Below are 121,896 nucleotides of genomic sequence, written 5' to 3'. Positions count from 1 at the left end.
TTACTGTTGAACTGCAACATATAGAGCACCTTAATACCTTGTAACTGTATACATGTTTTAAGAAGGGGATGCAGTGGGGTAGGTGAGGTGGTATACAACAGTATAAAAATATACACAGGAAAAAAATGTACAATAGCAATAAGCAAATGCTCAATTTTTTTTTAAAGATTTTATTCCTTTGAGAGAGAGAGAGAGACACAGCATGAGCAGGGGGTAGGGGGAGAGGGAGAAGCAGACTCCCCACTGAGCAAGGAGCCCGACACGGAGCTTGAGCCCAGGACCCCGACACGGAGCTTGAGCCCAGGACCCTGGGATCATGACCTGAGCCGAAGGCAGACGCTTAACTGACTGAGCCACCCGGGCGCCCCTGCAAATGCTCACTTTAATCATTTTTCTAAATTCCTTATTTTCACATTAACATAGATGTTTCTATAAACCAAGAAAAACTGAACCAATAATATTATACGTTTTAATGGTTAACATGATTTTTTAAAAGATTTTACTTATCCATTTGAGCAAGAAAGAGAGAGAGACTTTGAGGAGCAGGAGAGGAGCAGAGATGGAGGGAGAGGGAGAGGAAAGAATCTCGAGAGATTCTGTGTTCGGCACGGAGCTCAAACCCACAACCCCAAGATCATGACCTGAGCTGAAACCAAGTCAGACACTTAACCAACTGAGGCACCCAGGCGCCTCTAATGGTTAACATGATTTGAAGAATTTTTATTAAAAAGTGATCAGGAGCTGGTTGAAATTCTCACCATAAAATGTGAAATATCTACAACTATTTTTATTCATAAGAAATTCACATTAAGCTTCCTGAAAAGCTGTATTATCTAATATCATAATAGGGATGACTAAGTACTTGACAGCCACCCTCTAATCACTGGCTTCACAAAGTGATTATTCTAAGAAACAGCTCTCCCCCCCTTTATACTTACAACAAAAAGACTAACATATTTTTTTTTTGCAAAACATTCATTTAATCGTGAAATGGAGACAATCAGAAATAGATGGATGTAATGGTATGAAGGAAAAGAGCATATCAAGACTCTTCCACTTTCATTAAAGGTTTTGGCAATGAGAGCGTCATAAAATCTCATGAAATTCTATTTGCTATATAATAAACATCTACTTCTGAGTAGGAGACATATGCCATATTATAGCAACCATTTTAATGTGTAAAATAATTGTGAATTCTTACTATAAAAATATTTGGCTAAAATATGAAACATCTTTGCAGTAAAACTGACAATGCAACCTAAGTTAAGATTTCAGAAATGTCTCCTGGAAAAAATGGGCATGTTTCCTTTTGCCATATAACCTCTCAACAGTGAAAGTTAAGGTGCCATAAATTAGACAAAGCTGGAAAGCAACATCATCTTCTTAGAACAGTATGCAACGTGGACTTCTCCTTGTCAAACAGACAACCACTTAACGACGACTTATTACACACAGGAAAAAGAGAACACGTTCTTCAGAAGGAAATGACATCACAAAATAATTCTTATAAACAATCCTTTTCTTGAAGTCTTGAAGAGCTTCAGAGAACATCATCACAAAATAGGTAGAGGCAATTCACATGACCTTAAAGGATTCCTTTATATTATGATGCCCTCCTTATATAGAAACACATTTCAAATATAAACACACTTGTAAAACTCTAATTCTCTTAAACATTTGTTTACCACCACACTCAGCTGCTAGCGGCGCTTGGATGTAAAGGTTTAACTCGTGCTAATCTGGACAAGCCAAGGCGGAGACTCCGATTGGGAGACTTAACAGACACCCCTGCCGGGGGGCTCCTCCTCCTGCTACTGCCGCTGCTTCCAGATACCGCTGAAAGAAAGCATAGCACTTGCTGCTGGCGGTGTTTGAAATCTCTTAACAAAGATCAACTTCTAAGACAGAAGATGCAAAAAGAAAAGCAGATACGGATTACTGTGGTATATAAGTTCTATCAAGCCATAAACAAGATCAAAAGAATGAACAGTATTAAAGGGCAGAAAAAATACAGTACTGCCTATTTTCAAACATGCTCAGAAGGCAAGTTAATGGCACCAAAACTTTAAGCACAAAAGCTGAAACAGGTGAGTTGGGAGAAAGTAACATTGGTTTTAAAGGCATGAAGAACTGCATGCAGTTATAATTTCTAAAGTAGCAGAAAAATCCAATGCATTTTTTGAAAATGCTGCAATTTTTACAAATACTCCTTGAATCTATTTTTTCAAATATTACATTGTTGTAAACATGACAAATATTCTTTTTATTTATTTATACTAGTTTATTTAAGTGACATTATATGGTATTTGTCCTTCTCTGACTGGGGGTAGGAGTGGATGGGTGAAATAGATAAGGGGGATGAAAGGGTAAGACGTACAAACTTCCAGTTATGAAATAAATAAGTCACGGAGATGAAAAGTCCAGCATAGGGAATATAGTCAATAATATTGTAATAACATTGTATGGGGACAGATGGTGACTATGCTTATCATGGTGAGCACTGAGTAGTGTGTGGAACTGTTGAATCAATATGTGCCTGATATTTTACAAGATGAAGTAATTAAGAGACATTAAGTAATCATGCAGTCTCAGACTGCAATCTTTTTTTAATAATGCTTTTTATTTATATTTCAAATTTTTATTTAAATTCTAGTAACACATAATGTAATATTAGTTTCAGGAGTACAATTGAGTGACTCCTCACTTATATATAACACCCAGTGCTTCTCACAACAAATGCCCTCCTTGATGCCCAACACCCATTACTCCATCCCCTACCCACCTCCCTTCCAGCAACCCTCAGTTTGTTCTCTATAGTTAAGAGTCTCTTATGGTTTGCCTTCCTCTCCTTTTTTTTTGCTTCCCCGATGTTCTTCTCGTTTTTTTCTTAAATTCCACATATGAGTGAGATCATATGGTATTTGTCTTTCCCTGACTTATTTTGTTTAGCATAATACTCTCTAGTTCCATCCAAATGGCAAAGTTCATTCTTTTGGATGGTTGAGTAATATTCCATTGCATATATATACCACATCTTCTTTATCCATTCATCAGTTGATGGGTATCTGGGCTCTTTCTGTAATTTGACTATTGTGGATAGTGCTGCTATAAACATCAGGGAGCAATACAAAAATACTGACTCAGACTGAAATCTGTCTATTAATACCTAGTTATCAGGGGGTGACCACTGTGGACCAATCAAGAAATGTCAGTGAGGGCGCCTGGGTGGCTCAGTTGGTTAAGCGACTGCCTTCGGCTCAGGTCATGATCCTGGAGTCCCAGGATCAAGTCCCGCATCGGGGTCCCTGCTCGGCGAGGAGCCTGCTTCTCCCTCTGACCCTCCCCCCTCTCATGTGCTCTGTCTCTGTCTCTCTCTCTCTCATTCTCACTCTCTCAAAATAAATGAATAAATCTTTAAAAAAAAGTCATCTTAAAAAAAAAAAAAGAAATGTCAGTGAAAAGAAGTAAACCAACCTGAGTAGATTTGAAATGACTTAGAGAAGGAGAGGGGACAAATGAGGAGAGACATACCAGAGGAAGGAAAGTGGACAGAGAGAGGCTCTGACAGAAGACGACACACATTGTGTTTAAGGAAGAAAAACAGTATCAATCTCCCTGGACTAGACGGTTCATGTGGTTGGGTGAGAGGAAGTGGATACAGGACTAGTTAGGAGGCCACAGGTGGTTTGGGCATGAAATGAACAGGCCTGGACTAGGTTTTTGGTAATGTCGAGATAAGTGAAGGTCAAAGAATTCTTAAAGGATCAGTGAGGCTTGGTTGTGGAGCAAAAACAAAGGAAGAGAAGTCAAGTCTGCGAGGGCATTTGTTAAATGCTGGAAGCCCTGTGTACAGGTCCCAAGGCTTTAGTCAGACTGTGACTCAAGTGGGTCTTGAGCAAACCAATTTCTTGCCAAAAATAAATATCAGGAATGTTAAATGTTAACACTCTTTGACACTGTAATTCCACCACTAGGAATTTGTCCTAAGAAAATAGTCAAGGATGTACCCACAGATTTCTAAAATAAGGACATTTGTGCTTATTGCAACCTTACTTATGACATTGAGAAAATAATAAACAATCTGGATGCTCAGTATAAGCATATAAGCATATAAGTATAAGGGAATGACATATGATGAATAAATGCAGCAATTACAAACCTTGGTTTTGAAGAGTATGTAATAATATGGTGTAAACACTTACAACTAGGGAAAAACATCTGCCAGTGATAATTTTCCAAGCCCCTGCCCTTGATCAATAAATATGCCATACCTGGTGGGATCCACTTAGATTTTCTGCTTTCAGCTGAAGGGCTGCATATTTGTAATGATTTCCTAGTGGCCTCTGAAGAAAGAGAAACCTTTTTTGGTGAAGGCTGAGATTCTGATTTCACAGCAGCTGGAACAGAGTCTCCTGAAGTCACTTAAAAAAAAAAAAATACACACACACACACACACACACACACAGAGAGAGAGAGAGAGAGAGAGAGAGAGAAAGTAATGAGCACTGGGTGTTATATACAACTGATGAATCAACTTACATAATCTTATAAAAATTAAAAAGGCAATATCATAAATTTGGAAAACTCTTATTATACACAAACATTCACTGAGAGCCTAAGAATAGCCATTTTTATGAGCATTTGTAGGCAAGGCAGTGTGGTAAGCATTCCACATACACTATCTTTAACTCTCAGAGCAACTCTGATACAGATATTGCTATCCCCACTATCAGATAAGGAAACAGGCTAAGTAATCTGCCTAAAGTCTAATAGCTGCTAAGTACCTGAGCCAGGATTAGGAACCAGGTCCAAAGTCTATATCTGTAGCCATTACATAAAAGTGTCTCATCAGTACATGTCAATGAGACAATATATTAGGCTCTAGGGTTACAAAGAGTATAGCTCATGGATCTTGTTCCCAAGGAACTTGGACTCTAATAGAGTTCAGTCACTAGACTAGTAAAAAGCTCAGGTCGTGACCTCAGGGTCCTGGAGTCAAACCCTGCGTCCGGCTCCCTGCTCAGCAGGGAGCCTGCTTCTCCCTCTCCCTCTGCTGCTCCCCCAGCTTGTGCTCTCGCTCTCTCAAATAAATGAAATCTTTAAAAAAAAAAAAAAAAAGAAGGAAAGGAAGGAAGGAAAACCAAAGAAGCCCAAAACATGTGGCAAAGAGGGATCTCAAATCAAAGACTAAGTCAAGACTGAAAGCAAGAAATGAGAATCATGCAAACTTCCCTGTTTGCTACCTGGAAAAAATGTGGTCCAGTGGCTGGAGCTTGGGCTCTAAATGGACAAACATGGGTGCAAATTCCAGCAGCTCACATAATTAGTTGGAAGAATTCCAACAAATTCTTTAACCTGAGCCTCAGTTTTCTCACCGTAAAATGCAGGTGACCCTAGCCATCTCGGAGGGGGACCGTCAGTGCTGCAGGAGGGTAATTCTAGTAAAAGCTCCACAGACAGTGGGGCTCAGAACTCTCAGCTGCTTTTCTCCCTTCCCCACCACCCCTTTCCTTCTGTGTATCTTAGCTAGAAGTGAACACTGGCAAAATGTTAAGGAGAACAAAGGCAGAGAGAAGAAAAACATTAAATAAACCAAATACATTCCCTTTATAAAATTAAGTGTTTTGGACTAGGCTTACCCAAAGTATCACATTTGGATTTAGGTTTCTTCTCCTTCTTTTCAACTGGGGATTTTACCCTCACTTCTTTCTTCTTAATTTCTTTCACTTTATTTTTTCCCTTAGTGAAGCCTTCATCATTGTCTTCACTCTCATTAAAATCAGAGTCATCCTCAGACTCTTCATCTAAAACAGAGGATTACATACTTGATCTCTGTTCTAAAAAGTGAGGCTTCCATGTATACCTGAAACTAATATAACATTGTATGTCAATTTACTTCAATTTTTAAACAAAGTGAGGTCTATTGCCTCGACTTTACAGCCTTTGCACTCAATTCTTGGGCACCTCGTGCTATGCTATGCCACCACAGGACTGACAGCATGGTTGCCTGGGTTTGAATGCTGGCCCCTCTGCTTACACTTTGTGTGACCTCAGACAGGCCGCTCACCTCACCGTGCTTAAGTTTCCTATGTATAAAATGAAGATCGTCATAAAGCCTACATGAGAGGGTTGTTGTGCAGATTAAATGAGTTAATATAGGTAAAGCATTTAGAATAACATGTGGCAAACAGCAAGCAAAACAGAACTGTTTGCTCTTACTATTATCATTATAATTTCCCATCAGTAATCTTTACTTCCAATTTTTCCAATTTAACTTAGTAACTTTTTAAAGTACGGCATAATATTATCAACTCCTTCAAAACAAGGACCTTGATGGTAATAACAGTATACTTTCCTTTAATCAAACAAACTTCAACATTCTAGAATAGAAACCCATTAGGAATCGAGAAGAGACTAACCATACCACAACATATTAACTGATAATCCTACGTATGATTTCATTTGGGACACACCTTTCATTTCCCACAAGCTCTTCTCTGTATTATATGGGATGATACAAGCTAGTGGGGTGATATGTTAAGTAGCTACGGCTGCTCTGGAAATCAACATATTTCACACAGTTGGAACAAATAATCCTAAAATTTGTATGGAACCAGAAAAGACCCCGAATAACCAAAGGAATATTGAAAAAGAAAACCAAAGCTGGTGGCATCACAATTCCAGACTTCCAGCTCTATTACAAAGCTGTCATCATCAAGACAGTATGGTACTGGCACAAAAACAGACGCACAGATCAGTGGAACAGAACAGAGACCCCAGAAATGGACGCTCAACTCTATGGTCAACTAATCTTCAACAAAGGAGGAAAGAATAACCAATGGAAAAAAGACAGTCTCTTCAACAAATAGTGTTGGGAAAACTAGAGAGCAACATGCAGAAGAATGAAACTGGACCATTTTCTTACACCATACACAACAATAGACTCAAAATGGATGGAAGACCTAAATGTGAGACAGGAATCCATCAAAATCCTAGACGAGAACACAGGCAGCAACCTCTGTGACCTCGGCCACAGCAAATTCTTGCTAGACACATCTCCAAAGGCAAGGGAAACAAAAGCAAAAATGAACTATTGGCACTTCATCAAGATAAAAAGTTTCTGCACAGCAAAGGAAACAGTAAACAAAACAAAGAGGCAACTCACAGATGGGAGAAGATATTTGCAAATATCTTTTCAGATAAAAGGCTAATATCCAAGATCTATAAAGAACTTAGTAAATACCGAAAAAACAAATAATCCAGTCAAGAAATGGGCAGAAGGCATGAACAGACACTTCTCCAAAGAAGACACACAAATAGCCAACAGACACATGAAAAAATGCTCACCACCATTCATCATCAGGGAAATACAAATCAAAACCTCAATGAGATACCACCTCACACCAATCAGAATGGCTAAAATTAACAAGTCAGGAAACAACAAATGTTGGCAAGGATGCAGAGAAAAGGGAACTCTCTTACACTCCTGGTGGGAATGCAAGCTGGTACAGCCACTCTGGAAAACAGTATAGAGGTTCCCCAGGTAGTGCACTATTAGGTATTTATCCAAAGGATACAAACATAGTGATCTGAAGGGGTACCTGCATCCCAATGTTTATGGCAGCAATGTCCACAATGGCCAAACTATGGAAAGAGCCAAGATGTCCATTGACAGATGAATGGATAAAGAAGATGTGGACTATTACTCAGCCATCAAAAAAAAAAAGAAATCTTGCCATTTGCAACAACGTGGATGGAACTAGAGGGTATTAAGCTAAGCAAAATAAGTCAATCAGAGAAAGACAATTATCATATGGTGTTACTCATATGTGGAATTTAAGAAACAAAAAAACAGAGGCTCATAGAGGAAGGGAGGAAAAAATAAAATAGACGAAATCAGAGAGGGAAAAAAACCATGAGAGACTCTTAACTAGGAAATAAACTGAGGGTTGCTGGAGGGGAGGTGGGTGAGAGGATGGGGTATCTGAGTGATGGGCATTAAGGAGGGCACACGATGTAATGAGCACTGGGTGTTATATAAGACTGATGAATCACTGACCTCTACCTCTGAAACTAATAACACAGTATATGTTAATTAATTGAATTTAATAAATTAAATTTCATTTTAAAAAAGAATATCTGATAGCTAAGCAATGATTCTTCTGTTTTGGGAAAGGCCGGGGGAGGGGAGTCAGAAAACCATGTCTTATAACTAATAAATTCTGAATACTAAGTGTAAATAAGGAGTAATACTACATTCATAAAAACTTCTTTACATTTTTTATTATAAAACAGTACATGCTTTTTGCAGGAAATATAGAGCACACCAAAGAAATATCAAGGCAAAAGAAAATCCACTCTTAATCTCGCCACTTAGAGATAACTACTGTTAGGCTCAGCATATATAATATTTACCTATCTGTAGGAAATAATAAATTTTATATAAAAAAATACATAAACACTTCCAACAATACACAACGATAGACGATAATAAACTACCACTCAGACTCAATATTCATCAATACTTTTCTACATTTGTTTCATCTCTCTCATCTTCTCTTCCCCTTCCTCCTTGGAGTATTTTAAAATAAATCCAAGGCATCAGCTCATTACACTCCTAGATACTTCAGAGTACATCTCTAAAACACCTAGGCTTTTTTTTTAAACACAGGAATGTCATTATCATATCTTACAGTATCAACAACAGTTTCTTGGATTCACCTTCTATCCAGTCATTATTAATCATATTTAAATAGAGCAATAGCCCTTCCTTTTTCCCCTCAATGCCTTTGACTTGTTGAAGTAACCAGGTCAGTTGTCCTATAGAACTTCCAATATTCTGGATTTGTCTGTTTTCTTCCTCATGGTGTCATTTAGCTCATTCTGTGAGTTGGAATTTTCCCAAGGCTCAATTAGGATCAGTCTCACCTTATTATTTTTTTTTGTAAGAACATACTTCATAAGTGATGCTCTGTACTTCCTATTACATCAGATCAGAAAGCACATAACATACGTCCTACCCTTAGTTGGCTCACTTGGCTCGAACTCTCACTGTGAAGGTCCTCATCAGCCTTCCACTGATGGTCTCTGCCTCAATTAACGACGTCATTATGATCTTCAAATGGCAATTTCCTTATTCATTCTTTCCACACAAATAAAAACTTAAAAACAGATGAGAGTAATCAACCCACATAGTCACATAATGATTACTGGGTTATATAAAATTAGTCATATGATGCCAGCAGACCACACGAAGGCTGCTATAAATAGTACTTTGTAAAATCAAATAATTATTTCTGGAGTTCCAAAAGGATCTAGGTTTGGGGAGGGCAAGTAGGGGAGTTCCTCCAAAATTTCAAAATATAGACTCTTGGAGGACAAAACTTCCTATCCAACAGTTTCGGTAGTGTATATATTCTTTTCTTGGCTTGAGGATAAATGGTAGGAGCTGAATAAACTCTATTTATCAAACTTTTTAAATAAATTTTTATTGTTATGTTAATCACCATACATTACATCATCAGTTTTTGAAGTAGTGTTCCATGATTCATTGTTTGTGCATAACACCCAGTGCTCCACGCAGAACGTGCCTCTTTAATACCCATCACCAGGCTAACCCATCCCCCCACCCTCATCCACTCTAGAACCCTCAGTTTGTTTTTCAGAGTCCATCGTCTCTCATGGTTCGTCTCCCTGTCCAACTTACTCCCCCTCATTCTTCCCCTCCTGCTATCTTCTTCTTTTTCTTTTTTCTTAACATATGTTGCATTATTTGTTTCAGAAGTACAGATCTGTGATTCAACAGTCTTGCACAATTCACAGCGCTCACCATAGCACATACCCTACCCAATGTCTATCACCCAGCCACCCCATCCCTCCCACCCCCCACCACTCCAGCAACCCTCAGTTTGTTTCCTGAGATTAAGAATTCCTCCTATCAGTGAGGTCATATGATACATGTCTTTCTCTGATTGACTTATTTCACTCAGCATAACCCCCTCCAGTTCTATCCACGTCGTTGCAAATGGCAAGAGCTCATCCCTTTTGATGGCGGCATAATATTCCATTGTGTATATATACCACATCTTCTTTATCCATTCATCTGTCGAAGGACATCTTGGCTCTATCCACAGTTTGGCTATTGTGGACACTGCTGCTATAAACATCGGAGTGCACGTACCCCTTCGGATCCCTACATTTGTATCTTTGTGGTAAATACCCAGTAGTGCAATTACTGGATCATATGGTAGCTCTATTTTCAACTGTTTGAGGAACATCCATACTGTTTTCCAGAGTGGCTGCACCAGCTTGCATTCCCACCAACAGTGTAGGAGGGTTCCCCTTTCTCCGAATCCCCGCCAACATCTGTCGTTTCCTGACTTGTTAATTTTAGCCGTTCTGACTGGTGTGAGGTGGTATCTCATTGAGGTTTTGATTTGGATTTCCCTGATGCTGAGCGTTTATCAAACTTTTCTAAAGATGGGGTCCAACTGATCATCATCAGTCAACAAAGAAAGTAGTTAAAATAATTTGGTGGTGGGAAGACAGAGCTCCCAGAATCCCAAGTCATTAACACACCATATTGGCAAATCTGGAAGGCCCAAACAATGGGGTTATGGATTCTGTGAATCTTCAGATGTCCTTAAGAATTCTTAAGCTGTACGTTCTCAGTGAAGGGGAGGACCAAGATGGCAGAGGAGTAGGAGACCTAAATTTCGTCTGGTCCCAAGAATTCAGTTAGATAGGGATCAAACCATTCTGAACACCTACGAACACAACAGGAGATCGAAGAAAAGAATAGCAGTAATTCTCTGAACAGAACAGCAACCACTTTCTGGAAGGTCTCTTCTGATTTGTTTAGTGTATCTTTTTCTGGGGTCGTTGTTACCCTGTTACCATTTTGTTCTCTCATTCATCTATTCTCCTCTGGACAAAATGACAAGACGGAAAAAATCACCTCCAAAAAAAAAAACAAACAAACAAACAAGAAGCAGTACCGACTGCCAGGGACCTAATCAATATGGACATTAGTAAGACGTCAGAACTAGAGTTCAGAACGACGATTTTAAAGATACTACCTGGGCTTGAAAAAAGCATGGAAGATATTAGAGAAACCCTTTCTGGAGAAATAAAAGAACTAACATCTAACCAAGTTGAAAACAAAAAGGCTATTAATGAGGTGCAATAAAAAATGGAGGCTCTAACTGCTAGGATAAATGAGGCAGAAGAGAGAAATAGTGATCTAGAAGACCAAATGATGGGGAAAAAAAGAAGCTGAGAAAAAGAGAGATAAACAACTACGGGATCACGAGGGCAGAATTCGAGAGATAAGTGATATCATAAGACGAAACAACATCAGAATAATTGGGATCCCAGAAGAAGTAAGACAGAGAGGGGCAGAAAGTATATTGGAGCAAATTATAGCAAGAGACTTCCCGAATTTGGGGAAGGAAACAGGCATCAAAAACCAGGAGGCACAGAGAACCCCTCTCAAAATCAATAAAAATAGGTCAACACCCCAACATCTTATAGTAAAACTTACAAGTTTCAGCAACAAAGAGAAAATCCTGAAAGCAGCTCGGGAGAAGAGATCTGTAACCTACAATGGTACAAACATTAGATTGGCAACAGACCATCACAGAGACGAGTCAGGCCAGAAAGGACTGCCATGATATATTCAGAGCACTAAATGAGAAAAATATGCAGCCAAGAATACTATACCCAGCTAGGCTGTCATTGAAAATAGGAGATAAAAAGCTTCCAGGACAAACAAAAACTAAAGGAATTTGCAAACATGAAACCAGCCCTACAAGAAATATTGAAAGGGGTCCTCTAAGCAAAGAGAGAGCCTAAAAGTAACATAGACAAGAAAGGAACACAGACAATATACAGTTACAGTCACCTTACAGGCAATACAATGGCACAAAATTCATATCTTCAATAATTACCCTGAATGTAAATAGGCAAAATGCCCCAATCAAAATACAAAGGCCATTAGATTGGATGAAGAAACAAGCCCCATCGATATGCTGTCTGCAAGAGACTCATTTTAGACCCAAAGACACCTCCAGATTGAAAGTGAGGGGGTGGGAAACCATTTACCATGCTAATGGACACCAAAAGAAAGCTGGGGTGGCAATTCTTATATCAGACAAATTAGATTTTAAACCAAAGATTATAATAAGAGATGAGGAAGGACACTATATTATACTTAAAGGGTCTATCCAACAAGAAGATCTAATAATTGTAAATATCTATGCCCCTAACATGGGAGCAGCCAATTATATAAGGCAATTAATAACAAAACCAAAGAAACACATTGACAACAATACAATAATAGTGGGGGACTTTAACACCCCCCTCACTGAAATGGACAGATCATCTAAGCAAAAGATCAACAAGGAAGTAAAGACTTTAAATGACACACTGGACCAAATGGACTTCACAAATATATTCAGAACATTCCACCCCACAGCAACAGAATACACATTCTTCTCTAGTGCCCATGGAACATTCTCCAGAATAGATCACATCCTAGGTCACAAATCAGGTCTCAACCAGTACCAAAAGACTGGGATCATTCCCTGCATATTTTTGAGTCACAGTGCTTTGAAACTAGAACTCAATTACAAGAGGAAAGTCAGAAAGAACTCAAATACATGGAGGCTAAAGAGCATCCTACTAAAGAATGAATGGGTCAACCAGGAAATTAAAGAATTAAAAAAAATCATGGAAACCAATGAAAATGAAAACACAACTGTTCAAAATCTTTGGGACGCAGCAAAGGCAGTCCTAAGAGGAAAGTATGTAGCAATACAAGCCTTTCTCAAGAAACAGGAAAGGTCTCAAATACACAACCTAACCCAACACCTGAAGGAGCTGGAGAAAGAACAGCAAAGAAAGCCTACACCTAGCAGGAGAAGAGAAATAATAAAGAGCAGAGCAGAAATCAGTGAAAGAGAAACCAAAAGAAGAGTAGAACAGATCAACGAAACTAGGAGCTGGTTCTTTGAAAGAATTAACAAGATTGATAAATCCCTGGCCAGACTTATCAAAAAGAAAAGAGAAATGACCCAAAAAAATAAAATCATGAATGAAAGAGGAGAGATCACAACCAACACCAAAGAAATACAATTATAAGAACATATGATGAGCAACTATAAGCCAACAAATTACAAAATCTGGAAGAAATGGATGCACTCCTAGAGTGGTATAAACTACCAAAACTGAACCAGGAAGAAATACAAAACCTAACAGACCTATAACCACTAAGGAATTTGAAGCAGTCATGAAAAATCTCCCAACAAACAAAAACTCAGGGCCAGATGGCTTCCCAGCGGAATTCTACCTAACATTTAAAGAATTAATACCTCTTCTTCTGAAACTGTTCCAAAAAATAGAAATGGAAGGAAAACTTCCAAACTCGTTTTATGAGGCCACCATTACCTTGATCCCCCAAACCAGACAAGGACCCCATCAAAAAGGAGAATTACAGACCAATATCCTTGATGAACATGGATGCAAAAATTCTCACCAAAATCGCAGCGAATAGGATCCAACAGTACATTAAAAGGATTATTCACCACGACCAAGTGGGATTTATCCCTGGGCTGAAAGTTTGGTTCAACATCCACAAATCAATCAACGTGATACAATACATTAACAAAAGAAAGAACAAGAATCATATGATCCTCTCAATAGATGCAGAAAAGCATTTGACAAAGTACAGCATCTTCCTTGATCAAAACTCTTCAGAGTATAGGGATAGAGGGTACATACCTCAATATCATAAAAGCCAACTATGAAAAACCTACAGCCAATATCATTCTCAATGGGGAAAAGCTGAGAGCTTTTCCCCTAAGGTCAGGAACACGGCAGGGATGTCCACTATCACCACTGCTATTCAACATAGTATCAGAAGTCCTAGCCACAGCAATCAGACAACAAAAAGAAATCAAAGGCATCCAAATCGGCAAAGAAGTCAAACTCTCACTCTTGGCAGATGATATGATACTGTATGTGGAAAACCCAAAAGACTCCACCCCAAAACTGCTAGAACTCATATAAGAATTCAGTAAAGTGTCAGGATATAAAATCAATGCACAGAAATCAGTGGCATTCCTATCTACCAACAACAAGACAGAAGAGAGACAAATCAAGGAGTCGATCCCATTTACAATTGCACCCAAAACCATAAGATACCTAGGAAAAAATCTAACCAAAGAGGCAAAGAATCTGTACTCAGAAAACTATAAAATACTCATGAAAGAAACTGAGGAAGACACAAAGAAATGGAAAAACATTCCATGCTCATGGATTGGAAGAATAAACATTGTGAAGATGTCAATGCTACCTAGAGCAATCTACACATTCAATGCAATCCCTATCAAAATACCATCTACTTTTTTCAAAGAAATGGAACAAATAATCCTAATATTTGTATGGAACCAGAAGAGACCTCGAATAGTCAGAGGAATGTTGAAAAAGAAAAGCAAAGCTGGTGGCATCACAATTCCAACTTCAAGCTCTATTACAAAGCTGTTATCATCAAGACAGGATGATACCGGCAAAAAACAGACACATAGATCAATGGAACAGGATAGAGAGCCCAGAAATGGACCCGCAACTCTATGGTCAACTAATCTTCGACAAAGCAGGAAAGAATGTCCAATGGAATAAAGACAGTCTCTTCAACAAATGGTGTTGGGAAAATTGGACAGCCACATGCAGAAGAATGAAACTGAACCATTTCCTTACACCACACACAAAAATAGACTCCAAATGGTTGAAAGACCTAAATGTGAGACAGGAGTCCATCAACATCCTAAAGGAGAACACAGGCAGCAACCTCTTCGACCTCAGCCGCAACAATTTCTTCCTAGACACATCGTCACAGACAAGGGAAGCAAGGGCAAAAATGAACTATTGGGACCTCATCAAGATAAAAAGCTTTTGCACAGCAAAAGAAACAGTCAACAAAACCAAAAGACAACTGACAGAATGGGAGAAGATATTTGGAAATGACATATTAGATAAAGGGCTAGTATCCAAAATCTATAAAGAACTTCTTAAACTCAACACCAAAGAACAAATGATCCAATCAAGAAATGGGCAGAAGACATCAACAGACATTTCTGCAAAGACATCCAATTGGCCAACAGACACATGAAAAAGTGTTCAACATCGCTCGGCATCAGGGAAATCCAAATCAAAACCTCAATGAGATACCACCTCACACCCGTCAGAATGGCTAAAATTAACAAGTCAGGAAACGACAGATGTTGGCAGGGATGTGGAGAAAGGGGAACCCTCCTACACTGTTGGTGGGAATGCAAGCTGGTGCAGCCACTCTGGAAAACAGTATGGACGTTCCTCAAAAAGTGGAAAATACAGCTGCCCTATGACGCAGCAATTGCACTACTAGGTATTTACCCCAAAGACACAAATATAGTGATCTGAAGGGGTACGTGCACCCCGATGTTTATAGCAGCAATGTCCACAATAGCCAAACTATGGAAAGAGCCAAGCTGTCCATTGACAGATGAATGGATAAAGATGTGGTATATATATATATGTGTATACACACACACACACACACACACACACACACACACACACACACACACACACACACAATGGAATATTATGCAGCCATCAAAAGGAATGAAATCTTGCCATTTGCAATGACGTGGATGGCACTAGAGGGTATTATGCTGAGCAAAATAAGTCAATCAGAGAAAGACATGTATCATATGACCTCACTGATAGGAGGAATTCTTAATCTCAGGAAACAAACTGAGGGTTGCTGGAGTGGTGGGGGGTGGGAGGGATGGGGTGGCTGGGTGATAGACACTGGGGAGGGTATGTGCTATGGTGAGCGCTGTGAATTGTGTAAGACTGTTGAATCACAGACCTGTACCTCTGAAACAAATAATACATTATATGTTAAAAAAAAAAAAGATAGTAGGAAGGAAAAAATGAAGGCGCGGGAAATCGGAGGGGGAGAAGAACCATGAGAGACTATGGACTGAGAAACAAACTGAGGGTTCTAGAGGGGAGAAGGTTGGGGGGACTAGTAAGCCTGATGATGGGTATTAAAGAGGGCACGTTCTGCATGGAGCACTGGGTGTTATAAGCGAACAATGAATCATGGAACACTACATCAAAAACTAATGATGTAATGTATGGTGATTAACATAACATAATAAAAAAAAAGAAAGAAAAAAAAAGTCTTTGTTCTCTCCAATTTTCATTTTTGTTTCTCTCCTGAAGGTCACAATGATCCTTCTTCTCATCTAGGGTGAATCAGTACAGGGGGAGAATTCTGACATGTCACCTAAAGAAAAGGATCCTGCTCCAAAATAACTTCAGGTTGTCTGAAATGATACCAGTTACATATTCAAGTGCAATAGACAATCACTCTGAGGGCACTGGAGAGTTGCCAGTCATCGCTGGCTTAGGGTGAAAGAAAATACACTGATTGTACTGCCCCTTAAAGTACACTAAACATGAAGAGGAACAGGTTTATCTTTCAACTTAAAGGTAAAGCAGGCTTGGCTGGAAGAGTTTAAGGAGGCTTACACAGGCAGAAGACAGTATAAGGCTTTTGCATGCTCCAGTAGGGGACAGAAAAAGTTAGAGAGACAAGGAGAAAATTCTGTCTAAAGCTTAGTGTATCCATGGCACAGGCCAGTGGGCAGTTCTCACCACAGCTAATGAGCCAGCTCCCTCTAACAGAAGGACTGCTTCCCAGGGTGGACCACATGGCATTTCATAGGGAGAAGAGCCATACTTGTAGTTTGGTGGAAACCATAACAATGTAACAGGGGAAAAAAACCAAACCAGCTCTCAAAGAGCTGGAGAAGTAGTAGTCATTTTAGTACACAAATGACGCTAGATAGGGGATACTTCTTAGAACCTAAGAATGTATACTACTATGTAAACAATTTGCATTATTTTCTCCCAGTGTCCTAACCAGTCTCAGATCCAAGGATTAAGACATTCCATTTATTGACAAGTCACTGTTGCAACAGCTTCCTGTAGTGACTACTGTCTTAGTTATAATGATAATGACCCTCATTATCAGAATTCACAGTAAAATCACCATTTGACAAGTACATTTCCCCCCAGTTAACAGGTCTTGAATCCGTCCAAAGGAAGTGAGAATAATTTTGTTAGAAATTTTTTTTGCAGTCCTCACATCCAGCATTACTTCAGAAGCACATATTTCAATAAATGTTTTCTTTCCTATTTTCAGTGTTTTCTATATCCTAAATCACCATTCAACTGTACAGAACTTGAAATTAAATCTATTCCTCTTTCAGTACTGTGGCTCATATTTCATCTCAAAAATATTTGTTTATGCAAAATTGAATAAGAAAAACAACTTGGAACCAAACCAGTTACTTTTAAAAAAATGACTATTTCCTTCTTTTAAAAAAATTTCTAATTGTGGTTAAAAAAAAAAAACACACACTAACAAAATTTACTATCTTAATCCTTTTTACGTGTGGAGTTCAGTAGTGTTGAACATACTCACATTGTTGTGCAACAGACTTGGAACCTTTTCATCTTGCAAAACTGAAACTGTACCCATTAAACAACTCCCATTCCTGCCTCTCCCCAGTCTCTGCTAACCACCATTCTACTTTGTTTCTATGAATTTGACTATTTTAGATACCTCTTCTAAGTGGAATCACACAGTATTTGTCTTCTGTGCCTGGCTTATTTCACCTAGCATAAAGTCCTTAAGGTCCATCCAAACTGCAGCACATGACAGGATTTCCTTCCTTTTCAAGGCTGAATATCCCACTGTACATGAGACCACATGGTGTTTATCCATTAATCTGCTGATGGGCATTTGGGTTCCTTCCATCTCTTAGCTATTGTGAAGAATGCTGCTATATACACAGGTGTGCAAATATCTGAGACCCTGCTTTCAATTCTTCTGGGATATAAACCCAGAAGTGGGATTGCTAGATCATATGATACTTCTATTTTTAATTTTTTGAGGACCTGTGGTCCTGTTTTCCACACCGGAAATGCCACTACTAGCGCTCAAGCGTTCTAAGTTCTCCACATCCTCACCAACACTTGTTATTTTCTGTTTTTTGACATCCTAATGGGTGTGGGATGACATCTCATTCTGACTGATTTGTACTTCCCTAATGATACTGATATCGGGCATCTTTTCATATGTTTTTCGGCCATTTGTATATTATCTTTAGAGATTTTAACTACTTTTAAAGGCATACATGTGACTTTTAAGTCACTATCCAAATTACAATTCCAATAAAAACTTATTTTTATAAAAGGATTCGAGAGAGACTATCTGAAGTTAGAATGCAAATAACACTCTCTATTAAATCTCTATCATACCTGAAACATAACCCATATAAACCCAGCCAACAGAGCAAGTGATTTCACTTCCACATAGAAAGCAAACATTTGAACCATTACTAAAGATAAACTGATTTCATTGGCATGCTGAGTAGACTTGCAATCTATAACTTTAAAATTGTTTATGGATTTTTCTGACAAGCGTGCATCAGATAATGATAAGGACATTCTAGAAGTGCTACGATCATCACCCCTGAAAGACACTTAAACTGACAAGGGGTTATTTTTATCAATTGGGGCTTTTTTGTATTCAGTACCCTTCAGTTGGGAAGCATTCAGCCCGTGCTCTCCTATACTATTTCTTCAGGGTGTTTTCTTTCACTGGCTCCTGCTTTCTGGTGCTCTGCTTATGTCCGTGTTTCTCCAAGCAGGACCCCTAGACCGCCTGCTTTGGCATGACCTGGGTCATGTAAAATGGCAGAGACTGGTTCAAAAGGCAGATTTCTGGCCTCTGCCCTGCCTTTCTCTTCTTCACGGCTCTTCTATGATGACACTGGACTCGTTCTACATTTCATTACTATCTGTGTCCCCTTGCTCGAATTCAAGCTCCTTAAGGGAGCTCTGGTTTTTTGTTGTTGTTCACTGCTGTGTTCCTAAGTGTCTAGAATATAATGCACAGATACTCAAATATTTACAGAATGTTGATGAACAAAACCATTTGTCAAGAGCATGTTAAAATCTATCAAATTATATCATCTGATTTGGCACAAATTTATGGATTTACTCATTTTAAATTTTAATTATTATGATGCTCTGTCAAGGTCACTATGCTTCCCATCTGCCCTAATTTCTGAATGAGTCTGAAAACATGTCACAATAAGATACAGGTTTCATATCACTTCAGTCCCAAAATATGTCATGAATTTCCACTATCTACAGAAAAAGTCTACACTTCTCAGAGTGGGTCTGAGACCCTCCATGATCTTGTGCCAGCCTGCCTCTTTAGCCTCTTCTACAACACTCTCTCCTGCAGGCTCACTGACTTCTTGTATGTGTCCTTGTCTATTCCACTGTTTACGCCTTCCTCTCAGTCAGAAATGCTATTTTACCCTGTTATTTTGCCTAAATGCTACTCATTTTTCAAGCCACAGCTTAAAGGTCACCTCCACATAAAGCTTTCTCCCCAAATGGCATAGCTGAATTTAACTGTCCTGTATGTTCCTCAAGTTTGCATACACCAAACATTTAGCACAGTGCTTTGTATACATTAATGATCTCTTAAGAACTTTTTACTGAATTTCCGTAGGCTTAATTTTGAGGTAGGCTATCACTCACCAGTTGCAGAGTCTGGTTCAGAATCATTAGCACTATCACCATCACTACCGTCCAAAAGAATCTTCCTCTGTTGTACCACAGCTTTTGATGCTGCTTTTCTTTTCCCTTGAGCACTGTGAAAATCATCTTCCTCGGTAATCTTATCCAAATCTTCAGAAGAGGCATAAAAATCAACGGAAAACTTTTTGTGACAGGTAATATTGCAAGAACTGCAGAATAGACTTCTATCACATCTGTTGTTTTTATTTGCCCCGCTTCGTCCCTTCACTGCTTCTGAGAGACCACAGAGTCCAACCTGGGTCAATCTCAGTACCTCAGCCTCCTGACAAAAGAGTCCAGTTTAAGGATAAGTGCGAGACTCAACTGAGGATTCCTTCCCCAAGAAACAGTAAAAACTGGAGGGGGAAGATGCAGCCCCTTTCTTCAGTGGTCAACTGAAGTCAGGGGTCATCGTGACCCTCCCCCAGGGAAGAAAAGAAAAATGGGTCTGCAGTAAAAGGTAAGAAAACTAAAACACAAAGAAATAAAGGAGACGCGATGAAAGGAACCTTGACAAATTTAAATATCTTGTTTCTAGCTACCATGTCAGGTATTTAAATCAAAGTCAGAATAATAGCAATGTTGACAGAAAAAGTAAATATTATTAATATCAAAACTTACCTAAATAATCACTGGCTACACTGCAATTGGAGATATGGGGAGCCTTATTCGTTGTTCCGGTTTCGCTGCTGCCACATTTTTCAGTGCCTAAAGACAAGGAAGAAGGAAAAAGATAGAGGCACCTTAATCAGCCAAGGGGCAGAAATAGGAAAATTGGTGCTCCAATGTAAAAGCAACCAGATACAGATGAATGATCCAAACTCAGAGCACAATGATTTACCTTGGAAAGGTTAGCATATGGTTAGGAGTTTGGGCTCTGAAATCACACAGACTTAGACTTCAGTTGAAATTCAGGTTCTATCACTTATATTGGCTATATGGCCACAGGAAAGTTGCTTATCCTCTCTAAGACTTAATGTCTTCATCTATAATCTGGAGATAAAAAACAGTGTGTGGAATAATTGGGTTTATTGTGGGGCATTAAATGTCGATCACATGTAGGAATTGCTTATTGTAGTGCCCAGCACATAGGAAACAGTCAATAAATATTAACTATCATTTCCATGCAGGCTGATACATGCTCATACTAACAAAGCCTCTTCAATTATTATAACAACCTTAAAATGATTTAAAGTATTTCAAGAGGACTTTAAGTCATGATAATTGGTACTATTAAATCCCATTGCTATAAAGGGTATTCATCTATGAGAAGTGGTACTTCCAAGGAAATCCTGCTATGTATTCTACCCTCCCTTACTGGAGAGAGATGAATTTCATTTTCTCAATTTTTGGATATAAAATAATTCTCTTTTTACATTTCTTTGATTTCCTGATTACTAAATGGCTCCCTAATCAACAGTGTCTCCTTCATTTCCAAATAGGAGACAATACTGATTTAAACATCTATACCCCTAAATAAGCTAATAAGTTAAAAATATCCTCCAACACGGGTGTTATGCTGAGTGAAATAAGTCAATCAGAGAAAGACATGTATCATATGACCTCACTGATAGGAGGAATTCTTAATCTCAGGAAACAAACTGAGGGTTGCTGGAGTGGTGGGGGGTGGGAGGGATGGGGTGGCTGGGTGATAGACATTGGGGAGGGTATGTGCTATGGTGAGCGCTGTGAATTGTGCAAGACTGTTGAATCACAGATCTGTACTTCTGAAACAAATAATGCAACATAAGTTAAGAAAAAAGAACAAGAAGAAGATAGCAGGAGGGGAAGAATGAAGGGGAGTAAGTCAGAGGGGGAGATGAACCATGAGAGACGATGGACTCTGAAAAACAAACTGAGGGTTCTAGAGGGGAGGAGGGTGGGGGGATGGGTTAGTCTGGTGATGGGTATTAAAGAGGGCACGTTCTGTGTGGAGCACTGGGTGTTATGCACAAACAATGAATCATGGAACACCACATCAAAAACTAATGATGTAATGTATGGTGATTAACATAACAATAAAAAATTTTAAAAAAAAATCCTCCAACACAAGTTAAGCCAAAACAATTTCACCCAAAAAGTATTTTAACAGTTTGAATATCTTTTCCAGGAATAACGATTTCTGCCTCTCCAGAATATCAATATTGCCATCTGCTGCACAGTTGCCAGAAAAATCGAAGGAGAAAAACCCAGAGAAATCCACAAGTCACACATCTCTTATGCCTGCTGAGCTTGCTAACCAAACTAGTATCTTTAACCTGTAAATAATAAAAACTACCACCACCAGGTCATGTTTAACGGATTTGAATTTTGAGAGAAAACAGGTGGATTGTTAGGATTGTTTAGACCAATTCATTTGATCAAGAAATTAAATTTCCACTGTAAACAAAAATGTAGCTTGAACATCCAAGCTCATAGTCCATGACCACAAGTTTACATTAAGTGTTTAGCAGAGATATGTTGGGGGGGGGCGGGGGGACACGTAGATTTATGCAGCAGAATAAACAACCGAATCTAATTGTGCCCTCTACAAACTGCTCCATTTGTTGTCCATAGTATTAAAATTTTACTCTTTCCTCTGTGAAGGCTTATCCAGAGAAATGATGACAAAAACACAAGGTTATAAAGATAAATATAGGGAAAATAAAGTTACTTTTATCTTGAGCCTCTTCCACATCAATGGTGACTGTTGAAAGTTCCTTCACTGATAAAGCTAGTGCGACTTCTAAGTCTCGCTGGTAGAGCTTGTCATCTAAAGCCATCCTAAGGTGGACACACAAACAAAAATGAGTTTTTACAAAAATACCAATCTCAACGAAGCAGCAAAATCTGTGATTTTCCTAAATTACTATTTAAGAGCTACCAACTAACAAAAATGTTTTTAAACAGTAATAATGATCATAATTGACTTTACTGACAACACTGCTAATATGTAGTAATGTCATGTTACATCTAGCACAAGAAACTGAAAAGAAGAGCAGCAAGCACCATTGTTAAGTACTGTTTCTTTTCCCTGTAATGTCAGTCCTCACTACCAACTCCAAGCAGCTGTTCAACCCAGAATAAAGACATGGCTCAAAAACCCACTTAGAAATCTTCTTTGACCTCACTCACATCTCCCTAGACAAGTATTATAGCTCTTATATTAAACTGGTTTTTAACATCTGTTCCTCCCAATCTCAACTTTAACAAATATGTCACCAAGTACTTACTGTGTATGAGGCACACACTAGATAGAATACTAAAAGTACCCTCAAGGAATCTGCAATTAATGAAGACGGTAGGGAAATAAGACATACTAATAATTATACTACATATGCAGATTATTATTATTATTATCATCTCCTATTCAAGGTGGTCAAAAGTGCTATGGTAAGAAAAGAAATCAAAGATTTAAAAAAAAAAGTTACATAAAGGACGAAATACTGAGATGCACCTCGAGGGATTTATTATTTTCTAAAAACAAGTTTTATTGAGATATAATTCACATAGCATAAAACTCATCCTTTTAAAGTGTACAATTCAGCAGTCTATAGTATATTCAGAGTTGAGAAACCATCACTGCTATCTAATTTCAGAATATTTTCATCACCCCCCAAAAAAACCCTATAGCCATTAGCAGTCACTCCCTGCTTACCCCTCCCCAGCACCTGGCAACCACTAATCTACTTTCTGTTTCTATGGACTCACCTGTTCCAAACATTTCATATCAATGGAAGCATACACGTGGACTTTTATGTCTGGCTGCTTTTGCTCAGCATGTTTTCAAGGTCCATCCATGTTGTAGCATGTATCAGGACTTCTTTTTATTGCTGAATGATATTGCAGTGTATGGACAGACCATATTTTATTTATCCATTCACCAGTTGGTAGACATTTGGATTGCTTCCATTTTTTGGCTATTATGAATAATGCTATGAACCTTCATGTCCAAGTTTTTGTGTGGGTATATGTTTTCATTTCTCCTGGGTATATACCTAGGCTGGGTTATAAAATAACTCTGTGTTTAACATTTGGAGGAACTGCTAACTCTGCTTTCCAATGTGGCTGCACCATTTTATATCCCCAGCAACAATGTGTCAGAGTTCCAATTGCTCCACATCCTCTTTAACACTGGCTGTTGTCTGTCTTTTTGATTATGGCCATCCCAGTGGGTGTGGGTGTGAAGTACCGTCTCAACACAGTTTTGATTTGCACTTCCCTGATGGCTAAGAATGTCAAGCATCTTTTATGTGCTTATTAGCCAACTGTAGATCTTCTTTGGAGAAATGTCTACTCAAATCCTTTGCCCATTTTGTAAACTGGGTTATTAGTCTTTTATTGTTGAGTTGTAAGAGTTCTTTATATAGGGCGCCTGCGTGGCTCAGATGGTTAAGCGTCTGCCTTCGGCTCAGGTCATGATCCCAGGATCCTGGGATCGAGTCCCGCATTGGGCTCCCTGCTCCTTGGGAGCCTGCTTCTCCCTCTGCCTCTCTCTCTCTTTCTCTCTCTCTCTGTCTCTCATGAATAAATAAATAAAATCTTTAAAAAAAAAAGAGTTCTTTATATATTCTGAATACAAATCCCTCATCAATTATATGATTGGGAAATATTCTCTCCCATTTGTAGGCTATTTTTTCACTGTATTTAAAATGTAGTACAAGGAGCTCGAAAACAAAAACGAAAAAGAGAAAAAAGTAAAGAGCAGGACATGGGGTAAATTTCTCTATGTTAATGAGCTTTTCTCATACTCACAGCAGTGAACCGTATCATACCTCAAGTTCCATTTGTTAATACTCCCCTTCTGCCCATCTCCTCTCCATACTACAGGTTTGGGGCCTCTCGGGACTTCCTTCTCTCATTCTCTCTTCTCTCTTGGTACTAACTAATGGAAATCCTATAGTCTACAAACTATAGGACCTTCTCATCGCTGGACAAGTCTCAACAATATAAAGAGAAAATATCTTTTATCTACCGAAAAATACATGGTTTTAATTTTTATAAGATTATCCTTACAAATGTAATTTTTAACAAAGTAGTCTTATAAGACTTGAGGACTTTAGAGACAGGTACAGAGTCCTATCAAAGTAAGGGGTAACTCCTAAACTTTGTAATTATGATTATCTTAATACTTAAATGAGTATTTCCTTACGTGTCTGTGAATTTCTTTTTTAAGGCAGAAAGTCAGAAGGGGATTAATGGTACATCCCTGTTCTCTTACACCCACTAAATAAAATAATACCTAGGACTCTGCTCAAGTAATAATTTAAACCAGGAGTTCAAATCTGTCCCTCTCTTAAATTAACACATCTAATGTATATTTACTATATGGCATACCTCTCACCTTTTTTTAGGGGTTTTCTCTTGTAGTGAGATATCTTCTTTCTGGAGATTCTTCAGTTTAGGTTTCCTTGTTTCTAGTTTTAACTCCTTTGGTGTTGTTCTGGGTTTCTTATTTAAAGGTGCAGTTGCAGAAACAAAGTCATCTATTCATGTGTGAAGCAAAAATAAAAGAATCTATGACATTGCTTTTCATAAGTAAGAAATAAAAACAATTTCTGAGCAGTTGAAATTCATTACAGTGTGTGTTCAAGTTTTAAACATTAAAAAAATTGTTTAACTGCCACAACGTAAAAAATGGGGTTGGCATATTATTTTATCTTTATTCTCACTCATGCTTTTCAACTTTGTCGTCGTGGCCTTTATTTATGAAATTATCAGTCTAGCAAAAACTGATACAGTTCCGGTGAGACTCAACATAAAACTGCTGCTATAGGGGCGCCTGGGTGGCTCAGTTGGTTAAGCGACTGCCTTCGGCTCAGGTCATGATCCTGGAGTCCCTGGATCAAGTCCTGCATCGGGCTCCCTGCTCAGCAAGGAGCCTACTTCTCCCTCTAACCCTCCCTCCTCTCATGTACTCTCTCTCGCTCTCTCAAATAAATAAATAAATCTTTGGAAAAAAAAAAAACTGCTGCTACAGCTTTTATACTCATGTGTGACACACGCATGCATAACTTCCAGGCACGTGTAGTCTTAATTGCAGCATTAGTATTAATACATGTTGTCTCTTTCAAGATTCCCAGGGTAGGAATATGATAAGTTGTGGCTTGTCCCCCCACCTCCACTCCATGATGTCTAGAACACAACTGGCAATTTATAAAAATCTACTGACCTACTGGTAACGTCATAAAAAGCTACAAGTTAGAGTCTCTACAATTTTCTCCCAAGTTTTAGACACACTTATGGTTGAGCCCAATGCAAAAAACAGGTTCCTTCAAACCTCAGGATTACAAAACATTTGACTCACAGAAAGCTCTGGTGGTCTGAGAAATACAGAACCTACTTCGGAAGTATAATGTAATCTCACTAAATGTTTCTCACACTTTCTGACCAAAATTCCCTTAATAGCAGAGACAAAAAAATACATAACCCAATAGGGTATAGCTTACTCCTAGCCTTTCTTCGAGGTCTTTTTTTTTCTTCCAAGTTTTTATTTAAATTCCTGTTAGTTAACATACAGTGGTGTTTATTAGAATTTAGTGATTCAACACTTATAATCAACACCCAGCACGCATCACAAGTGGTGCCCTCCTTAATCCCCATCACCTATTTCCCCCGCACCGCCCCCTCCCAGCCCCACTCTGGTAACCATCAGTTTGTTCTCTATAGTTAAGAGTTTATTTCTTGGGCAGCCTGGGTGGCTCAGTCGTTAAGCGTCTGCCTTTGGCTCAGGTCATGATCCCAAGGTCCTAGGAATGAGCCCCGCATCAGGCTCCCTGCTCTGCAGGAAGCCTGCTTCTCCCTCTCCCACTCCCTCTGCTTGTGTACCCTCTCTCGCTGGTCTCTCTCTGTCAAATAAATAAAATTAAAAAAAAAAAAAGTCTATTTCTTGGTTTGCCTCTCTTCCCCCCACCATGTTCATTTGTTTTGTTTTTAAAATTCCACATGAGTGAGACCATATGGTATTTCTTTCTCTGATGTATTTCACTTAGCATAATACACTCTAGCTCTATCCATGTCATTGCAAATGTAAGATTTCATTCTTCTTTATGGCTGAGTAATATACGATCCAGCAATTGCACTAGCAGGTATTTACCCAAAGGATACAAAAATACTAATTTGAAGGGATATATGCACCCTGATGTTCATACCAGCATTATTTACAACAGCCAAATTATGGAAAAAGCCCGAATGTCCACTGACCGATGAATGGATAAAGAATATGTGGTATATAAAATCTTGTGAGATTTCACATTATATTCTGTAACACATTTGTGTTTCAAAAGACAATGTGTTTCTTCTTAAGGAAAGGGATAGGAGGAGACAAATCCCACTATGAGAAACATGAACCTAGAATAGTTTAGATCTAAAGAGCCATTTCACCTGGCCCTGTTCATTTATCACTTACCCACATAATTCTTATCAGTGTAATTATCAGCATAATCCTCCCAAATGCTTAGAAGATCATTTTTGCAGCCCTAGCTCATATACAATTGTGCAATATGTTCAGTGTTAGAGTTCTATATGTCATATAAATTCTGAGAAAATAAATTTCCAAATTTTTAAAGCAAAAATATGAATCTCCACTTACCATCGCTGTCAGAATTCTCAAACTGTGAATAATTGACTGGTTTCTTATGTCTATGACCAAGAGAGAAATTTTTTAATTACACAAATACCAATTTCCCACCTCCAATCCTTAAGACCATAAACAGTCTTGGGTAAAGGAAAATGTGTTTCGATTCTCTTAAGAATACTTAAACTTGAAACACGAGCTGGATTTTACATTTGGAACTTAGCATTAGCTGAAATAATTACAACTATACTTGATATACCTGATAAGGAAAAAATGAGTTCAAAGTAAAAATAATCAATATCATTAACATAATTTACATACTGTGTAATTGCTGTGAGGTACTTATAAGTTCCTGTTATACATATTCTTTTGTTTTATGTGCGCATTCTGTCTTATTAGATTAAAAACTTGACACTGAAAGCTATTTTCTCTCTTTTTTTAATCTTCCCACAATACAAAATAATGTTCTTTATGCACTGGACAGCAAAACAATGGTGAGTGACTCTGTACCTGCCACCTGAAACAAATCTTTTACTACTTTAGAGAGCCATTAGAAGAAAGTGATATTCAAAGTGGAAAAAATAAACTCACTTTCTTCCCCCTTCCTCTAGGCACTAAATGAAATGGCATTGTGGTTTTCTTTTCTACCTTTTGCCAAATACCCAAGTGTGAATAACCTAGTAGGCCAGTTATTCTTTCAAGTAAAATGGTGTTCTATGGAAAAGAAGTCAGTTCAGCTCCCAGCTCAATCTCATAAGTGCTTTCCCTGAAGAGAAACACTGTAGTAGTTTATGTGTATATATGTAACTCTTATTACTCTCCTAATCTTTGGAGTTAAAGAATTTGAAAGCTGAATAAAATATGAAAACCCCTTTAGAAACTCTGAAGACTGAATAATAGTAAAATATAATAAAACCTCTTAAAAAAAGAAGTATGCTCAACAGTTGAGCTATAACGAATATGAGAATTCTTACTGCTTCATCAAACATTCTTAAGTGAAACTAGCATTTTCTCTCTTTTTTTTTTTTTGTACTCTGAGTGTGCAGCAGTAAAGAATACAAAGATACTCGTGCAGTTTGGTGCCACTGCCTTGATTTGTGCTGAGGTTCCAACAGTTATGCCACCATTGCAGTGCAGATGACAGAACAACGAATAAAGCGAGCAATGTCTCAGGATTACTATGAAAATAGTTTTGGCCTCATGGACCTCCTTAGAAGGTTTCAGGAACCCTAGGGGTCTGTAGATGGTACTTTGACAACTGCTATTCCAGACAAGGGGATTATGTCTTTGCTACTTGGGTGTTTAAAATCCATTTCAGACTTCATGTGCTCAAAATGGAACTCCTGATCCCCCACACCTCCTGAACCTGTTCCCTTTCCTAGTCTTCCCCACCTTGGTTAGTACAAAGATCATCCATTCAAGTAGCTCAGGCCAGAAATACTGTGAAATCATCCTTGATTCTTTTTTCCCCACCTCTACATCCACTTCATCAGCAAATTCTGTCAGCAGTATCTCCAAAATATATCCCAAATTCATCTGCCCCATTCCATGTCCACTGGTAACACCCTACTCCAAACCACTATCCAATGATATAGCAGTTTCCCTCTTCCCATTCTGGTCACCCCATCTTCCATTCTTTCTCCACCAGAAGCCAGTGAACTTTATAAAACCAAAATTAGATTTCCTTGCTCTACTTCAAACTCTCCATTGGCTTCCCATTGTACGTAGAATAAAATTCAAACTCCTTTTTGAAGCCTACAAGGTCCTACCTACTCTGGCCCCTGCCTATTTCTCTGACCTAATCCCCTACAATTCTCCCCACTGCTTGCTAATGCTACAGCTTTAGTGGCCTTCTTTCTGCTCCTCAAACATAGTCAAGCTCAGGGCCTTGGCTCTTGTTCACCTCTACCTGGATTGTCCCAGATTTTCACTGGCTAGCTCCTTCTCATCATTCATATCTCTGATCATGTATTATCTCTGCAAGAGAGGCACATCCTAACTACACTATTTAAAATAAGATTTTTCCGGGCGCCTGGGTGGCTCAGTCGTTAAGCGTCTGCCTTCAGCTCAGGTCATCGAGCCCCGCATCGGGCTCCCTGCTCAGTGGGAAGCCTGCTTCTCCCTCTCCACTCCCCCTGCTTGTGTTCCCTCTCTCGCTGTGTCTCTCTCTGTCAAATAAATAAATAAAATCTTTAAAAAAATAAAATAAAAATAAAATAAGATTTTCCTCCTTCTCACTCTCCATCACTTCGCAGTATTTATTTGTGGCCCCCCTAACCTTACCCCTTGACTAGAATGTAACCTCCCACAATTAGTACAGTATACAAGTAACTTTCTAAATGAATGGCTGACTCTAGGCCTCCATAGCACTCCACTGTGGTTAAGTAGGGGAACAGTTTCAAAGCGTATAATGGAAAGCACAGAGGATCTGGAGCCAGATGATTTAGGTTTGAGTGTTATCCTGCCACTCACTAGCTATGTGACTCACCTAAATTGGCCTAGGAGTTTAAATCGATAAAAACAGGGATACCTAAACTGTTATATCAAAGAACTACAGTAATGGGGGCGCCCGGGTGGCTCAGATGGTTAGGCATCTGCTTTCGGCTCGGGTCGTGATCCTAGGGTCCTGGGATCGAGTCCCACATCGGGCTCCCTGCTCGGCGGGGAGCCTGCTTCTCTCTCTGCCTCTGCCTTTCTCTCTCTCTCTCTCTGACTCTCATGAATAAATAAATAAAACATTAAAAAAAAAAGAACTACAGTAATGAAAAAAACGAAATAACACGTAAGTAGGAGCTCGGTGAAATGTAAAGCGCTGTTCGAACGCTAACAAAACCAGGGCTTCTTTGAATGGGGTGGGTAAAAGAATCCGCAAGTGCTGCGAAGGGGGGCAAAGAGAAGGGAAAAGCTAGCATGCTAGGATACGTCTGCGGATTGGGTGACTCTCAGCGGAGACCGGAGAGCTTCCCAGAAACCGTCCATCCCACCCCACCTTCGCTACCCTCCGTCCTATTCGGCCCTTTCCCCTCAATCGTGTATAGACGAAGTTGCCTACAGCGTCTTCCTGACTTTTCTCCCCATCCCCGCCGCTGTCGCGAACTACTCACCTCACAGGCCGCACCATGGCCTCCTCCAATGCAGAAAATTCGCAGCTTTCAAGTTCTTGTTGGCCGCAACGTCGGTTTCAATTCCCGCCCAAAACTAGACACAGGCGCTCTCCGCCCCCTGCCACCAGCCCTCCAATGATTACCAGCATCCTTGCAACTGCGCATGCGCTCTGAGAAGACCGGCGTGCTCTCGCCGTTCCCAAGGCATTGCCCTTCCGCATCCGGTCTATCAAAGCTGAGTTTGTGCTTTGCCTTTGCACTTTCGCCACGACAGTGGAGTCCTTTTTTTTTTTTTTTGCGCCTTCTCTGAAACTCACAGTAACAGTAGAAATATACCTTATTACATTTTTAAATGACTAAATTGAGGCAGGATGGAAAAACGGCGCACTTAGACGGAGGAATTTTCTATAGAGTGCCGGGAAAGAGGAAAAAATATGGGCGAATCTGCTGAAGCGGATCTGTTAGATGTAAAAACAAGTGGGTAAGTCAGCTGATGTTCTCTGTGCCCCAGCTCATTGACAGCTCGGAGTGTGCGGTCAGCTCAGGACTTCGGAACTAGGGAAGGTGAGCCCAGAACCACGAGCGAGGAATCCCCCTGAGACTGAAACCGCCTAATGGAGCTGGTGTTCTCACTCGGCTGGAGCTTCTCGCCCCGGCAGCCTGCCCTCCCTTTCCTGCACTCAGAACCTGCGCTCTGTCGGCGGCAGGAGTTCGGTCCAGCCCTCTTCCTCCCATCCCAATTTTGCCTGGGAAACCTTCCTTAATTTCACCCCTGCAAAAAAAAAAAAAATTAAAGTGGGACTAAAGGGAACCAAAGAAGGGAACTAAAGTTTCAGTTTGTTGAGACATAATAAGTTTAAATGTTGAGCCGTTTGAAACCGGAGCTAATGGTTTTTGTTGACCGAAAATATTGAATCTAAACAAGATTAGATCATAACCCATTTATCCGTAACTTCAGTTCCCTTTTACAGTGTTCCCGTACTGCCTTTGTCTTCATCATGTATACTCATTCAGCAACCTGTGATTTTTTTATGTCCTTAGAGAACTTTTATTATTATTACTAGCCTTCATCTATTGATCATCTTGTTTGTCAGATGCTTCGTATTTATTATTCGACTAATCCTTATGATAATCTTACAAATTAAAAGATTCTCCGGTGCCCATCTAAGCTGAAACCTGAAGAATGAATAGCTGTTATCCAAGGAAACAAAAGCAGTAAGAGTGCTCTAGGCAAAGAAAAAACGTTCAAAATGGTTGGAAGTGGAAAGAGAGGTTTGGTGTTGAAAAGAGCTCAGTATGACTGGAAAATGGTTTGTGAATTTGTGTGTTGCAGATGAGGGGATGCAGGTGCTGGGGGAAAGAGTCTGGAAATATAAACATTGTATACTGGGTAAAGGAGTTTGAATTTTATCCTAAGAACAATGGAATATGATCAAAAGTTTTTAAGCAGATGAGCAACATGACCAGATAGGCACTTTGGAAAGATTACTATAACTTCAGTATAGAGAATACTAGGAAAACTGTTTTGATGGTGAAAAGTGTAGAGATGGAGTTTAGCAAGGAGGCTGATAAATATCCTCAATTGATATTGATTCTTACTCTTTGTGCCAGATTTTCTTCTTTTTGAAAAGTGTCCAATTTACCTTTTTTTGTATGTCTTTTTCCCACATGGAAATCTTTCCAACACCATCTTTCTTCCATCTGTGCCCAATAAGATCTCATAACATCGAAGATCTTCAAGATCGCTTCTTGGTCCCTGATCTGTTTCTTTGACTTTGTATTCACCAGTTGTTTCATAACTCTGTATCTGTCTACCCATTCATCTCTCCCTAAAAATCTTCTCTGCTCTTCTCTCCATGTTCTCTCTCTATTCTTGAGAACACTGCCTAGGAGTGCAAAATACTTTATGGGCACAGTGTTGTTTTTTTTTTCCTAAGTGAAGTTTAAAAGGAACTTTTTTCATTAAAAAAAAGAAGCACTTCATTTCCTTCATGAAGGTGAAAATGCAGGGATAAAGGTAGGAAAACCTAGAATAATTAGCTTTGAGTCACACAAACAAAATCACTGAGTGGTGGAACATTTTCTTAGAAGTGGTACACCAATAAGGAAACATTATGATTTTTATGGACTTATGATCTGCTGGGCTTTTGTTTGTTTGTTTATAGAAATCCTGCCAAAGAAGATGAAGAAAAGCAGAGAAAGATTCTGCAACAGAGAGAGGGAATTTGTATATGAATTCAAAGTAGGAAGTCAGTGCTTAGAACTGAGGGTGCCCCTCAAATTTCCTATTCAAGAGAATGCCAGTCATTTACATGGGCGTCTGATGCTGCTGCACAGTTTACCATGCTTTATAGAAAAAGGTGAGAACTGATTTTTTAAAGGTTTATTTGTTTATTTTAGAGAGAGAGAGAGAGTGAGCATGTGGGGGTGGGGGAGGGGCAGAGGGAGAGAATCTTCAAGCTAACTGCCCGCTGAGCACAGAGCCCAACATGGGGCTCCATCTCATGACCCATGAGATCATGACCTGAGCCAAAACCAAGAGTTGGACACTTAATCGGCTTAGCCACCCAGGCACTCCAAGGACTGATTTTTTTTTTTTGAAAGATTTATTTATTTGAGAGAGAGCACACGCATGTGTGTGCAAGTGGAGGGAGGGGTAGAGGGAGAGAATCTTCAGGCAGACTCCCCACTGAGCATGGAGCCCAACACTGGGCTCAATCTCATGACCCATGAGATCATGACCTGAGCCAAAATCAAGAGTCAGACACTTAACCAGCGAGCCACTGAGGCACCCTGAGGACTGATTTTTTTTAATACTTTATTATTAATTACACTTTATTATTTTCTGATAGTCTCTTTCCTTAGACATTTCATATTAGAAAGCTTAAGCCTGAGAAGCTTGAAACAACCATAAAATATGAAGTGTTTAACTGCTTCCTAGAATAAAAAGATTCCCCAGGCCTTTGTTATTGAGTGTTTTTTTTCCTATAACCCTTGTAGTTGTTTATTGGGCAATTTAGTATAAAAATTAATTTGCAGGGGTGCCTGGGTGACTCAGTTGACTAAGCATCTGACTCTTGATCTCAGCTCAGATCTTGATCTCAAGGCTGTGAGTTCAAGCCCTACATTTAAAAAGATTAAAAAATAAATAAATGAAAATCAATTTATATAATGAAAAATTAGTTATAAGGTTTGGGTTAGAATGCTTACTCTCTTAATTTAGTTGGGTGGATACATTTCAGCTATCACTAATTATGATATTATAGAATTGTATTGCCAAATGCATTGCCCTTTTAATGATCTGGTCCTCAATTCCTGAGATGTCATGGAAGGGAAGGAATACTAATCTTTGAATAATTTTTGCTTACCTAAATTAATTCATAAGGTCATCTGTATTAAATCATTTTTAAAAGGTCTCTGTGTTCTATGTCACAAATGAGAAAAACATTTTAAGCTGAGACCATGTTAGATCATAGAGTTAAAGGGAATCTAGGAACTTTTTAACACGATCTCATTGTACAAACAAGGAAACTAGCACATTGAAAAGGTAAATTGTTTGCCTAAGGCAGTGGTTTCCATAGGTTGTTCCTTGATCAGAAGCTACAGCATCACTTGGAACCTTGTTAGAAATGCACATTCTTGGGCCTCGCCCCATTCTTTCAGAATCAAACACTCTGGGGGTGGCATGTAGCAATCTATTTCGGTAAACCCTCCAGGGATTTCTAATGCATGCTAAAAATTGAGAACCACTGGTCTAAAGCTACAAACATAGTGACAGAGCCAAAACCAGAACACAAGTATCCTGATTTCTATCCTTGTGCTTTTTCCATTATATCATCTCTAAGTAGTGTCTCTAAAACTGGGATTATAGATCATCCCAATTAAATCCACTTTAATATGCTAATCATTCAATTTCTCTTTCAAATTCAAAGACTGTAACTCTATATATAGGAAGCTTCTTCATTTAAGTACAGTAACCTTCAGAACCTCAAAATCTGTAGATTTTCCTTCATGTGCTTTTTACCTGCTCAGTTTCAAACTGAAGAATCAGACTTAAAGTAATGTTTTAAATTACTATCAAGGTTATACATAAGAATTTTGACCATTTTCAATGCAATAACCTGTAATAGTAAAGAAAAATAATTGTGAAACTAGTCAAAAGATCCCCAAGCTGGTTTTATTGTATTAAGTATACAAGCTTGATAAAATAAAATTTCACATTGGAATGCTTATCCAGGTAAAATGTTCCCTGTTTACGTCAGGATTTTGCTGATGTTGGCATTTCTTATCCCTGTTACAGACTTAAAAGAAGCTCTGAGCCAGTTTATAGAAGAAGAATCCCTCAGAGATTATGACAGAGATGCCGAAGCATCCCTGGAAGCTGTGAAATCAGGTGAAGTAGATTTACATCAGCTGGCCGGTTCATGGGCCAAAGCTTATGCTGAGGTAAGAAAACAGATCAGATTGTAAATTTCAGGGATATTTTGGACTTTGATGAAGCTTTTAAATTGCTAAAGTAATACTGAAACAGTTGTGGAATCCTTTTTTCTCTACATACAAGATTTTATTCCATAATATGTAACCTATATTGATGTTCCTGTAACTCCTTCCTATATGAGGGTGAGCAATAAATACTTTATGTAATATCTTTGTAAAAGAGAAGCTACTTTTGTATTTCTAACCAGCACAGGGTTGGCAGATTTAGCAATTAAAAATACAGGGCACCCAAATCTCAAAGAATGAATAATTTTTTAGTATAAGTATATCCCACATATTATATGGAACATATCTGAAATTCTAATCTAACTGGGTGACCTGTATTTTATCTGGCAACCTTAAACTAGCAGTAGTAGTTCATTTTAGGCTTTTACTTTTGTCCTCTCACTTATCCTCACTGTTGTTGCCTTTTTTGATTTGTTTTGTTTTAGAGAGAGTGAGCGAGCGTGAGTTGGGGGCAGAGGGGCAGAGGGAGAGAGAGAATCTTAAGCAGGCTGCCTGCTTAGTACAGAGCCCAACACGGGGCTCAATCTCAACCCTGAGATCATGACCTGAACCCAGGCACCCCTTCACTGTTGTTTTATAGTTACATAATGTCATCATTTTTCCATTTAAATAATATATCTTATTTCATAAAGTCTAAGATGCCATTGATCATAACACACACCATTATTTTATTTACTGCTGAGATAGAACACCACCATCAATTAAACAATGGTAGAATACCAAGATACCATCAGTATAAGACGCATTCTGATTTCCCAGAGTTGTAATGTGAAAAAATATGCATCTTAGAATTGATGAGATACAGTTGAGAATCTACTGCATGCCAGGTACTGTACTGTGCCAGGTATTAGACATAAAATGGTGAGCAAGATAGACACAAAATGAAATTTACATTTTAGTTAAGGAGCCAGAAACAGAACTACATAAACAGACAAATTCGATAATTGCAAGCTATAATGAGTGAATTACATCCCACTTTAAGCAACTTGGTCTATGAGAATTTGAAAATCAATTTTATGGGGTCATATTTTGTTGTTCAAAGCAGTTTGCTTCATGTCCATTAAGGTTTCCTAGTATATTTAAAAGATGAGGGCGCCTGGGTGGCTCAGTTGGTTAAGCGACTGCCTTCAGCTCAGGTCTTGATCCTGAAGTCCCAGGATCGAGTCCTGCATCGGGCTCCCTGCTCAGCAGGGAGTCTGCTTCTCCCTCTGATCCTCCCCCCTCTTGTTGCTCTCTCTTTCATTCTCTCTCTCAAATAAATAAATAGTCTTTAAAAAAAAATAAAAGATGACACTATTTACATGTATTATTTTAAATGTTAAGAACACAGTTGTTGCATTAAAAAAAGATATGCCTATAATAATTACTATTTAAAGAAACCTAATCTTTCTGCTATAAAGGAATAAATAATTAAGATGTAGTTAAAGAATAATTCTACTTAATTTATTCAAGCAGTATTTTTTTATACATCTAAAATGGGTTTTTGTACATCTAAAATGTACACAGCTGAGGATTAAGTCTTTGCCTTCAAGGAGCTTACAATCTAGTAGAAAGAGACAAAGAAATCTATAGCCAATAACACTGCAGTCAGTGTTGGGATCAGGGTAAATACATGGGAGCATGCAGAGAAGTTGGGAGAAGAAGAGTGGTCAAGAGTTCTTGAAGAAAGCAATCAGTTCCTCTTCTAGGATTGCTATGGTTTTGATACAAAATCTGGCAGAACCTCTTCTAGCCCTGATTCGGTGTAACCAAAGAGAAAACTTCCCAAATGTTAGGTCAATAAGTGTTTATGTGTTTAAATTTATCGTATTATAAAAAAATAATTACCATATTCACTAATTTATGGTTTTCCTTATTCTGCACATTAGCCATTCTAAAAATAAGAATTTGACCATCTTCCAGATTAATGATCATAACAATAGTGATAATAATAGTAATATTAATGTAACAAAATAAGAACACTCTGTACTTATTCATTTAATCACAAGAGTGCAGATTTACAGTGAATTAAAATCAGCAAGCCTCCATCAAGCAAGTACTCTATTCTCACCCTCTGGAAATTTAGTAGATACATAGCACCTCTTGTTACATAGAGTTCAGCTTTCTAGCAATGCCAGGATTCTAGAAGTATAGTTGCTTGTTTGTTTTTAAAGAATTAAGGAAAGAAAGAGCAAAGAAGCTAATTCTAACAGTAAAAAAAAGGAAATCTTGACTGTCAGGAAAATAACTGAGAGGACCCAAATAACACTGGATGTATTTGGGCTGCCACTGGCTGTGAATATTATAAAAGCTGAACAGCTAGTACAGCCTCAAGATTGTCGGAATCTGCGACTAAAAAGAAGGAATTAAAAAGGAAAAGGAAACAATGTTGCAGATCGCCAGAGGGCCAGCAGAGATTAGAAGCTGCAGCCTTATGGAGATCAGAAGAATCCAAGTATGGCAGGCAGAAGACTGTGCTAGTGGAAGCAGAATGGAGCAGAGGGGACAGAGGGGCTAACACATCGCTGCAGTATATGGGTAAACAGTATTTCAGTCACCTGAGAAGAATAACTGTACCATCAGTAAAAAGGTGAAATAGCATAATGTTTACAGTAATACCAATTACCTTGGTTATGAAAGAATGAGCTCCATTTACTATACATGGACTTACTAGATATTTCAGATGCTAATATATTTAAATCATTAAACTTTTTCCTTAACCACCTGTTGACGAAGATCTTTTAAAAATGTAGTACAGGGGTGCCTGGCTGGCTCAGTAGGAGCAGTGTGTGGCTCTTGATCTCAGGGTCATCAGTTCCAGCCCCACGTTGGGTGTAGATTACTTTAGATAAAGATAAATAAACTTAAAAAAAATTTAAATAAGGAATGTAGTACACATTTCCTTGCTTTCTTGACCACAGTATATAAAATTCAGTTCTAACTTCTTGAGGACTCCGAGTCATTACTATAAATATAAGTGATTATACCTTTAGGTGATACAGTGAGGCACAGCTGCAAGGAAGGACTGTCTGTCCCATCACTGCAGGTACAGTACACTGCAGAGATGTACTGAATATGCTGCTGTTATATAAGGAATTTCCATTGTGGAGGACCATTGCCCCTGATAACAGAGCTGTACTTTAATGGATGTACTTGCCTGGCAGAGGAGATTCTGATGGCCTACTAAAATAAAGTGTGTATGACTGTGAATCCCTACTGTGTGGAGTAATTCTGTTTTCTTCTGTGTTTCCTTTTCTTGTCTATTGTCATAGGATCTATTGCTTGTCATCTTGTTCTGTTTTCAGCCTCTAAAAACCTTACATGGTTTTTTCCTAATCACAGCTGTGTCTTTGCTATTGCGCTAATTTTTTTAAAATAATGAGAAGTAGGCTTGGCTAGATGAGGAAAGCTAAACAGAGCCAACTATTGGCAACATTGTGAAGTTGGCTATTTATTTTTGGTGGTGCCCTATCTTCCATTTCAGTATTGTCTTCTCAAGTCTCTTTGTATTCATCCATTCATCAAATGTGTACTGAGCTTCTGTTAGATATCAGATATTGTGTTAGGCACTTGGGGATAAGCAGAAAGAAAATAGACACAGTTCTTACCTTCTCAGAGTTTACAGACTGTCAGCAGACAGATATTTAAAATTAAGTGCAGTGGGGGCACCTGGGTGGCTCAGTCGGTTAAGCATCTGCCTTCAGCTCAGGTCATGATCTCAGGTCCTGGGATTGAGCCCCATGTGGGGCTCCCTGCTCAGCGGGGAGTCTGCTTCTCCCTCTCCCTCTGCCCCTCCCCCACTCATGCACACTCTCTCTCTCTCAAGTAAATAAAATCTTTAGAAAAATAAAATAAAATTAAGTGCAGCATGAATGTGATAAGTGCTATGGTACAGGACAGTGCAAGGAGAGCACAAAGCAGGTACACCTATTCTAGTCTAGAGAACTTCAGGAAAGCTTCCCACAGGAAAGAGAAAGTGAGTTGAGACCTGAAAGATTAGTTGGAAATAGGAAGGTGGAAGGTATGTGGTGGGAGAGGAGAGAAATAATACCCTAGGCAGAGGGTATAAATATAAAGGTTTGGAGGTGAGAGAGCCCATGGCACATTAGAAAAACTGAAAGTTGTTCAGAATGGCTAAGAAAGAGAGTTCAAGCCATCTTGAGTTCTGTCTTTATGCCGAAGGTAATGAGCAGCTTTAAGAGTTTAGTAGAGGAGTAAGATGATGATCATGTTTGTACTTCAGGAACATCAGTTCAGTGCATTAGCATGAAGAGTTTATCCTGCAAGGGAGAAATATTGGAATAAGTTAGAGGACTGTTGTAGTTAGGGAAGAAATTATGAAAGTTTAGTCTAGAACAGTGGTAGTTAAAATAGTAAAGAGAAGATAACAAATGACTTTCCATTCATATATTTGTTTATTCAGCAAATACTTTGTGTGGATCCTGTACTAGGCATTGGGGATGTATCAACATAACAAATCTGGTCCTTATTCCCATGTAACGGTAGTGAAGAAGACAGTTAATAAGTACATAAATTATAATTTTAAAAATGTTATTAAGGAAATAAGTAGGGTGCTGTCATGGAGAACCAGGAAGGGGGTTATAAACCTAATTTATATAGGATTAAAGAACTCTTCTCTAAGGTGTTAATATTTAAGCTGAGACACGAAAGATAAAAGATCAATTGGCTCAGATTTCTTGCTTGGACAACTGAGGGAATGGTAGAATGGTGGCTCCCTTCACTTGAGAAGCAAGTTACAGCATAAAAATGATGGCTTCAGTTTATACCCTTTAAATGTGAAGTGCCCACAAGAGGCACCCATGTAGAGGTGTCTCATAAGCACTTAGCTGTGTATACCTGGCACTCAGGAAAGATGATTGGATTGGAGATATGGGTATGGGAGTCATTTATACATAGATGAATTTTGAAGTCATGGAATGAATGAAATTGCCCAGAGTGACTATATAGAAGGAAAAGAGTACATGCCTGTGCAGAATCCCAGTGAAACCCTGTATTAGAATTGTCTGTTGACTTACCTGTATCTCCTGCTTGTATGGATAACCACCTGGAAATGTTTAGTGTATTCTCTATTATAGCTCTGGTACGTATCCCAGTGCCTGAAAATAACAGAGCTTTGGTATGGGTTAGATAGATGGGATAAGTAGATGGCAAAAAAAAAAAAAAAAAAAAAAAGATGGATGAATATACAAGTAAATGAACACACTAACACCTAAGGGATGAACAGAGGAAGAAGAACCTGTAAAGGGAAGAGAGGAATTGGCCCAGGAAGTAGAAAGAAGACAAGATTATGGCTTCATGAAGGTTGAGAAAAAAGAGGTGCCAAGAAGGAGGGAATAGTTCATATGTCAAATGCTTCTGAGAGAATGAAGTGAGGAAAAGACTCAAAAATATCCATTAGGTTTATCAGGTAATCTTTATCTGTGGCAAGATCAGTTTTAACCATTGGTGGGACTGAAACTAGATTTCAGTGACTTTAAGAATGTGTGGGAGTATTAAGGAGGGCATGTACTGCATGGAGCACTGGGTGTTAACACGAAAACAATGGATCGTGGATCACCACATCAAAAACTAATGATGTATTGTATGATGACTAACATAAATAAAATTTTAAAAATTAAAAAAAAAGAATGTGTGGGAGTGTGGAAATAGAATGAATATAGATAACTCAAGAAGCTTGGTTGCCTAAAGAGGAAGGATGAGACACTTGCAAAATGAAAACACAAGATCAGGGGTTTGTTTATGATGGTATCGATGAAGACTAGAAGGGATGGAATCCAGAACTCAAGTAGAGAATTAATCTTGACCGGGAGGAGGTACATTTCTTCTGTTATGGCAGAAAGGAAGAAGAAAACAATGGATATAGATACTGAAAATTGTACTGCTTTAGTAGCAGAAAGTTGAGGACATTCTCTTCTAACTGCTTCTACTTTATCTGGGAAATAAAGACAGGCCATGTGTTTAGATGAAGTGGGGGAACTGATGACACAGTTGGATGTTTGAGGAGAGAACTGACCAGAAAAAGATAGGATTTCCAGGCATCATTGAAGGGAAAAGTTAGAGTAGCACCAATCTGTCATCATAAACTTTACAGTTTTGTAGTTTTTCTGCTGCAGTGTTCTATAGCCTGACTGCAAGCATAGAGAAAAGGAATAATATTAGAGTTTTGTTAGGTGGGCAAGAGAAAGAACAGTCAAGGAGGTTGAGGATTTGGGCAAGAAAATATTTGAATGCTGGACCATTCCCTAAACTACTTAAGGAAGAAAGTGAAGCTGGGCGGGACCTAATGGCTGATAAAATATAAGAAAGTAGAAGGGTCTGTGCAGTGGAGATCCTGATGATTTAAAGAACCCATTGCCTGGGAGTAATTGAATGTGAATCTTGGTTGGAGGTTATAGTCAGAGACTGAATGTTTCCGTTTCAGAGGCTGAGCTGTTCCCGGGAATGATGCAGAGTGGGGGACTCAGGGGGAGCAGAGGACTTAGTAAAGATAAGTTCAGGGAAGCAAGAGGCAGGGCACTGGATTGGGTTCCCCACATGGACATCCAGGTAACCCAGGCTGATGACAGGACGTGGAACAGAGAGGAAGTCTGTGGTGTGAATTCAGGGCCAAAGCTTTACGTGGGAAGGTAGAGGTGGAGAAATAATGGCCTGGACATTAAATAGTTTTCTTTTTGCAGGCCTTTACTCAGTGCCCCCATTCCTGTCAGCCATCACAGTTCCTTTCCTAGTATCCTCTCTCCTGAGGGGATGGCATGAGTTAGGTTAGGGGAAAACTCTGTTTAGTGCTTCTCATGTAGGTAGTTTGTACCTATTGGTAAGGCTTGCTCTAGGCCAAGTGTTAAATTGATGCTGCCGGTTACTATGGTTAGCTGGTCTGGTTCGTGAGGTTCCTGAATATCTGGTGCTATGTATGGGCAAGCAGATCTCTATGATCTCTCACAGGCTCCTTCCTACAAAGTTTTAGCCTGAACCTGAAGTGAATTTCGAACTGAGCTTAAGTCACATGGGCTGCTTATAATTCCTAGAGCAGTTAGCAGAATGTGCTGTCAAGTTTTCAGAGGCATTAGAGCAGATGAAATCCATGTTCAAGATTCAGCTAGTCACCTTAAACTCTTCCCTCCTGATCTGGCAATTGATTGAAGTGTAAGTAAAAGATAAGGGATAAAGGTTTACCTATTGATTGACCGGTTTGAAGATACCTATTTCTGGGATATGTCCACTTGCTTTATTTTTAGGTAAATTATTACTTTGAGTTGTGTCCTCATCGATTACAGTTTTTATTTTCATTGGCAAGGAAAGGGAAGAATCCAGATTGTTCTTTTTTTATAGGTGTCTGTTTACAAAGATCAGTAATGGAAAAAACATTGAGTTCTTTGTGTTATTTCCACTTTTGTCATTAAATTGCATAATCTTTGACAAAGAACTGCTCAACCAGTTTTCTCACCTACAAAGCATTGTGTCTGTCTGATGTATTGACATATCTCAGGTCCTTGGGACAGGCGTCCATACCTCCCCAGATGGATATGTGTGCATACTTCCTTGGATGGATCCTTGTGTGTGTTGAGGGTATCCCCATTTTGCCTCTCTCCATGTTTCTGTTTTTCTTGTTAATCAGTGTTTACTCAGTCCCTTATCATTTTGATAGCTACTGTTTTCATATTCTTAAAAGCGTATTCTTAAAAGATTTCATATTCTTAAAAGCATTTTAAGAAGAAAGCAGAATACTAGAAAAAGTCAAAATAATTGCGTAGGTTTATCTTGTTGTAAAATCCTACACATGAATTGGGTTTTCAGGGTCATTGCATCACTAAACATGTGAGTATATATGTAACCTCCTTTTCTAAATGTATATCCTATAAAACCTTTTTTGGCAATGTATTTTTTTAATTTTTTTATTTGTCTCAGAGAGAGAGAGAGAAAGAGCAATGTATTTTTAATAATGAGAAGCTTTTTTCTAATTATAATAATATAGTATAAAGAAAGTTAAGGTCATCAGAGATCCTACATTCCTGAAATAGCTACCATTAGCATTTTGTTGATCATCCCTTGTGTGTGTGTGTGTGTGTGTGTGTATTTTACAGAAATGTTATTCTGTAATTTTACAGAAATGTTAAAATTCTGTTATTTTACAGAAATGAGATCATAGCACCCTTAATTTTTTTTCAATTATGAACACTTCCTATCCCTTCCTCCATATTAGTACCCCTCCTCATTCCTACCTCCAGGTAATTCATATTACATCTTAGTTTATACCTTTCCATCTTTTTGTATACTCAAATAATCCTATATAACCTATATATACACTTATATAAATAGAAGGTCTCTATCCTTGTCTGATGCACAAAAAAAGATTCATAATATATGTACTCATCTAGTAGTATAGTAAATGAAAATGCCGTGTCATGATTTAAGAATGTCTGTGTGTCATCTTGTAGACCACGTTAGAGCATGCAAGGCCTGAAGAGCCCAGCTGGGATGAAGATTTTGCAGATGTGTACCATGACCTAATCCATTCTCCAGCCTCTGAAACTCTCCTAAATTTGGAACATAATTACTTTGTTAGTATCTCAGAACTGATTGGCGAAAGAGATGTGGAGCTGAAAAAATTACGAGAGAGGTATTTCAGATTTCTTGCACTATCATAATTAAATGTCACATTGTCAGATACGGTGGCTGCAGAACAATTGGTTTTCATTTAATTGTGAAATTGAAAAATAAAATAGAAAAAAGTTCTCTAATATTGGAAATTAATTTTCTTGTGTGTTTCAATCTGTAATTTCAACTAGGAAGTCATCACAGACTTATAAAACTTCTCAAGTGATTTACCTGAATAAATTATGGTGGCTTTATATAGTATTTCTAGTCTTTATATATTATTTCTAAGCTCTAGGCACTGTGCAAAGTGCTTTAGATGATATCTTAGCCTGTTCAGGCTATAACAAAATACCGTAGACTAGGTGGCTTAAACAGGAGAAATTTTTTTCTCCCAGTTCTGGAGGCTTAGGTAGTTCAAGATCAAGGTGCCAGCAGATTTGGTACCTGGAAGACCCGTCTCCTGGCTTATAGACAGTGCCTTCTCAGTGTGCACTCCCATGGCCTTTCCTCAGTGTGTGGTCCTGGTGTGTCTCTTCTGGAGAGAGAGTTCTAGATACTAATTCCATCATGAGGGCTCCAACCTCATGACTTCGTCTAAACCCAATGACCTCCGAAGGCCCCACCTCCAAATATCATCACATTGGGGGTTAGGGTTTCAACATACAAATTTGAGGAGACACAAACATGCAGTCCATAACAGATGCCTTACCTCATTTGATTCTTACCACAGCCCAACTATTATTACCCCCTTTTACAGATGAGGAAAATAAGTTAAATAACTTGTCGAAGGACAAGCTGGAATTTGAAGTCATAGCTCCACTCAAAAGCTCTTAACCACTTTACCAAGCTCTCTCCCTATTTGGAACCTCTTTAAAACCCTGCCATTACTAAGTTCATTGTCTCTTTCAGTTCACTTTTGTAAGTTTATTTACATGAGGGGAAAAAATAACACTAGTATTATTCCAAGACATTCTAATTCATTGCATACAGTATTGAAAACAATGCTTTTGTGATTCATTTTTTCCCTCCAGAGTAAGTAAAAAATTGCTAGCATTATTTTAAAACATGACTTTCTAGATTGCTTTGTAGCAATTCTGTAAAATGTAATAATAATCAGGATATGCTTCTTCTAGATAATCCATTTTAATCCAGCAGAATCTAATAACATTTATTACCTTAAAGACATTCACTTAAGACTTTAGGTATATGTGGTATTAAGATAATGTTTTGAGTGGGTGATGTAACATTTCTTTAATTGTAAAAGTATATTAGGACCAAATCACATGTATTTCTTGTGACTGACTTGATAGTCTGTCCCAAAGTAGTAAATTTAAAATGATGTACTGGTTTGCTCCTGGCTCTCATTTGCTTTGCATTAGAAAACATTGGGACCAGCAAGATGAGAATAATCTGTTATTTTGAGGGTTGTCATAGTTAGGAAAATTTAAAATGCAAAAATCATAAGCAAATGGATTTGGTAGTTTTTTCCTGAGAAATACTCTTCTGCATACCAGATCAGCATTTTTACTATATTGCGTAGGTTGGTACATTTTCATAACAGTTCTACTCCTCTCAACCTTTTATTTTCCTATCTAGTAAAATATTAGAACATTCTCTGTCAGAAAGAACTTGATATTTTGACATTTGTCACTCCATATGGGTTTAGCTTTGCTGATCAGCTGCATTGAGGCAGTTTGTTCCTTTCTGGGTGGGGTACCTGTAGTATGAGTTGTTGTCACCAGGTAAAGAGTTGAAGCTGTGTCTCTCAGGGAGACAAAAATTTTATTTAGTCCTTTATTATGTAGCCAGTAAAACTGTGACTATATTTTTAGAATAAGAATGAAATATAGGTTAGATTAATATAAGTATTCTTCCTTTGGGGAAGCTGCATTAACTTACTAATTATCTGTATTTACTGGTACTTCATACATTTTTTTTCTATTGTGGAATAGTTTTTTTGTAGGAGTTTGGGTTTGTTTGTTTTTTTTGTAAGTTTTTTTTTATTTATTTGACAGAGAGAGATAGCAAGAGCAGGAACACAAGCAAGGGAAGTGGGAGAGGGAGAAGCCGGCTTCCCGCCGAGCAGGGAGTCTGATGTGGGGCTCGATCCCAGGACCCTGGGATCATGACCCAAGCCGAAGGCAGACGCTTAATGACTGAGCCACCCAGGTGCCCTGGTTTATGTTATTTTTTGAAATGTCCTTTGGCCAAATCTTGATGGGGTTTTGCTTTTTTTTTTCTTTGTAAACATAATATTTAAATACATTTATTTTTTTTCTTAAGATTTTATTTATTTATTCGACAGATAGATAGCACAAGTAGGCAGAGTGGCAGGGAGAGGGAGAAGCAGGCTCTCCGCTGAGCAGGGAGCTGGACATGGGGCTCGATCCCAGGACCCCAGGATCATGACCTGAGCCGAACGCAGCCGCTTAACCAACTGAGCCACCCAGGCGCCCCTAAATACATTTATTTTGACAACAATTTGTAGTTTATTCTCCAATACCCAAACTGTTAGCTTGAAAGAGAAAAATAAGCTAGGTTCCTCTTGAGGTAGGTGATTGTTGTAAAGGTGAACAGTATAACTTAAGACAAGTTAGACTTCACTGATAGCTATGGAAGTTCACCCAATTCATTTACCCAATGCATGAGCAGAAGTGACACATTTTCTTATTTCTCTTTTAATTTTAATTCCACTTTACACCTTTAAAAGACAGTTTCTTAGCACAGTATAATAATTTTTTCTGTTTTTTCTGTTATAGCAGACTGTTATAATCGTTTTTTCTAAGTATCTTCAAGATAATGTTCAGGTTGTTAGAATTATCACACCTGACAAACTGAGCCAATACCTAGTTAGATAGAACTAGAAATATAATAAAATTTCCTTTCATCTTAATCCAAGGAAATGTATATTGTGTCATTAACTGTATCATTAGCCCTTGCATTTCTGACACATTTAGGGTGAAATAAATGTTCATGCAATTTCTTTTGTTGAATTATTTATTAGTCTTTTTTTCCTCACTGTTAATTTGCTGCTGTTAGCAAACCAGATTTAAGATACAAAAATTTAAAGATACTCATTTATTGATATTTAAAGATACTAAATCTTTAAAACTTAAAAATGGCAATGATACTTTTTATCCACTAGAGGGAACATGCATAATGTAAAATATTAATCTATTTATATCAAAGTTTGTATTTATAATTGTGTTGCAATTATTTCTGCTTTAATTAAAAATTTTACTTGCAAGCACCTGGCCCCCAATAGTTATAAAAAGTTATTGGGGTCACTTGCATTAGAATTAATTGAGGACTAAATGGTACTGAACATTTAATACTAGGAGGTAAATACAGAAATATATAAATAAATGTATAACATATAAATGAGTTTTATTTATCACATACATATAAGTGTCTTAATCGGTTGTTATAAGTAATGATAAATTCTCTTTTAAGAGCAATTACATTAATTAGACTCATAGTAAAATCCTTTTCTTTTATGTCTTTATTTCATTATTTTCACATTTGTTTGAAATATATTTTAGAACAAACTTTTTAAATACATTTATATTAGAAGATAATTTTTTAATTTGAAAAATTTTAAGAACTTATTTATTAAAACATACAGAAAAGACAACAACCTGTAGGTGTACAATTCAATAAGTTTTTATAAAGTAAGCACACCCATGTAATCATCACTCAGCTCAAGAAATGGAATATTTCCAACACTGCAAAAGGCTCCCCTGGGTCTTCTTGTCATAGCCCGTCTCTCCCATAAATAACTGGTATCTGAACTTCTAATACCAGTGATTAGTTTTTCCTGTGGGAAAACCATGTTTAATTTCTGCACAAATGAAGAAGGTAAGGCTAAAACATACTTTAGCATGTATCTTATATTCCTCTATAAGGAGAACTTTGTGACTTAATACCAGTTTGATTCTTAGAACCTAATTGACAGCTTCGGCGATACTATAAGCTAACTTTCAGAGCTTGATATCACTTTAACTCCTGTGCGTATAAGTAGAAAATGTATTAAAGCTGGAGTCAGAGTATCTTCTTTGAGGAAATCTGCAGATGAGAAAGGAGTCTAGTTTCAAGCATTAGTCATGGAAATTGAAAGATCGCCTAGATTTTGACTGCTTTCACTTATGTGTTAACTTTAGATCAAGATCTAGCTGTACAAATGACGCATTATATGACATTATCATTATTCCCACATCCCCATTTCCAGGACTTCAGAGTGCTTTCTAGGTATTACAGTTGCTATTCCTGGACATCTTCCTATAAAAGAAAAAATTTCATTTTCACTTCGTAGAGATTGTTTAATGAATCAGGAGTGGCCATACCCCTTAAAGATATCATGAATATTATCTGATCCACTCATTTATGTTTTAGACAAGGCATTGAAATGGAAAAAGTGATGCAGGAATTGGGTAAATCACTGACAGATCAAGATGTAAATTCACTGGCTGCTCAGCATTTTGAATCCCAGCAAGTAAGTGAAGTGCAATGATTTTTAGATACACAGTTGCATTTTCTTTCACTTATGTTTGTAAAAAAAAAAAAAAAATTTGACCACTTGGTGTACTCTCTCTTTTTAGGACTTAGAAAATAAATGGTCAAATGAATTAAAACAATCAACTGCCATCCAGAAGCAAGAATATCAGGAATGGGTGATAAAACTTCATCAAGACCTAAAAAACCCTAACAACAGCTCCCTCAGGTATTAATCATCTATTGTTCTTATTAGATAAAAGTACACTGTTAGTAAGAGGCTGTATGTATAATACAATGGAATCTTTTAGTTGTAGCTATTTTCTTTTTTTTTAATTTTTTTATTGTTATGTTAATCACCATACATTACATCATTAGTTTTTGATGTAGTGTTCCATGATTCATAGTTTGTGCATAACACCCAGTGCTCCATGCAGAACGTGCCCTCTTTAATACCCATCACCAGGCTAACCCATCCCCCCAACACCCTCCCCTCTAGAAACCTCAGTTTGTTTTTCAGAGTCCATTGTCTCTCATGCTTCGTCTCCCCCTCCGACTTACTCCCCTTCATTCTTCCCCTCCTGCTATCTTCTTTTTTTTTCTTAACGTATATTGCATTATTTGTTTCAGAAGTATAGATCTGTGATTCAACAGTCTTGCACAATTCACAGCACTCACCATAGCACATACCCTCCCCAATGTCTATCACCCAGCCACCCCATCCCTCCCACCCCCCACCACTCCAGCAACCCTCAGTTTGTTTCCTGAGATTAAAAATTCCTCATATCAGCGAGGTCATATGATACATGTCTTTCTCTGATTGACATATTTCACTCAGCATAACCCCCTCCAGTTCCATCCATGTCGTTGCAAATGGCAAGATCTCATTCTTTTTATGGCTGCATAATATTCCATTGTGTATATATACCACATCTTCTTTATCCATTCATCTGTCGGTGGACATCTTGGCTCTTTCCACAGTTTGGCTATTGTGGACATTGTTGCTATAAACATTGGGATGCATGTACCCCTTCGGATCCCTACATTTGTATCTTTGGGGTAAATACCCAGTACTGCAATTGCTGGATCGTATGGTAGCTCTATTTTCAACTGTTTGAGGAACCTCCATACTGTTTTCCAGAGTGGTTGCACCAGCTTGCATTCCCACCAACAGTGTAGGAGGGTTCCCCTTTCTCCACATCCCTGCCAACATCTGTCGTTTCCTGACTTGTTAATTCTAGCCATTCTGACGGGTGTGAGGTGGTATCTCATTGAGGTTTTGTTTTGGATTTCCCTGATGCCCGGCGATGTTGAGCACTTTTTCATGTGTCTGTTGGCCATTTAGATGTCTTCTTTGGAAAAATGTCTGTTCATGTCTTCTGCCCATTTCTTGATTGGATTATTTGTTCTTTGGGTGTTGAGTTGGATAAGTTCTTTATAGATTTTGGATACTAGCCCTTTATCTGATATGTCATTTGCAAATATTTTCTCCCATTCTGTCGGTTGTCTTTTGGTTTTGTGGACTGTTTCTTTTGCTGTGCAAAAGCTTTTTATCTTGATGAAATCCCAAGAGTTCGTTTTTGCCCTTGCTTCCCTTGCCTTTGGCGATGTTTCTAGGAAGAAGTTGCTGTGGCTGAGGTCGAAGATATTGCTACCTGTGTTCTCCTTTGGGATTTGATGGACTCCTGTCTCACGTTTAGGTCTTCCAACCATTTGGAGTCTATTTTTGTGTGTGGTGTAAGGAAATGGTCCAGTTTCATTCTTCTACATGTGGCTGTCCAATTTTCCCAACACCATTTGTTGAAGAGACTGTCTTTTTTCCACTGGACATTGTTTCCGGCTTTGTCAAAGATTACTTGACCATAGAGTTGAGGGTCCATTTCTGGGCTCTCTATTCTGTTCCATTGATCTGTGTGTCTGTTTTTGTGCCAGTAGCACTCTGTCTCGATGATGACAGCTTTGTAATAGAGCTTGAAGTCCGGAATTGTGATGCCGCCAGCATTGCTTTTCTTTTTCAATATTCCTCTGGCTATTCGGGGTCTCTTCTGGTTCCATACAAATTTTAGGATTATTTGTTCCATTTCTTTGAAAAAAGTGGATGGTATTTTGATGGGGATTGCATTGAATGTGTAGATTACTCTAGGTAGCATTGACATCTTCACAGTGTTTGTTCTTCCAATCCATGAGCATGGAACGTTTTTCCATTTCTTTCTGTCTTCTTCAATTTCTTTCATGAGTATTTTATACTTTTCTGAGTACAGATCCTTTGCCTCTTTGGTTAGATTTATTCCTAGGTAACTTATGGTTTGGGGTGCAATTGTAAATGGGATCGACTCCTTGATTTGTCTCTCCTCTGTCTTGTTGTTGGTGTATAGGAATGCCACTGATTTCTGTGCATTGATTTTATATCCTGCTACTTTACTGAATTCCTGTATGAGTTCTAGCAGTTTTGGGGTGGAGTCTTTTGGGTTTTCCACATACTGTATCATATCATCTGCAAAGAGTGAGAGTTTGACTTCTTCTTTGCCGATTTGGATGCCTTTGATTTCTTTTTGTTGTCTGATTGTTGTGGCTAGGACTTCTGATACTATATTGAATAGCAGTGGTGAGAGTGGACATCCCTGCTGCGTTCCTGACCTTAGGGGAAAAGCTCTCAGCTTTTCCCCATTGAGAATGATATTCGCTGTAGGTTTTTCATAGATGGCTTTTATGATATTGAGGTATGTACCCTCTATCCCTATACTCTGAAGTGTTTTGATCAAGAAAGGATGCTGTACTTTGTCAAGTGCTTTTTCTGCATCTATTGAGAGGATCATATGACGCTTGTTCTTTCTTTTTTGAATGTATTGTATCACGTTGATTGATTTGTAGATGTTGAACCAACCTTGCAGCCCAGGGATAAATCCCTCTTGGTCGTAGTGAATAATCCTTTTAATGTACTGTTGGATCCTATTGGCTAGTATTTTGGTGAGAATTTTTGCATCCATGTTCATCCAAGGATATTGGTCTGTAATTCTCCTTTTTGATGGGGTCTTTGTCTGGTTTGGGGATCAAGTAATGGTGGCCTCATAAAACGAGTTTGGAAGTTTTCCTTCCATTTCTATTTTTTGGAACAGTTTCAGGAAAATAGGTATTAATTCTTCTTGAAATGTTTGATAGAATTCCCCTGGGAAGCCATCTGGCCCTGGGCTTTTGTTTGTTGGGAGGTTTTTGATGACTGCTTCAAATTCCTTAGTGGTTATAGGTCTGTTCAGGTTTTCTATTTCTTCCTGGTTCAGTTTTGGTAGTTGATACATCTCTAGGAATGCACCCATTTCTTCCAGGTTATCTAATTTGCTGGCATAGAGTTGCTCATGATATGTTCTTATAATTGTTTGTATTTCTTTGGTGTTGGTTGTGATCTCTCCTCTTTCATTCATGATTTTGTTGATTTGGGTCCTTCCTCTTTACTTTTTGATAAGTCTGGCCAGGGGTGTATCAATCATGTTAATTCTTTCAAAGAACCAGCTCCTAGTTTCGTTGATCTGTTCTACTGTTCTTTTGGTTTCTATTTCATTGACTTCTGCTCTGATATTTATTATTTCTCTTCTCCTGCTGGGTTTAGGCTTTCTTTGCTGTTCTTTCTCTAGCTCCCTTAGATGTAGGGTTAGGTTGTGTATTTGAGACCTTTCTTGTTTCTTGAGAAAGGCTTGTATTGCTATATACTTTCCTCTTAGGACTGCCTTTGCTGCATCCCAAAGATTTTGAACACTTGTGTTTTCATTTTCATTGGTTTCCATGAATTTTTTTAATTCTTCTTTAATTTCCTGGTTGACCCATTCATTCTTTAGTAGGATGCTCTTTAGCATCCATGTATTTGAGTTCTTTCTGACTTTCCTCTTGTGATTGAGTTCTAGTTTCAAAGCATTGTGGTCTGAAAAGATGCAGGGAATAATCCCAATCTTTTGGTATCAGTTGAGACCTGATTTGTGACCTAGGATGTGATCAATTCTGGAGAATGTTCCATGGGCACTAGAGAAGAATGTGTATTCCGTTGCTTTGGGATGGAATGTTCTGAATATGTCTGTGAAGTCCATTTGGTCCAGTGTTTCCTTTAAAGTCTTTATTTCCTTGTTGATCTTTTGCTTGGATGATCTGTCCATTTCAGTGAAGGGGGTGTTAAAGTCCCCCACTATTATTGTATTGTTGTCACTCTGTTTCTTTGCTTTTGTTATTAATTGCCTTATATAATTGTCTGCTCCCATGTTAGGGGCATAGGTATTTACAATTGTTAGATCTTCTTGGTGGATAGACCCTTTAAGTAGGATTTAGTGTCCTTCCTCATCTCTTATTACAGTCTTTGTTTTAAACTCTAATTTGTCTGATATAAGGATTGCCAGCCCAGCTTTCTTTTGGTGTCCATTAGCATGGTAAATGGTTTTCCACCCCTTCACTTTCAATGCGGGGGTGTCTTTGGGTCTAAAATGCGTCTCTTGCAGAGAGCACATCGATGGGGCTTGTTTTTTAATCCAATCTGATAGCCTGTGTCTTTTGATTGGGGCATTGAGCCCATTTACATTCAGGGTAACTATTGAAAGATATGAATTTAGTGCCATTGTATTGCCTGTAAGTTGACTGTGACTATATTGTCTGTGTTCCTTTCTGATCTATGCTGCTTTTAGGCTCTCTCTTTGCTTAGAGGACCCCTTTCAATATTTCTTGTAGGGCTGGTTTTGTGTTTCAAATTCTTTAGTTTTTGTTTGTCCTGGAAGCTTTTTACCTCTCCTTCTATTTTCAGTGACAGCCTAGCTGGATATAATATTCTTGGCTGCATATTTTTCTCGTTTAGTGTTCTGAAGATATCATGCCCATCCTTTCTGGCCTGCCAGGTCTCTGTGGATAGGTCTGTTGCCAATCTAATGTTTCTACCATTGTAGGTTACAGATCTCTTCTCCCGAGCTGCTTTCAAGATTTTCTCTTTGTCTCTGAGACTCATAAGTTTTACTATTAGATGTCGGGGTGTTGACCTATTTTTATTCATTTTGAGAGGGGTTCTCTGTGCCTCCTGGATTTTGATGCCTGTTTCCTTCCCCACATTAGGGAAGTTCTCTGCTATTATTTGCTCCAATATACCTTCTGCCCCTCTCTCTCTTTCTTCTTCTTCTGGGATCCCAGTTATTCTAATGTTGTTTCATCTTATGGTATTGCTTATCTCTTGAATTCTGCCCTCGTGATCCTGTAGTTGTTTCTCTCTCTTTTTCTCAGCCTCTTTATTGTCCATCATTTGGTCTTCTATATCGCTGATTCTCTCTTCTGCCTCATTTATCCTAGCAGTTAGTGCCCCCATTTTTTATTGCACCTCATTAATAGCCTTTTTGATTTCGACTTGGTTAGATTTTAGTTCTTTTATTTCTCCAGAAAGGGTTTCTCTAATAACTTCCACGCTTTGTTCAAGCCCAGCTAGTATCTTTAGTCATGATTCTGAACTCTAGGTCCGACATTGTACTAATGTCCGTATTGAGTAGGTCCCTGGCAGACGGTACTATCTCTTGTTCTTTTTGCTGAGGTGATTTTTTTCGTGTTGTCATTTTGTTCAGAGGAGAATAGATGAATGAGAGAACAAAATGCTAACAGATTAACAACATCCCCAGCAAATATACTCTATACAAATTAGAAAAAACCTGAAATCAGGGGAAAAGGAAGGGAAAGAAAGAAAAAAGAAAAAGAAAAAAGATAAAGAAAAAGATAAAAAGAAACAAAAACAGAACAAAACAAAAAAAAACCATAAAATGATCAGATATGATCAGGCTAGTGCATAGATCAGTGCCACAGACTAGATTTTGGGTATATTTTGGTCTGTTAGAAGAAAGTGCATCCTAAAATTTTAAAGGAAGAAAGACTTATGTATGTACAAAATAAGGGTTGATACAATGAAGGGATGGAAGATGACTGTAAAGATGAAATTTGTAAAAGGTTTTATAAATGGAATTGATAAGATAAGAAGTTGTTTGAAAGAAGAAAGAAGATTTAAAAAAAAAAAGGAAAAAAAATCGAGAGACTGTGATCAGGCAGGAGACTAGAACAAAGCCATACACTAGTGATTTAGGGTATATTTTGATCTGTTAGAAGAAACTGTATCTCAAAATTTTAAGGAGAGAACAACATATATATATATATGCCAAAAATAAGGGTAACTACTATGAAGGGATAAAATATGACTCTAAAAATGAAAAATAAAAAATGTTTTTTTAAGAAAGGGATTGATAAGATGTTGGTTGAAAAAGGGAAAAAGAAAAATTCAAAAAAAAAACAAAACAGTTAAAAAAATTAACTTTGAAAAACTAATGAATCATGGTGAAAAAGCCATGAATTCTATGTGCAGTATTCCCTAGCCTTATCCTAGCAGTTAGTGCCCCCATTTTGGAATGGAATTCTCCCATTCTCCTTGATCGGTAAACTTGGTCTTGGCTTGCTGGCTGTTCGTGATGGTCTTCTGGGGGAGGGGCCTGTTGCCGTGGTTCCCAAACGCCTTTGCCGGAGGCAGAATTGCCCCGCCCTTGTCCTCCGGGCTAAGCAAGCTGCTGGGGTTTGCTCTCAGGAGCTTTTGTTCCCTGCAAGCTCTCGGTACAGCTTTGGAGGACCAGGGCGAAAATGGTGGCGTCCCACTCTCTGCCCCGAGGAGCTGAGAACTCGGGGCTCCGCTCCTCAGTGCGCCCCCAGAGAAAAGCAGTCAATCACTCCCGTCTCCCCGGTCTCTGGCCGCACTCTGTGCTCACCCGGCCTGTGACCGAGCGTTTCTATCTCTGGCACCCGACCCCGTGTGGAGTCTCCAAACCCAGCACATCCCTGTGGTGCGCTCCTGCACCGCTCTTCCCAGGGGAGGAGGAGGAGTTTCCCCAGATATGCCACTTGTTGGGTCCCTGCTGGAGGCACAGTGGCCCAACTGGGCCGCGGATCACAGTTTATGGCCACCCCGAGCTGAGAGCCCGCACCTCGGCTCAGTCTCTGCAGCCGGCTCTGATACCTGGGAGCTCTGCTGCATTCAGGCACCCCCAGTCTTTCTGTGACCCCGAGGGTCCTGAGTCCACACTGTCCCGCGAGGTTTTCACCTCCCGCTTAGCTACTGGAGTGACGTCCCTCAGCGGAACCGACTTCTAAAAGTTCCAGTTTTGTGCTCCGCGGCTCTATCACTTGCCAGAAGCGGCCGAGGGAGGTCTCCTCCCCCGCCGTCTATCCTCCTGAATATCGCCTCGGATTCACTTCTCCGCATGTCCTACTTTCCAATAAGTGGTCGCTTCTCTGTTCAGAGAGTTGTTGCTACTCTCTTCTTCAATCTCCTGTTGAGTTCGTACGTGTTCAGAATGATTTGATCCCTATTTAGCTGAATTCCTGAGACCAGACGAAATCCAGGTCTCCTACTCCTCTGCCATCTTGCTCCACCCAGAGTTGTAGCTATTTTTAAGTTACCAGTGACAGTTCAAGATAATTTTATACTTCTAACACGTTTGGTATTATCTGGATTTGTGTGGATTATTTGGGAGGGGGGTTAATTGGTTGCCTTAAAATAGTGATTTACCCCCTTAGAACTTAGCTGTAAATCTCTTAGGTGTGTATATCTAAGTATCCCAAGTACAATCTCTTGTTTGTTTTAAATTGGTTTCTGTTCAATGCAGTAAGCATTGGTTGAATGCATCTTAAATGCCAAGCACTCTCTAAGCAAAAAATCAAAGAAGATGCCTATGCATGTGGAGCTTATATTCTAGAGAGACTGACCTATAAATAAAATAATACTGTGTAGAATGATATGTAAAGTCATAGAAGCATGTGCAAGGTAGAAAAGGAGTATATACGCCACTAATGAATCAATTTACACTACATCAAAAACTAATGATGTACTATATGCTGGCTAATTGAACTTAATAAAAAAAAAGAAAGTAAAGGAGTATAGAAGACTTCTGTAATTCATAACTTGTACAGTACCTGATGTTCTAAATGCATTGTATTTCATATGTTGCCCTAGAGCTTGACAGTGCTTATGTTTTTTCCTGGTTGTATACTCATATGTTTGAGAATTTCTTTCTTTCAAATCTTCAAGTATATTCAACTGGAAATGTACTTAGTACAGTATGATAATCCTGTTTCCAGCAGTTGCCTGGAATCTGCTCCAAACATTTAGAAATAGCATTTTATTTGTGTAATGTCAGTCTCCCCTCTAGTCTTGCCTTGGAGACAAAACCCATGTGTGTTTTTTCTACTGTTATACACAGATCCTTGCCAAGTGTCTACCTCTTCACACTGGCACATAAGACATGCTCAATTAATATTTATAGGATGGGTGGACAAATAGGCAGATGGATGAATTACCATGTAGCTGTTTACCTGATATCTCATCTCTATCACCTCTTACCCAAATATTATAATCTGTCATTTGCCTTATTTTCCCAAGACAACACCTTAGAAATATTTAAACAATTTTTTATGATTAGAAATGGGGTAACATCCTTGACACAAACATATTTGACAACTCATTTCAAATAAAAATAATGAACAAAAAATTTTAAAAAATAATGAGCACAATACAAAGGGAGAGGTGGGCAGAAAGAAGGGTTGGGAACATCTGTATCCTATAATCTGTAACGGTGTTTCTCAAACTGCTGGTTGCAGTCTGCCAGGACCATTCTAGATTCTTTACTTTCCAGTCAGACCTTTAAAAATCACAATAAAGGGGCACCTGGGTGGCTCAGTCGTTAAGCGACTGCCTTCGGCTCAGGTCATCCCAGGGTGCTGGGATCAAGCCCCTCATCAGGCTCCCTGCTCCGCAGGAAGCCTGCTTCTCCCTCTCCCACTCCCCCTGCTTGTATTCCCTCTCTTGCTGTGTCTCTCTCTGTCAAATAAATAAATAAAATCTTTTTAAAAAATTAAATAAATTTTAAAAATGGCAATAAAATGAAATGGAATGCAGTGGAATGGAACAGAGTATGGCAGAGTAGAATAAGGAAAAAATATGAGAGCACATCATACATGAAGCTTTCTATAAATAAATGTGTCTATTAAGCCAGAATGTAAAGTATATACTGTATGTTTTGGTCAGAAATGTGGAGAGTCTGGTGATGGGGATTAAGGAGGACACATGATCTGATGAGCACTGGGTGTTATACGCAACTAATGAATCATTGAATACTATATCAAAAACTAATGATGTACTATATGGTGGCTAATTGAACTTAAAAAAAAAAAGGAAATGTGGAGAGTCATTGATTTTAGGAAGCTGAGAAAGCCCCTTATTATAAACATTATCTCTCGCTTTGCTGCTATAGTTTCAGAAATTCAGTCTATAGAAACAATTCTATTGTGTACATATTGGCCTCTGGCTGATCCTGCTTTTACAAACTAAGTATTCCTAGGAAAGAATGTTTTTACTGTGACTTTGTCAGTTTTGCTTTTCTTTTAATAGCAGTTTCCTTGGGCAGCAGAAACTTGTTTTCAACTCAACTCCGTGTAGAACTCCTATAAGGAGTTGATAAAAGTGGCATTTTATTTTTAGCCATTATTTTTGCTTTTTTAAAAAAAAAACGTCAGGCGTACTGAAGGGTAAATTATGCAAATTAAAAGTTACCTCTTTTAGGTTTACATTTTGATGAGTTTTGACAAACTTAACTGTCATGAAATCATCATTGCAATCAAGATATAGCATTTCACTTTTATACCTTTATAGCTTATTCCTTTCTCTTTCCCAGCTCTTGGCAACCTGCTCTGATTTCTGTCCCTGAAGTTTTGATTTTTTTCAGAATGTCTTATTAATAGAATCAAACTGTTATGTAGCAGTTTGTGTCTTGCTTCTTTCACTTATCATAATGCTTTTTATTCGTGTTGTTTCATTTATGAATAGTTCTTTTCTTTTTATTACCCAGTAGTATTCTAGAAATTTTATAGTTAAGATTTATATGCATAAGTCATGATGTATTATTTCATATATATTATATATAAGTGAATATGTCTACTATAAAATAATGAATAAACACATATATATGATGGTGTATATTTTTGTTTTTCTTATGATATCTTCATTTGGCTTTGGCATCAGGGTAATGGTGGTATCATAAAATGAGTTGGTGGTCTGCTCATGACCCTGTCAAAGGAGTTGATATTTGTGATCATCAATTTGATATCATATTTTTATTTCTAGTACTTTAATTTCCTTTCTCTCTTTGCTTAAATTCCTTATGTGTCCTTGTGTATTGTTTTCCAATAGATCTTTTAGCATATTGATCATCATTATGTGAAAGTCTTTTTCTTTTATGTCCAGTATCAGGGTCATCTCTCAGTCTGTGTCTGTTGATTGCTTTATCTCTTGACAATGGGTTGTTTGTTTCTTTTGCTTGCTTTTTTGGATCTCTCTTTTTTAAAAGAGATGCTGGTTGTTGTGTGTATTAGAAGAGACTAAGGTAAATAATATTTATGTCCAGAAATGAACAGGCCATTAATGTGAAGGTCATGCCACCCTAGTCAGTAGTTGAGCTGAGTTTGGTTTTTGTTCCTTCAGTGATACCACAGGCTTCATTTTCTACTGTAGTAAGCTGCTGCCACTTTGTATTTAGAATGGGGCTTTAGGTTCTAGAGGGTTTTTTCCTGTCATTCTGTTCCATCCTCACTTTCAGGAGTCTTTGCAGGCCTGCGCCACAGCATGAGGTCTTTCTCTCTGCTGTTGCTCTATCCCTGAGGAATAGACTGTTGTTTGTGACTTGGTGCTAGATTCATAGTTGGGGGTGGGGGACAGGTCTCTGTTGTCTTTGTCCAGCTTCAGTCTTGGGCAAGTCCTGTATATCTAGAGCTTGGGTTTGGAGCATTCTCAGCATTTCTACCTGTGCCACTCAAGGGGCTCCCTTGTCTCCTGGACTGCCTCCAGTGTTTTCTTGGAAACACCTGGTGGAGACCAGTGGAAAAGAGTTTGCAAATACATGCAAACTTCCCTCGTGCCTGAAGCTCATAGCTATTCTAAATTTACATGCTAGTCCACACTTGGCCTTTAAGAATTCATTAAAACTTTAGCGATTTCTTTTTACCTCTTTACATTACAGCAACTCATTTCTACCATGCTCTGCCAAAAATGAAAACTGTGTCTCCTGTCTGCCCTTGGAGGGGTGTGTTGCATTTTAGAATTGAGTTTACTTGGTTGCCATGTTACCTCAAGTTTCAGAAAGGATTTTATAGACTATCTGGCTTTTTCTTATTGTTAGAGAAGGAGCAACAATCTCTTGTGGCTTTTCACATCCTACAATGAGGATGTTTTATTAATATAAATTTATTTTTAGGTTTAAATTTGCCATATATACTAATGAAGTTAGTGAGACTAATGAGACTCTTTGGAATAACCCCAAACATACGGTCCAAAATGACTATTATAGACTTATATCATCTTCAGCATACCATGAAATTTGAATTTACAGTTTTACAGTTGTACAGTGCCTCCATAGAAACCTTTTCAGCAAATAAACAAGAACAGAGTAGAGCAAAGGGAGAAGTCCTTGAATGGGAGGAGAATGTTGGCAGTGAAAAAAGCAGGAAAAGATTAAAAAAAAAAATAGAAGATGTGAATACATCAAAATGAACTTCATCTTTTTCATTATTCCTTTTATTTGACTTCTTAATTTTTATTTCTATCACTTCACCTATTTTTTTAGTTTTTCCTAGAGCCAGCCTTGATGTAGGATATATTATATTTTTTTTAAAATATGCCATTTTAGTAAGTTAATCAATTCATTTAATCATTCTCTTAGGCCACATGAGTTGATATTCTAATGACTGGAAAGAATAATATGCAATACTTACTGTAAGGAAATCAAAAAACAAGTAGGAATTTTAAGAACTTCTGATGTTCATGATTCTTCCTTGTTACCATGGATTAAGGAGTAGCTTAGGAATAAATTAAGTGGTACTCTCAACTTTCATTTTGTCTCATTTCATTATAAAGCTTTCTTTCCTTCAAGAAAAGTTCCTGACAAAAAGACCAAAAAAGCATATGAATAATTTTATTAATTTCAGTGAGGAAATTAAAGTTCAACCAAGTCAGTTCAGAGAATCTGTAGAAGCAAATGGAAGGATTTATGAGGAGCAGAGAAAGTTGGAAGAAAGTTTTACCATTCACTTAGGTAAGTGGCTTCATTTTTTGCAGGCGTAATTTATTATAACTTGGGAAGCTTTTTTTATGCTGTAAGAGAAAAATCCCTAGCATATGAGTACAATGTACCCATGTTGTTTTTAATTATAAATTATGTCCTGCTCCCAGCAACATGCAGAAGAATGAAACTGGACCACTTTCTTAAACCATACACAAAAATAAATTCAAAATGGATGAAAGACCTGAATGTAAGACAGGAAACCATCAAAATTCTAGAGGAGAACATAGGCAGTAACCTCTTTGACATCAGCCACAGCAACTTCTTTCAAGATACATCTCCAAAGGCTAGTGAAACAAAAATGAACTTTTGGGACTTCATCAAGATAAAAAGCTTCTGCACAGCAAAGAAAACAGTCAACAAAACAAACAGGCAGCCTACGGAATGGGAGAAAATATTTGTAAACAACGTATCCGATAAAGGATTAGTATCCAAAATCTTTAAAGAACTTATCAAATTCAACACCCAAAAAACATAATAATCCAGTCAAGAAATGGGCAGAAGACATGAATAGGCACTTTTCCAAAGAAGACATCTAAATGGCTTACAGACACATGAAAAGATGCTCAACATCACTCGGCATCAAGGAAATACAAATCCATACCACAATGAGATACCACTTAACCCCTGTCAGAATGACTAAAATTAACAACACAAGAAAGGTGAGGATGCCAAGAAAGGTGAACCCTCTTGCACTGTTGGTGGAAATGCAAACTGATGCAGCCACTCTGGAGAACAGTTTGGAGGTTCCTCAAAAAGTTAAAAATAGAACTACCCTACAATCTAGCAATTGCACTACTAGGTATTTACCCAAAGGATACAAAAATACAGATTTGAAGGGGTACATGCACCTCAATGTTTATAGCAGCACTATCAACAATAGTCAAACTATGGAGAGAGCCCAAATGTCCATCAACCGGTGAATGGATAAAGAAGATGTGGTAGATATATGTACAGTGGGATATTACTCAGCCATCAAAAAAAATGAAATCTTGCCATCTGCAACAACATGGATGGAGCTAGAGTGTATTATACTAATTGAAATAAATCGGTCAGAGAAAGACAAATACTATATGATCTCAGTCATAATGTGGAATTTAGGAAAGAAAACAGATGAACATATGGCAAGGGGGGGGAGTAAAAAAGGAGAGAGGGAAGCCATAAGAGACTCTTAACAATAGGGAACAAACTGGTGGTTGATGGAGGGAGGGGAGTGGGAGATGGGCTAGATAGGGGGGTGGGGATTAAGGAGGGTACTTGTTGTGATGAGCACTGGGTGTTGTATGTAAGTGAATTCTGCACTGAATTGTTTGTCACTGAATTCTACCCCAGAAACCAATATTGTACTGTGTGTTAACTAACTAAAATTTAAATTAAAAAAAAATTATGTCCTGCTTCTAGAGTTTGTTGGCTACACATTTTCTGTTTTAGCTAATATTTATTTTTTAATACTAGAAAGGTTAAATCTGAATAGTTATCAGAATGGGAAATTGCAAGGCCTATTTCTAATTATTTGTAGCACAGATTTATCTGAATTCTTGCCATAGAGATTTGCATCCTGTTATAGTGGATTTTTGCAGCTGTCTGAGTTTCTTTCTGGGACTGTTGCCCACCCTGCAGGAGCCCAGTTGAAGACCATGCATAATTTGAGATTGCTGAGAGCAGATATGCTGGACTTCTGTAAGCACAAAAGAAATCATCGAAGTGGCGTGAAGCTCCATCGACTCCAGACTGCCCTGTCACTTTATTCCACGTCTCTGTGTGGCCTGGTTTTACTAGTAGATAATCGAATCAATTCATATAGTGGTATTAAAAGAGGTAAGTTAACATTACCATATTTACTTCATTAAATTTCCCCTTTAATACCACTCTTACAGAGAAAGGAATTACAGAAAAACAAAAAATTTAGCCCTGGTATTCTAGTAGCCAAGCAACACACATACCCAGCCATGGCTATTTTAGATTTCTTTCATACTTCAGCATGGGTAAAGTGCTTCAGGATATTTACTTTTTCTTAAAATTCTATTATATCATAAGTAATGCTCTTACAGGATTCTTGCTTCAAGGCATAACAAAAAGAATAATCAAGATACAAATGTATTCAATTCAGAAGCAGATCCCGGCTCAGTGTATTTTAGTTCATTGTTTTGTCCTTTCTTCCTAGGTTTTTTAGGTAACATATTTCTTAAATGTTCTAGGTATAATTCTATGTTCCCTCTGTACAGTTCACTTTGTATGATTATTTTAAAAACTTTAAATATATATATTGAAATGTATAACTTCTTAAGGAAACTTGAATAGAGTTTATTTCCCATCATAAATAAAAGAGCTTTCTTGTATTTTTCAGCATTTGGGGGACTGGATTATGATTAAAGTAACTATTATTTAAAGAAGGTTTGGAATTATCTGAAAATTTCCTTGTCTATTAATTGTTTACTCTTTTGAGTGATTGAGAGATTAGGTTTCTGATTCAAACAAAATTGCTGTCACCTAACTTAAAACAAAGTATTGAAAGGGCAAGTATAAGAAATCGTACTTGTGAATTTTATATTTTATTCTGCTAGCTCTCATTGTCTGTAAGTGAATACTAAATATTTGATAGTTCACCTGTAGAAGTTCATAAATGTTTTGGGTCCTTTAGATTTTGCCACAGTTTGCCAAGAATGTACTGACTTCCATTTTCCCCGAATTGAAGAGCAACTACAAGTTGTCCAGCAGGTGGTACTTTATGCTAGAACCCAACGAAGGAGTAAGTTGAAAGAATCACATGGTCAGTAAAACTCAAATTTTTCAAAATTTCACTTTCAGTGTATTCTGTCCCCAAGCACTCCAATAGTATGTGGACCATTGTTAAAATATAGAAAGTTGTATTGGTGGAAAAGTGGAAGAAAGAAATTAAGAACAAAATTCAAGATCTTTAGAAGCTCAACTTCTGTTCTTAATTTCCTTTTTTGCGTGACTTTGTTCAATAACCTTAGCAAAAACTGTTTTTAAATTTATTATTTAATAATACAAAGTTTATTTAACATAATAAAATAAAATAAAATGGTGTAGTAATGTAATCCACCACATTAAGAAATTAAATACCATATGATCATGAATAGATACAGAAAAAGAGTTCAATGAAAATCAATTCCTATTCATTAAAAAACCCCACTAGCAACTAGAAATGGTCAGGACAAACACTTAGTCATCTTCCTTGATTCCTCTCTTCTCTCCATCCCCATATTTGATCCATTAGCAATTCTAGCTAGCTTACCTTTCAAGAAGTACCCAGGGGAGGTGGGTGGGGCATGGGCTAGATGGGTAATGGGCATTTAGGAGGGCAATGGGTGAGCACTGGGTGTGGTATGTAAGTGACGAATCACTGAATTCTACTCCTGAAACCAATATTGCACGGTATGTTCACTGACTAGAATTTAAATAAAAATTTGAAAAGAAAACAAACCAACCCCAAAATATACCCAGAATCTATCTACTTCTCACCACCTCCACTGCCCCCTGCCTGGTCCAAAGCTTATACTATTGCAACAGCTTCTCTTTTTTTTTAATTTTATTATGTTATGTTAGTCACCATACAATACATCATTAGTTTTTGATGTGTTGATCCACGATCCTATGTTTTCGTATAACACCCAGTGCTCCATGCAGTATGTGCCCTCCTTAATACCCATCACCGGGCTAACCAATCCCCCCTCCCCCTTCCCCTCTAAAATCCTGTTTGTCTCTCAGAGTCCATAGTCTATCATGGTTCATCTCTCCCTCCGATTTCCCCCTTCATTTTTCCCTTCCTTCTCCTAATGTCCTCCATGCTGTTCCTTATGTTCCACAAATAAGTGAAACCGTATGATAATTGACTTTCTCTGCTTGACTTATTTCACTTAGCATAATCTCCTCCAGTCCCATCCTTGTTGATGTAAAAGTTGGGTATTCATCCTTTCTGATGGCTGAGTAATATGCCATTGTATATATGGACCACATCTTTATCCATTCATCTGTTGAAGGGCATCTCAGCTCTTTCCATAGTCTGGCTATTGCGGACATTGCTGCTATGAACATTGGGGTGCATATGGCCTTTCTTTTCACTACATCTGTGTCTTTGGGGTAAATACCCAGAAGTGCAATTACTGGGTCACAGGGTAGCTCTATTTTTAAATTTTTGAGGAACCTCCACACTGTTTTCCAAAGTGGCTGTACCAACTTGCATTCCCACCAACAGTGTAAGAGGGTTCCCCTTTCTCCACAACCTCTCCAACATTTGTTGTTTCTTTCCCTGTCCATTTTTGCCATTCTAACTGGTGTAAGGTGGTATCTCAATGTGGTTTTGATTTGAATTTCCCTGATGGCTAATGATGATGAACATTTTTTCATGTGTCTGTTAGCCATTTGTCTGTCTTCTTCAGAGAAGTTCTTTTCATATCTTCTGCCCACTTTTTGACTTGATTATTTGGTTTTTGGGTGTTGAGTTTGAGAAGTTCTTTATAGATCTTGGATACCAGCCCTTTATCTGTAGTATCATTTGCAGATATCTTCTCCCATTCTGTGGGTTGCCTCTTTGTTTTGTTGACTGTTTCCTTTGATGTACAGAAGCTTTTTATCTTGATGAAGTCCCAAAAGTTCATTTTTGCTTTTGTTTCACTAGCTTTTAGAGATGTATCTTGAAAGAAGTGGCTGTGAGCGATGTCAAAGAGGTTACTGCCTATGTTCTCCTCAAGAATGTTTGGGTCAACCACGAAATCAAAGAAGAACTTAAACAATTCATGGAAATCAATGAGAATGAAAACACATCGGTCCAAAACCTATGGGATACTGCAAAGGTGGTCCTAAGGGGGAAATACATAGCCATCCAAGCCTCACTCATAAAAATAGAAAAATCCCAAATTCACCAACTAACTCTATACCTTAAAGAACTAGAGAAAAAGCAACAAACGATGCCTAAGCCATGCATTAGAAGAGAAATAATTAAAATTAAAGCCGAGATCAATGAATTAGAAACCAGAAACACAGCAGATCAGATCAACGAAACTAGAAGTTTGTTCTTTGAAAGAATTAATAAGATCGATAAACCACTGGCCGGACTTATCCAAAAGAAAAGAGAAAGGACCCAAATTAATAAAATTATGAATGAAAGGGGAGAGATCACGATTAACACCAAGAAAATAGAAACAATTATTAGAAATTATTATCAACAACTATATGCCAATAAACTGAGCAATCTGGATGAAATAGAGGCCTTCCTCGAAACCTATAAGCTGCCAAGACTGAAACAGGAAGAAATTGACAACCTGAATAGGCCAATAACCAGTAACGAGATTGAAGCAGTGATCAAAAAGCTCCCAAAAAACAAGAGTCCAGAGCCTGATGGATTCCCTGGGGAATTCTACCAAACATTCAAAGAAGAAATAATACCTATTCTACTGAAGCTGTTTCAAAAGATAGAAACAGAAGGAAAACTTCCAAACTCATTCTATGAGGCCAGCATTACCTTAATTCCCAAACCAGGCAAAGGCCCCATCAAAAAGGAGAATTTCAGACCGATATCCCTGATGAATATGGATTCCAAAATCCTCAACAAAATCCTAGCTAATAGGATCCAACAATACATTAAAAGGACCATCCACCACGACCAAGTGGGATTTATCCCCGGGATGCAAGCGTGGTTCAACATTTGCAAATCAATCAATGTGATAGAACACATTAATAAGAGGAGGGAGAAGAACCATATGGTCCTCTCAACTGATGCAGAAAAAGCATTTGACAAAATACAACATCCTTTCCTGATTAAAATTCTTCAGAGTATAGGGATAGAAGGAATGTTCCTCAAGTTCATAAAATCCATCTATGAAAAACCCACAGCAAATATCATCCTCAATGGGGAAAAGCTGAGAGCCTTTCCCTTAAGATCAGGAACACGTCAAGGATGCCCACTCTCACCACATTGTTGAAATAGTACTAGAAGTCCTAGCAACAGCAATCAGACAACAAAAAGAAATAAAAGGTATTCAAATTGGCAAAGAAGATGTTAAACTCTCTATTCACAGATGACATGATACTTTATGTGGAAAATCCAAAAGACTCCACCCCCAAATTACTAGAACTCGTACAGCAATTCAGTAATGTGGCAGGATACAAAATCAATGCACAGAGATCAGTTGCTTTCTTATACACTAACAATGCAACTATAGAAAGAGAAATTAGAGAAACGATTCCATTTACAAAGCGCCAAAAACCATAAGATACCTCGGAATAAACCTAACCAAAGAGGTAAAGGATCTATACTCTAGGAACTACAGAACACTCATGAAAGAAATTGAAGAAGACACAAAGAGATGGAAAAATATTCCATGCTCATGGATCAGAAGAATAAACATTGTTAAAATGTCTATGCTACCCAGAGCAATCTATACCTTCACTGCCATCCCGATCAAAATTCCAATGACATTTTTCAAAGTGCTGGAACAAACAGTCCTAAAATTTGTATGGAATCAGAAAAGAACCCAAATCGCCAAGGAAATGTTGAAAAAGAAAAACTAAGCTGGGGGCATCACGTTGCCCGATTTCAAGCTATATTACAAAGCTGTGATCACCAGGACAGCATGGTACTGGCACAAAAACAGACATATAGACCAATGGAACAGAATAGAGAACCCAGATATGGACCCTCAACTCTATGGTCAAATAATCTTTGACAAAACAGGAAAAAATATGTAATGGGAAAAAGACAGTCTCTTCAATAAATGGTGCTGGGAAAATTGGACAGCCACATGCAGAAGAATGAAACTCGACCATTCTCTAACACCATTCCCAAAGATAAACTCAAAGTGGATGACAAACCTCAATATGAGACAGGAATCCATTAAAATCCTAGAGGAGAACATAGGCAGTAACCTGTTTTTAAATTTAAATTCTTTAGTTACACTTGAAGTACTCAGTGGAAAGTTGGTGGTCTTTTGATCCAAGTTCTGTATCTCTAAAGTGGACATAATTACTACCTCAAAGGGCATTGAAGTGATAGAGTAAATGTTAGCACAAAATATACTTTTTAAATGTTCTATGTTTGATCCCTCTTAGGTAGTAGGAAGTCAAGTATAAGACTTGTTTTTGATTGTTCTTTTGAAAAATTACTATGTCCAGAACTAAGTCCTTTTTTTTTCATATTTATCCATAATATAAATATCCTTTCTATTTGAGAAATTTGCTGGAAAATTATTTTTAAAGCTATAAAGATGTTCATGGCATCTCTCTGTAGAAGCTTTCTATTTATTCTTAGACTTAAGGGAAGATATGGGTAAAGGAAAGAACTTTGGCTCAAATTACAGTTATTCTATTTTTTAATTGAAAAATATAAGTTTAAAAAGTAGTTTCTTTATAAATTAAATTGGCATCATAAGTTTTAGTTAAGAGCTAAATATAAGGGTAATATCCATTCAAAAATATATGTAAGTTGCGTGTTTCTTATTTTTCAGACATTTCATATTATATCACAGGCATAAAATAACAGTATATGTTTTTATTTGGCTTTAATGCATACTCAGTATTTTACTTTATTTTTTTAATAAAAACTTGATGTCTTGCCCAAAAAATAAAATATGGCAAGTTTTTAAAGTATGGCTGGTCAAACTTTTAAATCTGCCTCTGGTACTTGGATGTCTATTTTGTTGGTTTGTTTTGCAACTGCAGTGTTTAAAAGAAACCATTATAGTACTTTTGGTTCCTATGTTTTGTGTTTTGTAGTAAGCAAAGAGATACTGTTTTATCTTTGCTTGCTGTCTTTGTTCCTCCCAATGTAATTTGTAGGATTTCTCCCTTTCTCCCTATGCTAGAAGGCAGCTCTCTAGACTTACCTTGATTAGCATTCACTATGGTTTCCATATTCAATAGACTTTTAAAAACTTGTTTTATTTTTTAATCATTTCCTTAATAGGTAAAACAGTCTCAAGATTCACAATTTAAACTATACAAAAGAGCACAGTGAAGGTCTTCATAATTGTCCGCCAGCCATTCAGTCCCCCCCCGCCAGAGGCAGCCAAGGCTGCCTTGTACCTCCAGACCTATGTCTAGTATGTATCCATGCGTGTATGTGTGCGCCTGTATTTATTTTTCCTTTTTACACAAGTGGCATCTTTCTCTGCACACTTTTCCATACTTTGCTTTTTTTACTGAATATTTATTTATTTTGGCCATCATATTGCATCAGTGCATAAAAAACATCCTTATTAGCTTTCCACTGCCCCATAGTATCCATTGCAGGGCATCCTTATTAATCAGTTCCATGGTAGACATTTAATCTGTCCCAGCATTTTTGCTGTTATAAATAATAACGCATGAATCACCTTATGTGTACATCATTGTGCATGTGTGAGCATATCTCTAGGAAAAGACTCCGAAAGAGAAATTACTGGGTTAAAGGGTACATACATTGGTAGTTTTGATAGTGTTAGCTGTCGCTCTCCATAGCAGCACCCCTAGTTTATATTCCCACTCTAGGGAACTGTGGCTTTGCTGTGACACTGTGTGTCATATATGACAGAGCCGGGCTGTGTGAGGAAGTCATAACAGAAATGTATCCTAACAAAGGACCTTTCAGAAAATTCCAGTGTGTCCTCTTATTCTTCTACCATCTTCTTCCTCCATCTCATTCAAACTAGCTGTGATGTAATCAGAAATATCTTAATATTATTCTTAGTAGTGACTAAAAGCATGAAGATTGAGATCATGACAGGTGTGGGAGAAGGAGGAGGATTCTAAGTATATTTATGAGAGATAGAAAGTGTGCAGCAAATGACAGGAAGTTTTCAAACCACATACGGTTAAGGCAATGTGTGTAAATCATGGTATTATTTTGTTCTTGTTCAAGCAACTATTTTGTGGTTTAAGTGAGTCAGTGAAACAAGCAGGTCTATAAAAGACAACTTTCTGAAAGGAACCCACATGTTGTCATAGAAGAGCTCAGTGAAAATACTTTCTCTGTCTTTTCCTCTTCTGTGCACACCCACATATTTGTTCTACATGTTTACATCCTGATACTCAAGTACCTGTTTATTCTAAGGCATTCCATTGTTTTCCTTACTGTGTTCATTATATTAGAATCTTTATATTTCTACAATCCACAATAACAAGCCAAAAGCAATTTTGTTTTCTATGTACATGTTATATACATTTTTTTAAAAATGAAAAATTGTAATTTTCTTAATATTACAAGGTATTACCATTAAAACATGGAGAGGGGAATGGGCTATGAACTGTTCTCTCTTATTCACTTAGTAGGGATTCTGTTTGTTCATACCCCATGTAAACAAAATTGTTAGAGTCCTTATTTGTCATTTCTTTTGTTTTCTGTGCTATGATCAGACATTTATTCAAAACTTATCAGTTGCTGGGGTGCCTGGGTGGCTAGATGGTTAAGCATCTGCCTTCGGCTCAGGTCATGATTCCCAGGTCCTGGGACTGAGTCCCATATCCAGCTCCCAGCTCAGCGGGGAATCTGCTTCTCCCTCTCCCCCTGCTTGTGTTCTCTCTGTCTCTGTCTGTCTCTGTCTCTCTGTCTCTCTCTCAAATGAATAAATAAAATCTTTAAAAGAAAAAAAAAGCCTATCAGTTGTATCGCTCTGTATGAGAGACAGACTATTACATTAAATATAGATTCTGGCAACACAGAGCCTCCTCTCTCTGCCTCTCCCTCTAATGATAAAATATTTTACAAGGTACAATGATATAATCAATTATTCCGAGTAGTTACTAAGAAAAATACTAAATTACTTTCATTCAGAACATTTCTGAAAGCATAACTGCCCTTGGTATTTTCAGTTTACTCATTTGAAGGTCTGACTGTTTTCAGGTGACATTCTGATGCTGACAGCCATTCCAAATTGTTTTGTATTTAATTGGAATACATATACACCCTCTCAAAGATAGCTGCTTTGAATGCTAATATTCATTCTGCATTTTTTAGTTTTGGTAGAAGATACATCTGAATCTTACAAGAAATCTATTAAAAATACATGTACATATGTAAAATAATTTGTGTCCAAGTATAGTAATGTATGGTCAATTGTGATTTATTTTACCAATATTTATCCTTCTAAATAATATCATGCCTTCCAGAAAGAAAAAACAACTATTGAATATCTAACACAAGAAGTTCCCATTTGAAACAAAGTCTCATGTGTCTATTTGAAATAAATTGTATGTGGTGTCAGATAAGAAGTAACAGATTTCAGAATGGGCTGAATATCAAGTGATTCCTGGTACTACTAACCATTGCTTGTAGTCCTGAACAAGTTATATCAGCAACAATGACTCAGATTCTAAAAATAAAGATGGCCACACTACAACTATCTAATGAAGTTGTTTTATGTGTAGTTAATTTAGTGCCCTGAACCTCCCAGATGAAAAATAGGGTACTGCCAAGTCGAATGTGGTTAAGCCCATAGGGTTTGGAATCTGGGTATGTGAGTTCAAGACCTGGTTCGGCCACTTACTGTGCATCCTTGGTTAAGTTACTTAACTTATGTAACCCTCTGTTCCCTCATATATACAATGAAGATAGTAACAGTACCTACCTCATGAGATTGTGTTTTAGTGGTTTTGTGAGAATTAAATGAGACTATGCATGCAAAACATGTATCAGAATGCCTGGCACCTAGCTATCCTTAGTAAATTTTTGCTGTTATTGTGATTGTTTGGGGAGCAGTAGAATTAAATGTGTTTTCATATGTTGTTATGTTCTTTCATGTTGTATTATCTCATGAATAGATTCTGGAAACCGAAATGGAGGAAGTGATGATAAGGCTAAAAATGCTGACAGAAACTACTTAAATATTTTACCTGGTAAGTAGTATTTTATTTGAAATTGCAATTTTCTTATGATCACATCCATGGAGATCATAGATTTGAAATAGAAGTTCTTATGGTGTATACATTATAAGAAGTTTGTCAGTGTATCACTTTGAAACAACATTGTATCTGCAGAATATACTTTCACAGATGTTCTGCAATTTAAATCCTTATTCTTATACTAGTACTGACTTTCTAGATCCATACAATAAAAATTGTTCAGACAATTGCATAAATTTGATCCCATTTGCTATTTTAAAATTCTTCTGTTATACATTGTTTCTTAGTTTCTTAAATGAAGCAAGAAGTCATTTTCACTCTGAAATATAAACAGTACTAGAGACGGAAACAGTTGAACTTGTAGAAAGAACATGAGTCATATAATTTAGAATCTTTCTTATTTCCACTTCCCCATAACTGTTCCTGTTTCCCATTTCTTTAATTTCCTTTGTTATTTTCAGTTAGATTATTTATCAACTGGAAATTCAGGCTCTTGATCCTCTTCCAGATTGAATTCACTCTGGTGATCCTTGTAGTGTTCAGATGACAGGATATAGCAAGGAAGGCGTATCTGTTCACAAGCATAAACTCTTTTGAGCTAACTAGTGAAGTTTGCATTTTCCTAAATAACTAGGTTGTTTCCTCAGTGTTTCTACCCCAGATTTTCTACATGTAGGTCACATTCCATTTAATAAGCAAATAGCATGTCGCTTTCTGGTATTCATCTTGTCAGTCCCAGTCAGTTAGCTTGTGGTCATCAGCTTCCGAACTCCCTCCCACCTTCAGAGATTCTACCTTCGTGGGTAATGTTAGAGGCAGGATTGCATCACCACATGCTGTTTCCTCCACTTTGTGGAACAGGAAACTGTCCTCCTCTCTATCTAAAAATATCTTCATTGAGACAGGATTTATTGTATTTCTCTGCACAGATCCATAATTTAAATCATCCATATTTTGTGGCTTTCTTAAAATGTGCCAATCTCATTACCTATTCCGGAGGTACTGATGTGTGGGTTTTTTTCAACTTACCTCTCTCTTGCTATATTTATTTCCTTCCTTGCTCCTTTTTGGGAAGAGCCTATAGGTTAGTATCACATTATTACCACCAAATCAGGAGGATATGTCATAGTCCACATTAGAAAAGGAGTATCAAACTATTGGGTTAGGTATGCTGACAGCATCTGAATTTCCATTTGTTAAAGGATGCCAACAGCAAGAAAGTTTACCGAAGATGAAGAAAGATCCAAATCACAGATGCTTTTAAGTTTTCAGGTTGAAAAAGAAAACAATTTTATTTATATATTTTTTACCAGGAGGTTTGCTCTATCATTATCTAAGTATTTATGGTTTATATTACCTAACTCTCACAACAGCTTTGTAAGGAAAGCAGTCAGGCATTATTTTTCTCATTTCTTACACAAAGTACAGAGGATCTATAAATCAAATTGATTTGCCCAAGATCACTCAGCCAATAAGTGCTTAGAGACCAGATTTTCTCAATACTCAATCTAGTCCTTCTTCTGCTATATCATATTATTTTGATGAACACTGCCAGCTCCATGACCCCCATTTCACTACTGGGTAAAATGAGGCCAAGAGACAAGTCATGTAAGGTCAAATAAAGCGGTGCCAATTTGGGGATTAGGAGCACCTGACTCATTCACTAAGTCATCTGCCTCACCACTGGACCATAGCCCATATTTAATGCTGCCACTCCCGTCATCTCAATGATCAGTTGGAGTTGAGGAGGTAATATACTTCACTGGGCCCAGAATGATACGTCTCATACAGTCTGCCAGGTTTCTGATAGGCAGTCTGCATCTTTTATTGCCTTCCAGGGAAATTGTAACTGTACTCTTCTTTTTATCTTTTATCTTAAGTCAAAAAAAAAAAAGGCCTTTGCATGGGGCCTGTTAGTGGCATCCATGGGTACAGCTTACGAACACTGGTAACTACAGATGAGTAAACACTGTGCTAATGTATATCAAATATTTTTAAGCATACTCTGTGTTTATACATCAATATAAGTAAAATCCTAAGATAATGTCTTTGAAGCAAGGGGAAGCAGAATTTGTGAGGGCGGGGGTTAGTGATGGAAGTGTAGTTCTTAGAAGAGCAAAGCTTTCCTAGAATTTTCATATCAGAATTTCCAGGGAGGCATGTGTGTTTGTAAAAACATATTCTTTATAAGCTTGTATATTTTACATATTTATATTGAGAGAAACTGTAGAATATAAAGGCTGATGGCTAGTGTGGCTACATAGAAAATGGAGTGATTATAGGAAACATGAATTTTAAGGCTTGTCTATAAACATTTGTTCATCAAGTCATTCAACAAATACTTATTAAGTACCTTCTATGTACCAGGCACTGTTCTGTGTGCTAGAGATAGAACATTAAACAAGATAGACAAAATCCCTGTAGTCATTGAGCAGAAACAATGCTCTCTTTGATAAAAAAGCTTTTGCACAGCAAAGGAAATAGTCAACAAAACTAAAAGGCAGCCTACTGAATGGGAAAAGATCTTTGCAAATATCTTATCAGATAAAGGGCAGATATCCAAAATCTATAAAGAAATTACCAAATTTAACACTCAAAAAACAAAAAATCCAGTCAAGAAATGGACAGAAGGCATGAACAGGACATTTCTCCAAAGAAGACATTCAGATGGACAATAGATACATGAAAAAATCCTCAACATCACTCAGCATTAGGGAAATACAAATCAAAACCAGAATGAGATACCACCTCATGCTGGTCAAAATGGCTAAAATTAACAAGTCAGGAAACAACAGATATTGATGAGGATGCAGAGAAAGGGGAACCCTCCTACACTGTTAGTGGGAATGCAAACTGGTGCAGCCACTCTGGAAAACACTATGGAGGTTCCTCAGAAAGTTAAAAATAGAGCTACCTTACAACCCAGCAAGTGCATTCTAGGTATTGACCCAAAGGGTACAAACATAGTGATCCGAAGGGGTACCTGCACCCCAGTGTTTATAGCAGCAATGTCCACAATAGCCAAACTGTAGAAAAAGCCCGGATGTCCATCAACAGATGAATAAATAAAAAAGGTGATATATGTGTGTACACACACACACACACACACACACACACACACAATGGAATATTACTCAGCCATCAAAAAGAATGAAATCTTGCCATTTGCAATGACATGGGTGGAACTAGAGGGTATTATACTAAGTGAAATAAGTCAGTCAGAGAAAGCAAATACCATATGATTTCACTCATGTGGAATTTAAGAAAAAAAACTGATGAACATAGGGAAAGGGAAGGAAAAATAAGAGGAAAACAGAGATGGAGGCAAACCATAGGAGAGTCTTAACTGTAGGGAACAAACAGGGTTGCTGGAGGGGAGGTGGGTGGGGGTTGGAGTAACTGGGGGATGGGCATTAAGGAGGACATGTGATGTGATGAGCATTGGGTGTTGTATGCAACTGATGAATCACTGAATTCTACCTGTTAAACTAATAATACAGTATAAATTAAATTGAATTTAAATTAAAAAAAATTTTAAAAATAAAATAATCTCAAACAAAGAATTTCAGTGCTGAGAAGAAAATAGAACAATGTGGAGAAGAAGAAATGAGGGGTGTCCTATACCAGATGAGACAGTCAAGGAAGAGCTCTCTGAGGAGGTGACCTTTGATCTGAGACATCATTGTAAAAAGAAGTCAGCCATGTAAGAATCTTGGGGAAAAACATGGACAAGGCAGCCCTGATTTGGGAACAAGCTCTACATGTTTGAAGAGCTTTACAAAAGCCTGTGTGGCTGGGACAGAGGAGAGGGACAGACAGCTAGGTGGTATCCAGGTCATATAGGCCATGGGAACCGCAGTAAAGAGCTTGGATTGTTTTCTGAATGAAGTGTGAGCCTGTTGGACAATGTTAAGTAGCAGAGTTTTATAATCTGATTTGTATTGAAATTGTTTGGCCTGCAAATGTGGAAATGGTTTGTAGGTAGGCAAGACTGGGAGCAGAGAGATTAATTAAGAGGCTTTGACAAAAACCTAGGTGAGAGATGATGGTAGCGTGAACTAGGGTAAGAGCATGAGGTAGGGTAATAGCAATTAAAATGGAGTATCTCAGATTTGGGATATTTGTTGGAGATATTACTGAAAGTAGTTGATGATGAATTGTATTTTGGATTAGGGAAGAGATACTGAGATATAGAAAGTAATTAAGGGCAACTTCTGTGTTTTGCCCTGTGCCATTAACTAACTGAAGGGAGATTAGATCCACAAATTCAGATGGTGAATGCTGATTTAGGGTGTGGGGAAGAGAGGTAATGAAGCAACCTCTTTTTTTACATGCTCACTTTGAGTTAAGTAGGACATTTTGAGCATTTACGTCAAAATAGAGATAAGTACTCATTTGATTTACTTACTTAAGACTTGGTGGTCACTTCATACCAATTTGTGAACCTAATGCAAAATTGGCTATTGTCTCTTTTTTTCATCACCTTTCCAAGAATTAAGGAGCAATGGCTGTATTTGTTTCCTGAGCCCAACATAGGCTCCTGATACACCTCTCCTAGTTCAGCTCATTGACTGCCCTAATTATAGTTCCTTATAAAGCCTATTGATGATTGTGATTTATTCATTTGAAAATCATGATTGTATTTGGTGTTCACAGGAGAATTTTACATTACACGGCATTCTAATCTCTCAGAAATACATGTTGCTTTCCACCTTTGTGTGGATGACAATGTGAAATCGGGAAACATCACTGCTCGAGATCCGGCCATTATGGGACTCCGAAATATACTCAAGGTTTGCTGTACCCATGACATCACAACAATAAGCATACCTCTCTTACTGGTGCATGATATGTCAGAGGTAAGCAAACAGAAGAAGACCATAATTTTATAAACATGTTAACCATCAATATTGTGTAGTAATAATAATCCACTTTACATTTACATTTTTTTTTGAAGAAAAATATTTTATCCAAGAAGAGTGTCAAATCTCTGTTTGCACAACTGTATAAGCAAATTTTGTATTTTAATCAACTAAGTTCTTTGGGTCACATATTTAAGTGAAATGTTCATTCCTGCAGAATCATCACAACAAAAACTAGTTAGAAAAAAACACCTCGACATTTTTGACAACACAAATTCCAAGTTCATAAATATATAAATCAAACAAAATGCTGTTACAAATTCCAAACATTAGGCCAATCATATTGATCCCAATAACTTCCCATTAGCTCCGTAACAAAAGTTTAGAGAGCAGAGAAAGAGTCCTAAGTTTGGTTTCCTCATCAAATTATTTATCTAAATTGCACTAAGACATACATTTTAAAAAACTAATGGACCTTTGAATCTCCTATCTGGTTAATAGCACTGAGTGACATATGATACAAAACAGTGAATAATCCTTAACCATTTATGTTCAGAGAATTATAGCCTTATAGTAGGTAAACTAGAAAATCAGAATTAGCTTTGGATAAGACATATGCCCCTACTTCTTTCCCTCTTCCTCCATTTTTGTCTTAAGTAGCATTAGATTTACCTCCACATTTATATTTGGCCTACACTAACATTAAAATTAGTTTGCATTCTCTGAGTATGCATTAATAGGCAACAGAAAGAGATACTAGATAACAGGAAGAAGCCAGCCTCATTTTAACATTCTCTCAAAGATGCTCAAGGACGCTTTTTGGATGATATAAGTGTTGGCTTCTGCAGTTAAAATGTGGCATAATCATCCATTCATTTTATTATGTACTGTGCTTTGTTTTATATTTTGGAAAAAAATATCTTCCCGTGACTGCTTTCTCTCCTGTTTTCCTTCTCATCCACATAAAAACTGGTTAGAGGGAATAAGCTGAAGAAATAATACAAAGACCAAAACTCAACTTCAGATAGTCTGGAGAAACAAAGTAGCCTCAAAACAATGGTGGTGCAGGCAAGTGCTTCTGGGAGAGCTAGTGGTCAGCCTGGTGATGAAGGACCCACATCAGCAACTTGGGGCCTGCTCATTTGGAGGTGGCTTTTTTTTTTTTTTTAAACGAAATGGCTTAATGCAAGTTGTAAATGTCAGGAAGGAAGTTTGATCACTGATTATTAAAAGTTATTTCTGAAAATAAAAGATGTATAAATGCTGCTTTTTAGAGCAAAACATTTCGATTCATTCATTTTAAATGCAATACCCTATGTAAACACACACACAAAATCAATTCCAGGTAACATGAGGTGATTTTTAAATGATTTACCACTTACATCCCATTTGTATTTTCATCAGACACATTGTTTCAATTAAGAGAATTCTGGCTCCATCCTATGAAAGCTGTATCTGACTGCCTGATTTATCATTCCATTCACTTATATAGCCTAAGTCTTACCTAATATGGTATCAGGAGAGATTAACACGCATGGTTTGTTTGGGGTTTTTGCAACTGTAGCTTTATAAAGTTTTAGTTCCATCAGGAATGTTTAGCCATTGTTAAGTTATCATCACTAACTAGTCCATCTGTAAAAGTCTTTGGAGAATAACAAAGTTTGTGATGAATTCCAGCCGTGAGGAAACATCCAAACATTCCTGCAGCTGGACTCCTGGTTAACCAGTTTATAAAAATGGTTATATGTAGGTGGGAAACAACCTCAAAAACAGTATTTCCAAAAGTCACTAAGTTTGGATTTACTTCCAGACATCTGATACTACTAGCATTCCCTCTCCCACAATGTTACAAAAGTTACATGTTTTAAATTGGGACGGCCAGCTGCAGGACATTAAGTTTGTTTCCAAAGTATCCATTTTAATTCACAAAAGTATATTGAGCCACGATCCTCCCATTTGTTGTATTTAAACATCCATTCGGGTCAAGAAGTTTATTCTACAAACTCAGACAACATTGCACAGGATATAGAGTTAATCTTTGTTTTAGCTTTCATGCAAGGGTCCCAAGGCATTTTCAGGTGTTGTTTACTTCCTCTAACAAACAATTTCTAGACACTCGGTTACCACATTTTAGTGTGTGCACAGTAATGACGATAATGTCTGAAACAGCCCATGTTCTGTGGTAGCTAGAGCTGTAGAAATTAATTGCAGTTTAAAAAAAAAAGGAAAGGAAAAAGTAATCAGCGGGAAGAAAGACATCCTGATAATCACCAGTTTATCTCTATAGATATTTGTAATCTAAGATACTGTCATACTGGAGCCAATCTAACCTGATAGGTATGGGATGAACCTGCAAGCCAAGAATATCAAGTTCCTGATTTCCTTTTCTTTTTTGTTGTTAACTTATTGAATAATTTGGGACTTAGAGGTTTTAGTTATTATAATTGTGGTTGATGAAGATGTTATTTGTTTTTAAATTTTTATTAGAGTAGAATACACGTATAGAAAAGTATACATAACCATATAGCTCAAATGTTCACAAACTTAACACCCATGTAACCAATACCCAGATCATACAACAGAACATTATCACCACCCCAGAAGCCACCCTCATGCTCTCTTCCAGTCAGGTAAACCACACTCTCTCCATGAGGGTAACCATTTTTTTCCATTTTGAAAAGCATAGATTACTTAGGCTTGTTTTTGTAGTTTATATAAGTAGAATCATATAAACATATTCCTGTCTCTGGCTTCTTTCACTCAATAATTATCTTTGTAAAATTTACCCATATTATTGTCTGTGGTTGTAGATTATTCATTCACATTGTTATATATTACTTCACTGTGTGATTAAACCACAGTTATTTAACAATGCATTCTACTATTTATGGACATTTGGGTAGTTTCTAGGTTTTGATTATTATGACTTACGTTGCTGTGAACATTCTAGTACATAGATTTTTGGCATTTCTGTTACGTATATACTTAGGGATGGAATTGTTAGGTGTCACGGTATGTGTATTGTTTAGCTTTGGTATTTACAACCAAATAGTTTCCCAAAGTAGTTGTACGTAACCCATTGTTTTTGAATGTGAAAAATAAGAATGCCAGACTGTTCCTCACCTTCAGATAATGACTGAGAAACTGATTAATAGTATTTCAGGTACCTCAGAGGCATATACTTGAGAGCAAAGAATAGTTTTTCAGTTTCTCCCATGGGTGTATGAACTCAGAAAATAATTCTGATATCTAACTTTTAAGACTTATACCAACTAAATCTCAGTCACCTCTGCAGTTCAAACTTACCCTAATCAGAAGATTCAAGTTGAATAGTCAAAATATGGCCTGTTATTTTTTAGAAGATATTGTCTGCAATTATAATCATAATTGACATTTAAAAAAATTTTAATTACAGTGTAGTTAACATAGTGTTATTTTAGTTTCAGGTGTGCAATATAGTGGTTCAACACTTCCATGTAGCAACCCAGTGCTCATCAAGATAAGTGTATTCGTAATCCCCTTCACCTGGTTCACCAATCCCCCCACCGACCTCCCCTCTATTAACCATCAGCGTGTTCTCTAGTTAAGAGGCTGTTTCTTGGTTTGTCTCTCTTTTTTCTTTGTTCATTCGTTTCTTAAATTCCACATAGAGTGAAATCATACAGTATTTGTCTTTCTCTGACAAGCTTATTTTGCTTAGCATTATACTCTTTAGATCCATCTATGTGGTAGCAAATGGCAAGATTTCATTCTTTTTATGGCTGAATAATGTTCCATGCATAGATATACCACATCTTCTTTATCAATTCATCTTATTGATAGACACTTTGGCTGCTTCCATAGCTTGGCTATTGTAAGTAATACTGCAATAAACATAGGGGTGTATATATCCTTAGAATTCATGGTTTTGTATTCTTTGGGTAAATACCCAGTTGTGTGATTAGTGAATTGTAGGGTAGTTCTATTTTTAAATTTTTGGGGAACCTCCATACTGTTTTCTACAGTGGCTGCACCAATTTGCACTCCCACCAGCAGCACAGAAGGGTTCCTATTTCTCCACCTATTCACCAACACTTGTTTCTTGAGCTTTGATTTTAGCCATTCTGACAGGTGTGAGGTGGTATCTCATAGTAGTTTTGATTTGTATTTCCTTGATGATGAGTGATGTTGAGCATCTTTCCATGTCTGTTGGCCATCTGGATGTCTTCTTTGGAAAAATGTCTGTTCATGTCTCCTGCCCATTTTTTAGTTGGATTATTTGGTTTTGGGGTGTTGGGTTGTGTCAGTTCTTTATATATTTTGGATACTAACCCTTTATCGGATATGTCATTTGCAAATACCTTCTCCTGTTCAGTAAGTTGTCTTTTAGTTCTGTTAGTTACTCCTTTGCTGTGCAGAAGCCTTTTTTTTTTTTTTAATGTGATCCCAATTATTTTTGCTTTTGTTTCCCTTGCCTCAGGAGACATGTCTAGAAAGATACTGCTACAGCTGATATTAGAGAAATTACTGCCTGTGCTCTCTTCTAGGATTTTTATGGTTTCAGATCTCACATTTAGATCCTTAATCCATTTTGAGTTTATTTTTGTGTATGGTATAAGCAAGTGGTCCAGTTTCATTCTTCTGCATGTTGCTGTCTGATTTTCCCAGCACCATTTGTTGAAGAGACTGTCTTTTTCCCATTGCATATTCTTGCCTCCTTTGTTGAAGATTAATGTCAAAGACCATATAGTTGTGGTTTTATTTCTGGGTTTTCTATTCTGTTCCATTAATCTATGTGTCTATTTTTTGGGCAGCACCATACTGCCTTGAATCACTACAGCTTTGTAATATAACTTGAAGTCCAGAATTGAGATGCCTCCAGCTTTGCTTTTCTTTTTTCAAGGTTGCTTTGGCCACTCAGGGTGTTTTGTGGTTCCATACAAATTTTAGGGTTGGTTGTTCTAGCTCTGTGAAAAATGCTGTTGGTATTTTGATAGGGATTGTATTAAATGTTTATATTGCTTTGAGTCATATAGACATTTTAACAGTATTTGTTCTGTTCTTTGAGGTTGGAATGTCTTTCCATTTTTTGTGTCATCTTCAATTTCCTTCATCAATGTTTTATAGTTTTTGGAGTACAAGTCTTTCATCTGTTTGGTTAGGTTTATTCCTAGGTATCTTACAGTTTTTGGTACAGTTGTAAATGAGATTGTTTTCTTAATTTCTCTTTCAACTGCTTCATTATTAGTGTATGGAAATGCAACAGATTTCTGTACATTGATTTTGTATCCTATAACATTCCTGAATTCATTTATCAGTTCTGGTGGTTTTTTTGGTGGAGTCTTTTGGGTTTTCTATATATAGTATCATGTCATCTGCAAATAGTGAAAGTTTTACTTCTTCCTTACCAATTTGGATGCCTTTATTCCTTTCTGTTGTCTGATTGCTGTAGCTAGGACCTCTAGTACTGTGTTGAATAAAAGTCATGAGAGTGGACATCCTTGTCTTGTTTCTGACCTTAGGGGAAAAGCCTCAGTTTTGGGGGTCAGGCAAGTTTTCTGAAAAAAGGGAGTGGTCGCTAATGTGAATTATTACCAGTAAGGACAATTAGAATATAAAACTGAGAAAAGGTTTGGTAATTAATAACCATTGAATTATAACCCATTGTATAAAGTAAATACCCATTAGTTCATACTGTTGTAAACAGATGACTGAATAAATAAATAGGGGCGGAAGAAACAATGCAGAGGAATTCCAGATAATTTATATAGATACTCATCTTCAGGGAGGGAAGTAAAAATCACCTTTTACATGTGTGCTGTTCACAGTGAGTGACTTCTTTCCAAAGAGTATGTTGTGGAAAGGTTGGGGAACGGGAGAAGGGAATAACTTTACAGTGGAGAAACCTGAGAATCACTGCCTCAGGCAGGTGATCCAGATCAATGTCAGCAGTCATAAATCATGTTGATAATGTGTATTGATATGATATTATAAAAATGGCTCCTTACCTCTGTAGTCTTCCTACCAAAATCCATAGCGCCAGTCTGACCATGAGAAAAATATCAGTCAAATTCCAGTAGAAGGCATCCCTTACCTGATCAGGACTCCTCAAAACTGTAAGGTCATCAAAAACAAGGAAAGTCTGAGAAACTCACAGGCCTGAGGTGACATTATAACTCAATATAGTATAGTATGCTGGATGTGATCCTGGAACGGAAGACATCATTAGATAAAAACTAAGGAAATCTGCATGAACTATGGAGTTTAGTTAATAATAAGAGATCAGTAGTGATTCTTTCTCTCTTTTTTTGGCTATGAATTTGTTTATTGCATCACATTTAATGTACCCAGTAGAAAGATTAAACATGTACTCAGGGTTTTTTGACTGACAGCAAATAGAGATTCTTTAGTGAGATCTTGGCAGTTTGATGGTATATATATATATATATATATATGTACTGTCTGTCATGTATACAGACATACATATATATACTTGCATGCATACATATATATAATTTCATTGATGGAATAATAAATATCAGAAATATATCAGAAAAACATGTTTATATTTATTTATAAATAATAAAATAATAAATATATCTAGTAGTACAACTGCTGGATTATAGGCTAGTTATTTTTAAATTTTTGAGGAAAATTCATACTATTTTTCAGAGTGGCTGCACCACTTTGCATTCCCACCAACAGTGCAAGAGGGTTCCCACTACTAGATATTTACCCAAAGAATACAAAAATACTAATTTGAAGGGATACATGCACTCTGATGTTTATAGCAGCATTATCAACAATAGCCAAATTATGGAAAGAACCCAAATGTCCATCGACTGATGAGTAGATAAAGAAGATATGGTCTATATATACAATGGAATATTAATCAGCCATAAAAAAGAATGAAATCTTGCCTTTGCAACAACATAGATGGAGCTAGAGAGTATTATTCTAAACATAGGTCAGTTAGAGAAAGACAAATACCATATGATTTCAATCCTATGTGGAATTTAAGAAACAAAACAAGCAAAGGGGGAAAAAAGAGGAGAGGTAAACCAAGAAACAGACTCTTAACTATAGAGAACAACTTGGTGGTTACCAGAGGGGAGGTGGGTGGGGGGATTAAGGAGTGCACTTGTGATGAGCACTGGGTATTGTATGGAAGTGCTGAATCACTATATTTGTACACCTGAAACTAATATCATGCTGTATGTTAACTAACTGGAAGTTAAATTAAAACTTAAGGGGTGCCTGGGTGGCTCAGTCGGTTAAGCGTCTGCCTTCGGCTGAGGTCATGATCCCAGGGTCCTAGAATTGAGTCCCGGATCGGGCTCCCTGCTCAGTGGAGAACCTGCTTCTCTCTCACCCTCTGCCTGCCACTCCCCCTACTTGTGGTCTCTCTCCCTCTCTCTCTCTGTCAAATAAATAAATAAAATCTTTTAAAAACTTAAAAATAATAATATGTTTATAAATTTTAAATAAATTACAATACCTTAACTCTATAAAACAGCAGTTTTTAAATTTGTGTTCTGAAGATCCCCCTAGGATCTTAGCCCCTTTCTGGGGCTCAGCAAGATTTAAAATATTTTCATAATAATACTAAAGCATTATTTGTCTTTTCCATTCTCATTCTTTCATGAGCATCAGTGAGTTTTATCAGAGGCTAAACAGATTAAATGCAGAGCGGATATAAGAATCCAGATGTCTTCTATTAAACCAGGCAGTTAATGAGATTTGAAGATATGTAAACCGTTGCCATTCTTCTCGCTTAAATTTTTTTGTTTGGGGAAATATAGTTACTTTCTACTGAAAGAAAAAACAAAACATGTTAGGTGCACCTGGGTGACTTGGTCAGTTAAGCGTTGGACTCTTGATTTCGGCTCAGGTCATGATCTCAGGGTGGTGAGATTGATCCCCACATTGGACTCTGCACTCAGGGGGGAGTCTTCCTCTCTCCCTCACCCTCTCCCGCCCCCTGCTTGTGCACACACACATCCTTTCTCTCTCTCTCTAAAATAAGTAATCTTTTTTAAAAATATGTTAACATGCAATAGGTTTTTCATTGTCATTTTTAAGTGAAATTGATTCTTTTGCATGTTGCTGTCCAATTTTCCCAACACCATTTGTTGAAGAGACTGTCTTTTTCCCATTGCATATTCTTGCCTCCTTTGTTTAAGATTAATTGACCATATAGTTGTGGGTTCATTTCTGGGTTTTCTATTCTGTTCCATTGATCTATGTGTCTGTTTTTGTGCCAGCACCATACTGTCTTGATCACTACAGCTTTGTAATATAACTTGAAGTCCAGGATTGTGATGCCTCCAGCTTTGCTTTTCTTTTTTCAAGGTTGCATTGACTATTCAGGGTGTTTTGTGGTTCCATATAAATTTTAGGAATGTTTGTTCTAGTTCTGTGAAAAATGCTGTTGGTAGTTTGATAGGGATTGTATTAAATCTGTAGATTGCTTTGGAGAGTATAGACATTTTAACAATACTTGTTCTTCCAATCCATGAGCTGGGAATGTCTTTCCATTTGTGTTGTTGCTTAAATTTTTTTCATCAGTGTTTTGTAGTTTTCAGAGTACAGGTCTTTCACCTCTTTGGTTAGGTTTATTCCTACATATCTTACGGATTTTGGTGCAGTTGTAAATGGGATTGATTCTTTAATTTCTCTTTCTGCTGCTTCATTATCAATATTTTTTACATTTTTCTGTTTTAATTTCCAATGTAATAACTATCAAGAGATAAAATCCACATAGACAAAAGCTCATTGGTGTCCTCATTGATTTTTAAGAGTATATAAGATCGGGGCGCCTGGGTGGCTCAGTCGGTTAAGTGTCTGCCTTTGGCTCAAGTCATGATCCCAGGGTCCTGGGATCAAGTCCGCATTAGGCTCCCTGCTCCTCAGGGAGTCTACCCGTCCCCCTGCTTGTACTCTCTTTCTCTCTGTCAAATAAATAAAAATCTTAAAAAAAAAAAGAGTGTAAAAGATCCTAAGACCCAAAAAGGTTCAGAACCACTCTAATGAAATAATAAATGTATATTATAGTTATGATTATGAAGACCTGCAACATGGAAAAGTAATTCTGGAGATAATGAAAAGTAGAATTTAAAATGGTATAATCACTGATTGTAACTATAGAAAATTATAAATGAATTGGGTATAGTCTGGCAGGAGCACTCATGTGTGCATTTGATCAGAGATTAGAAAGGAATGTAGAAAAATGAATACATTTGGTTTGGTAGGTGGCTGGGATGGGATGTTTGTGTATTTCTGTCACTTTTTTAATAACATGTTATACAATAAAAGCATTTTGATGCATTGTTCCAATATTATACAAGTTAATGGAATTATGCTAAAACACAGTAGTTGGAGTTCTGATGTCACTTTGTCTTTAGAATTAATTATCTAGAAAGTTTTAAGGGTATGTTTATTTTTTAAATTATATTTACTAGGACATTTAAATTGGTTTCTATTCCACAAATGTAATCTAACAGCTATAAGGAGTTATACCTAAAGACCAGAAGAAATCCAGCTAAAGTTAGCAAAAAGTTGTCCAAATTTGTTCACAAAGTAGAGGTCAATGTTATAGATAAATTAAGACTTGATTTTTTTTAACAAAATTCTGTTAAAAACATGATTTATTTTGGTTCTCTCTTTAGGAAATGACTATACCATGGTGCTTAAGGAGAGCAGAACTTGTGTTTAAGTGTGTCAAAGGTGAGCATAACCTTATATTTTAACAACATGACCTGTATTTCTTAGTCCCAACTACTGAAACTAGAGAAAGCCAGGAGAAGAATATGAACGTTACCTCTGTCCTCCGGTGCCTCAATTAAAAGTGGTTTAACAAGGCAAATTTTTTTTACTCACCTTTTTTCCAGTCATAAAATAAACAAATCTCTGGCCCTCTTGAAATGCAAGGATATTTGGATATTATTTATATTTTGCTCTGATTGTATCTTGCTCTCTATTGCCTTTTTATTTTCTTAAAAAGAAAAAAATAGAACCACATCTTCAATTATCCTTTAATAACCTGCTTTAGCTTCATTGTACAGAGACTAAAGAGGACTTGAGAAATCATGAGTAAAAATGCATTAACAAAATTATGTTAAACCTCTCTGGCATGGGGAATTAAGGATTGCAGAAGTTTATCTGTTCTTTGGGCCTAGCCTCTCTTGCACACAAGTGGCTACCTAAAAAGGCAAGACATGAAGCCCCCACATGAAAATTCAGTTTATCTTCATAAGGGACTTGTAGATTTGAGGACCAGAACTCATAATTTAGCAAAGTTTGTTGTTCTGTTTTAGGTTTCATGATGGAAATGGCTTCATGGGATGGAGGAATTTCCAGAACAGTACAGTTCCTAGTACCACAGGTGTGTTATCTGAATAGATCTCTCCCCAGTTTAATCTCTGCTGTAATATTGCTCCCAGATACAGCTAGGCACCTTGTCCTAAACTCAATATAACATAATAAAATGCTTACAGCTTTCTATTTATTAAGGGGAGAAGTGTTTGGATGCCATAAAAGCATTTAGTTTATTGTCAAAGATGTCAGCATCTGCCACTCAAGGGATCTTTTATTTAACCCCAAACCCAAATTTGACTCATCTTTTGTTTTTTTTCCCACATTTATGATTGAAGAATTCAATAAATACATGATTGAAGAATTCACGTAAAAGGGCATTAACACAAAATGATTCTGCATTCTATATAGAGCCTAGCAAAATTAGTGGTACTTTACTTACTGACTATACTAGAGTTATCTAGGGATTTTTCTGGTAGTCAGACTTACTATTTGACAGAAACAACATAGGTTCTCAGAAGGAAAACACGCCCTGCCCATAACCATGCAGTTAACTCAGTCATGAAGAGAGTTTTCATATACTGCTCTCCCCTATCTAGGACTAGTTCCATATTTTAAATTACTTTAAAATTTTAAAAATCAATGATGACTTAACAAGTGTGAACTTTTTTTTTTTTTTTACTTCTAACAGAGTATTTCTGAAGAAATGTTTTATCAACTTAGTAACATGCTCCCCCAGATCTTCCGAGTATCGTCAACACTTACTCTGACATCCAAGCACTAAATCCTTAGAGACTGACACGTTGGCAGAAGAAGACTATTAAACTTTCCAGGAACTTGAGCTGTGCTGGGATTCTGTCAAGCAAAAGATGCCCAGAAAGAGAACTTGTAATCCAAGTCACAAATCAAATCATGATGTAGGTCTGTGAAACCTTCCAAAAATTCATATACCATATAGTCTAGTGATCAGCCTTTTACTTATATATTTATTCTGAAAATTTCTTTATGAAAAAATCTTTTTTTCTACTGTTATGCCCTGTCTATGAATATTGGTAAGTTAAAACGTCCTATATATCATACCTGGACACTTGATATAGGAGATTGTTAATTGCATTTTCATGGAGACATTTGACTTTTCCAAAAGGTTTGAGTCATATCAAGTGCAAGATTTAATTAACCATAAAAATAAAATCTTTCCTTTACCTTATTTGCCAAGCAAAAATTAAAAGACACTGAGATATACATTGCAAGTATGGATTTCTTGTGAAAATCTTTGTAGAAACACAAACATATGAGACAAACTTTTAAATTCTCCTTTTTCAAAAACTCTTAAGGTTTTATAAGTCAGAAAAAAAAATCAGGAAAGGACTTTGGATTCTTTACCTCTGTCTCACCCTCTCTATATGACCTTGCCCTTGTCTATTAATAACACTTCATGGGCTAGGAAAATAGTATGCTCATTTGCAAGCCCAGTGGAAAGTTAGTCCAAACCAGCACCTGGCAGGATTTTAGTGTTCATCAACATTATGACAGACAACAAAGATCATCTTTATTTCTCCATCCTGCTTCCTGCATTCTCAACTTCCTTAACCATTCTTCTACTTCCTGCATTCCATTGCTGATAACTATGTCCCCATTTCTTTCTCTGCTCTTGTTTCCTCTCCTTTTTCATCATGTTTCCTACTTTCTCAGATGATGCATATCACTTACTTCTCCCATCTGTAACACATTTGCTATGAGTTGTGACTACATTAAACAAAGATATCTGTAAAAGCAATAGTTTAATCATATCCAAGTTGTATGGATGTTGTAACTGACCAATGAAATGAAATGGAGGACCTTGACATCATGAGGAGGTGTTACGGCCTGATTCCAAGAAACAGAAAGCACTCTTGTTAGTGTACCTAAATACCTAAATGTAGTAACTTATAGAAACTCTTTTGACACACAAAATGCTTTCCCATAACACAGAATATGTCTTGATTTTCCATGTCTTGATGCAAGGAAGTGACTGTCCAAGTAACAACACTAAGGAGAACACCCACTCCAGACTGTGTCCATTACACACTTACACTTTCCACATGCTTTTCCAGGGAACCTGGAAGGTAGGAATTCTGCTCTCACAGTGAGAAATTGTCTTCCAGGCACCACTGTTATCCTTGAGACTGATTCTAATGCAAAGCAAGGTAGACAGAGGTGGAAAATAGGGGTGTGTTAGAGCAGTATCAAAGACTACTTTATTTTTTTTTAAAGATTTATTTATTTATTTATTTGACAGAGAGAGACAGCGAGAGAGGGAACACAAGCAGAGGGGGTGGAAGAGGGAGAAGCAGGCCTCCCACCGAGCAGGGAGCCCGATGCAGGGCTCGATCCCAGGACCCTGGGATCATGACCTGAGCCAAAGGCAGATACTTAACAACTGAGCCACCCAGGCGCCCCAAAGACTACTTTAGATCATAATATAAAAGGTCAAGTTGGAGGTGGCTGTAGTTGGATCAATATAAGACGTTCAAAAAGAGGAACTGAGAATCTTTCCATAGAGGTTCTGTAACTAGGTGGACAGCCAACAGCTAGGGGCATAGCCAGAGGTGAGGGGGTAGGAGTAAGCGTTCACTCATGGAAACTTGGTGAATGCTGCTGCCCCGTCCTTCCTTTGCCACTATATAATGTAGTGGCTTTCACTCCAGGGCAATTAGAGGTAGTGTTTGGCCCATGAAATCAAGATAAATGTATTAAATATCCTTTTTTTTTCACATGGTACTGTATTATGAGATATACAGAGTGGTAAGATTGGGAAAATGCTTATGATGTTATATGAGGACATACCAAACTCTGAGCTAGTAACAAATATATAATTCAAAGCACTAATTATATGTATGCAAGTGATGGGAATTTTAGTGAAGCAGTAGATGAGGAAGGCTGGAATTTTGTGTTTGGACCAGAAAAGGTGAGATCATGACCTTTTTCTGAGTGTTCTAGAGAGCTTCATGGAGGGGAGTGGTTTGGGGCACTTCATGAGTGATATGAAGAAGGTACCTTAGCAGGCTGAGACTAGAAGGGGCATTCTAGGTCTAAGATACAGATAGGAACAGAAATCAAATGAAGGGAGGAACTGGTAAATGGCCAGTAAGTTGAGAGAAGCTGACCACAACAGCCTTTTGGGAGTGGGGTAGGGGGCCTTAGTTCAAACATTGGTGAGGAGTGTTCCAGTGAGCACGAAGCTTTCTATTTGCATAAACAGTTAAGTGTTCCTAAAACAGATGACAATATGGTCCTCAAGGCCTTAAAAATATGCTTTGGAAATCACGCAGGGGCATTGAGCCTGCTGTGTCCATTCCATACTGCTCTGTTCGCCCCTTCCCCGATTTTTGTTCTCAAAGCACAAAACCAAGCAAAGCTGTAACATTGCCATTGATCAAGAAGTGTGGCACCAGCTGTTCTCAGCATGACAGTGTGGCTGGAATGGAAGAAATGCATGAAAAAGAATTTCAACAGAAAAACAACTCAGTTTGCCTGGGAGTTGGCAGACCTCTTACTGGCACAGTACACACATCCTTTGTGCCACTTTAGTTGGAGGCTGGCTCATTCTCACAAGAAGAAAAAATGTTCCACAAAGGAAAGATGAATTCACGGAAACATTCCTAATATAGAGGCCCTAAGGAGAATCAGCAGAGCTGTGCCGAAAGAAGAAACAAAACTTAAGAGAGTGGAATCTTGGCTGTTTCTCAGTCTCCAGGTGAAAAGGATTGCTTTTCTGTTACCCCGTTCTCCCATTTAGATGAAATTGGACTGCTTTGCTCAAAAGGAGTTACAGCAGTGTAAAAATCGTTCAGTTATGAAATAAAAAATGTTTTACAACACCTATTTACCAAAAGTACCGTGCATTCAGAACCATTTAGATCAATGTTTTTCTACCCTTTAACCATCAAAGACCCTTTCCATCATCTTGAGCATATTTCTCTGAAATGTCTTGAAAACTTTTACCTAGCAAACAATTGAAGTAAAAAAAAAAGTAATCTTTTTTGTTGTTAAAGACATATCTGTGGAGCTGAGTGAGTGTATTAGCAAGCAATACATAGTGTTCCCACATAGATTATCATTGTATGATTCCCATACATAGTTTTTACACATAAAATACATAGAATTATTGTGTAATACCAGACAAATTCACAAAAACAACCTTGCTGTTTTACTTAACCGGCAAGGTCTCATCCCAGTGAAATGTATTTCAGAAAGATTTTTTTTTTGTTTTTACTTTTGTAGTTTATTATTACGTTCAGTTAGCCAGCATGTAGTACATCAGTAATTTTTGATGTAGTGTTCAACAATTCATTAGTTGCATATAACACCCAGGGTTCATCACAACATGTGCCCTCCTTGATACCCATCATCCAGTTACCCCATCCCCCCACCCCCTCCTCTCTGTTACCCTCAGTTTGTTTCCCGGAGTCCAGAGTGTCTCATGGTTTGTCTCCGTCTCTGATTTCTTCCCATTCTGTTTTCCCTCCTTCCCCTGTGGTCCTCTGCACTATTCCTTATGTTCCATATATGAGTGAAATCATATGATAATTGTCTTTCTCTGCTTGACTTATTTCACTTAGCATAATCCCCTCCAGTTCCATCCATGTCAGTGCAAAAGGTGGGTATTCATCCTTTCTGATGGCTGAGTAATATTCCATTGTATATATGGACCACATCTTCTTTATCCATTCATCTGTTGAAGGGCATCTCAGCTCCTTCCACAGTTTGGCTATTGTGGACATTGCTGCTATGAACTTTGGGGTGCGTGTGCGCCTTCTTTTCAGAAAGATTTTTTTTACTAGCTCTTCAAGGACCACTAATTCCAGGAACCCCAAGCTGGGAACCACAACTTTAGACAGAAGTACTTACATGAGAGTACATTACAAAGGGAGGGCAGAGATAAGGACAACATGAGTGGCAGATTGACTCTAGAATCCCATTCGATAAACACCAAGTGTTTACTGCATTTCTTCCACACACAAAGGCACAGTGCTTAACAAGAGTCAGCCTCTAGAAGGCTATACAAAGGCTATGGGACTTGAGGAACTATTTGATTAAGGTAAAAATGCTTGGCAAGCTTTTCTGTGATCTGTGACGCTGACTATGACTAAGATAAAATCCCACGTGAAGCAGGTGAAGGGATGAGCAGCCTCCTGATAATAACTACAGAACTAATAATATGGGCATGTGATGTCCTATTCAATATTCACAGCTACAGTTATTGCAGTGCAATCCAGATCTCTCTTGCTATTCTTTTCCTGACATACCCAAATCCAAGATTTGGCTGAATTTCATGCCGTATATAGTCAATCATCATTAATCATGGATTCTATATTTATAATTTCACCTACTTGCTCAAATTTATTTGTAATTCTAAAAATCCATAAAGGCATTTATCAAGGCACATAATCATTTACAAAAGCACTGATTTTTTTATCAAATCCATGTTGTGTGGCTGTTGTAACTGGCCCACAGAATGAAATAGAGGACCTTTGGCAGTACTTTGGCATCACTCAGGAGTGAAAAATTTTGAGTAGACACATCTTCCCAGCTGAAAGGAGAAAGGTAACACTCTGCCTTCTGGTTTCAGCTCTCGTAATGTAAATAAGTATCCTTTTCATGGTTTATTTAGTGTCATGTTTTTCACACCTTTATGCTTTTTGTTGGTGGTTTTGCTGTTAGACAGCCCCCAAGTGCGGTGCTGAAGTGCTATCTAGTGTTCCCGAGCACAAGAAGGTTGTGACGTGCTTGATGGAGGAAATGTGTGTGTCAGAGAAGCATTGTCCAGATGTGAGTTATAGTGCTGTTGGGTCGTGAGTTCATGGTTAATGAGTCAACAGTCTTTATTAAATAAGATGTCTTTAAAAAGAAACACACATTTGGGGCGCCTGGGTGGCTCAGTTGTTGGGCAGCTGCCTTCGGCTCAGGTCATGATCCCGGGGTCCTGGGATCGAGCCCCGCGTTGGGCTCCCAGCTCAGCGGGAAGCCTGCTTCTCCCTCTCCCACTGCCCCTGCTTGTGTTCCCTCTCTCGCTGTGTCTCTCTCTGTCAAATAAATAAATAAAATCTTTAAAAAAAAAAGAAACATTTAAAAATGTTATGTTCACTTATTTTTGGAACCTAAGGAATAGCATGGAGGACATTAGGAGAAGGAAGGGAAAAATGAAGGGGGAAGAAATCAGAGGGAGAGATGAACCACCAGAGACTATAGACTCTGAGAAACAAACTGAGGGTTTTAGAGGGGAGGGGGAGGGGGAGGGGGGATGGGTTAGCCAGATGATGGGTATTAAGGAGGGCACGTACTGCATGGAGCACTGGGTGTTATACGAAAACAATCGTGGAATACTACATCAAAAACTAATGATGTATGGTGACTAACGTAACATAATAAAATAAAATTAAAAAAATAAAAATGTTACGTGTGGATTAACTCAAAAATGTAGTGAGAGGCTTGCAGGGAACTCGCCCTGTATTCCCTCTAGGAGCAATGGCTCAAAATTTCCTCCCTCATGTTCACAGCACTAGAATCAATTGTCTGTGTGTCTTCTCTCACAGTCAAGAGCTACCTGTGTATATCTTTAGCACATGGGGAATAAGACATGAAACTATATTACAGAGAAGCAAACAGATCCTTTCTGGAGATGTTCAGGAATTAAGCAGAAATTGCTGTCACAGGTTAGGTATGACATCTGCAGGAAGAGAGTGTATTTGTGGGTCTCTCCCTCCCTGTTTCATTCTCTCCTGCTTTCTATCCTCTTTTTTTCTTTATAATGAACTTCTAGCTTCTTGTTATCAGCAAATCTGTACTCAAAACTACTCAGGATGACAGTATGGCATCAGAGATGGGGAGCACAGTCCCTAGAATTAAACAAACCAGGTTCAAGTGCCACCTCCCTGACTGACTTGCTGTGGCTTGTCACATTGGGCATATTACCTAACCCCCCTAAGCATGTTTCCTCGTCTGTAAGCTAGGAAAAATTAATAATAGTATCAACCTCATTGAGAAGTTGGAAGGATTAAGAAAGTGCACACTACCTGGCATACAGTCATTCTATAAATATTTGCTGCTATTATCCTTCCTTCATGCCTTCCTGTCTCCCCCTTCCTGTCTGACCTTTCTCCTTCTTTCCTTCCTTCCTTTCACTACATTGTAGGGATACTAAGTCATTTAAAACGTCATGTCCTCAAGGAGCTTACAGCCTTATTGAGTTGAGAAGGCAACCGGTGTAACTCACAGTATTAGCCCACATATAATAAGGGTATACATTCAGTGCAGAATAAAGTGTACACAGAGTGCTGTGGAAGTCAAAATAGAAACATGAGCAATGCATTGGGCCAAGAGGGGTGTTGAGCGCCTTGAGAGCTGCTTAACCCTGCCTTTCTCTGGCATTGAGTGAGTATCCTCTGGGAGCCCTTGTTACACTCAATAGGTCAAGCACAAATCCTCCTGGCAGGCAGACAGAATGCCACCTGTGCCAGTGGCAGCAACAACTTCAGGAACAAAGGACAGGGCAGGTTAGAATGTCAGGAGGAAGTCACAAGGTAGGTGAGTAACCCTGTATTTGAGTGGAACAGGAAGGACTATTACATTTTTATCAGATGAATCTAGATTTTAGACATAACAATAGTATGAAATAGTTATAAAAGTGAAAATCTCCTAGCCCTGCAGCAGCCATATAGAATTTGCTTCTGTCGTGCTTCCCTGGTTCTTCTCTCACGACTCTCTTGTCAGCGAGCTGATCAAAAGTTTCCTATCTTACAGGTGACTGAGGCCACAGGATTAAGTGCTGGCAAAGGATTAAATGCTAGAAAGGTTTAGGGAAGAAGTCCCGCCAGTGGAGGATTCGAATTCAGACATAACTAGTCAACTTGGTGTACTTTGTGCATGTGGTGGCAGTGAAGGGGTGAGGGTAATAAGTACAACTCTATTTTAAAAATCATCTTGGCTATCAGAATAACACACCACTCTAAAACTTAGTGGCTGAAACAGGAAGCATTTATTATTCATGACTCTGTGGGTCACCTCTGTAGTTCTTCTGGTCTTACCTGGGTTCATTCATGAGTAAGTCTTCAGACCTACTTCAGTAGGTCAAATAGGCAGTTCTGATGAACTTGGCTGGGGTCTCTCACATGTTTGAGTGTTGGCTGGCTGTAGGCTGGAATAGAATGACCTCAGCTGGGACAACTGGACTTTCCTTCACTGTGTCTCATCCTCCGGGAGGCTAGTCCAGAATTTTTCACATACCAGTAGCAGAGTTAGCAAAGAGAAAGTGGAATCATGCACTGACTCTTGAGTTCTGGACTCAGAGTGGACACGCTAACACTTCCACCACATTCTATTGGTTAAAGCAAGTCATGAAGCCACAACCCCTACTCAAGGAGTGAGGTAGTTGTCGATGAGAAGGGCACAATGAGAAGTCACACTGTAAAAAGCACGGACACAGGATGGGGAGAAGAATTGGCAATATTTTGGCTATTAATGTATCACTCTCTCCTCAGCAGTTTCCACGTTCTTGATGTTGTTTTTCATTCTTATGGGTTTATTTATAGTTTCAATGCATATCTATATAGTGTAGCTGTAAAATGTGTCATATGAAATGTGCCAAAGGGTCATATTGAAAGCTTTATTTTCTACATGTCATCAACAACTTGCTTTTTTAAAAATCCCACATCATGGGGGCACCTGGGTGGCTCAGTCAGTTGGGTGTCTGCCTTTGGCTCAAGTCATGATCCTGCGATCCTGGGATCAAGTCCCACACTGGGCTCTCTGCTCTGCAGGGACCCTGCTTCTCTCTCTCTGTCTCTCATGAATAAATAAATAAAATATTAAAAAACATATATATTAAAATCTTACATCATGTTTTTGAGATTTAATCATGTTGACACAGAGCTAGTTCATTAATTTTAACTGCTATATTATTTTTGAATACTCTGAATTATATGCTTGCAGCCCATGTTATTTATTCATTCTCCTTATTGATGGACAATGGGAGGTTATTTTCACATTTGTGCCACTTTGTACTGTGCTGTAGTAACCACATTCTTACACAGGTATCATTGTGCATATGCGCTAGTTTCTCCAGGGTATATATCTCTGAATGGAACTGCTGCATTATAGAGTATTGACATCTTCAAATTTGATAGTTCCAAATATTACTCCAAAGTATGTGTACTAAATTCCCCTTCTATTGGCGGTATGTGAACACCCTCTTTTCTTCATATCTAATATAAACTAGGAAAGAATTTTCAGAAATTTTAATTTTTCCTATTTTAAGTATGAAATAGCATCTCATTGCTCTTTTGCTTTACATTTCTGTGGTTATGGTGATGATGGATAATAGCACAGCATGTTTGTTGTCCATTTTTATTTTTCTTTTTTTTGAGTTGCCTGTGTGAATCCTTTGTCTGTTTTTTCTATTGGGTTGTCTTTTTCATATTGATTTATAGTTTTTCTTTTTATAGTCTGAACATTAAACCTTTATAACTTATTTTTGTACATCTTTTTTCCCAGTTTATAGTTTTTTTTTGTTTTTTTTAAGATTTTATTTATTTATTTGACAGAGAAAGAGAGATAGTGAGAGCAGGAACACAAGCAGGGGGAGCGGGAGAGGGAGAAGCAGGCTTCCCGCCAAGCAGGGAGCCCGATGCAGGGCTTGATCCCAGGACCCTGGGACCATGACCTGAGCCAAAGGCAGACACTTAATGACTGAGCCACCCAGGCACCCCTATAGTTTTCTTTTCACTTTTTAATTATATCTTATTTTTCACAGAGTTTTAAATTTTAGTGTAGCATAATTTATCACTCTGAGATCTGAGCAGGAAAGCAAAAATAAACCTACATCTAGGCTCTTCATGGTAAAACTGCAGGACACCCAAAATGAAGATAAAAATCTTAACAGTATTTTAATTTTTTAATAAAAACAAAGCAAAACGATTTGAATTACAATTTCAAAAAGAGCAGACTTCTCAGTAGCAATAACAGATGCCAGAAAATGATCAAAGTGTCAGAGAGAATAACTGCCAACTAAAAGTTTTATACCCAACAAAACTATCATTCAAGCCATACAACTACATAAACACATTTAAGTCAAAAAAAGGAGGTTTCAACTAGCAGAACTCTCTAAAAGATCATCTCAAGGAAATTACTTTACTTCAGAAAGAAGGAAACTTATCTTCAAAGGAAGGGAGAATCTTTTAAATTGAGAACGTAGGGTTTGTTCATATAAAACAGCAAAAGACCAAGAGAAACTTGACCAGGTCATCAACAAAAATATTTAGCTACTTATGGATTTTTTGAACTACCTTAAGAGGTTAGCCATGGAGCACACATGGCACACTGTCTCTGTTTAATGTTTGCTAGTGTCCTTTTGTTGGCACATCCACCTTAGTTAAGTCAAGACATCATTTCCCTCATTGGAATTTCTCCATCTCTAAAACTTTATTTCATATTTTCCACCTATGCTACATTCTAAGTCAATATCTTTTATCTGTTATCTGTTCACTGTTTCTCTTAATTTGTATGTAACTTACTGTTTCAATTTCATTTAACTTCAGTGCCGAGGACCACATATTTTTTTGTATAGAAATTCTACATTATTTTCATTTATAAAAATTCTTTGTAAATCTCTCTGGTATTTTGTTGTAGTGTCTTGTTCTTTTCTTATGTTTTATATTCTTTCTATGACTTTAATCATTTGAGATATATTTATTATATATGCTTATCAGATCATTCAATTATTATTATTTTGGTGAGAACACTTAAGTTCTCTTCTAGCAAATTTCAATTATATAATGCAGTGTTGTCAACTATACTCACCATGTTTTACATTAGATCCATAGATTTTATGCATCTTATAGATGGAAGTTTGTATCCTTTTACCGACCTCTCCCTTTTTCCCCCACCCACCAGTTTGACTTTTTTTTTAAGATTCTACAGATAAGCAATGCCATGCAGTATTTGTCTTTGTCCAGCTTATTTTACATAGTATAATGCCCTCAAGTTCTATCCATGTTGTTGTAAGTTGACAGGATTTTCTTCTTTCTCATAGCCGAATTAGGGGTGTGCGAGTGTGTGTGTGTGTGTGTGTCTGTGTGTGTTTATATACACACACATCTTCTTTATTCATCTGTTGACAGACATTTATGTTGTTTCCACATCTTGGCTATTGTGAATAATGCTGCAATGAACATGGGAATGCAGATAACTCTTCGATCTCCTGTTTTCATTTCCTTTGGCTATATAACCAGAAGTGAGATTGCTGGATCATATGATAGTTCTATTTTTAACTTTTGAGGAATCTCCATGCTCTTTCCCATAGTGGGAAAACTGGCTACACCAGTTTACATTCCCACCAACAGTGCACAGGGTTCCCTTTTCACCATATCCTCACCAGCACTTGTTATCTCTTGTCTATTTTCCCCTCAGTTTTATTTAGATATAATTGACATAAAACACAGCAACATAATATGATTTGATATAAGTATATATTGTGAAATAGTTACCATAATAAGTTTAGTTAACATCCATTAACTCACATAGCTACAAATATTTTTTCTTATGAGGAGAATTTTTAAGATCTACTCTCTTAGCAACTTTCAAATATAAAATGCCATATTGTTAACTATAGCAACCATGCTATATGTTATATTCCCAAACTTACTTATCTTGTAACTACAAGTTTGTACCTTTTAACCATCTCCACCCATTTCCCTCCCCAACACCCTCACCTCTGGCAACTATCAATCTGTTCTCAGTTTTTATGAGTCACTTTCTTTTAGATTGCACATACAAGTGAGATCATACAGTATTTGTCTTTCTCTGACTTATTTCACTTAGCATAATAATCTGAAGGTCCATCATGTTTTCTCAAATGGCAGGATCTCCTTTTTATGTCTGAATACTATTTCATCATACACACACACACACACATGTACACATCACATTTTCTTTATCTGTTCATCTCTCAATGGCCACTTAGGTTGTTTTCATGTATGGGCTATTATAAATAATGCTGCAAAGAAAATAGGGGTGCAGATATCTCTTCAAGATAGTGATTTCATTTCCTTCAGATATATCCCCAGAAGTGGAATTACTGGACCATATCATAGTTCTATGAACTTTTTGAGGAAACTCCATATTGTTTTCCATAATGGCTGCCCAATTTACATCCCCACCAACACTGCACAAAGGTTTCCTTTTCTCCGCAGCCTCACCAATACTTGTTATCTCTTTTCTTTCTGACAATAGCCATTCAAACAGGTCTGAGATGATATCTCATTGTGGTTTTGATTTGCATTTCCCTGGTAATTGGTGATATTGAGCACCTTTTCATATAGCTGTTGGCTATTCGTATGTCTTCTTGGGAAAAGTCCTTTATACTTCCTGCCCATATTTAATCAGGTTGTTTTATTTTTTTCTGTTGAGTTGTATGAGTTCTTCACCTATTTTGGATATTAACCCCTTATCAGATACATGATTTGCAAATATTTTCTCCCATTCCTCAGGTTGCCTTTTCATTTTGTTGATGGTTTCCTTTGCCGTGCAGAAGTTTGTTTGTTTTATCTTGATGTATTTCCACTTCTTTATTTTTGCTTTTGTTGTCTTTCTTTTGGTGGCAAACCCAGGAAAAAAATCATTGCCAAGACCAATGCAAAGGAACTATGCTTTCTTCTAGAAGTTTTATGGTTTCAGGTGTCATGTTCAAGTCTTTAATCTATTTTGAGTGGAGTTTTGTGTATGGCGTAAGACAGTGGTCCAGTTTCTTTCTTTTGGTTGTGGCTGTCCAGTTTTTCCAACACCATATAGTGAAGGACTATTCTTGCCCCATTGCCTATTTTTGGCTCTTTGTCATAAATTAATTGACCATATAAGTGTGGGTTTACTTCTGTTCTATTGATCTATGTCTGTTTTATGCCAATACAATGCTATTTTGATTATTATAGCTTTCTAGTATAGTTTGAAATCAGGAAGCGTGATGCTTCCAGCTTTGTTCTTTCTCAGGATGGCTTTTGTCATTCAGAGACTTTTGTAGTTCCACACAAATTTTAGGATTCTTATTTCTTTTTCTGTAAAAATTGACATTGGCATTTTGATAGGGATTGAATTAAATCTATAATTTCTTTGAGTAGTGTGGATATTTTATTTTTTATGCTTTTATTTACATTCCAGTTAGCACACAGTATAAGTTTCAGGTGTAGAGTTCAGTGATTCAACACTTCCATACAACACCTGGTGCTCATCACAAGTGCCCTCCTTAACCCCCATCACCCATTTAACCCATCCCCCAACCCACCTTCTCTCAGATAACCCATCAGTATTTTCTCTATAGTTAGGAGTCTGTTTCTTGGCTTGCCTCTCTCTCTTTTTTTCCCTGTGATTGTTTGTTTTGTTTCTTAAATTCCATACATGAGTGATATCATATGATATTTGTCTTTAACTGACTTATTTCACTTTGCATAATATTCTCTAACTCCATCTATGTTGTTGCATATATATATATGTGTGTATATATATATACATATATATATAATTCCAATATGTATATATATTCCATTATATATATAGTTACAAATTATATATATAGACATTTATATATATATATACATATATAGACATTTATATATAGAGACACATTATACACACACACACACACACACACACATATATATATATATATATATATATACACACACATTTGGGCTCTTTCCATAATTTGGCTACTGTTGATTATGTTCCTATAAATATCAGGGTGCATGTATCCCTTTGAATTTGTATTTTTGTATTCTTTTTTTTAAGATTTATTTTTATTTATTTTAGAAAGAGAGAAATCGTGAGCAGGGGGAGGAGCAGAGGGAGGAGAGGGAGAGGGAGAATCCTCAAGCAAACTCCCTGCTGAGCATGGAGACTGATGCAGGCTTGATCCCAGGACACTGAGATCATGACCTGAGCCAAAATCAAGAGTCAGATGCTTAACCAACTGAGCACCCAGGTGCCCCAAATATTTTTGTATTCTTTGGGTAAATACCTAGTAGTGCAATTGCTGGATCATAGTATAGGTCTATTTTTAGCTTTTTGAGGAACTTCCATACTGTTTTCCACAGTGGCTGCACCAGTTTGCCTTCCCACCAACTATGTAGGAGGGTTCCCCTTTCCCCACATTCTCACCAACACCTGTTGTTTCCTGTGTTGTAGATTTTAGCCATTCTGACAGCTGTGAGGTGATATCTCATTGTAGTTTTGATTTGTATTTCCCTGATGATGAATGATGATGAGCATCTTTTCATGTGTCTGTTGGCCTTATGGATGTCTTCTTTGGAAAAACCTGTATTCATGCCTTCTGCCCATTTTTTAATTGGATTATTTGTTTTTTGGGTGTTGAGTTTTATAACTTCTTTATAGATTTTGGATACTAACCCTTTATTAGATATGTCATTTGCAAGTATCTTCTCCCATTCTACAGGTTGCCTTTTAGTTTTGTTAGTTACTTCTTTGCTGTGCGGAGGTTTTTTTTTTTTTTTTTTTTAGGATTTTATTTATTTATTTGACAGAGAGAGAGAGAGCACAAGCAGAGGGAGTGGCAGGCAGAGGGAGAGGGAGAAGCAGGCTTCCTGCCAAGCACAGAGATGTGTGGCTCGATCCCAGGACCCCAGGACCATGACCTGAGCTGAAGGCAGATTATTAACCAACTGAGCCACCCAGGCATCCAAGAAGTTTTTTTTTTTTTTTTTTTTTTTTTTTATGAATTCCCAATAGTCTATTTTTGCTTTTGTTTCCCTTGCCTCAGGAGACACGTCTAGCAAGAAGTTGCTGTGGCCGAGGTCACAGAGGTTGCTGCCTGTGTTTTCTCCTAGAATTTTAATGGTTTCCTGTCTTACATTTAGGTCTTTCATCCATTTTGAATTTATTTTTGTATATGGTGTAAGAAAGTGGTCCCATTTCATTCTTTTGCATGCTGCTGTCCAGTTTTCCCAACACCATTTGTTGAAGAGACTGCCTTTTTCCTATTGCATATTCTGGCCTCCTTTGTCAAAGATTAATTGACCATAGAGTTGTAGGTTCATTTCTGGGTTTTCTATTCTGTTCTATTGATCTATGTGTCTATTTTTGTGCCAGTACCATAATATTTTGATCACTGTAGCTTTGTAATGTAATTTGAAGTCTGGAATTGTGATGCCTCCAGTTTTGCTTTTCTTTTTTCAAGGTTGCATTGACTATTTGGGGTGTTTTGTGGTTCCATACAAATTTTAGGATTTTTTTGTTCTAGCTCTGTGAAAAATGCTGTTGGTATTTTGATAGGGATTTCATTAAATGTATAGATTGTTTTTGGGTAGTATAGACATTTTAACAATATTTGTTATTCCAATCCATGAGTATGGAGTGTCTTTCCATTTCTTTGTGTCACCTTCAATTTCTTTCATCAGTGTTTTATAGTTTTCAGAGTACAGGATACCTAGGAATAAACCTAACTAAAGATGGTAGTGTGGATATTTTAACAATATTAATTTTTCCAATCCATTAGCATGGGAATATCTTTTCATTTATTTTTGTCCTCTTCAATTTCTTTCATTGGTGTCTTATAGTTTTCAGTGTAGAAATCATTCACCTCTTTGGTTAGATTTATTCCTAGGTCTTTTATTCTTTTTGATGCAATTGTAAATGGGATTGCTTTCTTAATTTCTCTTTCTGATAGTTCATGGTTAGTGTATAGAAATGCAACTGATTTTTGTATATTGATTTTGTATCCTACAACTTTACTGAATTTATTAGTTCTAACAGTTTTTTGTGTGTATATGTGGAGTCTTTAGGGTTTTCTATATATAATACCATGTCATCTTCAAATGCAGACAGTTTTATTTCTTCCTTTCTAATCTGGATATCTTTTATCTCTTTGTCTTGCCTAATTGCTCTGGCTAGGACTTCCAGTACTATGTTGAATAAAAGTGGGGATAGTGGGCATCCTTGTCTTGCTCCTGATCTTAGAGGGAAAGCTCTCAGCTTTTCACCATTGAGTGTGATGTTGGCTGTGGGCCTGTAATGTATGGCCGTTATTCTCTTGTGGGGCATTCCCTCTATACCCAGTTTGTTGTGGGTTTTTAATCATAAATGGATATTGAATTTTGTCAAATGCTTTTCTTTTTGGCATTTATAGAGAAAATCATATAATTTTTATCCTTTATTTTGTTAATGTGGTATATAACATTGGTTTTTAGATGTTAAATCATCCTTTCATCCCTGTAATAAATCCAACTTTATCATAACATATGATCTTTTTAGTGTATTGTTGAATTTGGTTTGCTAGTATTTTGTTAAAGATTTTTGCATCTATGTTCATCAAGAATGTTGTCTTATAATTTTCTGGTTTGGTATCAGGGTACTGCTGGCCTTGTAAAATTAGTATGGAAGTGTTCCCTCCTCTTCTGTGTTTTGGAAGAACTTGAGAAGGATTGGTGTTAATTCTTCTTGGAATATTTGGTGTAATTCAACAGTAAAGCCATCTAGTCCTAGACTTTTCTTTGTGGGGAGGTTTTTTTTGGTTACTCATTCATTGTCCTTACTAATAATTGGCCTGTTCAGCTTTTCCATTTCTTCATGATTCAGTCTTAGTACCATGTATGTTTTTAGGAATGTATCCATTTCTTCTAGGTTGCTCAATTTTTTGGCATATAATTTTTCATAGTAGTCTCTTGTGATCCTTTGTATTTTTGTGGTATAAGTTGTAATGTCTCCTCTTTCGTTTTTAGTTTTATTTCTTTGAGCCCTCTCTTTTTTTTCTTTATAGGTCTAACTAAAGGGTTTTTGTTGTTGTTGTTGTTTCTTTGTTTATCTTTTTTAAAAAGACTATCTTGGGGCACCTGTTTGGCTTAGTCGGTTAAGCATCTGACTCTTGATTTCAACTCAGGTCTTGATTGAAAGATCATAAGTTTGGACCCATATTGGGTTCCATGCTGGGCATGGATCCTACTTAAAAAAAAAAAAAAAAGACTATCTCTTAGTTTTATTGGCATTTTCTATTGTCTTTTTAGTATCTATCTCCCTTATTTCTGTTCTGATCTTTGTTAATATCTTCCTTCCTACTAACTTTGAACTTAGTTTGTTCTTTTTTTAGTTCTTTGAGGTGAAAGTTAAGTTGCTTATCTTTTTGATTCTCAGTTTACTTATCTATAAAGTACAATTAATACCTTTTTCTCTCTCAACTTCATAGAATCAGACAAGGAAGAAAAATGAGATATGAGAATGCTTTATAAATTATAAAGTTACAAAAAAGGTAAGATTTAATTTGATTCTTAAGAGCCAGGGCCATATCTGAATATGAGAATCTTATTTCTTTTTGGGGATAGGTAGACAGAGGAAGAATAAAATTATCCACTAAATATTCATTGAGTATCTGTTATGTGTCATACACTATGTTAAATACTAGAAATATTACATAATTGTGAAAAGGACAGATATGATCTTATCCTCTGCCTAGTATGAGAGATATAATAAATCGAGAAGTAAATACATATGTAATTATAAATTATGATGATTCTTATGGGGAAATAATAAGAGGAATATAATTGACATGCAAATATGGGAAGGCTTTTAGGAGAAAATGACATTTAAGCTAAGACCTCTAAAATTAATAGTAATTAGCCATACAAAGAATTGAGGAAGAGGTTTTTCCAGGCTCAGGAAATAAAACAAAACAAAGAACAAAAAACCTTTTTTAAAAAATTTCAGCAGCTGCAGGAAGTATGCAACTGAAGGGAGAAACTGAAGCCCCAGACTTCTGACTAGAAGATGACAAATAGGAGACATAGGAAAATCATAAAAAGTGAGAGCTTTAATACCCCATTAAGTTGTTTATGAACTCCTAGGCTTACTCCAGAGATGTGTCAACATGGATCTGATCCTAAACATCATACTAAAATCTTTGATAATTGAATAACGAGATAGACCACCACCCAGATTCTAGACTGTTCACTGACCAGCACACATGTGAGAAAAATTCAAATAGCACTGCAAAGACTTTGAAAATGGAACTTACATTGAAAACATAATTCACAAAAGTTTGTTTTGAATTAATGGCCTGAAAGAAACTGGATTGATTGACACTAAAAGAAACATATCAACATTATCCATATGGTTTAAACAAGACCCATGATTTTATAACATAATATTTTAAATGTCCTGGATGAAATCTAAATATATTTGTCATACACATCACAAGAAAAATCTCAACTCCCAAAAGATAACCAACAAATGCCAATTCTGAGATTACACAGATGTCAGGATTATATAACAAAGACTTAAAAAATAGCTATTATAAAAATGCTTTATGAACTAAGGACAAATTCTCTTGAAATGAATAAAAAGCAGAAATTCTTAGCAAAAAAATAGATATAAAGAAGAATCTTATGAAAATTTAAGAGCAAAAAAATGACATCTCTAAAATTAAAAAACAAAAAAACAAAAAAACAGTGGGTAGGATCAGAAATAGAATGGAGATGACAAAGAGAAGAGTCAGTGAACCTGAAGATAACTCAATAGAAATTCTCCAGGCTAAACAACAGAGGGAAAAAAGATTGGAGAAAAAAATGGGCTGAGCCACAGGGGCCTGTGGAAAATTACCAAAAAGTCTGACATTCATGTCATTGGAGTTCCAAAAAGAGAGTAAAAGTAATCCTGAAACAACATGTGAAGAAATATTGGCTGAAAACTTCCCAAATTTAGTTAATGATAGAAACCTAAAGATTCAAGAAGTTCAGCAAATCCCAAACAGGATAAATTCAATGAAACTTACACCCAAACTCATCATAATCAAACTACTGAAAACTAAAATCAAAGAAAAAAGCCTTGAAAGCAACTAGAGAAAAACCAATGCATTACCTATAGAGAATGCTAATTTGAATGGCAGCAGATTTCTCATCAGATATTGTAGATGCCAGAAGGAAGTGGAAAAATATTAGTTAGGTGCTAAAAAATTGTCAACTCAGAAATCTGTATCCAGTGAAAATATATTCGAGAATGAAGGTGAAGTGAAGACATTTTTTGATGAAGGAAGACTAAGAGAACTTGTTGTCAACAGACCTGATTTGAAAGTATTGCTAAAGGAAGTTCTTCAGATATTAGGAAAATGACTTTCAGGAAGAAACTTGGAATATCAAGAATGAAGGAAGAGCAACAGAAATGGTAATTGTCTGAGTAAATATAAGACTATTCTTCTCTTGAGTTCTTTAAAGTTGAAAGAAAAAATATATATATCACTGTCTAATGAGGATTTCAATGTATGTAGATGGAACTACCTAACAACTACAAAATAAAAGGAGGGGGTAAAGGGCTTATATGCTGATCAGGTTTCTATATTTCACTAAAGTAGTAATATTAAGCCTAAGTGGACTATTAAAACAATCAAAAATCCTGAGATAAGAAATTTGTCTGATGCATTCAAGTAAATAAGAAGTCAAATTGTAACAAAGGGTTACTGGGTCATGACTGCTTTTTCCTCATCTGAGAAAGATTCCAAATGGAAATTTTGCCTTATGGCCCAGCCCTTTCCCACACCCCCGTATGTAAACAATCACCAAATCCTCCTTACTTCTTTCAAATCTCAAATATTTCTTTCCATTCTGTTGGGGTCTTCATAGATTTTTTTTAAGATTGTTTTTTTAAGACTTATTTATTTATTTTAGAGAGAGAGAGAGAAAAGAGAAGCAGGGGGGAGTGGGAGAGGGAGAAAATCTCAAGAGACTCCCCACTGAGTCCAGAGCCTGACAAGGGGCTTGAACTCACAACCCTGAGATCAAGACCTGAGCTGAAATCAAGAGTCAGATGCTTAGGGGCAACTGGGTGACTCTGTTGGTTAAGCGTCTGCCTTCGGCTCAGGTTATGATCCCAGAGTGCCGGGATCAAGCCCAGAGTCAAACTCCCTGCTCATCGAGGAGTTGGCTTCTCCCTCTCCTTCTGCTCCTCCCCCTGTTCATGCTCCTTCCCCTGCCCATGCTCTCTCTTTCCCTCTCACTCACTCTCTCTTAAATAAATTAAAAAAATCTTAAAAAAAAAAGAGTCAAATGCTTGACAGACTGAATGATGCCCCAGGCGCCCCTGGGGCATCATTTCTTATCTATATACCATCCCCCCAAAATGGTCTCCCTAACTCCAGCTTTGCCTCCTACTTTTTTTCTTCATCCCACTCCAATTACCTAAAATTCAAATGTCTTTATGTATTTCTGCTTATAACATCAATTGCTCCCTCAATACTTTTTAAAATAGTGAATTCTTTAGCCTGTTCCAAGGCTTTTCATAGTATGCCTCCTGATCATCTCTCTACTCTCATTTCTTGCCACTCTAATTTCTCCCCCTAACTATATTCTCTAGACCAGCATAGTAAACATTTTAGGTTTTGAGGGCCATATGTTCCCTGTTGCAACTACTTAACCTGTACTTGTAGTGCAAAAGCAGCCATAGAGAATATGCAAATAAATGGGTAGAATTATTTGCAAATAAAACTTAAATTACAAAAACAAGTGTCTGGCTGGATTTGGCCCATGGGCCATTATGTGGTGACCCTGCTTTAGACAACTGAACTACCTACAAATCTGTGGACATGGCATTTTCTTTTATCTCTTGAGTACTGCACAATCTATTGTCTGTTTGGAATGTCTCTCTCCTTTGTCTGGCTACTTTCAGTTCATTACCAGGTAACAACCTGGATGCCACTTTTTCAAACTCTTTCCTTAGACTCCTTGTCCCTCTACCTCCATTGTTGTACCTACCGCACTAATGTATTTACCTACTAATATATTTACCTGTTTACTTGTCTGTCTTCTCCCACTTGTCTATAAGTTTTGGAGGGCAGAAACTATGTCATGTCCACACTTTAATCCCTAGTGCCTAGCAGAGTACTTGGCACATATAAGCACTTGATAGAACTTTCAGTTTTTCCACTGAGTGAAGGGAAGGCCAATAGCCCTCTGGCTGACCCAGCTCCTGTCTTAAACCTTCAGGGCTGGGAAAATACTGCCTAAGTAGATGGTTGTATCTCCATGGAAGCTGTCATCTGTTTTGGGCAAGCCATCCCTTTCCTTTGGCGTGGCTTCTTCTTCCAGGGAAGTAGAGGTCCAAAATTAAGGACCAACCACTGTATCTCCTCTCAGGCAGCACCCATCCCATCTACCAGGCAACGCAGAGCTATCTGACCCCACTTTTGGCAAACATTCTCAGCCACTGATTTTAAAAATAAGCCCCGAGGGGGAAATTGCTACATCTCTTTCCAAAGGCTGTTGTAGATGCCAAAGGCGGTGGACAATAAACAATTTGTGGTTAAGGGTGGAGAAACCACCATTCAGCCAGGCATTCTGGGAACTCTCCCTGCCTGTTCAATGTCCTGCCTTCCCAGCCCATCACCAATGAAGTGGGAAAAGGGCAACTTTCTCTGCCAAGCCATCAGGTAATTAAGTGCCAGAAGGATCAACCATGTGTCCTGTTCTCAACTAGTGCTAAATGCCAGGTAAAGACATGGGCCCTTACTGCAGGACCTTACAATCTATTTTTAAAAATAAGATAGGCATGTTTGAACCATTTAGAGGTTAGTAACATGCATTTATTTATTTACTCATTCACTTTTTAAAGTACCAACTCAATGCCAGGCACTATGTGGAATGCTAAGTCACAGAGACAAAAAGTTCACTCAAGGATACTCTCAGTCTACTAAAATTTCCAGGAGGAATATGCAATGTGAACGGGGTTTAGAGTTAAAAGATATCAATAAAGGCTAAAGTTGTCAGAGAAAGTTCCATCAAGGAGGTGGAACTTGAACTGGTCTTGAGGAAAGTATGGGGTACAGATTTATGAATGGAAAGAGAAAAGAATTTCAGAGATGACATGGCCAGAGGTGAGTAGGAAAACTGAATGTGGAGAGAGGAGAGGAGAGGTCAGGAGTGGGAAATAAGGCTGGAGAAAAAATGAAGGATTATCAAAAACTAATGATGTAATATATGATGATTAACATAACAATAAAAAATTTTTAAAAATGAAGGATTGTAGTGGAAGACCTTGAAGACTGGACATTTAACTCCAAGGGGGGAGATACTATCCTTCTTCTTTTCTTTAACTGAGTTGTAGTTCATATACCATAAAACTCACCCCTTTATAGTGTAAAATTCAGTGGTTTTTAGTATATTTACAAAGTTATATCATGATCTAATTCCAGAACAGACAATATCCTTGTGAATATTTCTGAATAGAGAATTCTTGTGTCAATCTGTATTTCAAACAGAGTACCCCAGCTACAGGAGCAGGAATGATTATGTGGGAAGAAACTGGATGTGGAAACAAGCTAAAAGGTTCAGAGGCTTGGAGACCTAGACCAGAATAGGTCATAGTGCCACCTCCTACCTATGATCTTCTCACTTCGTCCATGATAGTGAGGTTTATGGCAGGATAATTTATTGAGATAATAATCTATGTCTTGTTCTTCTTGTATTTTCCCTCCCTTTTTCCAAGAAGATAGCAGACATTTGTGTTTCTTAGCCTAAGCAGTTTCGGGAGCTAGGCTAAAAGCAAGTTGCCTGTGGACAGCCACCCTTCCCAACTTCTGTTTTAGGAGTTCTGAACTCAATATTGGAATTGTGTTGATGGAGGAAATAAAAGAGACCCTTTGGGGACAGTGGGAGATGAAGCTGAGACAGCAAAGAGGGAGATTCCCCCAAAACTTTGAGAGGATTTCAGGTTCTGAGAGTAGGAGGGACCTCAGGGGTGTGACAGCATGCTTGACCCCAGGCCCCAGGCCCCAGGTCCCAGAGCTCCAGGGCTGCAAGGCTCAAAACAGACTCCTGTGCCCAAGTGTGGTACAATGAGTATATCAATTCTGACAAAGTGGACTAAAGATCAGAAGAGCTCTCTCCTAAGTGTTCTACTCAGCAAAAAACTCCTGGGATTTTGCCCTGTCTTGGGGGGTAAGGAGCCCCAACAATAATGGAGACTGCATTAACCACTAGCTTGGCAGGTTCAAAATCGCACTTAAAGAAGTTGAAGCACTGGGGATCTTCTTGAGAGAAAGTACAACATAGGGGCTACTCCACCAGATTCTAGGAATCAACTCTCTGGGATTGAGCCCATAAGATGGGCACATAAAAAAAGCTATATAAGTATTTGCTTATTATTATTAATTAACAAGAGGGAAACAAATAGGGGAAGGGAGCAGTGTTGCCCTATAAAGGAAAACTATTGGGTGGAAATGAGGGTGGGAAAAATAGAGGGAATGAAAAATTTAAAAAGGCAGGATTAAAGATGAAAGACTTAAGGTAGATAACCATTTAGACATGGAGAAGAAAGGACTGTAAAATTAAAACAGAGAGATGAAGATAAACAGGGTAGAGAAGTAGATGAATTGATAGATATGAAATAAAAAGAGATTGAGAAATAAATGTATTATATAATAAGAACATCACAAAGGTAGAACAATGGTGGCAAAGAGTAACTGATAAAATTATATAATTGAGAAAGATCAACTAAAATAGATAAATGATAAACTCAGAATGAAATACAGAAAATACCATCAGATTCGACATGGAGAAAAGGGGGGACATAAAGGAAAAACACAAGGGAGGTGGTGAGGGCTCAGTCATGGTGGATTGAATGACTTCCAGTCTGTGAGAGAGAGGGGACTTCTGTCTCCCTGCCTAGCCCTGCCCCGCCAACTCCCTCCCACACAGCTCAGCTCCATCTTCTCTAGCTTCCAGACCATGTTCCTCCAATTGAGAACTCCCTGTTCTCTGTTCTGTACAGTTTAGAAATTATTTTCTTCTGTCTGGTTTTCTAACTGCTTTGTGTATGCAATTCTTGTCTCCATTCCAAAAGACTGTATCTACCATTCTCCACTTTCATGGTATTTCATCCAGTATGAAGAGGAGAGAAAAATGTGTGGAAGGACAGTCCTGGTACAGAAGAGGGAATAGTAAGGGGCACTCCAATCTCCAACTACCAGTATCACCACCCTGTAGGACATCACCAATAACCACTGGAAGGTTCCTCTCTAAAAACAACCTGGAAAGAACTTGTCCAGCTTCCCATAGCACAGTAAAAATCTATGCAGTATGTGATGATCCCTTCCCCTCATGTTTCTCAAGAGTCCAGACATCAGTAACTCAACATTTTCCTATAAATAATTGGTCTCCCTACAAAATTGTGAGCTCCCAGAGGGCAGAGACTATATGGAAAAAGCTTCAGAAATATTACATAATTAACAAGAGCTTATATTCTGTATCTACCACTTCCAAGGGCATCTGAAAATTTCTACCATGTTGTAGTTGATGTTCTTGGTCCTAAGGACAGAAACTGTATCATCAGGAGAAGGGAAATTTTGGCATAAGAAAAGAGACCTAAGAAGCTCTGTTTACACAGGTCCTGAATATAGGACCAGGGCCTTGTAAGGATCCAGGGAGAGTTCTGGTCATTTTGGCCAAATGAAACTCCCCCAGACTGATCTAAACCCGTTCCTTTCCTCCTAGACAAGAGGAAGGAAAAGTCCCATTTGTAACCACGGAGAAATAAAAGTCTTCCTCAATGATTATATACAATTTACAGCAGAGTGTTTCATTTGGTGTCCAGGAGCCTGTAATAGCTGGAATTGCCCTTGTTCCTCTTCCTCTTTGAAGGGCCAGAGCTGAGAAGTGCTCTGTGATTATGGGTCAGGGTATGGCATCTCTATGCCAAACGTGCTCAGCCTGGTTTGGTGTTGTGTTCATGTGCGCATGCGTGCCTGTGTGTGTGTGTGTGCTTCCAGAACAAAAAATTCCCACCTCCCTGCATGGTTTTTCAATTCATAAATAATGAGTTAAAATGTCTTTTGCCATCCTTACTGGAAGGGAGGGAGGGAGAGAGGAGGCGAGGAAATTAGAATCATTCCCCCACCCCACAACTTCACAGTGTATTGAGAACTCCAGGATCAACAAAGCAGAAAAACTGAAGTGAGTTGGGCTGAAATGTACTGAAGTTTACAGTACAGGTGATGAGAACCTGAGAGTAACAGACTTCCTAGATTGTGAAGGTGAATGCTGCCTCATGAAGATAGTTTGTGACTGGTACTCTCCCACAGTTTTGCAACACAGAAGCCCTAGGGAGAGTGGTATGCAATAAAATATTAGAAACCTTACGTCTGGGTTGCAAACTTTTTCTATAAAGGGCCAAATAGTAAATATTTTAGGCTTTGTAGACTATAAGGTTAATATTACAACATCTCGTAGTGAAAAAGCAGACATAGACAATATGTAAACAAATTGGCATGGGTATGTTCCAATAAAACTTTATTTACAGAGGCACTTGGGTGGCTCAACTGGTTGAGGGACCAACTCCTGGTTTTGGCTCAGATCATGATCTTGTGGTCATGATCTCATAGTTGTGAGATTGAGCCCCAGTTGGGCGCTATGCTCAGTGCAGAGTCTGCTTCAGGTTTTCTCTCCCTCTCTTGTTCACACTTTCTCTCTCACTTTCTCATTCTCAAAAAATAGATAAATAAAATCTTTAAAAAAAAAAACCTTTATTTACAAAAATAGCAGATGGTTAGAATTAGCCAGTGGGAGGTAGTTGGTTAACTCTTGCACCAAGTGATTTAACAGTATGAGGACCTGGTTTTGAAAAATCTTGTTACTTTTAAAGACTAAAAGAATGAAGAAGTAAAGGAAGAAAAGGAAGAGGTGAAGAATGGGTAATAATTGTTTTTAGAATAAAACCAACTTGGAGCATCTGGACTTACAGGATGGGTACAAAGGGAAGAGTAATCTCAGTTTGGGTCATTTGTCGGTGAAATTTTGGACATCTTTAAGTGGGGTTTTGAGTACTTGCAAGGAAAGCAGTTGTGACAAGTACTGAGGAGTAGAATCTGGGTTCTAACATGAGAGAACTATCTCCCTGTTTTACTTATCTATTTCTGTGTAGCAAATTAACTCCAAACCTAGTGACTTCAAACAAAAATAAATATTTGTCATCTCTCATAGTTTCTGTTGGTCAGGAAGTCAAGAATGGCTTGGCCAGCTCTTCTGGCTCATGGTTTTTCATAAACTAAAGACAGGTCAGCCATAACTGCCATTATCTGAAGGCTTGACCATAACTGAAGGACCTGCTTTACTCACATGCCTGACAAGTTGGTGTTGGCTGTTGGTGAGAGGCCTCAATTTTCCACAAGGGCCTCTCCACAGAGACGTCTGAGTGTTTTCACAACATGGCACCTGGCTTCCTGCAGAGTAAGTAAACCAAAAGGCCAGGACAGAAGCTGCAATATTTGTATGACCCAGTATCAGAAGTCATAAACCATCACATCTACTATACTTCACTGGTCACAATGACCAGCCCTGATTCAGTGTTGGGGAAAGCTAGTGCAGGGTGCAAATACCAGAAGGCAGGGATCAATGGGGTCCAACCTAGAGGCTGACCACCTGCCACCTAATAACAGAAAGAGGTAAAAGATATGTCTATGGTCTCAGTCTAGGATTTGCATATTAGGATGGCCAAGGAATTTGTGAGTTAGAATGCATCTGGCTAGAGAAAGAGAACAAGACGAAACACCCCACTTCAAGTTTCTTAAACAATAAGATTGATTTAACTTACCAAAGAGTCTAGAGTTGGGAGTTTTCAGGGTTAGTCAATTCTGTAGCTCAACAATATCAGGTTCTTTCTGTGGTTTTCTTGGCTTTTCCTTCATGGTCACAAGATGGTTGCCACAGCCCACATTACATGTTTACACAGTTGCATGGGAAAGCAGAAAGTAAGGAATATCTATCAGGTAGTCAGCGAGCCCTGCTTGCCACAGAAACTGGTGTGACACTCTGAATTGAGTAATATGAATAGTGTACTTGTACCTTTCCTAGAACCACAGGATCTTAGAGATGACTAAGTCCAGTTCCCATGGAATACTTGCATCCTTTCTATTGGATCCAGGGAACATTGCCATATACCAAAATTTCCTCTCACTGTATTAAAATAGCTTGGCTGCCATAAATATATGAGATAATTCTGGTCAAAGTGCATAAGTGTAAGAAATGTAAAAAGTTGAGGCCAAGCTATTTAGGGGACAATCCCTGAGCCCCTCACTGGTAGCAGGAACTTTGGAAGCACTAGTGAAGTCCTTTATTAGGGACTGAAAGGCTCTGACCACCACGTGGATGGGTATCTTTCTTGCCCTTAAAATGAGTTTCAGAAGAAGCACATTCCCCTAAATGACTTTTGCTTATAATGGTAAAACCCAAAATTGAATAACTAAGACCCAGGGATACAAGTCACCAGGAAAGACACTTCCAATTCAATTCTAGCAAAAAACGTTTTCAACAGAATAGTCCAACAATGGATTTGCTAATGGGGATTCCTCAATAGGAGGAAAATTTGCATTACATGACCACCAATTTTCCTTCTAACTCCAAAATCAATTTTTCTATATTTACTGCTAGGAATTTCTTCCTGATATCAAGACTAAACCTCTTTTGCTGAGCTCTCAATGTACTTCACGAAGTCGTAGACTATCAGTGTTGGTGTGATTTAAGAGATTATGTATGATTTTATTTCTTAAATATCTTGAGTCAGAGCTCCTATTCATTTATAATCAATATTTTATGACATTCCTTCTATGACTATAAATTTTCAAGTATATTTGAATAAACTTTCTTAAAATGTAATTTACTGAGAATAAAATACCATCATCTTAAGTATAAGATCTAATAAGTTTTGAAAAATGTCCAACCCTTAGAGGGCGGAGCAAGATGGCAGAGAAGTAGGAGACCTGGATTTTGTCTGGTCTTAGGAATTCAGATGCATAGGGATCAATCATTCTGAACACCTATGAACTCAACAGGAGATTGAAGAAAAGAATAGCAACAACTCTCTGAACAGAAAAGCGACCACTTTCTGGAAGGTAGGACGTGCGGAGAAGTGAATCCGAGGCGACATTTAGGAGGATAGACAGAGGAGGAGGGGGCCTCCGCTGGCTGCAAGTGATAGAGCTGTGGAGCACAAAATTGGAACTTTTAGAAGTCGGCTCCGCTGAGGGATGTCCCTCCAGTGGCTAAGCAGGGGGTGGAAACCTCGCGGGACAGTGTCGTCTCAGGACCCTCGGGGTCACAGAAAGACCGGGGGTACCTGAGTGCAGCAGAGCTCCTGGGTATCAGAGCAGGGAACCCGGCTGCAGAGACAGAGCCGAGGCGCGAGCTCTAAGCTCGAGGTTGCCGTTAACTGTGATCAGTGACACAGTCGGGCCACTGCTCCTAGAGGAGGGACCCAACAAGTGGCAGATCCAGGGAGACTCCCCTTCCTCACCCAGGAGGAGCGGCGCAGGAGCACACCACAAGGATCTCCTGGGTTTGGAGACTCCACACCGAGTCGGGTGCCAGAGATAGAAACGCTCGGTGTCAGGCTGGGTGAGCATGGAGTGTGGCCAGAGACCAGGGAGATGGGAGTGATTGACTGCTTTTCTCTAGGGGCGCACTGAGGAGCAGGGCCCCGAGTTCTCGGCTCCTCTGGGACCAGAGATGGAGAGGCCACCATTTTCACTCTCGTCCTCCAAAGCTGGATGGAAAGCTTGCAGGGAACAAAAGCACCCAAGAACAAACCCAAGCAGATTACTTAGCCTGGATCGACAAGGGCGGGGCAAATCCACCTCTGGCAAAGACATCTGGGAACCACGGCAACAGGCCCCTCCCCCAGAAGATCAGCAAGAACAGCCAGCCAAGACCAAGTTTACCGATCAATGAGAATGGCAGAACTCCAGCACTAGGGGAATACTGCACATAGAATTCATGGCTTGTTTACGATGAGTCTTTAGTCTTTCAAAATTAATTTTTTTAACTTTTTTTTGAATTTTTCTTTTTCCCTTTTTCAACCAACATCTTATCAATCCCTTTTTAAAAAATTTTTTTTTACTTTTCATTTTTAGAGTCATATTCTATCCCTTCATAGTAGTTACCCTTATTTATGGCATATATATATGTGTATATATATATATATATATATATATAAGTTGTTCTCTCTTTAAAATTTTGAGATACAGTTTCTTCTTTTTTTTTTAAAGATTTTATTTATTTATTTATTTATTTGACAGAGAGAGACACAGCGAGAGAGGGAACACAAACAGAGGGAATGGGAGAGGGAGAAGCAGGCTTCCCATGGAGCAGGAAGCCCAATGAGGGGACTGATCCCAGGACCCTGGGATCATGACTTGAGCTGAAGGCAGATGCTTAAAGACTGAGCCACCCAGGCGCCCCGATACAGTTTCTTCTAACAGATCAAAATATACCCTAAATCTCTAGTGTATGGCTTTGTTCTAGTCTCCTGCCTGTTCACATTTTCTCCCCTTTTTTTCTCTTTTTTCTTTTTTTTAAATCCTCTCCTTTCTTTTTTCAAACAACTTCTTATCTTATCAATTCCTTTTATAAATTTTTTATAATTTTCATCTTAACAGTCATATTCCATCCCTTCATCATATCAACCCTTATTTTTGTACATATATGTTTTTCTTTCTTTGAAATTTTGGGAGGCACTTTCTTCTAACAGACCAAAATACACCCAAAATCTAGTGTGTGGCACTGATCTATGCACCAGCCTGATCATATTTGATCATATTGTGTTTTGTTTTGTTTTGTTCTGTTTTTCTTTGTTTTTATCTTTTTCTTTCTTTTTTTTCTTTCTTTCCCTTTCTTTTCCACTTGTTTCAGATCTTTTCTAATTTGTTTAGAGTATATTTTCTGGCGACATTGTTACCCTGTTAGCATTTTGTTCTCTCATTCATCTATTCTCCTCTGGACAAAATGACAAGATGGAAAAAAAATCACCTCAACAAAAAGAACAAGAGGTAGCACTGACTGACAGGGACCTACTCAATATGGACATTAGTATGATGTTGGACCTAGAGTTCAGAATCATGATTTTATATCTACTAGCTGGGCTTGAAAAAAGCATGGAAGTTATTAGAGAAACCCTTTCTGGAGAAATAAAAGAACTAAAATCTAAACAAGTCAAAATCAAAATCAAAAAGGCTATTAATCAAATAGGTGCAATCAAAAATGGAGGCACTAACTGCTAGGATAAATGAGGCAAAGAGAGAATCAGTGATATAGAAGACCAAATGATGGAAAATAAAGAAGCTGAGAAAAAGAGAGATAAACAACTACTGGATCACGAGGGCAGAATTCGAGAGATAAGCGATACCATAAGATGAAACAACATTAGAATAATTGGGATCGCAGAAGAAGAAGAGAGAGAGGGGCAGAAGATATATTGGAGCAAAATATAACAGAGAACTTCCCTCATGTGGGGAAGGAAACAGGCATCAAAATCCAGGAGGCACAGAGAACCCCTCTCAAAATCAATAAAAATAGGTCAACACCCCAACATCTAATAGTAAAACTTACGAGTCTCAGAGACAAAGAGAAAATCCTGAAAGCAGCTCGGGAGAAGAGATCTGTAACCTACAATAGTAGGAACATTAGATTGGCAACAGACCTATCCACAGAGACCTGGTAGGCCAGAAAGGACTGGCATGATATCTTCAGAGCACTAAACGAGAAAAATATGGAGCCAAGAATACTATATCCAGCTAGGTTGTCATTGAAAATAGAAGGAGAGATAAAAAGCTTCCAGGACAAATAAAAACTAAAGGAATTTGCAAACAGGAAACTACCCCTACAAGAAATATTGAAAGGGGTCCTCCTAGCAAAGAGAGAGCCTAAAAGCAGCATAGATCAGAAAGGAACACAGACAATAAACAGTCACAGTCACCTTACAGGCAATACAATGGCACTAAATTCATATCTTTCAATAGTTACCCTGAATGTAAATGGGCTCAATGCCCCAATCAAAAGACACAGGCTATCAGATTGGATTAAAAAACAAGACCCATCGATATGCTGTCTGCAAGAGACTCATTTTAGACCCAAAGACACCCCCAGATTGAAAGTGAGGGGGTGGAAAACCATTTACCATGCTAAAGGACATCAAAAGAAAACTGGGGTGGCAATCCTTATATCAGACAAATTAGATTTTAAACCAAAGACTGTGATAAGAAATGAGGAAGGACACTATATCTTACTTAAAGGGTCTATCCAACAAGAAGATCTAACAATTGTAAATATCTATGCCCCTAACATGGGAGCAGCCAATTATATAAGTCAACTAATACCAAAGCAAAGAAACACATCGACAATAATACAATAATAGTGGGGGACTTTAACACCCACTCACTGAAATGGACAGATCATCTAAGCAAAAGATGAACAAGGAAATAAAGACTTTAAATGACACACTGGACCAAATGGACTTCACAGACATATTCAGAACATTCCATCCCAAAGCAACGGAATACACATTCTTCTCTAGTGCCCATGGAACAGTCTCCAGAATAGATCACATCCTAGGTCACAAATCAGGTCTCAACCGGTACCAAAAGATTGGGATTATTCCCTGCATCTTTTCAGACCACAATGCTTTGAAACTAGAACTCAATCACAAGAGGAAAGTCGGAAAGAACTCAAATACATGGAGGCTAAAGAGCATCCTACTAAAGAATGAATGGGTCAACCAGGAAATTAAAGAAGAATTAAAAAAAATTCATGGAAACCAACGAAAATGAAAACACAACTGTTCAAAATCTTTGGGATGCGGCAAAGGCAGTCCTAAGAGGAAAGTATATAGCAATCCAAGCCTTTCTCAAGAAAGAAGAAGGGTCTCAAATACACAACCTAACCCTACACCTAAAGGAGCTAGAGTAAAAACAGCAAAGAAAGCCTAAACCCAGCAGGAGAAGAGAAATAATAAAATCAGAGCAGAAGTCAATGAAATAGAAACCAAAAGAACAGTAGAACAGATCAACGAAACTAGGAGTTGGTTCTTTGAAAGAATTAACAAGATTGATACACCCCTGGCCAGACTTATCAAAAAGAAAAGAGAAATGACCCAAATCAACAATATTATGAATGAAAGAGGAGAGATCACAACCAACTCCAAAGACATACAAACAATTATAAGAACATATTATGAGCAACTATATGCCATCAAATTAGATAATCTGGAAGAAATGGATGCATTCCTAGAGATGTATCAACTACCAAAACTGAACCAGGAAGAAATAGAAAAGCTGAACAGACCTATAACCACTAAGGAAATTGAAGCAGTCATCAAAATTTCCCAACAAACAAAATCCCAGGGCCAGATGGCTTCCCAGGGGAATTCTATCAAACATTTAAAGAAGAATTGATACCTATTCTTCTGAAACTGTTCCAAAAAATAGAAATGGAAGGAAAACTTCCAAACTCGTTTTATGAGGCCACCATTACCTTGATCCCCAAACCAGACAAAGACCCCATCTAAAAGGAGAATTACAGACCAATATCCTTGATGAACATGGATGCAAAAATTCTCACCAAAATACTAGCGAATAGGATCCAACAGTACATTAAAAGGATTATTCACCACGACCAAGTGGGATTTATGCCTGGGCTGCAAGGTTGGTTCAACATCCACAAATCAATCAACGTGATACAATACTTTAACAAAAGAAAGAACAAGAACCACATGATCCTCTCAGTAGATGCAGAAAAAGCATTTGACAAAGTACAGCATCCTTTCTTGATCAAAACTCTTCAGAGTATAGGGATAGAGGGTACATAACTCAATATCATAAAAGCCATCTATGAAAAACCCACAGCGATTATCATTCTCAATGGGGAAAAACTGAGAGCTTTCCCCCGAAGGTCAGGAATGCGGCAGGGATGTCCATTATCACCACTGCTATTCAACATAGTATTAGGAATTCTAGCCACAGCAATCAGACAACAAAAAGAAATCAAAGGCATCCAAATTGGCAAAGAAGAAGTCAAACTCTCACTCTTTGCAGATGATATGATACTGTATGTGGAAAACACAAAAGACTCCACCCCAAAACTGCTAGAACTCATACAGGAATTCAGTAATGTGGGAGGATATGAAATCAATGCACAGAAATCAGTGGCATTCTTATACACCAACAAGAAGACAGAAGAGAGACAAATTAAGGAGTCAATCCCATTTACACTTGCACCCAAAACATAAGATACTTAGGAATAAATCTAACCAAAGAGGCAAAGGATCTGTACTCAGAAAACTATAAAATACTCATGAAAGAAATTGAGGAAGACACAAAGAAATGGAAAAACGTTCCATGCTCATGGATTGGAAGAACAAACATTGTGAAGCTGTCAATGTTACTTAGAGCAATCTACACATTCAATGCAATCCCCATCAAAATACCATCCACTTTTTTCAAAGAAATGGAACAAATAATCCTAAAATTTGTATGGAACCAGAAGAGACCGCGAATAGCCAGAGGAATCTTGAAAAAGAAAAGCAAAGCTGGCGGCGTCACAATTCCAGACTTTCAGCTCTATTACAAAGCTGTCATCATCAAGACAGTATGGTACTGGCACAAAAACAGACACATAGATCAATGGAACAGAATAGAGAGCCCAGAAATGTACCTTCAACTCAACTCTATGGTCAACTAATCTTTGACAAAGCAGGAAAGAATGTCCAGTGGAAAAAAGACAGTCTCTTCAACAAATGGTGTTGGGAAAATTGGACAGCCACATGCAAAAGAATGAAACTGGACCATTTCCTTACACCACACACAAAAATAGACTCCAAATGGTTGAAAGACCTCAATGTGAGACAGAAGTCCATCAAAATCCTAAAGGAGAACACAGGTAGCAACCTCTTCAACCTCAGCCGCAGCAACTTCTTCCTAGAAACATCGCCAAAGGCAAGGGAAGCAAGGGCAAAAATGAACTCTTGGGATTTCATCAAGATAAAAAGCTTTTGCACAGCAAAAGAAACAGTCCACAAAACCAAAAGACAACCGACAGAATGGGAGAAAATATTTGCAAATGACATATCAGATAAAGGGCTAGTATCCAAAATCTATAAAGAACTTATCCAACTCAACACCCAAAGAACAAATAATCCAATCAAGAAATGGGCAGAAGACATGAACAGACATTTTTCCAAAGAAGACATCCAAATGGCCAACAGACACATGAAACAGTGCTCAACATCACCCGGCATCAGGGAAATCCAAATCAAAACCTCAATGAGATACCACCTCACACCCGTCAGAATGGCTAGAATTAACAAGTCAGGAAACGACAGATGTTGGCGGGGATGTGGAGAAAGGGGAACCCTCCTACACTGTTGGTGGGAACGCAAGCTGGTGCAACCCCTCTGGAAAACAGTATGGAGGTTCCTCAAACAGTTGAAAATAGAGCTACCATACGATCCAGCAATTGCACTATTGGGTATTTTCCACAAATATACAAATGTAGGGATCTGTAGGGGTACATGCACCCCAATGTTTATAGCAGCAGTGTCCACAATAGCCAAACTGTGGAAAGAGCCAAGATGTCCATCGCCAGATGAATGGATAAAGAAGAAGTGGTATATATACACAATGGAATATTATGCAGCCATCAAAAGGAATGAGATCTTGCCATTTGCAACGACGTGGATAGAACTGGAGGGTGTTATGCTGAGTGAAATAAGTCAATCAGAGAAAGACATATATCATATGACCTCACTGACATGAGGAATTCTTAATCTCAGGAAACAAACTGAGGGTTTCTGGAGTGGTGGGGGGTGGGAGGGATGGGGTGGCTGGGTGATAGACATTGGGGAGGCTATGTGCCATGGTGAGCGCTGTGAATGGTGCAAGACTGTTGAATCACAGATCTGTACCTCTGAAACAAATAATGCAATATATGTTAAGAAAAAAAAAGAAGAAGAAGATAGCAGGAGGGGAAGAATGAAGGGGAGTAAATCAGAGGGGGAGACGAACCATGAGAGCCGATGGACTCTGAAAAACAAACTGAGGTTTCTAGAGGGGAGTGTGTTGGGGGGATGGGTTAGCCTGGTGATAGATATTAAAGAGGGCTCATTCTGTGTGGAGCACTGAGTGTTATGCACAATGAATCATGGAACACTACATTAAAAACTAATGATGTAATGTATGGTGATTAACATAACAATAAAAAAATTAAAAGAAAGAAAAATGTGCAACCCGTACCACCACAGTCAAGATACAGAACATTTCCTTTACCCAAAATGCTCTCCCACACCCTTTTGTAGTCAATTTCCACCCTTCCTGGCTCAGGGCACCACTAAGCTACTTTCTGTCATTACAGATTTTTTTTTTTTGGTCTATTGGAGCATTTCATTTAAAATATAGAATCATAAAGCATGAACTCTGTTGTGTAAATTAGCTTGAGCCCAGCAAATTGTTTTTGACATTCACCCATGTTAATGCATAGAACAGTTCTACCTTTTTATTGTTCAATAGTTTTCCTTCATACAGATATACCAGTTCATTAATCATTCTCGTGTTGATGTACATTTGAGTTGTTTCCAGTTGAGATAATTATGCATAAATCTGTGATGAATTTCCACATAAAAGTTTACAGTTTTCACGTACAAACTGATAGGTTTTTGTACAGATTATGTTTTCATTTCTCATGGGTAAAGATGTCTGAGAGAAATTGCTGAGTTGAAAAATAAATGTGTCTTTAACTTTGTAAGAACCATCAATTGATGGTATAATTTACATTCCCACCAGCAAGGTTTGAGAGTCCTAAGTTGTCCCACATCCTCACCACCGCTTGACATTATGACACTTTTCAATTTTACCATTCTAGTGGATGTGAAGTGGTATCTCACTTTGGTTTAATTTATCCTTCCCTGATGAATAATGATGTAAAACATCTTTTCATGTGCTGACTATTTTTCTATTT

The 121,896-nt window shown here is 37.8% G+C and overlaps 2 protein-coding genes across 5 annotated transcripts; one reads left to right on the top strand and one right to left on the bottom strand.

The window, feature by feature from the left end:
• Positions 1-207: 207 nt before the first annotated feature.
• RAD51AP1 (RAD51 associated protein 1) lies at positions 208-30,517 on the bottom strand. Of its 4 annotated transcripts, none has more exons than XM_088025876.1 (9): positions 30,373-30,517; positions 27,284-27,333; positions 25,037-25,178; positions 22,367-22,476; positions 20,335-20,421; positions 19,675-19,824; positions 5,640-5,804; positions 4,272-4,421; positions 208-1,836 (listed from the first exon to the last, which is right to left on the bottom strand). In XM_088025876.1, exons 1-9 carry the CDS (start codon positions 30,387-30,389, stop codon positions 1,694-1,696), a joined length of 1,014 nt encoding a protein of 337 aa, XP_087882002.1. In that variant the 5' UTR covers positions 30,390-30,517; the 3' UTR covers positions 208-1,693. The 4 variants fall into 4 exon arrangements, with proteins under 4 accessions (XP_087882002.1, XP_087882003.1, XP_087882004.1 ...); XM_088025877.1 differs by having other exon boundaries at positions 4,272-4,412; XM_088025878.1 differs by having other exon boundaries at positions 1,744-1,898.
• A 342-nt stretch (positions 30,518-30,859) lies between these two features.
• On the top strand, positions 30,860-90,043 carry FERRY3 (FERRY endosomal RAB5 effector complex subunit 3). The gene is made up of 14 exons (XM_028120953.2): positions 30,860-30,936; positions 32,538-32,732; positions 34,673-34,818; positions 43,311-43,492; positions 47,863-47,962; positions 48,069-48,190; positions 59,983-60,089; positions 61,737-61,934; positions 62,758-62,886; positions 70,872-70,946; positions 75,609-75,811; positions 85,462-85,519; positions 86,110-86,177; positions 86,799-90,043. Exons 2-14 carry the CDS (start codon positions 32,555-32,557, stop codon positions 86,889-86,891), a joined length of 1,659 nt encoding a protein of 552 aa, XP_027976754.1. The 5' UTR covers positions 30,860-30,936; positions 32,538-32,554; the 3' UTR covers positions 86,892-90,043.
• The last annotated feature ends 31,853 nt before the right edge of the window (positions 90,044-121,896 follow it).

The sequence above is a fragment of the Eumetopias jubatus genome, unplaced genomic scaffold (genome assembly GCF_037043125.1).
Source record: "Eumetopias jubatus isolate StellerSeaLion01/CBP00866 unplaced genomic scaffold, mEumJub1_p1.0 scaffold_8, whole genome shotgun sequence".
NCBI lineage: Eukaryota > Metazoa > Chordata > Mammalia > Carnivora > Otariidae > Eumetopias > Eumetopias jubatus.
The sequence above is the reverse complement of the archived record's forward strand: the minus strand, read 5'-3'. Positions and strand labels throughout refer to the sequence as shown.

Coding starts and splice junctions, on each gene's coding strand:
- RAD51AP1 (XM_088025876.1), bottom strand. Junction 22,477..25,036: donor GAGAAAACCCCTAAAAAAAG/GTGAGAGGTATG, acceptor TGTCCACCTTAG/GATGGCTTTAGATGACAAGC. Junction 4,422..5,639: donor ATCCAAATGTGATACTTTGG/GTAAGCCTAGTC, acceptor TTTTTTTTTAAG/TGACTTCAGGAGACTCTGTT.
- FERRY3 (XM_028120953.2), top strand. CDS start 32,555: ATGAAGAAAAGCAGAGAAAGATTCTGCAACAGAGAGAGGGAATTTGTA. Junction 34,819..43,310: donor GGGCCAAAGCTTATGCTGAG/GTAAGAAAACAG, acceptor GTCATCTTGTAG/ACCACGTTAGAGCATGCAAG. Junction 62,887..70,871: donor TAAGTTGAAAGAATCACATG/GTCAGTAAAACT, acceptor TCTCATGAATAG/ATTCTGGAAACCGAAATGGA.